The sequence below is a fragment of the Pseudorasbora parva genome, chromosome 14 (assembly GCF_024679245.1).
Source record: "Pseudorasbora parva isolate DD20220531a chromosome 14, ASM2467924v1, whole genome shotgun sequence".
Taxonomy (NCBI): domain Eukaryota; kingdom Metazoa; phylum Chordata; class Actinopteri; order Cypriniformes; family Gobionidae; genus Pseudorasbora; species Pseudorasbora parva.
The window spans coordinates 3111852-3254963 of record NC_090185.1 but is presented as its reverse complement, the minus strand read 5'-3'; the positions used below and the strand labels follow the sequence as shown (position 1 = coordinate 3254963).

The 143112-nt window shown below is 41.1% G+C and overlaps 2 protein-coding genes and 1 long non-coding RNA gene across 4 annotated transcripts; all 3 read right to left on the bottom strand.

The window, feature by feature from the left end:
- Positions 1-8274: 8274 nt before the first annotated feature.
- LOC137039373 (uncharacterized) lies at positions 8275-10424 on the bottom strand. 2 transcript variants are annotated; one of them, XR_010897625.1, is made up of 3 exons: positions 9610-10424; positions 8964-9110; positions 8275-8797 (listed from the first exon to the last, which is right to left on the bottom strand). It is a non-coding gene; the product is annotated as an uncharacterized lncRNA (long non-coding RNA). The 2 variants fall into 2 exon arrangements; XR_010897624.1 differs by having other exon boundaries at positions 8974-9110.
- Positions 10425-23546: 13122 nt separating this feature from the next.
- On the bottom strand, positions 23547-65574 carry LOC137040800 (carcinoembryonic antigen-related cell adhesion molecule 5-like). The gene is made up of 9 exons (XM_067416571.1): positions 65514-65574; positions 62341-62636; positions 44889-44905; positions 44728-44747; positions 41925-42209; positions 29799-30107; positions 24275-24562; positions 23784-24084; positions 23547-23697 (listed from the first exon to the last, which is right to left on the bottom strand). The coding sequence occupies exons 1-9, from the start codon at positions 65572-65574 to the stop codon at positions 23547-23549; spliced, it is 1728 nt and encodes a 575-aa protein (XP_067272672.1).
- A 1080-nt stretch (positions 65575-66654) lies between these two features.
- LOC137040799 (carcinoembryonic antigen-related cell adhesion molecule 5-like) lies at positions 66655-117233 on the bottom strand. Its single transcript, XM_067416570.1, has 8 exons — positions 117101-117233; positions 112058-112381; positions 111575-111865; positions 82222-82235; positions 67941-68241; positions 67446-67748; positions 66892-67192; positions 66655-66805 (listed from the first exon to the last, which is right to left on the bottom strand). The coding sequence occupies exons 1-8, from the start codon at positions 117231-117233 to the stop codon at positions 66655-66657; spliced, it is 1818 nt and encodes a 605-aa protein (XP_067272671.1).
- Between the last annotated feature and the right edge of the window lie 25879 nt (positions 117234-143112).

Sequence of the window (143112 nt, the reverse complement as noted above, 5' to 3'; positions counted from 1 at the left end):
CGTGGACTGTCAGAGATACAGCTTTTGGGGCGTGAGTAATGAAGAGCCTTCTGAAGCAAAGTGGCACGTTTGTGTAAGAACAATGTGCATATTTTAAACTTTATAGACTAAATTAACTATGTTTATTGAAATAAATTGTGTTTTGGTGTTATTATGAAAAGAGTAACCCCTGACACTAAGTTTTGTTTAGCTCTATCTTCTCTCTTCTGTGTTTGTCAGTGCACATACGTCAAGGATTCATGGGTGAAGAAGGGTTACTGAGTAGATCGTTCTGTGGGAGGCGTTTTCATGGAAATCAAGTGTAAAGAGTTTTATCTCTAAAAACAGATTTGACCGACGAACGCTGTGCTAAGTGATGAACTGTGACTTTGGAATCTCATATGGTCTGTTGTTTCAGGAAGAAAACTGAAAAAATAAATAAATAAATAAATAAAAATGACCACGTAATTAGATTTCACAAACTTAATTCCTATCGACCAGCTCACTTAGCACAGCGTTCGTGGCTCGAGACATCGAGACTGTTTTCCAAGATGGCCGCCGTCTGTAAACACGTAATGGACTGTCTTTATAAAGTATCTTCTTATTAAACTGTTTGTCCTCTTACAAAGTTCTCAATGCTGCGGTTTGCATGTAGGGACCCTCATTATGCTGCAGTGTTAGTGTGAGGCTATTTTGAGCCTTGTTAGCGGTATAGCGATTTAATTTCACTTATTCCATGCCCCATAGACAAACATTATAAGCTAATCTGTGTTTAGAGATAAAACTCTTTACATTTGATTTTCATGAAACCGCATCCCAGAGAACGATCGACTCGCTGACCATCTGTTAATTACCCCTAGGGTCATTTCTCACCGGAGTTGTCCTTTAAGCGCAATGTGATTCGTGTGACACTGAAAACCGAAAGCTAGTATTTTAGTCTATACATTTTTAAATATAGATATTTTTATTACACAAATGCACCGCTTCAGAAGGCCTTTATTAACCCCCTGGAGCTGTGTGGATCAGTTATATGATGGTTAGATGCACTTTTATCGACCGACAAGGCACTGGCATTATAAAGCTGGGAAGAGCCAGGACTTTTTAAATATAACTTTAAATAATTCAGATTTTATTCATTTGAACAAAGAATATCATATACACTTGGGATGACTTGAGGGTGAGTAAATCATGGGCTAATTTTCATTTGTAGGTGAACTAACTGCTGTAAACTGGGCCCACCCCCCCCCCACCCCCCACACACACACACACACACAATTTACATTTTACTAATAATAAATAAGGGAAGACTTGAAAACCCAGTTTGTGAACCAAAGGCCAACCGAGAGGAAAGGAAAATCAAACCTGAGATCTCCTTCTCAACTCACATCTTTCTTCTAGACAGAAATGAGATCAAGTGAACATCAAATTGAGACATAAGGCTAAGTCTCCTGCTTCTCACATGTTTATCCTGAGACAAAAAATGACATTCTCTCATGTTTATCTCCACTAAAGTTTCATAAGAGATCTCAACAACATCACATACTGTGCTCTGATTTGTCTCCTTGGCTAGAGAGACTGGATTGCTCATGTGTGTCTCCTCTAAAGTTTCAGAAGGGATCTCAACAGTATCGCACGCTGTGCTCAGACTCTTCTCTTCAGCTCGATACTCTGGAGCTCTTACTTTTGTCAACTCTAAAAAGTTTCATAAAAGATCTCAATAACATCACACACTGTGCTCAGAATAGTCTCCTTAGTTAAAGTCTCTGGCACTCTCAAATTTGTCAAACAAATGTTGGTCACTTATTCAAAACTCTTCACACAGTGATCACAACTTCAGTCTGTGCAAGCTAAACTGAGGATCATTGGCACTTGATTTGAGATATGAATGAAGTGTTTTGTTAGTTTTTGTGGATGTTGAATGTGAAATAACTGCTGTGAGGCAGAAAGTTGGTTTGGAGAATACGTTTTGAAAATGACCAAAGTATTGAGAAATGTGGCCTAGCGATTGTAAAAACTGTAATTTAGTTTAATTTGGCAGGGCAAATCCCAGCATCTTCTCTAGTTTATCTGAGAAGGGTTCTGCCACATTGGTAGTTTGAGCTCTATTGGCCTGTGGTTCACAAACTGGTTTTTCAAGTCTTCCCTTATTGAAATGTAAATTGTGAGTGGGGGGTTGAGGAGAGAAACACACAGGCGTCGTGATTTACTATCTAACAGAGGACCTGAGTCAGTGTGTGTGTAACGTAATCACTATTCAATAATGACCTGCATTTAATACATTAGAGAGCTATTTCTGCTTGATTTAACCCTTTAAACTCAGGTATTTCTGTAAAAACTCTAAATCTTTACAGTGTGTTTGTGATGATAAGAAATGTCACAGCAAACACACAGGCGTCGTGATTTACTATCTAACAGGGGACCTGAGTCAGTGTGTGTGTGTAACGTAATCACTATTCAATCATGACCTGCATTTAATACATTAGAGAGCTATTTCTGCTTGATTTAACCCTTTAAACTCAGGTATTTCTGTAAAAACTCTAAATCTTTACAGTGTGTTTGTGATGATAAGAAATGTCACAGCAAACACACAGGCGTCGTGATTTACTATCTAACAGGGGACCTGAGTCAGTGTGTGTGTGTAACGTAATCACTATTCAATAATGAGCTATTTTCCGTCTCCTCGGCTGTGAACCGCTCCTGGCGTGCGTCTGGTAAATACGCCATAATAATAGCGACCCATAATGGAACTTGCGCAGCTGCTTTTAAAGGGAATGTTGGATGCCGCTCTGATTGGTTTATTCACGTTACGCCCAAACCACACCTATGAATAATGAAGCTACTTCAGACCAACCCATTTTAGATTTGCGCCGGTGCAAGAGTCATTTATCCCGCCGGGAAAATAGCAACAGCGCCGAGTCCCGCCCACAAAGTTACCTGCGCTTCGCGCTTTGACACTTGCGTTTCAGATCGTTAAAATAGGGCCCTAAATCTTTGCAGTGTGTTTATGACAGCAAGAAATGTCACAGCAAACACACAGGCGTCGTGATTTACTATCTAACAGGGGACCTGAGTCAGAGTGTGTGTGTAACGTAATCACTATTCAATAATGACCTGCATTTAATACATTAGAGAGATATTTCTGCTTGATTTAACCCTTTAAACTCAGGTATTGCTGTAAAAACTCTAAATCTTTGCAGTGTGTTTGTGATGATAAGAAATGTCACAGTAAACACACAGGCGTCGTGATTTACTATCTAACAGGGGACCTGAATCATTTTGTAAATCATAAATAAATCAAAAGTGGTTAGTTTAAAAAGCTCATAAATGTATAAGGTGGTAAGATGGGCCTTTTATATGGGCCAAAAGTCACACATTATTTTTACAAATACTTGGCTAAAATAAAATGTTTTTAATAATGTCTATGTTAACACTTGTTTAAAAGAACTTTAGATGCAAAGTTTGTCCCATTTACCGTACCTTTTCTGTTTGATAAATAAAATAATGCATTATTTTTCAATAAATATAGGCTACTGTCATTAAAATGTTATATATATAAATACAGAAACAAAAAAATATTTACAAAAGCATTGAATGAGATCCCTTAATAATTGAATAAAGTTTTACGGTCTGTCCACGGCCATGATGGATGGTATTTACTATATTTATTTGTAGAAACTGAAGACACACACATTTTGATGGCAGATGTATTTCTAATTACATCCTGGTTGTTTAGATTTTTTTATCGTTTTTTCTTGGATCCTGTAGTATTTAATTTTAAAGTAATGCAAAGTTTGAAACTAGTCAGGGTGTTTAGTAAAGAGATATAATCTATATAATGTTTGTTCCTTTAGTCAGCAGCCTGTTAAACAGCAGCTCTAGAGTCAGAGGACAGCAGGCCATTCAAACAATAGAGGAGTGTGTGTGTGTGTGTGTGAACGACGTGTGTTTAAGGGCTATTACAGTTCCTGCTCCAGCCTACAGGGGAGCTGCTGAGCATGGCCTTAAACACTCACACACTCTTAGGTCCCCTCTTGGTCAAAATTTTTAAAAATTCACCAGAGTGTTTTTTCTTGATTTTAACATGATTTAAACACACACACCTGTAGGTCGTCACTTGGTCAAACATTTAAAAAATCACCAGAGCATTTCTTTAGTGTTTTACTTCATTTTCACATGATTTAAAGCATTGGTGAGTGTGTAACGACGCCAAGGTCCCCTGTAGACAAGTACACACACACACACACAATCTCGCAGATGTCTGATCCACTACGAGAAGAGAGAACTGTAATCTCACACACACACACACACACACACACCTGATCTTGCAGGTGTCTGATCCACTACGAGAAGAGAGAACTGTAATCTCTCACAAACACACACACACAAACACACACGATCTCGCAGGTGTCTGATCCACTATGAGAAGAGAGAACTGTAATCTCACACACACACACACACACCTGAACTGTCCGGCTTGTCTGCACTTTCTTCACTCCTCCCCTCGCTGCAGCCTGTAGCACGATGACGTACTGCAGGGGTCGCCAACTGGCGGACTCCGGTCCGGATCCGGACCGCGAGATGCATCCATCCGGACCGCGAAGCCGTTTGACACACTGAAATAACTAAATGCCAAATGCGATTTAAAATAAATAAATAAATAATCACATTTATATCAGGCAGCTCAGTAGAACCGTTTTTCCTATGTTGCCACGGTTGCGTTGACAGGATCTCACAGCGGACGCACACATTACGAGCGAGCTCAGTTTTGAATCGACTCCTGACAGAAGAACTTCACGGTGAGTGTATCTCTTGTAGCACAGGGTGAAATCAGTATGTACATGGAGGATTTGAGGGAAATATAATATAAATGTAATACATCGTGCAGCTGAGCTTGCGCGTATGTGAGCGTCCAGTGTGAGATCCTGAGACGCGCCCATGAGCTTCAGTCCGGTGTGCGGCTACGTTACTATGCTCACTACATGTTTAGACGCGCATTGAAGAGACTGAAGAAAACGGCGCGCAAAACAGAGGCTGAATCAGAAATTGGCCCCTTAACCCTCATTCACTATTCCCTACGTTTGTCCACTATTACAGTTCACTTGAAGGAGTGAATGAAAACGAGTGCGTGAAGTCGGACAGCTGTTGTGTGTACATCGGCTGTACACCCGTTATTGCGGTGCAACATGTGAGTACACTCAAACATGTCCACTGTGGTTTTGGACGCCACTACAAATGGCTGTCCCCTCAAATAATGCCCTATTTAGGGTATAGGGGCGATTTCTGATTCAGCCATACACATTTTAAAGACCCCTTTATCCTCAGCAGTCTGAGGTAAGGGCGCAGAAAATAAATGAGCCAATTTCTCACATGCACTGAAGTTCAGACAATGTAGCTATATTCACTTTTTTATTATTATTATTATTTTATTTTTTTTGCAACAAGGAATGTTTATGCTTCCATTCCATCTTTAAGTTTAACTCAGCTCAGCCTTTTGAGAGGTTATTTACGTTTTTCTGGATTTAAAGGAACAGTTGAAATAAAGAGATAAAATATTTTGTGGACTTTTTCATTTTTCCAACACTGGTGGCACCTTATTTTTGCCTGTTTGCGTTTCTGGATGATATTGCTAATGATTTTTTACCAGTGCAATTTGAAGCACAGAGAGAGCAGTGCTGAAGATAGTCTCAACCTAACTAAATGTGGGCTATACATGTGAATGAACATAACATTATGTTATGAGATTTCTGTTTTGTTTTTTAACCAGGAGGGTTTGTGTTCATTGATTGTTACTGTTTATCTCAGTTCAGCAGAAAAAGCACTTTAGTTGCTAGTAATGTTGAAATGAATGTATTTTCAGTGCAGATTTAGAGATGAAGGCATTTTTTCATTCATCATATTTTTGTCAGACATGGCTACTGGTTGAATTAGATATTTTGTACCAATGCAAACAGAATAACCTCAAAATTAAATACATTTTTTGAAGGATTACCTATGTTTGCTTTAAAAAAATGAAAAGACATACTTTATCTATAAGAGAACATATATTTTGTTCAATAAAGACATTTTAATCTACACTAATTTCTTTAGTCTGGCAAAAAGACATCGATTCATGTTTTTAGGTATATAACTGTCCGGACCTCGGCCGGTGAGAAGGTTTTTTTTCTGGACCCCAAGCTATTTTAGTTGAAGACCCCTGACGTACTGGATCAGATCTAACGCGTTCTGGACGCGCATGCGCGGTGCTTTCATTCACAATTCGATGACGTCATATACGCATGCGCAGTCGAGCTTTGGGGACATCATTGAATGCACAGGAGAGTTTTGCTGGATAGATAAATAATCAAACCGCTCGCGCAAAAATAATGATTAATTATATCATTATTGTCATTTCAAATCAACTTCAAAATGACAACACACAATAATCCATGATGGAAAACCCCAGCTAACTCGATAGTAAACTCCTTGCTCAGAAAAGATAAACTATAACATGTGGCAGACAAAAAAATAAATGCTAGATGTATTCAAAACAGGAACAATAAAACCAGAAAACACACAAATAAACCTTAAACACAACATAAAGTACCAAAAGTATAGTCAGCCACATGGAACATAGTAAATGTGCAATAATATCAGAAATGCAAAACAGTTTATCAAATATAATCTAACATATGCTTTAGTAAATTTGTTAACATCAGTATATTTTTATAATAATATGGATGGCTAATATAATTAGAGAAATGATCAGTTATTATGGAACAACCGTGATAGCCTTCCTTACCTTCTCATAAAGGAAATAAGACTGTGGGGGTAAGGAAGGGGCAACTCCCTCAAAGAAACACAACAGTCAGCTCCCCCCAATGGCAGGGAGAGAACATTACATCTTCCCTACACAAGCTATTATCATTTCAGGAAGGTTTATGGACTTTATCCAAAATACAAGCACTTTCCAAACCTTGAAAACACCACATTAAAAATCAAGCGTTTTCCAGGATTTCCAGCACCTGTACGAACCCTGTCTATCATTAGTTCATTAATCCCAGACCTGTTTCTGTTCTTCCCATGATCTCCCTGTTATTTAAACCTGAGTTCTGTTCAGTTCATCGTCCGGTATCGTCTACGTTACGTGGTTGTGTTTCTCCTCATGATTCTCCTGTGTGTTGTGTGGATTATTAGATTAAAGACGGTTCTTTGAGTTATTTCCTGAGTCGTGCGCTTCACTACAGCCACCGTTGCTGACACTAACAGTGAATGTTAATCTTCTTCAACTCATTTAACCAGTAATTTATCACATGATACAGAACAGAAGCAACTGAAGCCATAAAAACACATTTAAAACTCACCAACCAGACGCCACAAACAGAGCAAAAGTAATTTGAGGAACATTTTCTTCATCGGTGCACTGAAAAGCCCACGATAGCGACTCTTAAAATGGCTGCTAACCCTCAGATTGATCTGAAACACTGAACTGTGATATTTATCTGGTTGTGTGTGAATCCTCCCCTAACCTCAGTAAGTTTCCACTCACACATCCGTCTCCTTTAACATCACGGAAATCAACACGCTTTTGCTGATCTTACGTTTTCAAATGAATTCTGGCCCTGAATGAAAACTAGGGGCTGCGCTCCTGCCTTCATCTTCAGGCTGGAACTGCAAGCATCTTGTGAAAAGTGGCATAATACGTCCCCTTTAATATCATTTCAAAACTCAGTGTATCGTGGAGCCTCTGGGGATTCCCACCCCTATAAACTACTAGTATACGTATAAGTTCACTTGTAGTAAAGATTCACAACATGGTTGTGCACTTAAAGTTTGCTACTGTTACACTTATAGTACACTTAAACATATACTTTTATATACTAAAAGTGGGCCAATTTAGTCCCAAGCAGTACTGAAATAGTGCACTTACAAGTATACTACTAGTACATTAATATTAATATACTTACTACATGAAGTGCACTTAAAATATACTGGAACATTACTTAAATACACTTAATAAAATTAAAGAAGTATACTTCTTTTTCCTAAGGGTTGTGTGGAGAGGAAGATATGAGCTTCTTATCAGAAAGATAAAATGAAGAGACGCTTCAGCCACAAACTACTGACACGCACAGAGACGACAAACATCCAGCAGACGGTTTATCCACCCGACAGATCAGACCAGACACACTGATGTTTGAACCGATTAAATTAAATGGAAAAAACATCACATGACTAATTTGACTCAAATCCAGTAAATCACATGTATAATAGTGTGTGTGTGTGGGGGGGAGGATGAGGAGCTTGGGGGTCCTTATAATATAGCCATCATAAAATGTGTACTCAGTTTGTTGCATTTGGGGCATGCTGACCCCTGACCCCGCCAAAAGCACCAACAGTGGCACGTGAGCATCAGAACTGGACCACGGAGCAATGGAAGAAGGTGGCCTGGTCTGATGAATCACGTTTTCTTTAAGATCACGTTAATGGCAGGGTACGTATGCGTCGCTTACCTGGGGAACACATGGCCCCAGGATGCACTATAGGAAGAATGCAAGCCGGTGGAGACAGTGTGATGCTTTGGGTAATGTTCTGCTGTGAAACCTTGCAAAGCAAAAACTGTTCAGGAATAGTTTTGAGGAGCACAATGAGTTTGAGGTGTTGACTTGGCCTCCAAATTCCCAAGATCTCAATCCAATCAAGCATCTGTGGGATGTGCTGAACAAACAAGTCCAATCCATGAAGTCCCCACCTCACAACTTACATGTATTAAAGGATCTGCTGCTAACATCTTGGTGCCAGATACCACAGCACACCTTCAGGGGTCTAGTGGAGTCCATGCCTTGACGGGTTAGCAAAAGGTGGACGAACACAATATTAGAAAGGTGGGCACAATGTTATGCCTGGACAGAGTATACTATTCATTTAAACATAAAACACACACACACACACACACACACACACACACACACACACACACACACACACACACACACACACACACACACCTTTGCTGACCTCCTAAATGTCTCTCAAACCAGATTCAGGGATCCAGTCTTCCTGACTCTGCAAGCTCACCGTCCTCACTCTCAGAAGGAATGACTAACTGCTCAATCATGGTCCTTCTGCTCATAAAATGTTCTTGTTTCTATTTCCTGCAAGTATCAATAGATAGTAAAAACACTCAATATTGGTGCATTCATTCATTCATATTGCCGGAACAAAAGTGGCCTAACTGCAACAGTGTTGCCCTGAGGACACAAAAACAACAACACAGTTTTAGTATTTAAATGAAAATTTTAACAATCAAACATACTTCTTTACATAATGATGCACATGCATATTATATAAAGTTATTTAAACTTTAAAAATGGATATTTATTTAACCAATTGGTGACACTTTATCCCATGTGGCTTTGCTTCATGAAATGACTGCTCCATCCCCAAACAAAAGGTCACGCCCACTTCAGCCTCTCATTTCATTCAACAGACATGTCAGGTGATACTAAAAATAAAACAATTTTATATAATCATATATAAAAAAAAATGTTAAAGGGGCGGTGTGAGGTCCAAAAAGGTAGTTTTCCTGAAGGCAACACCATGTCATAGAGGGTTAAAATACATTTACAATAAACAAGGACTGGTATATCTTACCTAATGCAGAAGTAGTCTGGCTATTTCTGAGTTGTGTAGATGTCCACTATCCTCTTTTTTGATAAATTTGCAGTCAAATCGTTCTTTATGTGCAGTAGGGAAAGATCCAAGAATCTGTCCTGAGCCATTGAGTGGCCAGTGAACGGTCCATAAAATTACTCTCCGCTCCAGAGTCCACGAAGACTTGACAACTGTGTGACCGGTCTGCCCATTGCACTCTTCCCGGCAGGAGAGTGGCGGACGAGGATTTCCTCAGTGACGCTCCACCCGACAGTAGCCTCCTTTCTACTGTCGGGCTCGATCTTTTAACTGGCAGTCATTGAGAAAATGCCCCGTCGCGCCACAATACATGCATCATCCCTTGGCTCCTTTGCGTTCTCTTTCCTGCCGGGAAAGCCGAGCTCGACTCACCTGCATGGGCTCGGGATCGTTGAATGGGCTGACCGTGTCCCTCTCAAGCCGCCTTTCCACTGCACACGACAAACGACCGCCGTCGGACCGGAAGTCATTCATTTCCAATGGAGAGTCGTACAGGGATTGCGTGGGGTGCCGACCATATGCGAATGCGGAATTAACGGATCCGATTTGAGCTTCGGATGCGTTCAAATATTTGAATTTGAGCGACTACACCGTATGCGACACGCCGACCGGATGTGATGTATTCCAAAGTTGTCCAATCAAATCAGTGTGTGCGCAAGTTGAGAATTATTATTCTTTTTGTTTATCAGGTTTTATTTTGTTTTACAACCTTTTTAAAAATGCATAATAGATGAATATTAAATTATATATTTTTCTAAATAAATCTGCCGAATGGGTCGGGGTCAGCCAGTAATTGAAACACACACACACACACACACACACACACAATCATTATATTCAATGTGTGAATAAGAGTAAACGGTGTTATTTAGTGCTGATATTAGATAGGTCAGCGGCTGCTGTCTGGCTCTTGTCGCTGCGCCGCTCGTGTGTGTGTGTGTGTGTGTGTGTGTGTGTGTGTGTGTGTGTGTGTGTGTGTGTGTGTGTGTGTGTGTGTGTGTGTGCGTGCGTGCGTGCGCGCGTGTGCGTGTGTCTGTGAGAGTGAATCACAATTCACCGTAGTAATTTAACTTATGTGATCTAGTTTACTAGTTTGAGGCGGCTGGTCCGGTCCTATGGCTGTTGGAAGAATGAACAGATCAGAGAATAAATAAATAAAAACAATTAAAAGACGCAGTGTGTCATCATGTTTTTGTCTACCGTATATGAGAAGGTTTCGATATGATTCTAGAGAAGTATACAAATGAGACCGCAAGATATCTCCCATGTTGCCGTGTACGATCATAATAACATTTCCGTGCGACTGCCACTAGGGGGCAAACTCCGACAGTCGTGTCCGAATGTCGTGTGCAGTGGAAAGGCGGCTTCAGAGTAGTCGACGGACTCGAGAGATTCTTCACCGGTCCCGCATCTCCAGTCTGGAATCCACCCGAAGTGCCAGGTCTATCAGATCATTGAGACTCTTGGGAAGGTCTAAGGCGTAGATCTCTTTATGGACACGGTCAGCCAGCCCATGCAGGAATCAGTCCTACTGCGCCTCCTTGTTCCATTTGCTCTCAGCGCCCAAGGTCAGGAATTGAATGATGTACTCAGATACAGAATGCTTGCCTTGATGTAAATCCCAGAGTTTGCGGGCCGCCTCGCCACCCGTGGCAGCACGGTCGAACACAAGTCTGAGTTCCGCTGAGAGCGCCTGGAACGAAGAGCAGCAACGATGATCATTCTACCACACCGCCGCTCCCCAGACCGCCGCACGGCCTGACAACAGGTTGATGACCAGCGCCACCTTCGCCTTCTCCGTGGTGAACGTAAGGGGCTGTAGTGAGAAGAAGAGAGCGCAACGAGTCAAAAAAGGTCTGCTTATCTCGGGCTCACCCACATACCTCTCCAGTGTTGGGATGCGTGGCTCGTGTGTGTTGATGATGGCGGCTGGATTGTGGGGAACGGACGGTGGGCTGGGCGCAGTGGGCGATGTCAGCTGTTTCAACTGAGTCGTGAGCTCGGACACCTGCTTCACGAGTGCCTGCACGGCCGCGTGCATTGGCGGTGACATGCTCCTCCCGCCGCTCCATGCGTTGAATGTTAGCAGTCAGATATCCTTGTAGTTCTATCATCTTCGCTGGATCCATGATTGCTCAAATCGTTCTGTCGTATGCGCTAGGAGAAAGAACAGAGGATCCAGTTGCGAATAAGATAAAAGTTTATTCTCTCAAGACACCAGAATTATAGATCAGAAAGTCACAAGGCTGATAAGAGTAGAGTCTATAGAAGCGTCGCTGGACACTGAGAAGCTCGTGAAGCAGGGAGGCAATCGGGCAGACGCGGCCGGCTGGAACTGGAACCGGAGCGAAGCAATCCCCGCGAAGAACACGACAGACAGGAACACCAGGACACACTGTAACGATCTGACACAAGACTGAGTGGCATAATATACTTAGTGGATAAAGAAGTTATTCCGATTTTTTTTGCGCACAAAAACTATTCTCGTCGCTTAGTAACATAACTGTACAGCCACTGCAGTGAGATGGACTTTGTAACGACGTTTTTAGTGCCTCTATGGGTTGAGTGAGTAAAAAATGTACTGAATGTCAATGAAGGCCTATCTGAAGCCTTTCTCAGCCATCAGCTTTCAACTAAAATATCTTCTTTTGTGTTCCGAAGATGAACGAAGGTCTTACGGGTGTCTAATGACATGAGGGTGAGTAATTAATGAGATCGTTTTCTTTTTTGGGTGAACTAACCCTTTAATATAATTTCAAAACTCAGTGTATCGTGGAGCCTCTGGGGATTCCCACCCCTATAAACTACTAGTATACGTATAAGTTCACTTGTAGTAAAGATTCAGGACAAATGAGAAACATGGTTGTGCACTTAAAGTTTGCTACTGCTACACTTATAGTACACTTAAACATATACTTTTATATACTAAAAGTGGGCCAATTTAGTCCCAAGCAGTACTGAAATAGTGCACTTACAAGTATACTACTAGTACATTAATATTAATATACTTACTACATGAAGTACACTTAAAATATACTGGAACATTACTTAAATACACTTAATAAAATTAAAGAAGTATACTTCTTTTTCCTAAGGTTTGTGTGGAGAGGAAGATATGAGCTTCTTATCAGAAAGATAAAATGAAGAGACGCTTCAGCCACAAACTACTGACACGCACAGAGACGACAAACATCCAGCAGACGGTTTATCCACCCGCCAGATCAGACCAGACACACTGATGTTTGAACCGATTAAATTAAATGGAAAAAACATCACATGACTAATTTGACTCAAAGCCAGTTAATCACATGTATAATGGGGGGGGGGGCAATGTATATGGGGGTCTATAATTCTTCTATAGAATTGTTATTTTGGAGGATAAAAACATTTTTTAGGAGCTTGGGGGTCCTTATAATATAGCCATCATAAAATGTGTACTCAGTTTGTTGCATATGGGGCAGCATAGCTGCTGACCAGTCAGGGTGACCATGCTGACCCCTGAACCCGCCAAAAGCACCAACAGTGGCACGTGAGCATCAGAACTGGACCACGGAGCAATGGAAGAAGGTGGCCTGGTCTGATGAATCACGTTTTGTTTTACATCACGTTTATGGCAGGGTACGTATGCGTCGCTTATCTGGGGAACACATGGCACTAGGATGCACAATAGGAAGAAGGCGAGCCGGTGGAGGCAGTGTGATGCTTTGGGTAATGTTCTGCTGTGAAACCAATCAAGCATCTGTGGGATGTGCTGAACAAACAAGTCCGATTCATGGAGGCCCCACCTCGCAACTTACATGACTTAAAGGACCTGCTGCTAACATCTTGGTGCCAGATACCACAGCACACCTTCAGGGGTCTAGTGGAGTCCATGCCTTGACGGGTTAGCAAAAGGTGGACGAACACAATATTAGAAAGGTGGTCACAATGTTATGCCTGGACAGTGTATACTATTCATTTAAACATATAACACACACACACACACACACACACACACACACACCTTTGCTGACCTCCTAAATGTCTCTCAAACCAGATTCAGGGATCCAGTCTTCCTGACTCTGCAAGCTCACCGTCCTCACTCTCAGAAGGAATGACTAACTGCTCAATCATGGTCCTTCTGCTCATAAAATGTTCTTGTTTCTATTTCCTGCAAGTATCAATAGATAGTAAAAACACTCAATATTGGTGCATTCATTCATTCATATTGCCGGAACAAAAGTGGCCTAACTGCACAGTGTTGCCCTGAGGACACAAAAACAACAACACAGTTTTAGTATTTAAATGAAAATTTTAACAAAGATGAAGAAAGGTCTTACGGGTGTCGAAATACATAAGGGTAAGAAATTAGTGACCAAATTTTCCTGTTTGGGTGAAATAACCCTTTAACGAATCACACTCCATAAAGACAGAGCATATTTAGGCCACGCCCACACCTGGGGGAAAACAATCCAACACTCTCCATTGACTTTGTGAAGTCTTTTCTTACTTATAACAAGAAACAGAACAATGTCTAAAAGCTGATATGTGACAAGGTGTGCAGCAAACAAGCTAAAAAACACAGAACTAAGTTTTTATAAGCGGTCGATCCCAAAAAACGAGCGTTTAAGGAGACAAAAGTGCATACAGGCAATAAGACGTGAAGCTTCAGCGGGAAGAATGGGTCAATTTTGGGATCCTGACACTCAGTATGTCTCAGTATGCCTACGTGTGCACTAAACATGTTGTCAAATATCCAAATGTCAGTTTTATATATTATATTTCCTGTCGCTGATTACTTTCCCCTCCAGTGGGCGCAGTTCTCAGTGTAATATAACAAGTCGCGCTCTGACTCAAGTGCCTGTGTCCACTTTTGTGTCCTTAAAGGGGGGGTGAAACACTCAGTTTCAGTCAATCTCATGTCAATCTTGAGCACCTATAGAGTAGTATTGCATCCTTCATATCTCCGAAAAATCTTTAGTTTTATTATATTTATAAAAGAAATATGGGCTGTACCGAGTCTTTCCGGAAAAAAAACGAGCTGGAGGCGTATCGTGTGGGCGGAGCTAAAGAATGACGAGCGCGCACAAAGCGGTGACGTCCTCAAGCGTGGAGAAGAAAACGTTCCTCTAATAAACCACGGCTATCAATCAGATTCAACTAATACAGATATGATCCAGAATCAGATCCGGAGGCTGAAATAAACTGAACAGGAGAAGCAGCAGCAGCAGGACGTCCGTCTCTGTGGTGTGGACTGTATTTAGTGGCCTGTCAACATTTGTGTGTGTTTACTCGCAGTTTATGAGGACATGATTCGGTTTATGGACTATTGTGTGCGACTAAACCTTAGCAGTAGCAAGCAAAACAGTTTTGCACGTCAGACTAGTGTAACGTTATACAGAGAACAACAACGGAGAAATCGTTAGCGCATTTGAATGACGAAGCACACTTTGTGAGAACGCTAGGTTTATGTTTGGGTGGTTTTACAATAAACAAACTGACACCTATAGTGGTCAGCTAAAAAAATGTATTTAAACACACACCATAGATCGCATGCTCCATTGATAAATGAACTAACGTTATACACGATCATGTTGTTGACTGATGTTTACTCACGCGATGATAGCCAACAACACAGACATTTGAAGCAGTTTTACTCACCGCCTGTCTCCAAAGCAGGACCGTGAACCTTTATCGCTGGGACCGCTCCGTCAAAAACACACTTCTTTGGTGACATTGTTGATTTGGTGAAGTCCTGACAGCAGTGACCGTGGAGATCCACTTTGAGACGCGACTGAAGCGTGATGTTGTGAAGCTTCCCGTCATTTCTGCGTTCAAATCGGTTCAAATGCAGCGCTGCTTTCCCAGAATGCTGTGCTGAAGTGTTGAAGTCGCTCGACGTCACCCATAGGAATAAAGTGGAGCGCAACGGGTCAGAAGTGTTCACGGACGACTGGATCTGCAGCTGAGAGTGTTTATGGGCGTGCATTTCCTCTCTCGCTCTAGTCACGCGCGCGCGCACCTACCGGGAGAAGAGCCGTACGGCCCATACAAGGACCTTCCGCTCTATCGACGTCAAGCCGACCCATACTCAAAAAAAAAAACTCTCCGAAACTCTCCGAGTATTTTTGACACAGAAATACTCCATCAAACGTCCAACTTAGTTTTTTAAACTTTGTCTATGTTTAGGATGGGAATCCATGTCTTTAACAGTGTAAAAAGCTCAGTATGAATGAAACAGCATTTCACCGCCCCTTTAAACGTTCATTTTTTGGCTCAACAGCTTATAAAATCTTCTGGCTTTTTGTTCCTGGGTTTTTTAGCTTGTTTTCTGTACACCTTGTCACATATCAGCTTTTAGACATTGTTAGTTTTTTTGTAATAATTCAGAAACGATAAGGAGGCCGCTTCCCGCAATAGAAAGTCAATGGAGACGGTTGGTTTGTTTCCCCCCGGTGGGCGTGGCTTTCACATTATGACGCGTGTCGCTCTGTCTCTATTAGGCCTGATTCAAAATCTCTACAACAGAGGTGATCATGAGATTAAATCTTACTTACTACTCTCTTCTTCGCTTGTCTCTGCACTCTGTCTTCTACAGCAGCTGATCTGAAGGGAAAAACAAATGAATTAATATTTCACAAAAAACAAGCAGATGGTGATGAATGATTTGTTTTATTTTTAAGAATTATAGACTGCGGAGTACAATGAACCTGGTGGGTAATATAATAAAAACCATTCACATCCTCAGCAGTTTCAGATGAACACTCATAAGCGTCCCGTTTTACAATTTAATCTTTGTACTTATCTGTAATTAAATATATTTTAGAAAATAAAAAAGGCACAAAAATATCAATGCCGATCTAATGTTGCCATAGTTAGCTCTCAGCTCAAGACAAAGTACATTTATGTTCATAACAGTTATTTCAAACTTTTCAAAGATCATTTACCTCAATACAATGAAGTCACATTTCTCCGGAAATCAGAAATAATCAACTACATTTTGCAAATAAAAAGAATGTTAATGTAATCTTGTAACTTACATGTTAAAATGACTTAATTATGCTTTCTGCCGATGCATTTTATAGTTGTTTTAAGACAGAAAAATGTCACCACATCACTTTTAAACTGATTCATCAAAGTCTTTACAAAGGGACCTTATATATTATGATCACCCCAGTGCTGAAGTTGCTAGATATCTAACATTAGCTGGTGTCGGTATCATGATAACTGTTATCACTGTTAGCTAGCAAATGCATAGCAGCCTAGGAAAACACTGAACAGTGAGCTATTTATGCAAAAAGCAACTAAAACTTACCAGTAACTTCTGTGGGCAGTATCTTCATCTCTTCGTGTCTGCTTCGATTAAATGTAGATTTGAAAAGCTTGGTTCTGATGGTCAGATTGAATGTAGTGTTAACGTAAGCTGAAAACAAAAGAGAAGTGCTGTTACAATTACATTTTGTGTTAGAAAATACAACTGGCACAAAAAGTAACGTTAAGTAAATACAAATCTTACCTGGAGTCAAAAAAATAATGAGAGCTGTACGTTAACGTTACTCTCCGATGAAAGACAACTTGCCTGAAGAAAACTTTCAAAAAGCTTGTTGCAAAAAACAACAACAACTAAAAAACATCGCCACAGTAATCCATATGAATCACATGGTTTCCTCCAAGTCCTCTGAAGAGACACGATCGTGTTTAAATTTAGATTTGTTTTATCGCATTCAAGCAACACGCACAAACGCACAGCATATCTGATCATCTCTGAGGAGAGCTCATTATTATGAGAACCAATCAGAGTCGTTCAACGGCTCTGGAACCAATCAGGTTTAATCATGTGTGGTTTGAATTTAAACACAAGAAAAAACGGGTTTTTATTAAAGATTTATAATTTATGATCACTGTCAGGCATAATTCTTATTTTATAGTATTGCTATTACTAAAGTAATAATTTTCGAATTCGGCATTCAATACAATTATTATTAATAATAAAAACAAATAAATCCCGAATCTGTTAGTCTGGTCTTGACCGACTTGCCTCAGCCAAACGCGCGGGCAGCACCCGATGATGGAGAAAGCGGCAGGTCAAGCAGAGAGGGAAAGGGCAAAGAAAAAGAAAAAGAAGGCACTCAAAGAAGAAGCAGCAAAACGTTGCAAACTTACTGACCTGTTCAGGGCTTCAAGTGAAGGTCAGTTTTATCTGTAAATACAGTTCTTTTTTTCTGTGTTAAATTAGTATTGAACTGCTAGCGGACGTTAGCGGTAGCACCCCTACCTACTATCGCTAAAAGAGATGAATATTATTTAGTGTAAAGTTACATTAGTAATTTAGCGGACACATATTCACATTATGTAATATTGATAGGTACTGTGAACAGGGAGGAGCAATAGTCCAGACAACAAAAGGACAATGCTTTTCCCATCACTTCGGAAAGGCATTTACTTTGAATAAAAATGAAGAAATGTTCCAAAAGCAATGTGTTCGCATATTGCATAAGTTTCCAGTCAACTCGCTCCTTGTCCAATAAAAACAACCCACATAATCCGTCTTCTTCATGAGTAATCTTCCTTTCATCTTGATTTGTTAATAAATTAAGCAAATATAATAAATATTATCTTAAATCCTAAATATTACGGATGCAGTAAAGAAAAGGTGCGACTCCACTCTCTTTCGCATGATTTACAGTCGCAATTCTTAAAGGGCCAGTCTACAATTTTAACATGCAACATATTTTAATGTAAAATTAGAGAATAATTATCTAAAAAGTACACACAAATAAATAAAGCGTACAACCTAAACACAAACACTTAAAGACTGAAATGCACCACATAATGTGCAATATTTGTCAGTGAAAATAATTAGGGATAGGTGTCCCATTAAGGCTGCATTCATTTAATAATTTGAATAAATATAATCATTTACACGTATTATTAGTGAATCATGTTAATGTATAACAATACTGAGGTGCAAATATGTTTCTGTCAAAAAGTATAAATTGCATGTTATTACTATTTACACATATTGCAAAGAACTGCTCCTTTTATATGGTGTAAATCTAATCTATTTTCACTGAAGCTATTTCACTTTGTAAATAGTATCTACAGCTTTTTTGTTTTGGGAACATGGGGGCTCATCAGGACTGCAGTGCAGAGGGCCAGGAGATGGTGCATTGGCCTGGATCTTGTGCTATGCCCCTGTAGATACTGTCAAAATATAGTTTATTACTGAATACATTTGGACATTTATTTATACAATTATGGGTGCGTCTCAATCAGCTAACTAGTTTGGTAGGAAAGGCACTGATCAGGGAATTAGTCTGAGTCTTAAAACTTTCCCTCCTTTTTTTAATCAAAAGAAGGTGGAGATAATCATCCTAGCACTCGCTGTGGTGCAGTGATCACTCATCAGATTCAGCCAGGCAGAGAAAAAGCTTTTACATATTGTAGGCAATATAGTGTTGCTAAATTTGGGATATTTAATAAAACAATTTTTAACTTAAAAACATAAAAACAACATTTTGTCTTAAATATAATACTTTGATTTATACTAAACTAGATGTAGACAGAGATATTTAAGAAAATGAAGAAAAGGAAAGGGGAAGTGAGGGTACCGTTTGAGATCAAGCCTTTAATTATTTAGGTCTAAAAATAGGGTCGTCTGTGCTAGCCGTCTAAAACACTATTTAGGTGAGTTTAAGTGGTTATACGCATCTCGTTGTCGTGTAAGGGAGCTGTTCATGTTAGACAGACGTTTTAATTGCGTTTTGTGTCTGTTAAGAGGCACAAAGACACCCGTTACGTTTATGCCCCTAAAGCTGCCGTTTAGCTGAGGGGGCTCTGGGCGTTAACTGTAATAACTCCGTGTCGCAAACACCAATCCGGTTCACTTTTCTTTCTACACACAGAACTCACAAAGATATAACGATCAAGATAAACTTAAAAATCCACCGGAGTTGTCCTTTAAGCTCCAGCTCAACTTCCTGTAGATCCTGTTCGATGGTGTTCTTCTTAAAAGTATCCTGTGAAGTTGAGAAGTTAAAAATGTTACGTTAGTGAGTCTTAAACGAATATTTAAAGCTGGAAATCCTGTGAAACTCAAACCAGTGTATCAGATTTCACTAGCATTGCGATACTATTATATTTTTATCAATGTTTTGAACCTGTTTTTATTTTTATATTTTATATTTTCAAGCTGACTCCATACAGCTCTGATGAAGAGGAATATAGAAAGACATTAAAAATCAGTCATCAAAAATCCTGTCCAGCTCTTCTGGATCTGATGTCATAAACCAGAACAACAACAGCCCCGCCCACCAGAGCAGAGACGACCAATCAGATCACAGCTTCTCCAAGCGCATCAGATTCAGAACTACAAACCAGTTTCGCCTACTGGGTCATTCCTACAGTATACAGTAACAATACCGCATATTTTACATGAAACCTTCCTCAAATTTCATGCTTTCATGCATAGATTTACTACATTATCCAAAATGTATAATGATTATAACTAAAGAATAATATAAAATAATAATAATAGCACAATTATGTTTTCTCAACTTCACTTAAAGCTTTTTTCTAAATGAGCAATTTTGTCCTAAATCACATGATTTCCTGGAAGTGGCATAATTTGCTGTGAGGGAAACTTCTCCAAGAACAAAGACTCTGAACCTGATTTGATTTGTTTTTTTATTCCGCATAATGTCTTTAAAAGAATCAATAGAAGAAACAATCAAAGAAAGTGGATGGTCTTAATTTTCTCAGTGTCTTCATCTGGATTTCAAGCACTCTTGGCTTGGAAACTGTGATTTGTTCATAATTTCTCTCCTCATAGAATGAAAGTGTGGAATAACTAATTGATTACAATTAGAGGCAAGAGTATCTTTTAGTAGAAAGGGTTGGATTATGGTTTAAATGACTTGAGTGATCTGCTTGATTCAACACACAACATTTATTCTTCTGATTCTTTTACGGCTAAGTAAAATTTTCCTGTAAAATATAAAGATTTTTTTACAGTAAGCTATCCCTTCTGGACTTGTTCATTTGATGAGCAGCCATCGGTCTTATTCTAAAGTAGATGCTGAAGACTAATTTCCTTAAAAATGGTAAAAACATCTGATAAAAAACGCTCTAATTGATATTTGACAGGTCTTTCATTTAAAAAGAGAAAGTTTTATTGGAATTGCTTTCTGAAGGAAGTTCATTGGAGAAAGGCACGGCTGTTATTTCAGATGAGGAAAGAGAAATTCACTTAAAGATCTTACATAAAATATATCCAACTACTATCTTACTCTCTAAGTTTATGGATATTGGGATGAAATCTCTTTTTATAATAGTCCTGAAGAGTCTCACGCCATTTGTCTTTTTGATTGTCAAAGTGTCCAGACCTTTTGGAAAGCACTTTCTCTGCTGAAACTGGATTAATGATAACATTGAATGTGAAAAGAATTAATAGGAACACGAAGATTAAAATATTGACAATTCTGTAATTTCATTATCCTCAATGGCAAATTCTTTGATGTAATTTCAGTGCTGAACTCCATTCATGAGAATGGCATATTTAATGTAAATGTGGAAATGTTCACCGCTGTTAAACTGACAGCTCGCTGATCTCGAATACGCTGTTAATGAATGTGCGGAGCCTGAAACAGTGAATGTTGATCCTCTCTGACTAAATGAACCAGTCATTTATCACGTGTTACCAGAACAGAAACAACTGAAGCCATAAAAACACTTTTCAAACTCACCAACCAGACGCCACAAACACAAGCAGAGCAAAACAGGCAGAAACATCTTCAACGGTTTCAGTCCACAAATATGAAGAGAGTAACTCTTCAAAACTGGTTCAGTAATAAAATGACAGACGTGCTGATGTGAAGCTGCTCTCTAGTAAAGTGAAGTGAAACGCTAGAATAAGTTAAAATAACTGCCTATTGATTCAGTGTTAGTGCATGTGACCTTCGAGCTCATTTAAGCTCTTAATTCACACTCTGAACATGGTCAGTTTCTCACTTTGAGCTCCAGTACGCCTCGACTTCCTGTCACTGGTGTAATTTTCAACAGTATAACGGACACATACAGCGCTGGATTTACCCCATATTGTGACATGGCTAAAATACATTTTGGCCCCAAGACACCCAGAAGCTTACTTACTAAACTATGCTTGTCCAAAACCGCTACTTTTCAGGAAATAGAAAAAAAAACACTGCATTTTATAAATACTTTAACACTGTGTTGTCCAAGTGGATATTGTGGCTTTATATATGTAGTCATATATTTGCATAAGCCGTTTTATTATTAATGTACCAAAATCAAGCTCAAATAGATGAACAAATCTGAGACATGTGTGTGTTTTAACCGAGACAGTGAGTGGATCGCATGACGTTTTCATCAACTGTGTGATCTCGTGTTATAAAAGATGAAGTGTTAACCACATGCTAAGACAGTATTAGCTGTGACTCGATGACTAAAGCTAGAATAAGGGCACGGTTGCACTGTCTGGTTGCTTTCGTGCATCGGTCTGAGATCTTGTGCAGGTGAAAAGCGTTTGGTTAATGATGAATATTGACCTTCTGTGCGTACCGTAGTGGCTCCTGCTGGTAGCAGGGGTGTGTTCTACAGTTCGTCTAAAAACGGCTGAATTGCATATCGAGCAAAAAAGAACAGAAGGAGACCCGGCCGGGTTGCGTTGTGTTTTCGTTCACACACATCTACCGGACTGGCAGCGGCCTCCAGTTCAATTCACATTTATTTGTATGGCGCTGTTCACAGTGCATATCGTTTCAAAGCAGCGTCGCAGGAAATGTAGTTGATCTAAGAGTATTTTATGATCTATAATGTCGAACGCAGCACTAAGATCAAGTAAATCTAGTACTAGAGACACAGCCTTGGTCAGCAGCTGAGAGCAAGTCATTTATAGTTTTAACGAGCGCAGTTTCTGTGCGGTGATGAGGTCTGAAGTTTTTCACAGGTAGAATTGAGCAGACACAACTTTATCTAGTATTTTAGACAGAAGAAATTCTTAAAGTCCCAGTGAACCGGAAGTAGCGAGTGAGTTTTCTTCAGTGCTGTGATGTATTACTGAATAGAGAGCAGGGTTTTTATCTCAGCGCTCCTCCTCTCCATCTCTCACTCATAGCAGACAAACGGTAGAGGGGAGTGGTTAAGTATTTTACAACGCAAGCCGTCAAACTGACATCAGCTGAGAAGGAACGCCGTTTCCAGACCGGAAGTAACTTTTCAGATTTTGATTAAAGATTACTATGGCAGACCATTTTTTTCTGTGTATTAACTTGCACGGATTAATTGTTCACCCTAAGACCTGTCATATGCGCTAACAAAGTAAATAACATCGATTTGATTTCATGAGGACTTTAAGTGAAAAAGCAAACGAGACAGAAGATACTGAGCAAATAACTCCTGATAACATGCCAGTTCAGGGAGAGCCACTAGGAGGAGCTGTTGCTCCGCAGATGAGACACAGAGACAAATCACACTAGAGATTTAAAGACTTTATCAATCGCCTGATGGAGGAAATGGAGCACCGATATGTTGTGTTTATGGATTTCACTGTGATCTCAAAGTATATTATAATGAGTCCCAAATCAGTATTTTCTCAGGTTAAAAATGTTTTTGTTTTTTTATTGTGGATAGAAAAACAAGAAGAAAATGAATGACCGAATAATAATGTAAAGATTTACAATTACGATTTTAAAGATTCTTCAAGTGTGTTTTTTTTTCATCATAAATACTGATGATTATTTGAGCTTCTGCTCTCTTTCAGTGTCAGATTTTTTAAGTTCAGCGTTCTGCTTTAGATTCAAGCACTTCCTGAAAAAGATGGAAATATGAAGCCATTAATTAAAAAATCTAAACCAATATTAATATATGCAAAATCAGTTTGTGAGAGATGACATCATCAATCATGTACCTGATGTGTGAATATGAGCTTGATCTCGTTCAGCTCTTCTGGATCTGATGTCATAAACCACAATCATGACAGTAGCCACGCCCACCAGAGCAGCGAGGACCAATCGGATCACAGCTTCAGTGGGACCACAACAGTGGACTGAGGAATAAAAACATCAAACTGAGATCAGCTCAGTCAATAAACGCTAATATCAGCGCTGACATCAACTAATATCAGCGTTGCTGCCGTACCTGAACATGTGTGACAGAGTTGAGTGATGTCCAGATGTTGAGTCTGGTGGCTGATGGGATTGTTCAGCACACAGCTGTAGGTGTTTTTATCCTGATATTCCACCTCCAGAGGTAGAGAGAGACTGATGCTGAGATCAGACACACTGATGTTGGACAATAAACTGTTTCCTTTGTACCAGGAGAGAGTCACATGACTCACATTCACCGCTGATGAACACACCAATGAACAATATGATGATGATGATGATGATGAAGAACACTGAGAAGAGTTACTGCTGATGACAGGAACAGGCAGACGAGCTGGAAAACATCAGAGAATAAAGAGAAATGAGGATGTTATTTAATGTACGAGTTAATGTAACCTGCTGTTAATGTAAAAAAGGGAATTAATCATTTAAACTAATTATTCATTATAAGATACATCTTTATATCTCACTGTAAAAAATAAAACATGTGAAACTGATATTTAACTCACCGTAGACAGAGAGACTGATATAAGAAGATGCCCAGTAATTGTTGATCTGTAGTTGATAAAGTCCAGCATGTTTGGTTGTGATGTTTGTGATGGTCAGAGATCCAGTTTGATTGTCCAGCTTCAGTCTGTCTCTGAATCTCCCATCAAGAACATCATCATATACAGTGAAGTGGCTGTCAGGCCGTTTGTTGATTAGAGCGATCACAGTGTCTTTATCTCCAAATCTCCACCAAATCTGATCACCATCCTTCATTTCAGTGAAATCAGAGCCTAGAGTGACTAAATCTCCTTCCGTCACTGACACTGAATCATCAAACACACAGAACAAACATAAATTTCTCAGTTATGTATGCAACCCTCATTCGCTAAAGGAGGGAATGGAGACGTATGTCAGAACTGACAGACGAATTGGGGATTGTTTTCAGAGAACAATGTACTCTAAGTGTTTAAAAACGAGCCAATGAATATTGGCATGCGGTTCATGCATTCCACGCTCCGACCCGCAGGTCGGGTATAAATAAGGAAGTGGAAGCACCGCATCTATGCTTTTCCACTGAGGAGCCAAACTAGTGAGTCGGCCATTCAGGAGAGGCACAGCACCTGGTGACGGGATGTACATCTCCATTCCCTCCTTCAGGGAACAAGGGTTACATACGTAACCAAGACGTTCCCATTCACATTCACATTCAACGTCACATTCAACGTACATCGGAACTGACCAACAAATTGGGGATCCTAACAACACGCCACAGGCACTGGCCCTTTCAGCACTCTGCTTGAGCTCCCTGGACAGCCCAATATTCGAGTGGGAAGTCAGGGCTCTAAGCAGAGAAGGTCAGTCACTGCTGTTCTGCAAGACCCACTCAGTGTGACTATTGGATAACGGTGGGAAAGCGTGCCTGTCTCGAGAGATGGAACGCTGCGGAGCCACATCCGTCTGAGGAAGGAGAGTTGGCAGTTACACATAAGGACTAACCAAACAGGATCGTGTAACATATGGCAGTCTCTAAAGGTGGTTTCAACCTAGTTCTAGGTTCTTCGATTTTAGGGGGGGAAAGAACCCCGTCAGAGAGGGAAAGACATGGGGCTAGCCATTTACGGTAGCTGATACAGTGGAGGAATACACATATGGGGTTGCTGTAGGAACTGCTACATATGGATACCCAGCTTACACACGCGTTCCAGATGCATACAGGTGTAAGTCTGCCGTCAAACAGCCTCTGTTGTCGAGGGGTGAAGGAGAAGCTTGACAGGGTAAGCCATTTATGGGGAACACAACTGGAGAAAATAACGCACGTATCCGGCCCAGGAGGCAGGAGTGGCATTGCAAGCCAACACTAAAATGGGTCCTTCGCGCTACACAGAGGCTATAAAATCTAGTAAACATGTTAGGTGTCGCTCAGCCTGCAGCTCTACAAATGTCTGTCAGCGCGTCGCCTTGAGCCAGCGGCCAGGAGGAACACCCCTCTAGTTGAGTGTGCTCCCAGTCTGAATGGACAAGGCACGTCTTGGAATTGGTACGCCAAGATCTACTATCCAGTGGGCCAACCTCTACTTAGAGACAGCCTTTCCCTTCTGCTGGCCTCCGTAACAGACAAAAGACAGAACAGAAGAGCTGTTTTTAGGTCCTGAAACTTTGCGTTCTATCCATGTAGGTACAAACAGGACAGAGCAAAGACAGGGCTGGGTCTGCCAACCTCCAAAGGAAGTTGCAGGTTCAGCAATTGGTCCCTGAAGGGAGTAGTGGGAATCATGGGCACATATCCTGGCTGGGGTCTCAGGATAAGGTGAGAGTTGGCCGGCCCGAATTCTAGGCACGATCCGCTGAAAGTGCCTGCAGGTCCCCTACCCTCTTGATGGAAGTCAATGCAGTCAAGAGTACTGTCTTCATGGACTAGATGTTTTAACTCTACAGACTGAAAAGTCTCGAAAAGAGGGCTCTGAAGTGCCCTGAGCACCAGAGCTAAGTCCCAAAAGGGTAACGAGTTTGGGAACAGACATGGAGTTTGAAGAGGTCTGGACACGGGTGCCACAGAGTTTGAAGAGGTCTAGACACGGGTGCCACAGAGTGCCCCATCTCTGAAAAAGTAGATCCTTCCTCAGAGGAATAGGCCAGAAAGGGGCTGTCACAAGGAGAGTTGGTTTGGGGAACCAGGTCCAGTTGGGCCAATAGGGTGTATAGTGACCTCAGATGCATCTGACTCCAAAGGAGAAGATGGCGGGCGAGTTGCAGCAAGTTGCAAGAGCGTAGACCACCCTGACGGTTGATATACGCAACGGTCGCAGTGCTGTCCGTACGGACCAGAACGTGCTTGCCATGTAGCGGCATTTTGAGGCGGCCCAGCGCAAGACATATGTTACACTATCCTGTTTATTAGTTAGTCCCTATGTGCAACTGCCAACTCTCCATCCTCAGAAGGATGTGGCTCCGCAGCGTTCCATCTCTCGATACAGGCACACTTTTCTAGCATTATCCAATAGTCACACTGAGTGGGTCTTGCAGAACAAGGCATCCGTGAAGACCACAGCATGCCTGGACACTTGTTCTAGGAGCATCTTTTCCCGTCCGTAGAAATAAAGGGTTCAACCACAGGCTGAAATTTGCAGACAGTACAGGGTAACTGGCACCCGGTACTTGCTGCTTTGTCACACCCATCTCTGGACTCGGCCGTGAAGCCAGTGCTGAAGTGGTCAGATATGAAGCAATCCGAGCAGCGTTACTGTGGCTCGAGGTTCAGGCTTATTTTCTTAATTAATGGCGTTATCATCGACTAGTCGATGTCACCTCGACTTTCATCAGATAAATGTCGACTTTAAAAAAAGCCGTTCAACCCCTTATCCAAAGGCAGACTCATAGTAACACTCTTCGTAGGAAACAACACTGGAAACTACAGCAATTGTTCGGCTCTGAAGCAGAAAAGCAAAGACGCAGTGCTTCCACTTCCTTACTTATACCCGCGCTGTGGGGCGAAGTGTGAAATGCGTGAACAGCATGCCAGTATTCATTAGCCTGTTTATAAACACTCGAAATAGATTGGTCTCTGAAAACGATCCCCAATTTGTCGTCAACGAATGTCAAACGTGACCGACTGAAAAGGAACAGGGTTTGACACAGATCAACAGATTATAATGGTTGATTAAATTTAATAGTTTAACATTTGAATTAAACAATATCATGAAACGACAAATAGAAACAAAATGGTGTGTCGATTACGGGTTGCACCGACTAGTCGACTAATGCTCTGCCATGGCACTTTAAGCTTGACGTCGACTAGTCGCTGGCCTATAGAGGGCGCAATTTCCGGACACGCAGGCTTTATTTCCAACAGTTAAAAATTACAAATAAATACATACTCAGAGAGCTCTCCACAAGACATGTTTGATTATACCATCTGGGGGCTCAAAATTGATCGGGAGAATGCACGCTTATTGATTTACATTAAGTAAATCACCGTTCTAAACGAATAAGATGCTGCATTGTAACACACATATATAGCTCGCATATCATGCAGAGATCGCGCGCGCCGTACACAGAAACATTCAGTAGCGCAGAAATATATTGTCAACACTGTTCTGTGATTTAACAATAAAACAGCTTAGAAACTGAAAAGTTATAGCATATATTTCTTAGTAACTAAAACTCACAGCTTCAATATTAGTAGAGAGACGCCGGCAGGTAGAATTAATTCACACTCAATCTCTCTCTCACTAATGCATTCATTTACATGTCACCTTTATTTTGCTACTTTATCTATAGCTGATCCAGAACAAGCAGAAATCTGTGAGAAATATAACGAACCAAAGACAAAAGAAAGAATACAAAAGCTGATATGTAGGACTCAGAGCAATATCCATATGGGCATCGCTGTGTCATATGTAAATCAATCAATCAATCAATCAATCAACTTTATTTATATAGCGCTTTTACAATCGCGATTGTGTCAAAGCAGCTTCACAGTGTCAAACAGGATAATATTGCAACAAAATTAGATTTGGCTGTACAGTCGTACTGGAGAAAACAGTGATGTTATCAGCTTAGTTTAATTTATCATATAGCGACAATGTTGGCAGATCAGTATTTTAGTTTATAGAATTAAATAAAACCTAATTCATAAATGTTATTTGTATATTTAGTTGAATAACTTGGATCTAGGCATGTGCCGATATCAATTTTTCATGTTGCGATTAATTGCTGATGTTTTATCGCGGTATTATCACGGTATTGAAATAAGTTGCAAAAAAATGTGTTGCCATAGCATAACAGCTTTAAGAACTATTTTAGTATAACTGAATGTTTAAATACAATAATGCACCAAAAATATATAGAGCTCTGGAAAAAAAATTACGAGAAATCAATGTTAAGTGGTCTCTTGATTTTTTTCAGAGCTGTAAAAGTACAATTTTCAAACAGATTAAAGTGCAAAAGAATTAGGCTATAAAGAACAACAGGTACGCTAACAAATTACAATAAGGTCTCAATATTTAATGCATTAACTAAGATTGAGCAATAGCTACATTTGGTACAGAAAGTATAATGTTTTTGGTAATGTTAGTTAAGAAATACTGAACATTGTTAGTTTTATCTTAGGTCCATTAAAAATGTTATATTGATTTTGATTTTAATGTTATTAAACAGTAACTAAGAAATTAACAATACTTAGAATAATTAATTCTTTATAAGTATTTTTTATTGTCAGTTTGGTAATAATGAATTAACATGTTAACTAATGAAGTCGTATGTCTCAAAGTTTTACTGAACAATAACAAATAATTAGAACAGTTCTAATCATTAGGGCATGATCCATAATCTAGTCCAGATTAAAACATACACATGTTTAAGCTTGAAAATAAATAGGCTATTAAGTCTTTAAGTATTAAGTATTTGGTGCTGTGATGAACATTGAGATTACAAAAAACGAATGGCTGTTTTAAAAACTCCTTCACTAGCGCAGATGCTTTTGTTTGCGGGGTTTCCGGGGTAACCGTAGCATTCTTCCGTTCCATCAGCGCCCTCTGCTGTCACTGAGCGGCACTTCAGAGGCGCGTCTCCTTCACTCGTTCAGTCATGTGCAAACGCACGTTGGGCTTGTTTATATCTGAGCGTGTCCATTTGACGCAGAACAGCGGTGTTGAGGGCAAAGTATTCTTGAGTGCATTATAAAAAAAATATAAATTGTTAATAAATTATTATTTACGATATTTTAAAGTGCCCACGATAACAATATCGTGCATATTCATTATCGTGATAAACCGCATTATCGAAAATCGGCACATGTCTACTTGGATCATAATTTTAGTGTCCCCAACTGAGCAAGCCAAGCCAAAGGCGACTAAAGGAACCGAAACTCCATCAGGGCTAGATGGAGAAAAATAAACCTTGGGAGAAACCAGACTCAGTCGGGGTGCCAGTTCTCCTCTGGCCTATTAACACACCGTGTAAGATTATTATTCTGGCAACCTTACAGGTCAGAAATCATATTAGATCGGAATATTCAAAATTTTGTCATTAAAAAACAGGTGTAAATACTGTTGAACACACCATTGACAGTGAGAAAGAAATGAACCTTCTCATAGTTGATCTGTAGTTGATAACGTCCAGCATGTTCGATTGTGATGTTTGTGATGGTCAGAGATCCAGTTTGATTGTCCAGCTTCAGTCTGTCTCTGAATCTCCCATCAAGAACATCATCATATACAGTGAAGCTGTCGGCCCGTTTATTGATTTCAGCGATTACAGTGAATCCAAACCTCCACAGAATCTCATCATCCTTTATTTCAGTGAGACGAGTGTTAAGAGTGACTGAATCTCCCTCCGTCACTGACACTCTCTTCTCTTCATCACGAGTCCCTCCTGAAGAACCTGAAGAGTTTTTCACAGATTAAAGCTTTAAAATCTCGATGTTGGTTTGATGAAGCTTCACTAAAATACTTTTATTCATTTAAATGTGAAGTGAATAATATTCTGCGGTACAAAGACAAAAGATGATGAATGAAAAGAGAAATAGATTTATATATGGAACAATAACTAAATAACAAGGAACTGTAATGTTTAATGTCACGCTAAAACTAAAGCTGTTGAGTATCTGAGCTTCATATGAACTTTATTTTATTGATTCTATCCATAATAACTGAATATAGACCTGAATTCAAACTTGATCTGACAGTAATATTACAGATTCATTATTTCTTTATGAGAATAACCATGAATGTTAAATCTCTGTGATTCATTATTATTAATATGAAAAGACAAACTCAAAACTGGTTCAGTGATAAAATGACAGACGTGCTGATGTGAGAGCAGGTTTTTAGTAAAGTAAAGTGAAACTAGCGTCAGCTACAATAACAGTACTGGTGTGTGTGACCATAACGTTTGTCATAATCTGTTTGATTCAACACAAAACATTTATTCTGATTCTTTTACGGCTAAGTAAAGATTTTTTTTTTTTTTTTTTTTTTTTTTTACAGTAAGCTATCCCTTCTGGACTTGTTCATTTGATGAGCAGCCATCAGTCTTATTATAAAGTAGATAATAAAGACTAATTTCCTTATAAATGGTAAAAATATATTTGATAAAAAAAATGCACTAACAAGGATATTTGACAGGTCTTTCATTAAAATTAAATTAAAAGAGAAAGTTTTATTGGAATTGCTTTCTGAAGGAAGTTCATTGGAGAAAGGCACGGCTGTTATTTCAGATGAGGAAAGAGAAATTCACTTAAAGATCTTACATAAAATATATCCAACTACTATCTTACTCTCTAAGTTTATGGATATTGGGATGAAATCTCTTTTTATAATAGTCCTGAAGAGTCTCACACCATTTGTCTTTTTGATTGTCAAAGTGTCCAGACCTTTTGGAAAGCACTTTCTCTGCTGAAACTGGATTAATGATAACATTGAATGTGAAAGGAATTAATAGGAACACGAAGATTAAAATATTGACAATTCTGTAATTTCATTATCCTCAATGGCAAATTCTTTGATGTAATTTCAGTGCTGAACTCCATTCATGAGAATGGCATATTTAAAGGGGGGGTGAAATGCTGTTTCATGCATACTGATCTTTTTACACTGTTAAAGACATGGAATCCCATACTAAACATGGACAAAGTTTCAAAAGTTAAGGTGGACGTTTGATGGGAGTATTTCTTTGTCAAAAATACTACTTCCGGTTAGTCATAAGTTTCGGCAAGTTTTTTGCGATCATGCGTCCCCATTGACGTTAGTGGGGGCGGAATTTCCTTGTATGGGCCTTACGGACAATTCTACCGGAAGCGTGTGAGAGAGAGAGAGGGAGAGAGAGAGAGAGGGAGAGAGCGAAAGCAACAGGCTATGCCCATCAAAGCGCTCGTAGGCTGCGCTGCACAGGTAATGTGCACAATTAACAATGACATCAAAAAGTGCGTTTTTGGTTGCCAGACCAAGACAGTCCTGCACAGATTCCCCCAAAACCCCGCGGTAAGGCAACAGTGGATGTAATTTGCTTTTCCGGATCAGCAACTGAGTTGCGCGAATGTTTATATCTGTTCGCTGCATTTCGGTGCCGACTGTTTCATAAACAAGGCCCAGCATGACGCCGGATTTTCCAATAGCCTAATGCTGAAGGATGGAGCAGTCCCAACGTTAGAACCGCGGGCGGTGAGTGAGACTGCTTCAAATGTCTGTGTCTATGCTCATCAAGTAGCCCAAACATGATCACGTATAGTTACTATATATATTACTATATATAGAAATTGATCAATGGAGCATGCGATGTGTAGTGCGTGTACATTTGTTTAGCTGGCCACTATATGTGTAACTTTATGTTTGTGTATTGTAAAAGCACTCAACAATACACAAAGAGGGGGGAAATATGTTGAACTAAATAAGCACGCTTCTTCATTCAAATGCGCTACTATTCCGTGTCTTTTTATGTAAACACTAACTTAACCTGTCTACACAAACCACGCGTAAACACACAAACACACGTGCACAACTGCACTTCCCACATGTACACCTTCAAAGACAAAAATACGACGATATAATTCAAGTATAAATATGTAAATAACACAAGCCGCTAAGCATATTATATAGTTAGTGTATATCGTACCACATAGAGACGTCCTGCTCTAGTCGTTTTTGCTGCTGCTCCTGTTCAACTGCAGCCTCTGGGTCTGATTCCGGATCATAGATGTATGGCTGTATCTGATTAAAAGCCATATTTTTATTTTGAATAAAGTTTTTTCCCCGCTGTTAGGGATGACAGCTTTACGACGCACTCGACGCACTTAACACAATAGCAGCGCGCTGCTGCACACGTCATTATTTAGCTCCGCTCACACGACACGCCCCCACCCGCTCGGCTTTTTTCGGAAAGACTCGGAACAGCGCATCTTTCTTATATAATTATAAAAAAAATAAAGACTTTTCGGAGATATGCAGGATGCAATGCTACTCTATAGGTACTCAAGATTGACATGACACTGACTGAAACTGAGTGTTTCACCCCCCCTTTAATGTAAATGTGGAAATGTTCACCGCTGTTAAACTGACAGCTCGCTGATCTCGAATACGCTGTTAATGAATGTGCGGAGCCTGAAACAGTGAATGTTGATCCTCTCTGACTAAATGAACCAGTCATTTATCACGTGTTACCAGAACAGAAACAACTGAAGCCATAAAAACACTTTTCAAACTCACCAACCAGACGCCACAAACACAAGCAGAGCAAAACAGGCAGAAACATCTTCAACGGTTTCAGTCCACAAATATGAAGAGAGTAACTCTTCAAAACTGGTTCAGTAATAAAATGACAGACGTGCTGATGTGAAGCTGCTCTCTAGTAAAGTGAAGTGAAACGCTAGAATAAGTTAAAATAACTGCCTATTGATTCAGTGTTAGTGCATGTGACCTTCGAGCTCATTTAAGCTCTTAATTCACACTCTGAACATGGTCAGTTTCTCACTTTGAGCTCCGGTACGCCTCGACTTCCTGTCACTGGTGTAATTTTCAACAGTATAACGGACACATACAGGGCTGGATTTACCCCATATTGTGACATGGCTAAAATACATTTTGGCCCCAAGACACCCAGAAGCTTACTTACTAAACTATGCTTGTCCAAAACCGCTACTTTTCAGGAAATAGAAAAAAACACTGCATTTTATAAATAATTTAACACTGTGTTGTCCAAGTGGATATTGTGGCTTTATATATGTAGTCATATATTTGCATAAGCCGTTTTATTATTAATATACCAAAATCAAGCTCAAATGGATGAACAAATCTGAGACATGTGTGTGTTTTAACCGAGACAGTGAGTGGATCGCATGACGTTTTCATCAACTGTGTGATCTCGTGTTATAAAAGATGAAGTGTTAACCACATGCTAAGACAGTATTAGCTGTGACTCGATGACTAAAGCTAGAATAAGGGCACGGTTGCACTGTCTGGTTGCTTTCGTGCATCGGTCTGAGATCTTGTGCAGGTGAAAAGCGTTTGGTTAATTATGAATATTGACCTTCTGTGCGTACCGTAGTGGCTCCTGCTGGTAGCAGGGGTGTGTTCTACAGTTCGTTTAAAAACGGCTGAATTACATATTGAGCAAAAAAGAACAGAAGGAGACCCGGCCGGGTTGCGTTGTGTTTTCGTTCACACACATCTACCGGACTGGCAGCGGCCTCCAGTTCAATTCACATTTATTTGTATGGCGCTTTTCACAGTGCATATCGTTTCAAAGCAGCGTCGCAGGAAATGTAGTTGATCTAAGAGTATTTTATGATCTATAATGTCGAACGCAGCACTAAGATCAAGTAAATCTAGTACTAGAGACACAGCCTTGGTCAGCAGCTGAGAGCAAGTCATTTATAGTTTTAACGAGCGCAGTTTCTGTGCGGTGATGAGGTCTGAAGTTTTTCACAGGTAGAATTGAGCAGACACAACTTTATCTAGTATTTTAGACAGAAATGGAAGATTTGAAATGGGTCTGTAATTTGCTAATTCATTTGGATCTAGTTGTGGTTTCTCAGTGAGAGGTTTAATAACCGCCAGCTTGAACGGCGTGATATGGCAAATATCATCAGTACACAGTGAGCAAGTAACAAGGCACTGATCAGTGACATCACTTTGCGGTATGATATCTATATCGGTAGGATTAGTTCCATGCGATATAATTAAATCTAGTGTATGATTCAAACAATGAGTGGTCTAGTGGCATTTTGCTTGAGGAGTTTAATAAATCTGTGAATGCGACCCCTAACGCATCGTTTGTATTATCGACGGGAATGTTAAAATCACAGACAATCAATACTTTATCAACAGTGACCAAAAGGTCTGAGAAAAAAATCTGCAAACTCTTTTAGGAAATCAACACAGGGCCCTGGAGGTCTATACACGCTGGCCAAAGCAAGAGATAGGAGATTTTTTCTTATATCTGAGAGTGAAACATTTAGCACAAGCACTTCAAATAAATGAACTCTGTGTCCTGTTCTCTGAGTAACATTAAGAATATCTCTATAGATATTTGCAACAGCGTCCTCATAACCATTCAGACCATGCTTGTGCTGAATTGTGGGATTTGTTCACTAATGGTTTGGTTTTCTGGCTAAAGCTGGGCATACACTGTGCGATTTTCGTCTGATTTCGAGCCGAATTCTGACTCGTGCGACACTTTTTTGGGTCGGGGCGATTTTCAGGTTTCTCGTGCGTCGTTTGTCGTGAGGTGTTCGTGCAGTGTACAGAGGGAAATGAGAGGCGACAAACCTCTCACGATCAGGAATCGGATGGTTGGATGAATTTCTGGCATGTCAGAAATTCTGCTCGCCCCTCGTGAGGTTATCGCACAGCTGAAGCAAAGCCACGAACTGATTGCCCTATTTCCCCTCACTGCGCCTGCGCCAAAGCAGAAGTTTAACCATTTAATTTTTAAAAGCATTAAGGAAGAACGAAAAGAGGGAGATCTTTAATTATGTAGGCAGCTATCAAATAGCAGAAATTAAGTGAACTGTTGTGGCTCCAGTTTGTGTTGTATAGATCAGTGCATCTTATTCATTTAGCTAGTTGATCGTTAATTTACTTGTTTTACTTTCACATTTTATATTTATCTTTATTTATTTTTTAAATATTAATTAATATTTAGCCTAGGCCTACTTAATCTTATTATGACGGAAAGTGGGAACCGTTGTCCATCTTGACACGTCATGTTGTCTTTTTTTCTTTCTTTTTTCTTCCTTTTCCCATTTTTATTCATGAACGCGAGTCAGTGGATATCACGCAATGCGCAAACGCAGTCTCAAACCCAGTGAATTATTCACTACAGAAAGTGAAAGTAAAATCTGGCATGCTTTCGGCGCATATTCTCAGACGACGAGAGATGAATGTAATTCAACATGCTGATAACGTAGCCTACTGCCTTAATTTATTTTCTTAATATTTTGTATTTTGGTCCATATTGTGAGAAAAAAACAGAAGTAGGCCCATTTGGTGTTAAACAAGTAATTTTTTAAATAAATCTGCTCTTACTTTTCATTGAGACGGACATTATTGCAGTGTTCTGACATTATAAACATATAATTATAGACCTATAATTCCTTGTTTAATCGGGCTAAATGTTTTTAAATAGTGAGGAGTAATCTATCTATAAATTTATGTAGTGTGACGATTGTGCATTATGAAATTTTTGGGGGGAGGGGGGCAAATTAATGTAATATCAATTTAATAATAAAAGTAGGCCTACTCTAATAATAATAATTTTATACATAAATTCTAAATCCTCTTGATATCAATAGCTGATGCATTTACCTCTCTATAATACACCATGGTCTATCGTCGCCACGGGGGTTTTATTGCCCATTTTTCACCCGTACAGTGTGAGCAGACAAGACGCGTTTGACGGTCGGACCGCACAGAGAGAGCACATCAATCGTGAGCTTTGGCTTTACATCGCATGCGATCTACTCGTACAGTGTGAGTAGGTAACCTTGGTGAAATCGCACAGTGTATGCCCAGCTTTAATCACAGTAATCTTTTCTATTCCTATGATAGATTTATTGTTTGACCTCACTGATCGGGAAATAGAAACAGTCTCTCTAGAATGCACTACACTCATTACTATCAACTAACTATGTGGGTGGAACAAAGACATTTGTGCTTTGACTCACTAGTCATACAGTGTGTAGCGTCTTAGGCCGGAGACACACTGCAAGCGTGGCGTTTCTGCTGCGTGTCAGTCGCGGGGCGGCTGCCTGGCGTTTTCTCTGCCTTTGCACACCAGAAGCGTGTCTGACGCGGCGCCTCTGCTGCTGGGAAGCCCTATACTTCATGTTAAATATAAATATATTGCCTATTGATACAGCAAAGACAACGTCGGCAGTAGCCTATTGACCATACATATATATGGTATTGACGGCAAAATAGGCCACAGAATATTTCGTTCTGTATTGACAGGTTTAATATTTCAAAATCGATAATAATGTTGTTTTTTTATTATTACAAGTAGGCCATCTGCATTTATGTTAACCTTAAGACTTTTAAACATGAAAATGTCATTTATTAATATGTATTCGTGTCAAAATGGCATATAAACATGTTTTCCTATGCTGTTTTGCCTAGAAACGCTTCCAACACGCTCGCGTGTCGCGTGAAAAATAGGCGTCTCTTCTATTTGAAGCATGCACGCGTTTTCCGCGCGGCTCGGACCGCGCGTGTGACGCAGGCAGTATGCAAGCGCTAACCAGTTAGCATGGGAGCCGAAATAAAAACGGACACGCCACGCAGCCGAGACGCTCACGACACGCTTGCAGTGTGTCCCCGGCCTTAGGCCCCGTCCACACGAAGCCAGAGCTTTCTCAATCCGATCTTGCGTCCACACGAGTGTCACAGACACGCCAGGCTCCCACGGCACAGATACACAGCGCACACTTTCACCTGAGTATTAACCACGCACACCTGCAACCCATCACCACCACAATCACCAGGAGCACAAAAGGCACACACACCCACGCAGTCACTGTCCGGTCTCGTTAGAGAAAGGTACTAACCTCTGCTGCATTTATTTGTATGGCGCTTTTCACAGTGCATATCGTTTCAAAGCAGCGTCGGAGGAAATGTAGTTGATCTAAGAGTATTTTATGATCTATAATGTCGAACGCAGCACTAAGATCAAGTAAATCTAGTACTAGAGACACAGCCTTGGTCAGCAGCTGAGAGCAAGTCATTTATAGTTTTAATGAGCGCAGTTTCTGTGCGGTGATGAGGTCTGAAGTTTTTCACAGGTAGAATTGAGCAGACACAACTTTATCTAGTATTTTAGACAGAAATGGAAGATTTGAAATGGGTCTGTAATTTGCTAATTCATTTGGATCTAGTTGTGGTTTCTCAGTGAGAGGTTTAATAACCGCCAGCTTGAACGGCGTGATATGGCAAATATCATCAGTACACAGTGAGCAAGTAACAAGGCACTGATCAGTGACATCACTTTGCGGTATGATATCTATATCGGTAGGATTAGTTCCATGCGATATAATTAAATCTAGTGTATGATTCAAACAATGAGTGGTCTAGTGGCATTTTGCTTGAGGAGTTTAATAAATCTGTGAATGCGACCCCTAACGCATCGTTTGTATTATCGACGGGAATGTTAAAATCACAGACAATCAATACTTTATCAACAGTGACCAAAAGGTCTGAGAAAAAAATCAGCAAACTCTTTTAGGAAATCAACACAGGGCCCTGGAGGTCTATACACGCTGGCCAAAGCAAGAGATAGGAGATTTTTTCTTATATCTGAGAGTGAAACATTTAGCACAAGCACTTCAAATAAATGAACTCTGTGTCCTGTTCTCTGAGTAACATTAAGAATATCCCTATAGATATTTGCAACAGCGTCGTCATAACCATTCAGACCATGCTTGTGCTGAATTGTGGGATTTGTTCACTAATGGTTTGGTTTTCTGGCTTAATCACAGTAATCTTTTCTATTCCTATGATAGATTTATTGTTTGATCTCACTGATAGGGGAATAGAAACAGTCTCTCTAGAATGCACTACACTCGCATTACTATCAACTAACTATGTGGGTGGAACAAAGACATTTGTGCTTTGACTCACTAGTCATACAGTGTGTAGAATCTTAGGCCCCGTCCACACGAAGCCAGAGCTTTCCCAATCCGATCTTGCGTCCACACGAGTGTCACAGACACGCCAGGCTCCCACGTCACAGATACACAGCGCACACTTTCACCTGAGTATTAACCACGCACACCTGCAACCCATCACCACCACAATCACCAGGAGCACAAAAGGCACACACACCCACGCAGTCACTGTCCGGTCTCGTTAGAGAAAGGTACTAACCACTTCGGCTGACCTTAAGGACTCCCTCGATGTTACTTACCCGTCTCCAGTGTCTTCTACCCAGTCTCCAGCGATCTCCAGTGTCCAGCGTGTGTGTGTTCTGTGTTCTCCAGCGTTCCTCTCCTGCGATACCTCCTACAATCTCCCAGTGCACCCTGAGCAACACAAACCCGAACTATCATCAGCCCATCTTCACTCCGTCAAGTTTCAAACTCAACTGTTTGTTCAAATAAACCTGTTACTCACCATCTTGTCTCCGTAGACTCTGTACCCGTAACAACGAGATCACTGAAACCGACTCAAAACGATGTAGTAAACATGCCAGGCCAGTGTGTGGCGCTGTAATTCTGCCACAGAAATACACTAATAATGGAGAAGAAGAGTTGTGGCTAGAAGGGGTATAGCGGTGGAAGGAGGTGAGGCAAAATCTCACGATAAAATAACAATAAATACATTTGCTACTTAACAGATGTGTTTTATTAACGCCTACACCTACCCAACCCTAAACCTACCCTTACAATAATGCAGATATGGTCATTAAATGACGCATTATTAATGTGCGCATGCCCAGTGCCCGTAGCTGTATCCCTTTAGTCTTTCACCGTGCCGGACGTAGCGTGATGATATCACCGTTTCACAAAATATACGGATTGGCTGTACACACGAAAACACAAGATTGACGTTTTCAGATTTATCCACTCTGGGACCCGGTTTCAGAAAATATCGGATTCATTCTTCCAAAACGCCGGATCCGTGTGGACGAAACACTGATACGGTACAAAATGTATACAGCTAAACACGTCTCCGTGTGGACGGAGCCTAAGAGGAGATATTTTCCGACAGAAGATCCGCTCGGATCCTGCTGGGGTGTAGGCCATCAGCACGGAAAAGCCTAGGCCACTCCCAGAAAAGATTGAGTTACACCATGACATTAACCATTCATTTAGAGCAAATAATCTACTGAACCTTTCAGTCCTCATCGATATGTGGGATGCGCTCCGGACATGATGACCCTCGTCGTGTGTGATGTTCTGCTTTCCGTCTCCATCAGGCTCATGAAGTCCGTCTTCAGAACCTCCGTCTGCCATATCCTGATGCCGTTCACCTTCGCATTCAGCACAAATCGCTCCGACGCTCTCGTCACCATTCAGGATCGCCGGAATCTGTGCAGAGACAACAAGAACACGAGCACCAGGAAAACAGTGACTGCACACCTTACCTGTCCTGAGGCAGCATGGACGTGCCGAACGATGGAACTGCCGATAATCACAGCATCGCATTCTGACTCACAAAGAAGGGAAGAAGCGGTTCTGGATGGAGATCTCAAAGACCGGGGCGGTGGAGTGGGAGAGCCTGAGGTCTGTGCAGACAAAAAAACCTGCCTGGAAAGTTTTCAGCGCTGTTCGCTATTCCCATAGCTCGGCCTGTTGTGTGTTTATTATTGTGGATTGATAAAACAACAAGAAAATTAATGAGCTAATAATAATTTAAACATTTACAAAGAATGTTTTAAAATAATGCTGTATTTGTGGCCACTGCTGAACTTTTTTAGATATATATGAATTATTCCTCCAGGAGGCGCTCGACAGTAAATAATAAAACATGGAGAGACTCTTGAACCTCAGAGCGAGAAAACTTTATTGAAAAGGCAAGAAAATACATTTGGCAAATGGACAGCATGTTAGATCGAGCCAAAATGTTGGTTCTGATGGCTCTCCAAATATCAGATTCAGCCCCGGCGCCGAATCCTTGCCAGAAGATATAAGTCTATCAGCCTGAGAATTTGACTGAGAAAGCAGGAGACGAAGTGATGATCATAACAGAGCAGAGTTTGTTGAATAATCTTAGTTGCATATGTTTCAATGCTCAGAGTCTGTCCAGAAGTTACACCACTCAATGCTCTGGCTTCATCTGACCAATACATTTACAACAAGTGTTATTATACCAAGAGAAAAACTATGGAGAATTACTACTTCACAACATCGTCCTGTGATGATAAAAGCCTTGAGACATTCTGTGATCTCCTACTCGTGAAGACAAACATCCCTTCAAACACACAATCATAAGATTAAACAACAAGAGCAAGCAAATGAGGACAATAAGTCATAGAACACACAAAGGGACAAAAATTAACAATAATGATAACATTATTAAATGATAAGTGAAGTAAATCAGATCATAATCTGAATACATGAATGACTAATGAAATTAATATAAAACAAAACAAAGAAAATAAAAAAACACCAATGTAAGGTTGCTTTCTTCAAATACAACACAGGCTGTTGTTGAAAACCTTTAGATCCGTCAGCAGTATTAAAGTGAGATCTGTGTGACTCTTTATTATTTTATATCATTGTTGTATCAGAGAGAAATATAAACTTACAAATAAGATTTTAAAAATCTGACACTGAAAGAGAGCAGAAGCTCAAATAATCATCAGTATTTATGATGACAAAAACACACTTGAAGAATCTTTAAAGTTCAGCGTTCTGCTTTAGATTCAAGCACTTCCTGAAAAAGATGAACATATGAAGCCATAAATTAATAAATCTAAACCAATATTAATATATGCAAAATCAGTTTGTGAGAGATGACATCATCAATCATGTACCTGATGTGTGAATATGAGCTTGATCTCGTTCAGCTCTTCTGGATCTGATGTCATAAACCACAATCATGACAGTAGCCACGCCCACCAGAGCAGCGAGGACCAATCGGATCACAGCTTCAGTGGGACCACAACAGTGGACTGAGGAAAAAAAACATCAAACTGAGATCAGCTCAGTCAATAAACGCTAATATCAGCGCTGACATCAACTAATATCAGCGTTGCTGCCGTACCTGAACATGTGTGACAGAGTTAAGTGATGTCCAGATGTTGAGTCTGGTGGCTGATGGGATTGTTCAGCACACAGCTGTAGGTGTTTTTATCCTGATATTCCACCTCCAGAGGTAGAGAGAGGCTGATGCTGAGATCAGACACACTGATGTTGGACAATAAACTGTTTCCTTTGTACCAGGAGAGAGTCACATGACTCACATTCACCGCTGATGAACACACCAATGAACAATATGATGATGATGATGATGATGATGAAGAACACTGAGAAGAGTTACTGCTGATGACAGGAACAGGCAGACGAGCTGGAAAACATCAGAGAATAAAGAGAAATGAGGATGTTATTTAATGTACGAGTTAATGCAACCTGCTTTTAATTTAAAAAAGGGAATTAATCATTTAAACTAATTATTCATTATAAGATACATCTTTATATCTCACTGTAATAAATAAAACATGTGAAACTGATATTTAACTCACCGTAGACAGAGAGACTGATATAAGAAGACGCCCAGTATTTTTTTATCTGTAGTTGATAAAGTCCAGCATGTTTGATTGTGATGTTTGTGATGGTCAGAGATCCAGTTTGATTGTCCAGCTTCAGTCTGTCTCTGAATCTCTCATCAGGAACATCATCATATACAGTGAAGCTTTCAGGCCGTTTGTTGATTAGAGCGATTACAGTGTCTTTATCTCCAAATCTCCACCAAATCTGATCACCATCCTTCATTTCAGTGAAATCAGAGTCTAGAGTGACTAAATCTCCCTCCGTCACTGACACTGAATCATCAAACACACAGAACAAACATAAATGTCTCAGTTACGTATGTAACCCTCGTTCCCTAAAGGAGGGAATGGAGATGTATGTCAGACCTGACAGACGAATTGGGGATCGTTTTCAGAGAACAATGTACTCTAAGTGTTTAAAAATGAGCCAATGAATTTTGGCATGCGGTTCATGCATTCCACGCTCCGACCCGCAGGTCGGGTATAAATAAGGAAGTGGAAGCACTGCATCTTAGCTTTTCCACTGAGGAGCCAAACTAGTGAGTCGGCCATTCAGCAGAGGCACAGCACCTGTTGACGGGATGTACATCTCCATTCCCTCCTTCAGGGAACAAGGGTTACATACGTAACCGAGACGTTCCCTTTCAGTCAGTCACATTCAACGTACATCGAAACTGACCGACGAATTGGGGATCCTAACAACACGCCACAGGCATTGGCCCTTTCAGAGCTCTGCTTGAGCTCCCTGGATGGCCCAATATTGGAGTGGGAAGTCAGGGCTCTAAGCAGAGAAGGTCAGTCACTGCTGTTCTGCAAGACCCACTCAGTGTGACTATTGGATAACGGTGGGAAAGCGTGTCTCGAGAGATGGAACGCTGCGGAGCCACATCCGTCTGAGGAAGGAGAGTTGGCAGTTACACATAAGGACTAACCAAACAGGATCGTGTAACATATGGCAGTCTCTAAAGGTGGTTTCAACCTAGTTCTAGGGGGAAAGAACACCATCAGAGAGGGAAAGACATGGGGCTAGCCATTTACGGTAGCTGATACAGTGGAGGAATACACATATGGGGTTGCTGTAGGAACTGCTACACATGGATACCCAGCTTACACACGCGTTGTGTAAGCTGCATACAGGTGTATGGATACAGATGCATACAGGTGTAAGTCTGCCGTCAAACAGCCTCTGTTGTCGAGGGGTGAAGGAGAAGCTTGACAGGGTAAGCCATTATGGGGAACACTACTGGAGAAATTAACGCACGTATCCGGCCCAGGAGGCAGGAGTGGCATTGCAAGCCAACACTAAAATGGGTCCTTCGCGCTACACAGAGGCTATAAAATCTAGTAAACATGTTAGGTGTCGCTCAGCCTGCAGCTCTACAAATGTCTGTCAGCGCGTCGCCTTGAGCCAGCGGCCAGGAGGAACACACCTCTAGTTGAGTGTGCTCGCAGTCTGAATGGACAAGGCACGTCTTGGAATTGGTACGCCAAGATCTACTATCCAGTGGGCCAACCTCTACTTAGAGACAGCCTTTCCCTTCTGCTGGCCTCCATAACAGACAAAAGACAGAACAGAAGAGCTGTTCTTGGGTCCTGAAACGGCGAAATGGCGTTCTATCCATGTAGGTACAAACAGGACAGAGCAAAGACAGGGCTGGGTCTGCCAACCTCCAAAGGAAGTTGCAGGTTCAGCAATTGGTCCCTGAAGGGAGTAGTGGGAATCATGGGCACATATCCTGGCTGGGGTCTCAAGATAAGGTGAGAGTTGGCCGGCCCGAATTCTAGGCACGATCCACTGAAAGTGCCTGCAGGTCCCCTACCCTCTTGATGGAAGTCAATGCAGTTAAGAGTACTGTCTTCATGGACTAGATGTTTTAACTCTACAGACTGAAAAGTCTTGAAAAGAGGGCTCTGAAGTGCCCTGAGCACCAGAGCTAAGTCCCAAGAGGGTAACGAGTTTGGGAACAGACATGGAGTTTGAAGAGGTCTGGACACGGGTGCCACCGAGTTTGAAGAGGTCTAGACACGGGTGCCACAGAGTGCCCCGTCTCTGAAAAAGTAGATCCTTCCTCAGAGGAATAGGACAGGAAGGGGCTGTCACAAGGAGAGTTGGTTAGGGAAACCAGGTCCAGTTGGGCCAATAGGGTGTATAGTGACCTCAGATGCATCTGACTCCAAAGGAGAAGATGGCTGGCGAGTTGCAGCAAGTTGCAAGAGCGTAGACCACCCTGACGGTTGATATACGCAACGGTTGCAGTACGGACCAGAACGTGCTTGCCATGTAGCAGCATTTTGAGCGGCCCAGCGCAAGACATATGTTACACTATCCTGTTTATTAGTTAGTCCCTATGTGCAACTGCCAACTCTCCATCCTCAGAAGGATGTGGCTCCGCAGCGTTCCATCTCTCGATACAGGCACACTTTTCTAGCATTATCCAATAGTCACACTGAGTGGGTCTTGCAGAACAAGGCATCCGTGAAGACCACAGCATGCCTGGACACTTGTTCTAGGAGCATCTTTTCCCGTCCGTAGAAATAAAGGGTTCAACCACAGGCTGAAATTTGCAGACAGTACAGGGTAACTGGCACCCGGTACTTGCTGCTTTGCCACGACCATCTCTGGAATCGGCCGTGAATCCAAGCGACGTTACTGTGGCTCGAGGTTCAGGCTTATTTTCTTAATTAATGGCGTCATCATCGACTAGTCGATGTCACCTCGACTTTCATCAGATAAATGTCGACTTTAAAAAAAGCCGTTCAACCCCTTATCCAAAGGCAGACTCATTGTTACACTCTTCGTAGGAAACAACACTGGAAACTACAGCAATTGTTCGGCTCTGAAGCAGAAAAGCAAAGACGCAGTGCTTCCACTTCCTTACTTATACCCGCACTGTGGGGCGAAGTGTGGAATGCGTGAACAGCATGCCAGTATTCATTGGCTCGTTTATAAACACTCGAAATAGATTGATCTCTGAAAACGATCCCCAATTTGTCGTCAGTTCCAACGAATGTCAAACGTGACCGACTGAAAAGGAACAGGGTTTGACACAGATCAACAGATTATAATGGTTGATTAAATTTAATAGTTTAACATTTGAATTAAACAATATGATGAAATGACAAATAGAAACAAAATGGTGTGTCGATTACGGGTTGCACCGACTAGTCGACTAATGCTCTGCCATGGCACTTTAAGCTTGACGTCGACTAGTCGCTGGCCTATAGAGGGCGCAATTTCCGGACACGCAGGCTTTGTTTCCAACAGTTAAAAATTACAAATAAATACATACTCAGAGAGCTCTCCACAAGACATGTTTGATTATACCATCTGGGGGCTCAAAATTGATCGGGAGAATGCACGCTTATTGTACACGTAAGTAAATCACCGCTCAAAACAAATGTGATGCTGCATTGTAACACACATATATAGCTCGCATATCATGCAGAGATCGCGCGCGCCGTACACAGAAACATTCAGTAGCGCAGAAATATATTGTCAACACTGTTCTGTGATTTAACAATAAAACAGCTTAGAAACGGAAAAGTTATAGCATATATTTCTTAGTAACTAAAACTCACAGCTTCAGTATTAGTAGAGAGACGCTGGCAGGTAGAATTAATTCACACTCAATCTCTCTCTCACTAATGCATTCATTTACATGTCACCTTTATTTTGCTACTTTATCTATAGCTGATCCAGAACAAGCAGAAATCTGTGAGAAATATAACGAACCAAAGACAAAAGAAAGAATACAAAAGCTGTTATGTAGGACTCAGAGCAATATCCATATGGGCATCGCTGTGTCATATGTAAATCAATCAATCAATCAATCAATCAACTTTATTTTTTATAGCGCTTTTACAATCGCGATTGTGTCAAAGCAGCTTCACAGTGTCAAACAGGACAATATTGCAACAAAATTAGATTTGGCTGTACAGTCGTTCTGGAGAAAACAGTGATGTTATCAGCTTATTTTAATTTATCATATAGCGACAATGTTGGCAGATCAGTATTTTAGTTTATAGAATTAAATAAAACCTAATTCATAAATGTTATTTGTATATTTAGTTGAATAACTTAATTTAGTTGATCATATTTTTAGTGTCCCCAAATGAGCAAGCCAAGCCAAAGGCGACTAAAGGAACGGAAACTCCATCAGGGCATGATGGAGAAAAATAAACCTTGGGAGAAACCAGACTCAGTCAGGGTGCCAGCTCTCCTCTGGCCTATTAACACACCGTGTAAGAGAGAGTTATACCCTGGACATCCTGTCACTTTGATTTATGACCCCCAATAAAACAGTGTTTTATTGCCCTTAATGAGCATATCAGATGTTTTGACGTTTATGACCGGAAGTCCCAAACTTTTGCAGCCATTTTATGAGAACAGGAAGGGAGTCTGTTTACTTAGGGGTTCATGTGTTTTTATGAGAACAGGAAGGGAATCTGTTTACTTAGGGGTTCATGTGTTTTTATGAGAACAGGAAGGGAATCTGTTTACTTAGGGGTTCATGTGTTTTTATGAGAACAGGAAGGGAATCTGTTTACTTAGGGGTTCATGTGTTTTTATGAGAACAGGAAGGGGTTATGTTTTCTTAGGGTTCATATGTTTTTATGTGATCAGGAAAGGGGATGTTTTGGATTGTTTGTGTTTACGGGGTCCATATGTTTTTTATGTGATCAGGAAGTAATGTGCTGGACTGTTTTGATCTTTGTCACTGTAGATTCAAGCTCTGATTTCAGGACTCTAGCTGGTTCAAGCACAGCAGATCCTTGGGGTTTTGAGCATTTTGTCTGTGAATGAGACAAATCGGTTTAAGAAAAGCAGTAATAAAACATTGAGGATGAAATAAGCTTAAATAATATTTTAATATAGTGTCAAGAGAGCATACATGTCCTTAAAAAGGTGATTGAACTCAGTTGATTTCCCAATTCCCCAAAACGTGCATATATAAGTTCACTTGGCGTGATGCTAACGTTGACTATACTTAAACTATTAGGTTCACCAAACTTGGTGTTTATATCCTTTACTTAAACTATTAAGTTCACCAAACTTGGTGTTTATATACTTTACTTAAACTATTAAGTTCACCAAACTTGGTGTTTATATACTTTACTTAAACTATTAAGTTTGATTTACTTAACTTTTTACATCAACAGGTTCTGCCAGTTTGCAGATATATAACCGTGAGACTCAGACCTTTCCGACGATATGTGTTTTGTCAAGATTAGAAAAGTGTTTTATTATAAAGTAGTTAAATAAATATGAAACATGACGACGCCACTTGGGGAGGAGCCCGCTGGAATAATTTAGGGCACCGTTCCTATGGTAACCCAAGGTCCGATATCAAAACGGTTTTCACAGGTTGAATCTTGAGTTCGTAAGCTTTCGAATGATATATAGTTTGTCAACATTAGATCAGGATAAATATAGGATATAATTGTTTTAAACATGCAGTGGCAAATGGGGCCCACCGGTGGGCCAGTGACAGTTAACAGGTTAAACTATTAAGTTTACCAAACTTGGTGTTTATATACTCTACTTAAACTATTAAGTTCACCAAACTTGGTGTTATATACTTTACTTAAACTATTAAGTTTGATTTACTTAACTTTTTACATCAACAGGTTCCGCGTAACTTGGTTTTTATTCCAGTAAACTAGCTTTTTTGTTCATCTTTTTTATTTTTATTTATTTTTTATACATAACCAACGATTAATTCAATACCGTTAAGTTAAATCAGGTTAACATTCTTAATTTTGTACAAACCTATTAAGCTCAATTATTCTAATAAGATTAAATTATATTTTAATGTTAGGTTTAAGAGAGCATGCATGTCCTTAGTAAGTCGATTGAACTCAAATAATTTAAGTAAACTTGTATATTTATACTTGTACATGTTTCCCAAAACTTGTATATTTAAATTCACCAAAAAAAATTGGCATTTATATAACGTACTTAAATTAAGTTCACCAAACTAGCTCTTTATATACTGTACTTAAACTATTTAGTTGGTTTTACTTCTAACTGGGTTATGTTGAAATTAATTAACATGGTTTGTTTCAGTAAACTTAAACTCCAGTAAGTTAAATCAGGTTAACATTCTTAATTTTATACAAAACTATTAAGTTCAATTATTCAAAAATGAATATCAAACAAAAACCAAAACAAGTAATCTGGTTTAATTTATTATTTTTATTTAGTGAAATACAATTTTTGCAAATGAAATCTAACATTAAAACCTTTTACAAAATCGTATTGGCTAGCCAGGATATAGTCACATGCCCCAAAGTAGATGTTTTTATTATTAAAACAACTTTATTTGTTATTAGCAGGTCCTTACTCTAAGCGCATCCTCTACACTTCACCACGACGGTAACCTGCAAAACATTAACATAATACAACCTTTTAAATAACATAACAAAACATTAAAATCTCCATTTTCTCAGTGTGTTAAAAAATGCATAAATAACACAAAACTCACCAAACGCAGTCCCTCTGTTGTGCGTAATGAACAGCATCAGCATCTTTAGTATACTTACATATTTAACTCAACATGGAAATTAAACTGAAATAAGAAATTATTGAGAATTACAAAGTGCTTATTTTTGAATGTAATTTTTTTTTGCAAACATACCAACCAGAAAGGGGAAAAACCCACTTAACAGCATATTGAATGTCTTTATACACACTGCTGTAATGGAATTGAGTCACAACCACACTGTACAGCACTGTAAAGGTAGTATAGCAATATCCCAGCGTCAACTAATGCATTGCATAAATTGTGGATCTCTGGGCACTTTATTTAAATATTACACCTTTAGCTTGACAATTATGCTAATATAGTAAGCATTTAAATGCAATGATAACTATGTTTGACTGTTTAAGCTTTGTGGAGCCATACTGGGCTGAAATAAAACATACTGAACAACATATTCTATGTCTCTGACAAAAAAAATTCCCAATACTAATGAAATAACAGTGACTTGCACACTATACTGTAATGGCAATGTAACTCTGTTACAACCACAACTACTAGCCTACCTATGTCAATTGTACACTTTATTTAAACATGCGTTTATCCTTTATTAATGACTGCAAGTCTGCAACAATTTGTCTAGGCCAAAAAGCTGGTTTGCCAAAGACTGTAGCTTCGTTTCTAGGGCATTCTGCCCTATTGACATCAAGGCTACACACTGAGTTCTCAATCACACGGTCAGCAAATTTATGAAAATATTGTTATTGAAGTGAAGGGACAACATCCCTAACTGGCCTCAGAAATAGTTGAATGTTGTTTTGTTTTGTTTTCGCACAGAAACGCCCGATTACACTATCTTTAAGTGTATTAACTATTATGTTACAAAATCAAATAAAGAATAATTTGCTCAGTTATCCTACCATCACAACCCTTCAATATTTTACTATAGCAACGTACCATTAGGATTAAAAAAAAAATGTTTCGCTATTCATATAAAAATCGCACCAAAATAACTTTATATCTACAGATTTTTACTTACCGAGTTTAAGATGCACTCGATGGAAAAGCCCCGTACTAGTTTGAATTAGCCGCAGCAGCAGAGGAGGAGGCGACAAGACAGCCTTTTGCAAATATCCACCAATCAGTGCAATGGTTTTCTTGTCGCCAGGCAGAACGCCTTGCACGGCCAATCACATCAAAGGAAGGCCAGAGTGTCAAAAAGTGTATTTTGTTTAATGGGGAGTTGGCGCATATCAAACAATTAAAAGTTAGCCATATGTCCTCCTCTTTTATTATCATGTAATCTGAGCTAAAAAGCTTCCTTCCTTCCTTCCTTCCTTCCTTCCTTCCATCCTTCATGTATTCCTTCCTGTCTTTCTGTGAGGAAGGATGTGATAGACCTATTCATTGTTTTCAGGGGAAATTACGTCTGTATTATATTGTAGGGCCAACACCTCTACACTGCCTGTACTTGTAAAAGATCAATTGGCTACACGTTAGTCTCCCAGTCTTGAGTAAGCGGAAACTGTCTGTGACCCGTGCTGCAAAACTACAAAATAGTTTTCTACATCACTCAAAGCTATAGCAGCAGCACTTGACGTTCATTTAGAAAACAGCCCTTTAAGTTCCACAATCTTTTACTGATTACTGTTTTAGAAAACACTTTTAGATTACATGACCACTCAGAAAATAAAAAACTGTGTTTACAGAAAGAAATACATTTATTTTTACCCCTCTTGCATTTCTGTTTATAGTATCAATACCTAATTTGATGACTTGGAAATCAAAAGCCAATGTTTTGAGGAACAAATACAATTTTCACCCATGCCTTTCTGTTTAGTTCTGTAAATATATACTGGACATACATAAGCCGTCACCTTTATTCCTGTAACATTTATATAATACAACTAGTTGAACATATTCAATTTCTGCTCTAATGCAGCTCTAACATTTTTCAGCTCAAGTCAGTTCAGTCTGCGTTGATAACTGTAAAGTACATCAATTGGCCATGCATACTGCACTCACACTGTATTTGTGTGCACATACATGTACACCATGCGCTCAACAAACAAAAGACACAATAATGTTGTACATTTTCCACATCCCTGGGCTTTATCGTGTATTTGACTAATCATTTGAGGTTTATGTCTAGTCACAAAAACAATTTTACAAGAGTTTTGAATGAAGCGGTTGCATTTGTATGAAATGTTTGACTATTGTCTTTAGACAAAACTTTTGTTTTATTCTTTAATTTATTTAAAACAGCCTGGTAACTAATTTTGGTGTATTTTTCTAACCTGAAACAACATCTAGGCTACTCATACCAAACACATTTGGGCTATTTGACTATTTTTCTAGAAGGATTTACTCAAATAATAAATGCACCAGAATCACAATGGTTATGATTTATTCATATTTAGTTAGATTTCTTATGGCCATTTTGTCTGTTGGATTTTTTATTTTTATTTTTTGACAGATTCTTCTTTGAGAGCTATCAACATTATAGGAATAAATTAAGAAATCAAGTTATAGTCTTTCTATTTGACAGTGTTTGACTAAATTGATATTTCTTTTAAAGTTCCATCTGTGTACGAAAAACATTCAACAGCAATTGTGAAAGTATGTCAAATTTGGACTTCTTAGTACAATTGTACTAAGAAAAGGCCCTGGTGTACATCACACCAGTTGTAATAAACATTTTACAAAGCTATAATCATAATAAGCACAACATCAGTCTGATGTTACCATACATTAACACAATCAGAGCGTTGCGTGTTCACACAATATGCAGTCTGTTAAAACGATTCTAAAATGCGTTGTTTTTCTTTTCATTCAGGCTTATCCAATGCCAAAATCATGGATTCTTATCTACAAATGCTTAAACACAGTATGTCACAAATGAAGACCTAATGTTCCTTTCTTTTAATATAGTATAAAGCCTCTACTTCCGCAACATCCCCAGCAGCTCAAACTTGTTGAACAATATATATATAAAAGAAAGACTGAAACAACGAATAAGCATTTCAAGTAGTAGATCTCTGAAATATTTGATACTTATTTAAAATAAATATTTTAACATATTTTTATTTTATTGATTTTACTTGCTTTTGCAACTGGAGAACTGTAACCTTGAGAAACGTCCAAAATGTTCATTATGTGCAGCCTTATTTGCATCATGCGCATCTCATATTAAAACAACAGAGAGGATAATGAAGGTCATAATCATATGATAAATGTTTTGAAAAATATGTTACATTTAGAAATTTCAGAATTTGTATTCCACGTTTTTGATGGTTTAAAAGGCTTTCCAAATGAATTGATACTGAGATTAAGCTATCTATGCATATAACTGTTCATTTAGAGTTCTGCAATGCGTTTAATATTGAACAGGGCTGTTTATCATAGCTTCAAGCTCCTTAAACCTTTAAAGTGATTATAGGATTCTGTAATTTATTTATAACATTTAATTATATACCAGCGCTGCATAAAACAAGTAAAATGTATTTAAAAGATCAAATGATTTTACGTAATTATATTAATTACATCAGATTTGTAAGTAAAATCAATCAATATACAAAAAAAAATTATAAAACAAAAACTGAAACAACATGGAATATTTTATCTTGTAAAACGTGTGTGGTGTTGGAAATCATTGTTGAAGTTCTTGGACATACATTAAATTGGGTTACTGTTTCTTTAAATATTTAAGAACATATTTCTTTAAATATTAGAGGAAAATTAGCTGAATCTTGTATAGCTTTAAAAAGCTGAAAATTGCCTACCTTTTTTTTGACGAGTTAAAGCAGTGTAAAACATATGATGTCATAACTTATTGATCATATAATTTGTTACAGTGTACACTGGAGAAGAGTAGTTAAATCAGAGCAGTGGAAGAAGGGGAGGTAATGTGTGCATTATTGGCCACGCGGCAAACATCTAAAATTGAACGAGTCATTGAACACATTCGACAAAATTGTAGAATGGCTTACAGTAATATTCATATTGTCTACATGTATACGGACTATGTGTTCTATCTGCAGTTTTTCATAATGCCATCAATTGTTAGTATTTTGCTATAGAGTTTTGACAGGATGATTACATTTTGAATCGTGTTTGCTGTGTTTTAATTACATTGGTTACATTTAGTTTTTAACAAAATATGCAAATATGACTTTGGACAGAGGCTTAACTATGATGTTTAATTGGGTTGCGGTGTTAAGAGTTTAGAAAAGGTACTTTAAAGGGTTAGTTCCCCCCAACAATGAAGATTCTGTCACACCCGCAAGACCTCTGTTCATCTTCGGAACACAAATTAAGATATTTTTGATGAAATCCGATGGCTCAGAATTGTTTGAATGAAAATTTGTGTATGAGAATTGTGTTGTTATGAAATGATAACTGATAACTTGAAAAATGATAACTTCTCTCTGGTGACATAGGCCTATATGAAGGACTTGTGCATACGGATACTTCCGTCACATCGTGACTTTAAGTTCGTTTTTGCTATCATCCCTTTGTCCAATCTGTAGTTACATTTTCAAAAAGCACTATACACAATAGCACTATACACAATAAACACAACTTTTGTCTGTTGTTACCACACATGAACAAATGTTCATGCTGTTTTACACAATATGCAGACGGTTAAAATTAATCAAAAATGCCTGCATTTTTCTTTTCATACGAGATCTCGTATGAAAATCATGGATTCTTATTTACAAATGCTTAAAGACAGTATGTCGCAAATACAGACCTAATGTTCCAATCAGCTTTGCTAAATAATAAATTACATAATAGTTTTTTATGACTTCCTGGCGACAACCCATCACAACAGGGGGTGAGGGCGTCCCCAATCTGTCGATCCTGATAAACTCTACAGTGCTCACTCAGTTCTTGCGTTGCAAACTGGGGTTTCCTAACTCTACTAACGAAACAGTACTGGATTTGACATCCGCTTCAACGCAAAGACTTCTGTACAACAACTCATTGATCAAAAAGTTGAAGGCCTCGAGTCAGAGCATTGTACGGTTGTCGTGTGGACCCTCAAAGCCAGCTTTAGCATTCCTGTTTGTCTGAGCCTGACATCTCTTCTGCGACGCACACTTTGGGGGATTGACCCTAACTTCCGAGCGTTAATGCTCAAGGCCTGACAATTGTGGACAAAAGGACTCTTATGCCAGGAGCTACTATAGTCTTTCTGGACTGGAAGAACGTTTTTACCGTGCACAAATTTGAGTTCTGAAGAAGAAGACATCTTCAACGCTACATATTTCTGGAATGGCTACACAGAAGCTGATGGAGAGCAACTGCCTGCTGAGTTCTGACGATGCCGTGCACAAGCAACCTGAGGAGTGCGAATGTGCCATTGGGAACGAGTGTCATGTAAAAGCTATGTTAGGCGGCATGTTTAAAGATTATTTTAGAGGCCAGATGATCCGCTTGATGCGTAAAATCATCGACGATGCATGTGATTCAAATGATGATTGTGCGGGGGATCCCATACGTGTGAAAAATCTAAAAAATGAAATGGATGTCGTAAGAGATCTGAAAAATTCATGGCCTGACGTTACAAGTTTGTTTATTTACACCAAAGAGCCTATCTCGGAGATCCTCAGAACAGTTCTGAATGTGTTGGCTGATTGTAGCGATGAGTTAGGAGTTACTGAGGTTCTTTGTATGTATACATTTGTAACAGATCTGTGTGTGTCACTGATGTCAAAAAATGAGAAAACCGACATTGATGAAATAGTGGAAACGCTGGTCAACTATACCCTAGAGCAAAACATGATAGTGTGCAGAGATTTTCTTTTCTGGCTAGATCACCTCTAATGTGATTATTAATGTATTACTTTATGTATGTAATGCAATACACTTCTTCAATACTTCAATTAATGATTGTTCAACAATACATTGTTGAAATAAATAAATATATGTAAATCACTTGTTGAATCACTTGGTATTTTATGGACATGTCTACAAACAGTAATACATGGCTTGCAACTCTGATACTTTAGGAGGCAAATAACAATAGTACAATAATCATCTTAAATGCTTTCAAGCACTGCAAGATATTTCAGAGATCTGCTACTTAAAAATGCTTACTGATTGTTTCAGTCTTCTTTTATACACAACAGACAAAAGTTGTGTTTATTGTGTATAGTGCTATTGTGTATAGTGCTTTTTGAAAATGTAACTACAGATTGGACAAAGGGATGATAGCAAAAACGAACTTAAAGTCACGATGTGACGGAAGTATCCGTATGCACAAGTCCTTCATATAGGCCTATGTCACCAGAGAGAAGTTATCATTTTTCAAGTTATCAGTTATCATTTCATAACAACACAATTCTCATACACAAATTTTCATTCAAACAATTCTGAGCCATCGGATTTCATCAAAAATATCTTAATTTGTGTTCCGAAGATGAACAGAGGTCTTGCGGGTGTGACAGAATCTTCATTGTTGGGGGGAACTAACCCTTTAAAGTACCTTTTCTAAACTCTTAACACCGCAACCCAATTAAACATCATAGTTAAGCCTCTGTCCAAAGTCATATTTGCATATTTTGTTAAAAACTAAATGTAACCAATGTAATTAAAACACAGCAAACACGATTCAAAATGTAATCATCCTGTCAAAACTCTATAGCAAAATACTAACAATTGATGGCATTATGAAAAACTGCAGATAGAACACATAGTCCGTATACATGTAGACAATATGAATATTACTGTAAGCCATTCTACAATTTTGTCGAATGTGTTCAATGACTCGTTCAATTTTAGATGTTTGCCGCGTGGCCAATAATGCACACATTACCTCCCCTTCTTCCACTGCTCTGATTTAACTACTCTTCTCCAGTGTACACTGTAACAAATTATATGATCAATAAGTTATGACATCATATGTTTTACACTGCTTTAACTCGTCAAAAAAAAGGTAGGCAATTTTCAGCTTTTTAAAGCTATACAAGATTCAGCTAATTTTCCTCTAATATTTAAAGAAATATGTTCTTAAATATTTAAAGAAACAGTAACCCAATTTAATGTATGTCCAAGAACTTCAACAATGATTTCCAACACCACACACGTTTTACAAGATAAAATATTCCATGTTGTTTCAGTTTTTGTTTTATAATTTTTTTTTGTATATTGATTGATTTTACTTACAAATCTGATGTAATTAATATAATTACGTAAAATCATTTGATCTTTTAAATACATTTTACTTGTTTTATGCAGCGCTGGTATATAATTAAATGTTATAAATAAATTACAGAATCCTATAATCACTTTAAAGGTTTAAGGAGCTTGAAGCTATGATAAACAGCCCTGTTCAATATTAAACGCATTGCAGAACTCTAAATGAACAGTTATATGCATAGATAGCTTAATCTCAGTATCAATTCATTTGGAAAGCCTTTTAAACCATCAAAAACGTGGAATACAAATTCTGAAATTTCTAAATGTAACATATTTTTCAAAACATTTATCATATGATTATGACCTTCATTATCCTCTCTGTTGTTTTAATATGAGATGCGCATGATGCAAATAAGGCTGCACATAATGAACATTTTGGACGTTTCTCAAGGTTACAGTTCTCCAGTTGCAAAAGCAAGTAAAATCAATAAAATAAAAATATGTTAAAATATTTATTTTAAATAAGTATCAAATATTTCAGAGATCTACTACTTGAAATGCTTATTCGTTGTTTCAGTCTTTCTTTTATATATATATTGTTCAACAAGTTTGAGCTGCTGGGGATGTTGCGGAAGTAGAGGCTTTATACTATATTAAAAGAAAGGAACATTAGGTCTTCATTTGTGACATACTGTGTTTAAGCATTTGTAGATAAGAATCCATGATTTTGGCATTGGATAAGCCTGAATGAAAAGAAAAACAACGCATTTTAGAATCGTTTTAACAGACTGCATATTGTGTGAACACGCAACGCTCTGATTGTGTTAATGTATGGTAACATCAGACTGATGTTGTGCTTATTATGATTATAGCTTTGTAAAATGTTTATTACAACTGGTGTGATGTACACCAGGGCCTTTTCTTAGTACAATTGTACTAAGAAGTCCAAATTTGACATACTTTCACAATTGCTGTTGAATGTTTTTCGTACACAGATGGAACTTTAAAAGAAATATCAATTTAGTCAAACACTGTCAAATAGAAAGACTATAACTTGATTTCTTAATTTATTCCTATAATGTTGATAGCTCTCAAAGAAGAATCTGTCAAAAAATAAAAATAAAAAATCCAACAGACAAAATGGCCATAAGAAATCTAACTAAATATGAATAAATCATAACCATTGTGATTCTGGTGCATTTATTATTTGAGTAAATCCTTCTAGAAAAATAGTCAAATAGCCCAAATGTGTTTGGTATGAGTAGCCTAGATGTTGTTTCAGGTTAGAAAAATACACCAAAATTAGTTACCAGGCTGTTTTAAATAAATTAAAGAATAAAACAAAAGTTTTGTCTAAAGACAATAGTCAAACATTTCATACAAATGCAACCGCTTCATTCAAAACTCTTGTAAAATTGTTTTTGTGACTAGACATAAACCTCAAATGATTAGTCAAATACACGATAAAGCCCAGGGATGTGGAAAATGTACAACATTATTGTGTCTTTTGTTTGTTGAGCGCATGGTGTACATGTATGTGCACACAAATACAGTGTGAGTGCAGTATGCATGGCCAATTGATGTACTTTACAGTTATCAACGCAGACTGAACTGACTTGAGCTGAAAAATGTTAGAGCTGCATTAGAGCAGAAATTGAATATGTTCAACTAGTTGTATTATATAAATGTTACAGGAATAAAGGTGACGGCTTATGTATGTCCAGTATATATTTACAGAACTAAACAGAAAGGCATGGGTGAAAATTGTATTTGTTCCTCAAAACATTGGCTTTTGATTTCCAAGTCATCAAATTAGGTATTGATACTATAAACAGAAATGCAAGAGGGGTAAAAATAAATGTATTTCTTTCTGTAAACACAGTTTTTTATTTTCTGAGTGGTCATGTAATCTAAAAGTGTTTTCTAAAACAGTAATCAGTAAAAGATTGTGGAACTTAAAGGGCTGTTTTCTAAATGAACGTCAAGTGCTGCTGCTATAGCTTTGAGTGATGTAGAAAACTATTTTGTAGTTTTGCAGCACGGGTCACAGACAGTTTCCGCTTACTCAAGACTGGGAGACTAACGTGTAGCCAATTGATCTTTTACAAGTACAGGCAGTGTAGAGGTGTTGGCCCTACAATATAATACAGACGTAATTTCCCCTGAAAACAATGAATAGGTCTATCACATCCTTCCTCACAGAAAGACAGGAAGGAATACATGAAGGATGGAAGGAAGGAAGGAAGGAAGGAAGGAAGGAAGCTTTTTAGCTCAGATTACATGATAATAAAAGAGGAGGACATATGGCTAACTTTTAATTGTTTGATATGCGCCAACTCCCCATTAAACAAAATACACTTTTTGACACTCTGGCCTTCCTTTGATGTGATTGGCCGTGCAAGGCGTTCTGCCTGGCGACAAGAAAACCATTGCACTGATTGGTGGATATTTGCAAAAGGCTGTCTTGTCGCCTCCTCCTCTGCTGCTGCGGCTAATTCAAACTAGTACGGGGCTTTTCCATCGAGTGCATCTTAAACTCGGTAAGTAAAAATCTGTAGATATAAAGTTATTTTGGTGCGATTTTTATATGAATAGCGAAACATTTTTTTTTTAATCCTAATGGTACGTTGCTATAGTAAAATATTGAAGGGTTGTGATGGTAGGATAACTGAGCAAATTATTCTTTATTTGATTTTGTAACATAATAGTTAATACACTTAAAGATAGTGTAATCGGGCGTTTCTGTGCGAAAACAAAACAAAACAACATTCAACTATTTCTGAGGCCAGTTAGGGATGTTGTCCCTTCACTTCAATAACAATATTTTCATAAATTTGCTGACCGTGTGATTGAGAACTCAGTGTGTAGCCTTGATGTCAATAGGGCAGAATGCCCTAGAAACGAAGCTACAGTCTTTGGCAAACCAGCTTTTTGGCCTAGACAAATTGTTGCAGACTTGCAGTCATTAATAAAGGATAAACGCATGTTTAAATAAAGTGTACAATTGACATAGGTAGGCTAGTAGTTGTGGTTGTAACAGAGTTACATTGCCATTACAGTATAGTGTGCAAGTCACTGTTATTTCATTAGTATTGGGAATTTTTTTTGTCAGAGACATAGAATATGTTGTTCAGTATGTTTTATTTCAGCCCAGTATGGCTCCACAAAGCTTAAACAGTCAAACATAGTTATCATTGCATTTAAATGCTTACTATATTAGCATAATTGTCAAGCTAAAGGTGTAATATTTAAATAAAGTGCCCAGAGATCCACAATTTATGCAATGCATTAGTTGACGCTGGGATATTGCTATACTACCTTTACAGTGCTGTACAGTGTGGTTGTGACTCAATTCCATTACAGCAGTGTGTATAAAGACATTCAATATGCTGTTAAGTGGGTTTTTCCCCTTTCTGGTTGGTATGTTTGCAAAAAAAAATTACATTCAAAAATAAGCACTTTGTAATTCTCAATAATTTCTTATTTCAGTTTAATTTCCATGTTGAGTTAAATATGTAAGTATACTAAAGATGCTGATGCTGTTCATTACGCACAACAGAGGGACTGCGTTTGGTGAGTTTTGTGTTATTTATGCATTTTTTAACACACTGAGAAAATGGAGATTTTAATGTTTTGTTATGTTATTTAAAAGGTTGTATTATGTTAATGTTTTGCAGGTTACCGTCGTGGTGAAGTGTAGAGGATGCGCTTAGAGTAAGGACCTGCTAATAACAAATAAAGTTGTTTTAATAATAAAAACATCTACTTTGGGGCATGTGACTATATCCTGGCTAGCCAATACGATTTTGTAAAAGGTTTTAATGTTAGATTTCATTTGCAAAAATTGTATTTCACTAAATAAAAATAATAAATTAAACCAGATTACTTGTTTTGGTTTTTGTTTGATATTCATTTTTGAATAATTGAACTTAATAGTTTTGTATAAAATTAAGAATGTTAACCTGATTTAACTTACTGGAGTTTAAGTTTACTGAAACAAACCATGTTAATTAATTTCAACATAACCCAGTTAGAAGTAAAACCAACTAAATAGTTTAAGTACAGTATATAAAGAGCTAGTTTGGTGAACTTAATTTAAGTACGTTATATAAATGCCAATTTTTTTTGGTGAATTTAAATATACAAGTTTTGGGAAACATGTACAAGTATAAATATACAAGTTTACTTAAATTATTTGAGTTCAATCGACTTACTAAGGACATGCATGCTCTCTTAAACCTAACATTAAAATATAATTTAATCTTATTAGAATAATTGAGCTTAATAGGTTTGTACAAAATTAAGAATGTTAACCTGATTTAACTTAACGGTATTGAATTAATCGTTGGTTATGTATAAAAAATAAATAAAAATAAAAAAGATGAACAAAAAAGCTAGTTTACTGGAATAAAAACCAAGTTACGCGGAACCTGTTGATGTAAAAAGTTAAGTAAATCAAACTTAATAGTTTAAGTAAAGTATATAACACCAAGTTTGGTGAACTTAATAGTTTAAGTAGAGTATATAAACACCAAGTTTGGTAAACTTAATAGTTTAACCTGTTAACTGTCACTGGCCCACCGGTGGGCCCCATTTGCCACTGCATGTTTAAAACAATTATATCCTATATTTATCCTGATCTAATGTTGACAAACTATATATCATTCGAAAGCTTACGAACTCAAGATTCAACCTGTGAAAACCGTTTTGATATCGGACCTTGGGTTACCATAGGAACGGTGCCCTAAATTATTCCAGCGGGCTCCTCCCCAAGTGGCGTCGTCATGTTTCATATTTATTTAACTACTTTATAATAAAACACTTTTCTAATCTTGACAAAACACATATCGTCGGAAAGGTCTGAGTCTCACGGTTATATATCTGCAAACTGGCAGAACCTGTTGATGTAAAAAGTTAAGTAAATCAAACTTAATAGTTTAAGTAAAGTATATAAACACCAAGTTTGGTGAACTTAATAGTTTAAGTAAAGTATATAAACACCAAGTTTGGTGAACTTAATAGTTTAAGTAAAGGATATAAACACCAAGTTTGGTGAACCTAATAGTTTAAGTATAGTCAACGTTAGCATCACGCCAAGTGAACTTATATATGCACGTTTTGGGGAATTGGGAAATCAACTGAGTTCAATCACCTTTTTAAGGACATGTATGCTCTCTTGACACTATATTAAAATATTATTTAAGCTTATTTCATCCTCAATGTTTTATTACTGCTTTTCTTAAACCGATTTGTCTCATTCACAGACAAAATGCTCAAAACCCCAAGGATCTGCTGTGCTTGAACCAGCTAGAGTCCTGAAATCAGAGCTTGAATCTACAGTGACAAAGATCAAAACAGTCCAGCACATTACTTCCTGATCACATAAAAAACATATGGACCCCGTAAACACAAACAATCCAAAACATCCCCTTTCCTGATCACATAAAAACATATGAACCCTAAGAAAACATAACCCCTTCCTGTTCTCATAAAAACACATGAACCCCTAAGTAAACAGATTCCCTTCCTGTTCTCATAAAAACACATGAACCCCTAAGTAAACAGATTCCCTTCCTGTTCTCATAAAAACACATGAACCCCTAAGTAAACAGACTCCCTTCCTGTTCTCATAAAATGGCTGCAAAAGTTTGGGACTTCCGGTCATAAACGTCAAAACATCTGATATGCTCATTAAGGGCAATAAAACACTGTTTTATTGGGGGTCATAAATCAAAGTGACAGGATGTCCAGGGTATAACTCTCTCTCGTGTATGATTATTATTATGGCAACCTTACAGGTCAGAAATCATATTAGATCGGAATATTCAAAATTTCAGGGTATCACGGAAGAGACAGGTTTATTTAGGATGGGGCGTCGATTACACAAGAGTATGAATACTTGAAAGATCGGAGTTATTGCGCCGAAGTCGGGTTTTTGAGCATGACGTGCCAGTGAGGCAAATTCAGAGGAGACACCAATTGACACGGCTCAGCAGACACTCCAGGACGCTTTGGTCATGTCCAGGCAGGTCCACCATCCGATCCGGACACGGCCCAGATCCGGTATAAACCTCGGGATAAACAGAGAGACTAACATTAGCGTAGATGCCACTCTTTTTATGATGTAACGAGTACATCAGGTGTTATGGGAAGTGTTCCCAGTTCCGGCTGACCTAGTTAATGCAGCCTAACAATCAGTCAATTGATTTGAATAATGAAAGTTAAAAATGTTCTATGTGTATGCCATAGTAAAGAGATGTGTTTTTAGTCTAGATTTAAACTGACAGAGTGTGTCTGCTTCCCGAACAATGCTTGGAAGACTGTTTTAGGAGTTTAGGAGCTAAATATGAAAAGGATCGACCGCCTGCAGTTGATTTAGATATTCTAGGTATGATCAACTGGCCAGAGTTTTGAGACCGCAATAGACGTGATGGGGTATAATGCGTTAAGAGCTCGCTTAAGTACTGGGGAGCTAAACCATTTAGTGCTTTGTAAGTAATAAGCAAGATTTTAAAATGTATGCAATGAAATATATGTGTCATAATGTATGTCATAGCTGAGCACAAGAAAACTCATGTTCGTGTCTCAGCTCGAGGTTCAGGCTTATTTGATTATTAAAGACGTCATCAGCGAGTAGTCGACGTCGACTTTCATCACATAAATGTCGACTTTAAAACATCAGAGGTTGTTCAACAGCTAGTTTGAATTAATTTTCAATTTGTCATTAAAAAAGAGGTGTAAATATTGTTGAACACACCTTTGACAGTGAGAATGAAATGAACCTTCTCATAGTTGATCTGTAGTTGATAAAGTCCAGCATGTTTGATTGTGATGTTTGTGATGGTCAGAGATCCAGTTTGATTGTCCAGCTTCAGTCTGTCTCTGAATCTCCCATCAAGAACATCATCATATACAGTGAAGCTGTCGGCCCGTTTATTGATTTCAGCGATTACAGTGAATCCAAACCTCCACTGAATCTCATCATCCTTTATTTCAGTGAGACGAGTGTTAAGAGTGACTGAATCTCCCTCCGTCACTGACACTCTCTTCTCTTCATCACGAGTCCCTCCTGAAGAACCTGAAGAGTTTTTCACAGATTAAAGCTTTAAAATCTCGATGTTGGTTTGATGAAGCTTCACTAAAATACTTTTATTCATTTAAATGTGAAGTGAAAAATATTCTGCGGTACAAAGACAAAAGATGATGAATGAAAAGAGAAATAGATTTATATATGGAACAATAACTAAATAACAAGGAACTGTAATGTTTAATGTCACACTAAAACTAAAGCTGTTGAGTATCTGAGCTTCATATGAACTTTATTTTATTGATTCTATCCATAATAACTGAATATAGACCTGAACTCAAACTTGATCTGACAGTAATATTACAGATTCATTATTTCTTTATGAGAATAACCATGAATGTTAAATCTCCGTGATTCATTATTATTAATATGAAAAGACGAACTCAAAACTGGTTCAGTGATAAAATGACAGACGTGCTGATGTGAGAGCAGGTTTTTAGTAAAGTAAAGTGAAACTAGCGTCAGCTACAATAACAGTACTGGTGTGTGTGACCATAACGTTTGTCATAATCTGTTTGATTCAACACAAAACATTTATTCTGATTCTTTTACGGCTAAGTAAAATTTTCCTGTAAAATATAAAGATTTTTTTACAGTAAGCTATCCCTTCTGGACTTGTTCATTTGATGAGCAGCCATCGGTCTTATTATAAAGTAGATAATAAAGACTAATTTCCTTATAAATGGTAAAAATACATTTGATAAAAAAAAATGCACTAACAAGGATATTAGACAGGTCTTTCAATAAAATTAAATTAAAAGAGAAAGTTTTATTGGAATTGCTTTCTGAAAGAAGTTCATTGGAGAAAGGCACGGCTGTTATTTCAGATGAGGAAAGAGAAATTCACTTAAAGATCTTACATAAAATATATCCAACTACTATCTTACTCTCTAAGTTTATGGATATTGGGATGAAATCTCTTTTTATAATAGTCCTGAAGAGTCTCACACCATTTGTCTTTTTGATTGTCAAAGTGTCCAGACCTTTTGGAAAGCACTTTCTCTGCTGAAACTGGATTAATGATAACATTGAATGTGAAAGGAATTAATAGGAACACGAAGATTAAAATATTGACAATTCTGTAATTTCATTATCCTCAATGGCAAATTCTTTGATGTAATTTCAGTGCTGAACTCCATTCATGAGAATGGCATATTTAATGTAAATGTGGAAATGTTCACCGCTGTTAAACTGACAGCTCGCTGATCTCGAATACGCTGTTAATGAATGTGCGGAGCCTGAAACAGTGAATGTTGATCCTCTCTGACTAAATGAACCAGTCATTTATCACGTGTTACCAGAACAGAAACAACTGAAGCCATAAAAACACTTTTCAAACTCACCAACCAGACGCCACAAACACAAGCAGAGCAAAACAGGCAGAAACATCTTCAACGGTTTCAGTCCACAAATATGAAGAGAGTAACTCTTCAAAACTGGTTCAGTAATAAAATGACAGACGTGCTGATGTGAAGCTGCTCTGTAGTAAAGTGAAGTGAAACGCTAGAATAAGTTAAAATAACTGCCTATTGATTCAGTGTTAGTGCATGTGACCTTCTAGCTCATTTAAGCTCTTAATTCACACTCTGAACATGGTCAGTTTCTCACTTTGAGCTCCGGTACGCCTCGACTTCCTGTCACTGGTGTAATTTTCAACAGTATAACGGACACATACAGGGCTGGATTTACCCCATATTGTGACATGGCTAAAATACATTTTGGCCCCAAGACACCCAGAAGCTTACTTACTAAACTATGCTTGTCCAAAACCGCTACTTTTCAGGAAATAGAGAAAAACACTGCATTTTATAAATAATTTAACACTGTGTTGTCCAAGTGGATATTGTGGCTTTATATATGTAGTCATATATTTGCATAAGCCGTTTTATTATTAATATACCAAAATCAAGCTCAAATGGATGAACAAATCTGAGACATGCGTGTGTTTTAACCGAGACAGTGAGTGGATCGCATGACGTTTTCATCAACTGTGTGATCTCGTGTTATAAAAGATGAAGTGTTAACCACATGCTAAGACAGTATTAGCTGTGACTCGATGACTAAAGCTAGAATAAGGGCACGGTTGCACTGTCTGGTTGCTTTCGTGCATCGGTCTGAGATCTTGTGCAGGTGAAAAGCGTTTGGTTAATTATGAATATTGACCTTCTGTGCGTACCGTAGTGGCTCCTGCTGGTAGCAGGGGTGTGTTCTACAGTTCGTCTAAAAACGGCTGAATTACATATTGAGCAAAAAAGAACAGAAGGAGACCCGGCCGGGTTGCGTTGTGTTTTCGTTCACACACATCTACCGGACTGGCAGCGGCCTCCAGTTCAATTCACATTTATTTGTATGGCGCTTTTCACAGTGCATATCGTTTCAAAGCAGCGTCGCAGGAAATGTAGTTGATCTAAGAGTATTTTATGATCTATAATGTTGAACGCAGCACTAAGATCAAGTAAATCTAGTACTAGAGACACAGCCTTGGTCAGCAGCTGAGAGCAAGTCATTTATAGTTTTAACGAGCGCAGTTTCTGTGCGGTGATGAGGTCTGAAGTTTTTCACAGGTAGAATTGAGCAGACACAACTTTATCTAGTATTTTAGACAGAAATGGAAGATTTGAAATGGGTCTGTAATTTGCTAATTCATTTGGATCTAGCTGTGGTTTCTCAGTGAGAGGTTTAATAACCGCCAGCTTGAACGGCGTGATATGGCAAATATCATCAGTACACAGTGAGCAAGTAACAAGGCACTGATCAGTGACATCACTTTGCGGTATGATATCTATATCGGTAGGATTAGTTCCGCCGGAATCTGTGCAGAGACAACAAGAACACGAGCACCAGGAAAACAGTGACTGCACACCTTACCTGTCCTGAGGCAGCATGGACGTGCCGAACGATGGAACTGCCGATAATCACAGCATCGCATTCTGACTCACAAAGAAGGGAAGAAGCGGTTCTGGATGGAGATCTCAAAGACCGGGGCGGAGGAGTGGGAGAGCCTGAGGTCTGTGCAGACAAAAAAACCTGCCTGGAAAGTTTTCAGCGCTGTTCGCTATTCCCATAGCTCGGCCTGTTGTGTGTTTATTATTGTGGATTGATAAAACAACAAGAAAATTAATGAGCTAATAATAATGTAAACATTTACAAAGAATGTTTTAAAATAATGCTGTATTTGTGGCCACTGCTAAACTTTTTTAGATATATATGAATTATTCCTCCAGGAGGCGCTCGACAGTAAATAATAAAACATGGAGAAACTTTATTGAAAAAGGCAAGAAAATACATTTGGCAAATGGACAGCATTAGATTGAGCCAAAATGTTGGTTCTGATGGCTCTCCAAATATCAGATTCAGCCCCGGCGCCGAATCCTTGCCAGAAGATATAAGTCTATCAGCCTGAGAATTTGACTGAGAAAGCAGGAGACGAAGTGATGATCATAACAGAGCAGAGTTTGTTGAATAATCTTAGTTGCATATGTTTCAATGCTCAGAGTCTGTCCAGAAGTTACACCACTCAATGCTCTGGCTTCATCTGACCAATACATTTACAACAAGTGTTATTATACCAAGAGAAAAACTATGGAGAATTACTACTTCACAACATCGTCCTGTGATGATAAAAGCCTTGAGACATTCTGTGATCTCCTACTCGTGAAGACAAACATCCCTTCAAACACACAATCATAAGATTAAACAACAAGAGCAAGCAAATGAGGACAATAAGTCATAGAACACACAAAGTGACAAAAATTAACAATAATGATAACATTATTAAATGATAAGTGAAGTAAATCAGATCATAATAATCTGAATACATGAATGACTAATGAAATTAATATAAAATAAAACAAAGAAAATATGATGAAAAAAACACACTTTAAAGTTCAGCGTTCTGCTTTAGATTCAAGCACTTCCTGAAAAAGATGAACATATGAAGCCATAAATTAATAAATCTAAACCAATATTAATATATGCAAAATCAGTTTGTGAGAGATGACATCATCAATCATGTACCTGATGTGTGAATATGAGCTTGATCTCGTTCAGCTCTTCTGGATCTGATGTCATAAACCACAATCATGACAGTAGCCACGCCCACCAGAGCAGCGAGGACCAATCGGATCACAGCTTCAGTGGGACCACAACAGTGGACTGAGGAATAAAAACATCAAACTGAGATCAGCTCAGTCAATAAACGCTAATATCAGCGCTGACATCAACTAATATCAGCGTTGCTGCCGTACCTGAACATGTGTGACAGAGTTGAGTGATGTCCAGATGTTGAGTCTGGTGGCTGATGGGATTGTTCAGCACACAGCTGTAGGTGTTTTTATCCTGATATTCCACCTCCAGAGGTAGAGAGAGACTGATGCTGAGATCAGACACACTGATGTTGGACAATAAACTGTTTCCTTTGTACCAGGAGAGAGTCACATGACTCACATTCACCGCTGATGAACACACCAATGAACAATATGATGATGATGATGATGAAGAAGAACACTGAGAAGAGTTACTGCTGATGACAGGAACAGGCAGACGAGCTGGAAAACATCAGAGAATAAAGAGAAATGAGGATGAATGAAGATATTCAAGAAGACGAGGAAGAAACATCGAGAGGAACCAAGATGATCAAAAGTAGAACATTTAAAACTATTTAACAGAAAGTTCAATATAAACCTGCTGTTAATGTAAAACAGTAAGAGAATTAGTCATTTAAACTAATTATTCATGATAAGACACTTCTGTAGATCTCACTGTAATAAATAAAACATGTGAAACTGATATTTAACTCACCGTAGACAGAGAGACGGATATAAGAAGAAGGCCAGTAATTGTTGATCAGTAGTTGATAACGTCCAGCATGTTTGATTGTGATGTTTGTGATGGTCAGAGATCCAGTTTGATTGTCCAGCTTCAGTCTGTCTCTGAATCTCCCATCAAGAACATCATCATATACAGTGAAGCTGTCGGCCGGTTTATTGATTTCAGCGATTAAAGGGCCTTTAGTGTATCTAAACCTCCACAGAATCCGATGACCATCCTCCTCTTCAGTGAGACCAGACTCTAGAGCGACTGAATCTCCCTCCGTCATTGACACTGAATCATCAAACACACAGAACAAACAGAAACAGGGTTTGTCTCAGATCAACAGATTATAATGGTTTATTAAATTAAATAGTTCAACATTTGAAATAAACAATATCATAAAACAACAAAAAGAAACAAAATTTTGTACGAATCAATTTTAACTTTGTCATTAAAAAACAGGTGTAAATGTTTTTAACTCACCAATGACAGTGAGAAAGAAATAAACCCTCTTATAGTTGTTGATCTGTAGTTCATAATCTCCAGTATGTTTGATTGTGATGTTTGTGATGGTCAGAGATCCAGTTTGATTGTCCAGCTTCAGTCTGTCTCTGAATCTCCCATCAAGAACATCATCATATACAGTGAAGCTGTCGGCCGTTACATTGATTTCAGCGATTACAGTGACTTTAATGAATCCAAACCACCACTGAAGCCGATCACCATCCTTCACTTCAGAGCGACGAGAGTCTAGAGTGACTGAATCTCCTCTGTTCACGCTCTTCTCTTCATACCCTCCTGAAGAAATGTTTTAATTTTAACCAGTCATTTATTACAGAAGCGACTGAAGCCATAAAACACATTAATTATTGTTATTATTAATATGAAAAGACAACTAAAGACTGATAAATTGCTTCAGAAATAATCCTGTTCGATGGTTTTCTTCTCAAAGTTACTTTAGTGAGTCTTAAACTAACATTTAAATCTTGAGCTCCTGTGAGACTCAAACCAGTGTATCATATTATTTTACTATCATTGAGATAATATTATATTTTGATCAATGTTTTGAGCCTGTTTTTATTCTTATATTGTCCATTTTCATTGTAGTTAAGTGTAACAATGTTCGATAGTAGGAGGAAGGAAGAGGACACGGGGGTCGGCTGGACGGTTGATGCTTCTTTATTTATGGTCAAAAACTTATTATAACTTCAACAACACACTGCTGTGTGAATTCTCATAGACATTTGATCACTTCCGGGTCGGCACTTCCGGCTTCCGGCAACTCAGTCTCTGGGGTTTCGCATCAACCGTCCGATCTCCCTCTCTCCCTGGTCTCTGGTTCCGCCGAGGTTTTATACCCTCTCCGCGCTCATTACTGGAACAAGAGACAGGTGTTATTAATCTGCGTCCAACCCACTCACTTACCGCTCGTCCCGCGGCTCTCTCTCCCGCTGCAGACCTCGCTGAACCACGCCCCCCTTGCCACATACCCCCACCGCCCGACTCAGGCCGGGGAGCCGTCCGGCCTGCAGCCCCCCCCCCCCATTTCTAGAGACACAGCCATCTGAGCACCCGGCCTGTGGACCACCTTGAATTTAAACGGCTGAAGAGCTAGATACCAACGGGTGATCCGCGCGTTGGTATCCTTCATGCGGTGGAGCCATTGGAGAGGAGCGTGGTCCGAACAGAGGGTGAACTCTCGCCCCAGGAGGTAGTAGCGGAGGGTGAGAACGGCCCACCTGATGGCCAGACACTCCTTCTCTATGGTGCTGTACTTAGCTTCCCTCTTGGAGAGCTTACGGCTAATGTACAGCACCGGCCGCTCTCCCCCCTCCACCTCCTGGGCCAGGACTGCGCCCAGCCCCCTGTCCGACGCGTCAGTCTGCAACAAGAAAGGGAGAGAAAAGTCAGGGGAGTGTAAGAGCGGCCCGCCACATAGAGCAGCCTTCACTCGGGTAAAAGCCTGTTGACACGGCTCCGTCCACTGGACCGTATCTGGTAGCCCCTTTCTAGTAAGGTCAGTCAAAGGGCTGGTGAGGTCCGAATAATTTGGTATGAACCGTCTATAATATCCCGCCAGCCCCAAGAACTGCCTAACCTCCTTTTTGGTCTTGGGTCTCGGACAGGTTGCAATTGCTGCGGTCTTATCAATTTGGGGACGCACTTGTCCATGACCCAAGTGGAAGCCCAGATACCTTACTTCCACCTGCCCAATCGCACACTTCTTTGGGTTGGCCGTGAGCCCCGCTCCCCTCAGCGACCTCAAGACCGCCCTGACATGCTGCATATGCCGCTGCCAATCGTGACTGTAAATCACGATATCATCCAGATAGGCAGCAGCATATGCGGCATGGGGACGCAAAATCCTGTCCATGAGGCGCTGAAAGGTAGCGGGCGCCCCGAACAACCCGAAAGGAAGCGTGACAAATTGGTGCAATCCAAACGGCGTGGTGAAAGCTGTCTTCTCTTTGGACAATGGAGACAAGGGGATCTGCCAATAGCCCTTTGTTAAGTCCAGCGTCGAATAAAATCGAGCCGTGCCCAACCGATCAAGCAACTCGTCAACCCGCGGCATTGGATACGCGTCGAATTTTGACACAGCGTTCACCTTGCGGTAGTCCACACAGAACCTGACCGAGCCGTCTGTTTTGGGGACCAAAACTATCGGGCTCGCCCAGTCACTGTTGGACTCCTCGATTACTCCCATGTCGAGCATTGCGCCTAATTCTTCCTGAACTACCTTTTTCTTGTGTTCAGGCAAGCGATACGGCCGGCTGCGAACTACCACGCCCGGCTCCGTCTCGATATGGTGCTGAATCAAGTCGGTACGTCCCGGTAGGGGCGAGAACACGTCAGCGAACTCCGCCTGCAATTTTGATAAATCAGTGAGTTGTAACGGTGAGAGGTGATCTCCCCCAGGGGCCAGCGCGACTGATTGCGCTTTAATGCTCGCCTCTGGCCCGAGATCATCCTCTCCCCCGATCACCGTTGCCAACAACACTGATTCCACCTCATTCCATTTTTTTAGCAGGTTGAGGTGGTAGATTTGACGTGCCCCGTTCCTATCGGATCGTATCACTTCATAATCGAGCTCTCCTACCTGTCGTGCGACCTCAAACGGCCCCTGCCACTTTGACATTAATTTTGAGCTCGACGTAGGGAGTAGAACGAGCACTTTCTCTCCCGGTGTGAATTTGCGTAGTTTTGTACCCCTGTTATATGACCGGCTCTGGCGGTCCTGGACTTGCAACAAATTCTCCCTCGATAGCCGCCCCAAGGTGTGGAGTTTTGTTTGCAAGTCCAGCACATACTGAATTTCGTTCTTAGCCAAAGAAGGCCCCTCCTCCCAAGTTTCTCGTAGGACGTCCAGCACCCCCCGGGGCTGCCGTCCGTAGAGAAGCTCGAAGGGGGAAAACCCCGTGGAGGGTTGCGGGACCTCCCGCAAAGCAAATAAGAGGGGTTCTAACCACCGATCCCAATTTTTGGCGTCTTCCTGTACGAATTTACGGATCATGGATTTAAGAGTGCGATTAAATCGTTCGACCAAGCCGTCTGTTTGTGGGTGATAGACGCTTGTTCGAATGGATTTAATGCCCAATAATCCGTACAATTCGCTTAACGTGCGTGACATAAACGCCGTGCCTTGATCAGTGAGGATTTCCTTCGGAATCCCCACTCGGGAGATTAAACGAAACAGTGCGTCCGCAACACTCTTCGCAGAGATATTGCGGAGAGCCACTGCTTCCGGATATCGTGTTGCGTAGTCCACGATAACTAGCGCAAAACGATGTCCGCGTGCGGATCGCTCTAATGGCCCGATGAGGTCCATCGCAATTCTCTCGAAGGGGACCTGCATTAATGGAAGGGGGCGCAATGGCGCTTTTGGGGCGGCCAGTGGATTCACCAACTGACATTCAGGACAAGACGCACACCACCTGCGCACATTGTCATGAATGCCTGGCCAAAAAAATCGGGTCATTAAACGATTCAGCGTGGCCGCCTGTCCCAGGTGGCCCGCCATCGGGTTAGAGTGAGCCGCCTGGAAAAGCATTTCCCGGCGGCTCTTTGGTACTAACAACTGGGTTGTATCTACCTTTGTCTGAGTGTCTTGGGTCACTCGATACAACCGATCTTTTATTATGGCAAAATAAGGATAGGAGACAGGCAAGGCAGGTTGGAGAGACTGTCCGTCGATCGATCGGACCTGCTGAAAAGCGTTCTTAAGGGTGTCGTCCTGGGACTGCTCCAGAGGAAAGTCATCGCGGTCCGAGAGAATTAGTCTCTCAATCCCGCTCGGTTCCTCTGGAGTTGTCTCCGAGGGTTCCGGTTCAGTCTCCCCAAGCTGTACTCGCACCGCCCCCTTCCTTGCCTTTTTCCCCAAGCGGCATCCGCACACAACGATCCCAATAAAGCCGTAAAGGCGGGCCAATTCGTCCCCAGAATTAGCGGATGCCGGAGGTGTGGACAAACCGCCACCTCTATACTATGCTTTTGCCCCCGAAATTGTATCGTGACTGGGACAACCGGATATTCCACCACATCCCCGTGCACACACCGCACCTTAACCATGCGGCTTGTATCCAATGCCCCAGGCTGCATCAGGCTTTGATGGATCGAGGTTTGGTTACATCCTGAATCCACCAAGGCCTGATATGTACCCCCCTTGATACTTACAGGAACTTGGTACTCTCCTGCTTGATCGGGGGTGGTCCGCTGGACGTCCGGGATCCGGATCATTGTCCCGATGTCCATCTTCGGACATCGGTCCACAAAATGATCCGGATCACCGCACCGCCAGCAGGCCAGCCCAGGCCTACCCGCCGCCCCTGGGTTGGACAATGAGCGCGGGGAGGGCGCGGAACCAGAGCCACTATCACCCCCCATCCCCAGCAGCCCCGCCCCCCTGGGCGGAGCCCGCGAACTCCCGAGCGGTCCAGGGCCCATCCCACCCCGGCCTCTGGGGGGAATCCGAGGAGGGCCCGGAGGGCAGGACCTAGGGAGAGGGATAGGAGGAGAGGGAGACACAGAGGGGGGAGAGAGAGAGCGAGAGGTTAAAAGGGGGGCGCCGACCCCCGGGCACGCCACCAGATGGTCCTCCGCCAGGTTGATGGCCGTCGTCAGCGACGTGGGCCGGTGGCACTGGACCCACTCGGCGGTCTTCTTGGGCAGCCGAGCGATAAACTGCTCCAGCACCACCAGATCGACGATGTGGTCCACGTCGCTTTCACCGGCCAATAGCCATTTGCGGCACGCGTCCCGGAGCTGTTGGGCCATCGCGAAGGGTCGGCCGGCCTCGCCCCACTCCAGCGAGCGGAATCTCTGGCGATGCTGCTCGGGGGTCCGGCCGACCCGCTGGATGATGGCCCTCTTCAGGTCTTCATACTCCAGGAGGTTCGCCACCGGCAGGTGTTGGGCGGCCGCCTGGGCTTCTCCAGTCAGCAGTGGTATGAGGCGCACCGGCCACTGTGCCCGGGGCCACCCGCAGGCCTCCGCGGCCTTCTGAAAGAGGTCTATGAAGGCCTCGGGATCGTCCTGTGGCCCCATCTTGTGTAGGGGCACGTGGACCGGTGCGCTGGCGAGCCAGGCGGCTTCGGTGCGAACCTCCCGGTCGATCCAGCTCCGGAACCTCTCGCGGTCCTCTTGCTGGCCGCGGACAATGGCCTCGAAGCGGCGCTCCTGGTCTGCCCGCAGGTCCAGCATGGACTGGTGTTGTTCCTGATGGAGGGCCGCGAGAGAGGTGATGATGTCCGCAAACGGCGAGGCGGAGGGTGTTGGCGTTGTCATGGCGGCGGCGCTGTCCTACTTCCTTCACGGGTTTCGGCACCAGTGTAACAATGTTCGATAGTAGGAGGAAGGAAGAGGACACGGGGGTCGGCTGGACGGTTGATGCTTCTTTATTTATGGTCAAAAACTTATTATAACTTCAACAACACACTGCTGTGTGAATTCTCATAGACATTCGATCACTTCCGGGTCGGCACTTCCGGCTTCCGGCAACTCAGTCTCTGGGGTTTCGCATCAACCGTCCGATCTCTCTCTCTCCCTGGTCTCTGGTTCCGCCGAGGTTTTATACCCTCTCCGCGCTCATTACTGGAACAAGAGACAGGTGTTATTAATCTGCGTCCAACCCACTCACTTACCGCTCGTCCCGCGGCTCTCTCTCCCGCTGCAGACCTCGCTGAACCACGCCCCCCTTGCCACATTAAGGTTTTAGTAATTCTGTGTTTGTGTGATTGTTAATAGTTTTGGGGGTTTTATAGGCCCTGTGTAGTTTTTATTCATTTTATTTCAGCTTTAGATATTTTAGTACATCAAGTTAAACTTCATTGAGAAATGTTTCCTTGACAAATAGCTGAAATAAAATGTTTTTAACTTCAGTGAACATTTATATTATTGAACTAAAACTAAAATGTTTTTCCAGTTCTTCTGGATCTGTATGGAGCCAGAATGGTGACTTTAAAATTTGGCATCACAAATTAAAATTGTCATTGAAAACAAAAGCAGAACGGAAAAAGGAAACATTGGCATTGAAACAAGTATTGTTAGTAATTTACATGTTCCAGTTGACGTCAGAAAAAACAAAACAGCATAACGGCCGTTAAAAGTTAAGCAAACCGGCCAGGTTGCACGTGAATAAACATGTAAATGGCAGATAAAAAAACAGACTTACTTGCGGCTTGGAAGTTCCCGGTAAACTGGACATTTGTCATGCCAAGAGGCTTCAGAGCTGACGACGGGTTAGGCTCGGCCCACTGCTTCAGTATACCTATATGCAAATGATATGCAAACTACGCTCTACTTACCCCTCCCCTCAGACCCCGCCCCTCTCCACGCCAAAACAGTGACAGAAAGTTGAAACTGAAAATCTGTGACATTAAAAAAAAACTGACATTGTAAAAAAAATCTGTCACTGAAAAAGAGAGACATGAAGAAAAAATCTGAAGATTGTCATTGAAAAATACAAATAAATCCCAATACAATAAAAGAATAAGATTTTAATTATTTTATTTTTTCATTGCCAATACTTGTTTCAAAGCAAATACAACTGTTTTCAATGCAAATGTTTCAATGCCAATGTTTCCTTTTTCAGTTCTGCTTTTGTTTTCAATGACAATTTGAATTTGTGATGCCAAATTTTAAAGTCACCATTCTGGCTCCATAGATCTGGGGCCTGGACCATGATGGTAGTTTAACAAACTCAGGGTTACAGGATTAGTTTAGAGTTGACAAAACCAAACCAATCTATTCAGGCTTTGATCCTGAGTTCAGGAGTTTAGCTGTGACATCAGCAGAGAACAGCCAATCAAACGCTCTGACATCAGCAGTGAACAGCCAATCACACACTCTAACATTAGCAGTGAACAGCCAATCACACGCTGTGACATCAGCAGTGAACAGCCAATCACACGCTGCGGTTCAGTGATGTGACATCAGCAGTGAACAGCCAATCACACGCTGCGGTTCAGTGATGTGACATCAGCAGTGAACAGCCAATCACAAACACAGCACGAAGAAAAGAGCAGTCTATAGGCTTTGTTTGAGATGAGCAAAATCTGCGCAGATCCGATCACCGGTGATCAGCACCAGATGCATGCCGGTTAGAAATGTGTGGGAGGGCGGTCCGGCTTGCTCTGACGTCATGCTGACGTATGTCAAAAATCGCTCGCGAGCGGATCATAGACTGTAAAAAAATATGGACGTAGTGTCCGTGACGTCACCCATAGGATTCTGATAAGCTGTTCTGAAGCTTAAAGTAGGGGCGAGCTGGGCGTTGCCATCTTGTGAGCGAGTCAACGCGTCACTCCCGGATAACAGAAAATGGGCAAAAAGGCGGGATGTGCGCGGAGCTGAGGTGACGCAATAACTATAGACGGCAGATAAATGGCTATCCACCTGTAACCACGCCCTTAATTATGCAGAACCTTAAGGCTTTATATAACGTAAACGAATGAGTTATAAAAAAATTCACCCCCCTCAGAGTTGTCATAAAGATCAACATTAGCCGTATAGACCAAAACCACAATTTGTACCAGGCTGTAAACATGTTTTTTTCTGCTTTAAAGTTGAGAATTTTAACATGGGGCTCAATGAGATTCTGCTCCCTTCTGGAGCCGCTCTAGTGGCCAGTTGAGGAATTGCAGTTTACATTACTTCCGTATTGGCTTCAAGAGAGATCGCGGGAGGTTGCCGCTTGGAGCGGATGAAAGGCGGATGTGTCGGATTCTGCAGTCGAGCGCAGTTGCTCTCCACCGACTGCGCTGACCAAAAGCATGATGGGAAACGACTCGCTGACGACACAGCTCAATGCTCATTGGTTTAAACAACCGTGATGTAAGGTTGTTTTTTAAAATATTTGATTTTAAAACTCTGATCTGATGTTTAATGTGTATAAATTATGTGTGAATATTCCCAAACTCTCGGACAGTGCGATCTTTCTGAGGGTTATGTGAGTGTTGTCATATTAATAAAAATATATAAAAACATGTGTGTAATTAAAGTAAAAATGCTTGATAAACAGGCCTTTCGAAAGGAAATAAATAACAAAAACTTTGGGTGTCTTGTTCATAATATTTATTTTCATATAAAAGCAACAGAACTTAAATTACATCCAGTTTATCAGCAACAGAGCGCACAAGTGTGAATCCCGCGATATCCGCACCTGATCTCACATACACACACACACACACACACCTGATCTCGCAGGTGTCTGATCCACTACGAGAAGAGAGAACTGTAATCTCACACACACACACACAAACACACACACACACACACACACACCTGATCTCGCAGGTGTCTGATCCACTACAAGAAGAGAGAACTGTAATCTCACACACACACACACACACACACACACACACACACATACCTGATCTCGCAGGTGTCTGATCCACTACAAGAAGAGAGAACTGTAATCACACACACACACACACACACACACACACACACACACACACACACCTGATCTCGCAAGTGTCTGATCCACTACGAGAAGAGAGAACTGTACTCTCACACACATACATACACACACACACACACCAGATCTCGCAGGTGTCTGATCCACTACTAGAAGAGAGAACTGTAATCTCTCACACACACACGCACACCTGATCTCGCAGGTGTCTGATCCAATACGAGAAGAGAGAACTGTAATCTCACACACACACACACCTGATCTCGCAGGTGTCTGATCCACTACGAGAAGAGAGAACTGTAATCTCACACACACACACACACACACACACACACACACACACACACACACACACACACACACACACACCTGATCTCGCAGGTGTCTGATCCACTACGAGAAGAGAGAACTGTAATCTCACACACACACCTGATCTCGCAGGTGTCTGATCCACTACGAGAAGAGAGAACTGTAATCTCACACACACACCTGATCTCGCAGGTGTCTGATCCACTACGAGAAGAGAGAACTGTCCGGCTTGTCTGCACTTTCTTCACTCCCCTCACTGCAGCCTTTATTTCAGGCGAGGCGCATCTCAAACAAGCCTAATCTCACTGCTTGTCTCACGAGAAGTGAATCTCAGTTCCACAGCGTGTGATTGGCTGTTCTCTGCTTGTGAGCAGTGGGCAAATCCCTTGCACCTGCACGGGAAATGAACGACCCCGCCCTCCACGAGTTTCCTGCTGCCTTGCAGATCAGCCTTGGTTGGTCAAAGGCTATGGGAGGTAACCCAAATAGAAAACCCGGTATGGAGAGCCGTAGGCAGTTGGCTGAGCTTTGTGATGCCTTCTGGCACCTCCTGCAGCTGCGCTGGCACCGGCCGTATCGGCTTGCCTTTCCCCCGGATTTTCCCAGCAACGCCGAGAGGGAGATCCTGGCACTGGGCACTCTAGGATCTGCAAACTATTCACCCAGGCCTGCACCTGGAGAGGTCACTCCAGCTTCGCTGTCTCAGCGTAGACTCAACACGGGGAGCAGCAGACACCAGTGATAAGTCCAGGCTCGTTTGGCGTAGAGCCGGGCGCTAGGGGTTGCTCTTGACGGTGGGAGGAGTCTTCTGACTCCATTGGGAAGTTACCGCCCGCCTCAACCTGGGCAGCCCCCGGGCAATAAGGTACTACCTCGCCACAACTTGCTTGCTTCATCGGGTGCGTGAAGCTTAGACAAAATCGACAGGTTTGTTGTAAAATTGAGCACCAGGAAAACACTGAAAGAAAAATAAAAATAAACCGCCAGCCCTGCGGCTGGCAACCTGGAACATCAGAACAATGTGTCCTGGCCTTTCTGACGACCTCCAGCAAGTAGACGACGCCAGGAAAACCGCCATCATCGACCGCGAGCTAGCCAAGCGGAACATCAACATCGCCACCCTCCAGGAGACACGCCTCACTTCGGGTGGCAGTCTCAAGAAGAAGGACTATACGTTCATCTGGCAAGGTCGGGAGTCAGAAGAGCGCATACTCTATGGGGTTGGCTTCGCAGTCCGCAACTCCCTTCTGTTATCAGTCGAACCTCCTTCACAGGGAACTGAGTTCATCCTCTTACTCCGCCTCACTACCTCTTCAGGACCTACACACATCTTTAGCATCTACGCCCCCACACTCTGCTCTACAGCCAAGCTCTACCTGCTCTAAGGCCAAAGATGCATTCTACGAGGAGCTTGAGACAAGGATTAGAGAGATCCCAGCGAAGGAAAACCTGTTCTTGCTCGGAGATTTTAACGCCTGGGTAGGTGCAGCCCACACCTCCTGGCCACGTTACATCACCTTCTATTCTACCAAGCCCCACCACAGAGTGTCTTGGCGACATCCCAGGTCGAAGCACTGGCACCAGCTGGACCTTGTCATCATGTGCTCCTCACGCGCAGTTACCATAGTGTCGACTGTGACACCGATCACTCCCTGGTCGGCAGCATGGTGCGTCTCCGACCCAGACGGACCCACCGCTCTAGGCAAAAGGGCCTATCTCGCATCGACACGGCCAAAACCTCAAAGCCTGAGCTGTGTGAACGCTTCGCTGAGGTCATTGACAAGACCCTGGAAGACTGCCCCACAGATAGCGCCACAGCACGCTGGGACTTTATCCGTGATGCCATATACCAGGCCGCTTTAGACACCTTGGGAAAGAGACCCAGGAAGAACAAGGACTGGTTCGAGGCTGGGATAGAAGAGATGGAGCCTGCCTTAGCCGCCAAGGGTGCTGCGCTTCTCAAGTACAAGAGGAAGCCCTGCGAGAAAACACTGGCCGCCTACAGAGATGCCCGCAACAACACCAATAGGGTTGCCCGTAGGTGCGCCAACGACTACTGGCTGAAGCTTTCAATGACATACAGACCTCTGCAGACTGTGGAAACACCCGTGCCATGTACGAGGGGATGAAGAAAGCACTTGGACCAAATGTTATCAAGATCGCACCCCTCAAGTCCACCTCCGGCGACATCATCAAGGACCGTGGTGAGCAGATGGAGAGATAGGTTGAGCACTATGGGGAACTGTACTCTAGAGAGAATGTCGTCACTGACACAGCCATGGAGAACACCACCCCACTGCCCATCATGGAAGAACTCGACTCGCCACCCACCATCGAAAAGCTCAGTAAGGCCATTGACTCGCTGTCCTGCGGGAAAGCACCAGGCAGTGACAGAATCCCACCAGAGGTTGTGAGGGCCCCAAAAGAGAGCTCCCTCATTGGACATCTCCATGAGCTTTTGCTACAGTGCTGGGAAGAGGGAATGATACCCCAAGACATGTGGGATGCGAGGATCGTCACGCTCTACAAGAAAAAGGGCGACCGCAGTGACTGTAACAATTATCGTGGGATCTCTCCTCAGCATCGTGGGAAAGGCCTTCGCCAGGGTTGTCCTCAACCGCCTGCAGGTACTTGCTGACCGCGTGTATCCCGAGTCACAGTGTGGGTTCCGGGCCAAGTGTTCAACCATCGACATGGTGTTCTCCCTCAGGCAGCTGCAGGAAAAGTGCCGTGAACAGCAACGTCCCCTGTACCTCGCCTTCATCGACCTGACCAAGGCATTTGACATACCTCTTTGCCCTCCTCCATAAGATTGGATGCCCCCCCCCCCAAGCTTCTGAAGATTGTCGAGTCATTCCACGACAACATGTCTGGCACTGTTCAGTACGACGGAGCATCATCGGACCCCTTCCCAATCAAGAGCGCCGTGAAACAGGGGTGTGTCCTGGCCCAGACACTTTTCGGCATATTCTTCTCTCTGCTCCTGCGCTACACATTCAGCGAGTCCGAAAATGGCATCTTCCTTCACACACGAAGCGACGGGAACCTATAAAACCTTACGCGCCTCAGAGCGAAGACCAAGGTGTGCAAGGTCCTCATCCGGGAGATGCTCTTTGCGGATGACGCCGCCCTCACTGCTCACACGGAAGCCACCCTTCAGCGACTCATCACCCTCTTCGCGGAGGCATGCACAGAGTTTGGCCTCACCATCAGCCTCAAGAAGACCAACATCATGGGTCAGGATGTCAGCACCACTTCCATAATTACCATCGGCGATCACACCCTGGAGGTGGTGGACAAGTTCACATACCTCGGGTCTACAATCTCCAGCAACCTATCCCTGGATGCCGAACTTAACGTGAGGATAGGCAAAGCAGCAACCACCATGGCCCGCCTAGGGAAGCGTGTGTGGGACAACCCCATGCTGACCCTCAACACAAAGATGAAGGTGTACCAAGCGTGCGTGCTAAGCACCCTTCAGTACGGCAGTGAGACTTGGACCCTATACACGCACCAAGAACGAAGACTGAACTCTTTCCACATGTGCAACCTCAGGCGACTCCTTGGCATTATCTGGCAGGATCGCGTCTCCAACGCAGATGCTTTGGCCCAAGCAGGCATGTTAAGTATGTTCGCCACCCTTTCCCAGAGGCGCCTGCGCTGCCTCGGACACGTATGCAGAATGGACGATGGCCGCATTCCAAAGGACATCCTCTATGGCGAGCTCGCCACCGGTACACGGCCAACCGGTCGACCCGCCCTGCGATACTAGGATGTCTGTAAGAGGGATCTGAAGTCATGCAACATCAACCCAGCAGATCTCGAAACAGCAACTTCCGACCGCTCTAGCTGGCGTGCAAATGTCATAACTGGCGTCAAGCAGGCTGAGGAGAAGAGAGAGATCCAGCGCGAGGAAAGGAAGAGCCGCAAACAGCAAAGAACCCAGCCTACCACTGCTCCCCCCATAGTACCCTCCAAGGACTACACTTGCAGCGAGTGCGGCAGGAGCTGCAGCTCCCGCATCGGCTTATTCAGCCACAGCCGGCGCTGCTGTTCCACAACTAAGTAAATACTCAGATGCAGGATGCCAACAAGCTTATGTCAGAGCCTGTGACTGGCTGTTCTCTGCTGATGTCAGAGCCTGTGATTGGCTGTTCTCTGCTGATGTCAGAGCCTGTGATTGGCTGTTCTCTGCTGATGTCACAGCGTGTGATTGGCCGTTCTCTCCTGATGTCAGAGCCTGTGATTGGCTGTTCTCTGCTGATGTCACAGCGTGTGATTTGTCGTTCTCTGCTGATGTCAGAGCGTGTGATTGGCTGTTCTCTGCTGATGTCACAGCTAAACTTCTGAACTCAGGATCAAAGCCTGAGTTGAAAGAGAAAGCTGATGATCAGCATCATGGGACCAAAAAATACTTAAAACAACTCTAAACTAATCCTGTAACTCAGAGTTTGTTAAACTACCATCATGGTCCAGGCCCCAGATATCATAAACCAGAACAACAACAACAGCCCCATTGGCAGAGACAACCAATCACATCAATGGAGGAAGGAAGGAAGAATGCAGGATCTAAACACAAGCATTTTTAGTATTTATTTACAAACAACTCTGGAACCATACACACAACTTTAACAACCTAACTGAACACAATGTAGAACTGACACTGAACTGAAAGAGAAACAGGGCTTAAAGAGACAGAACAAACCAAAGAACCGTGAAACACCTGTGACCATTCAATCAAACCATTAGTAACCTTATGCCTGGCTCACACTACAGAAGTTTTAAAATCCTATCCGAGTGTAAAATCTGTTTGCAGCACACACTTCAGGAGAATCTTTGCAGATTTCCTCACACTACAAGATTTGATTGAAGAGCATTACACACTATAAAATATTACGATTATCATGCAAGAGGAAGTGCGTCACGTGATCTACGCAGCAGATCGTAAGCGGGAAAACAAAATGGAAAGGCCTACTGTAACATGAAAACTTGCTGTATCAATAATGATCATTTGTTGTGGAAAAAAACAAAAGCATGAGAATAAAACAGTGTGGATTAAAAAATGGTTGGGGAGACGGGCTCAACATGGATTGTCAGTTCTTCAGCGAGAAATGGAGGTAATTTTATTGATCTTATTTGATCCTGTCGTTCTGGTGCTCGTTGTGTGTTTGCAATGTATTTTTCCCCTCGGGGCTTGCCGTATAAAGGTGGAGCATGCACACTTATTGTACTGGAGTGTAGCGGGTTTTTCAGGCTGGTTATTACGCATGTGACCGAGAATAAAGTGAAGGAACGTTCAAACGACTGTCATTTATTGTTTTCTTATTTCTGAGTATTTGAGGAGAACACTGCACGAGCGCTAGGTCACACTAGTGTGCTAAAATGTTTACCGTTGTTTACCGCTGCCTAGTTCAAAAGCGATCGTCACCTGTTAACGTAAGATTTGTGCTGTCAAATGAAAAGCAAGAAATGCTGATATTCTCTCTCTCTCTCTCTCTCTCTCTCTCTCTCTCTCTCTCTCTCTCTCTCTCTCGTTTTGACTTGTTTCCTATTGGCTACTGTGACAGTACTGACGTTATTACAATCTTGCTCATCCCGATAAATATCAAACATGTTTGATATGATCGGGGCGAGCCCGATTTGCGTGAGAGCAGATTGAGAGGTGCAAGATTTGATCTGTGAACGCCTCACATTACCAGATAATCTGCACCGAACATCGGATCCGATCGAGTCCTGGAAAAGATTTTTTCTCCGAGTCTCGGGAGGGGAAAATCGGGCATAAATCGGCCAAAAACTCCTGTAGTGTTGTAACAGTTTTTCTGTTACTAATAGCTTCTCAGTAAAGCAGTGCTAATATTCGCCTGAGCATTAGGGGGCGCTCTGGTTGGAAACCTGCTAGGGCCTACCTATTTAAGGGATAGGAGAAGGAGAAAAGAGTAGGAAGTTGATCCTCTACCTTCACGGAGATGCTTACCTCATGGCTTTTGCCCTGGTTGAGGAACTTTATAGTTCTACCAGAAAGACTCGGGGAGAAATATATTAACAATAGTGCATTTATTAACAGCTCAGCAAGCTGATAGTGTACAGAGTCATTTTGGCGTAGGCCCCATCTGAAGAGCATAATCCGAGGGTCTCGGATCTGCAATTCCTGCCTGAAGACGAGGGCAGGGGCGCAGCCGACCCCCAAAAATGGGTGGAGTGTAAATCCACCGGGACGGGGCCCGCCAACCCCCAAAAGTTGGTAAATGATTATACCCACCGGTCTAAAATCTTGGGATTCCTGAAATAGAGAATGAAGTTATTATATAATAGAAGTAAAAAGGAGAAAAGATACAGCATGCCTATGGCTTAGAATTTATTTTTAATTTTTTTATTTTTTATTTTTTTATTAAACATAAGACATTTGCCAGTTCACTCATAGGAACGCAGAGACGAGGTCTTATTGGATCATCCAAACGGCCGCCTTGGCGGAATAATAATCAGGCCTCATTTCACCACACAGACGAGCTGCATATTATTATTATTATTATTTTTTATTTTTTGTATAACATTTGCCAGTTATTCCTAGGAAAACACAAAGACAAGGCCTCATTGGACCATTTGAACACAAGGCCTCATTGGACCATTTGAACACAGAGATGAGGCCTCATTGGACCATCTGTACGGCCGCTTTGGCAAAAATAATAAACGGGCCGCATTTCACCACGCAGACAAGCTGCATTTATTTTATTTTTTTTATATTTTGCCAGTTCACTCCTAGGAAAACACAGAACAAGGCCTCATTGGACCATTGAACACAGAGATGAGGCCTCATTGGACCATCTGTACTGCCGCTTTGGCAAAAATAATAAACAGGCCGCATTGGACCACAAACACAGAGACAAGGCCTCATTGGACCATTTGAACAGCCGCTTTGGCAAAAGTAATAAACAGGTCACATTGGACCACATATAGCAGGCCACCTAGGGCCGTACAACACAAATTCTGGCCTCACCACATGGCCTTTATAGACCACAGAGACGAGGCTCTGATGAGCCACACGGCCTCTACAGACCACAGAGACGAGGCGTCTAAGCCACAACGGCTGCTAATGCCACATATAGACGGGGTGGACTGGACAGTACATGAACGAAGCCACTTGGCTAAATGAAACAGCGCTTCCTTAATAAAGCAAAATGCTACGGGTCTAAGACCACACATAACCTATGCCCCGAGGGGCGACTGGCCAACTTGGCATCTTTTAAGGACGAGACCAAGCCACTAGGGCAACACATAGACAGACCACGCAAACACCGGCATCTAAGCCACATTGAACATATGCCCCGGAGGGGCCACTGGCCGATTAGGCATCTTTTTGAAGGACGAGGCAAACATATGCCACAAGGCGCCAAGCCCCACATAAACACGAGGCCCACGTGGCCACAAGGCCACACATAGACAGACAAACTTAAGACAAGGCTACTAGGCCACATTTAACCATGCCATGAAGGCCACAAGACCACGAGACAAGGCCACATTAGGCTACACGGTCACAGTAGACCACACAGAACATAGACCGTTTCCTCGGCCATGATTCCACATTTAGACAAGACGTACAGACGACGGCTGTTAAGCCACACGAAACATGGTCATGAAAGCCGGACGTGGCACGAGGCAATATGTACCGTGAGACTGACATAGAGACTAGGCCCCTTTTCTTTGCTGGGCCACAAGGCTACTAAGCCACACTGAATGAGGCCAACGAGACAAAAGCCGCTAGGCCACATTTAACCATGCCATGAAGGCCACAAGACCACAAGACAAGGCCACATTAGGCTACACGGTCACAGTAGACCACATATAACATGAATATCGCATTAAATATATGAATTTATTTATAATTTTTTTTTTTTTTTAATTAATTAATTAATTAATTTATATTTATTTATATTTTATTATTATTATTATTATTATTATTATTATTATTATTGTTTTTTAATTTATTTACTTATTTATTTACTTTTTATAATCGAACATGTAACGAAGGCACAACGGCTGCTACAGCCACATAGAGACAAGGCCACATTGAACAGAGCCGTTAGGCCACACATTAGATGACTAGAGAGTCGTTGAGGAGTGCTGGCTAGAGTAATATAACGGGATGAATAATAACGACACCACCACCAGTAGTTGCATAGAATTTTACCTTATAGTACTGTAGAGCTTGCTGAGCTTGAAGAATGGTTATAGAATCTGATCTTCTGTATGATTTGAAGGGCGAGGAAGATCACCTACCCAGATGCTTGATGACTGACATGGGGATTCCTCGTTCAGCTGCTGTAGTAGCTGCCCCAATTCTGAATGAGGGCTGGTGTAGAGAGAGGGGGATAGACTACAGCTTTTAACGACAGAGTTTAAATGGTTCTGACCAGCCTTTGAAAGAGGTGCACCGTTAGGTAAGATGAAGAGAGGGGCAACGTTAGAAGTTTTAGGGCGGATTTTAAGAATTTTAACCATAGATGTAAATGGCAAAAATTATTATTGATTTAAGGGAAAGATAAGGTGACGCCGGAGCTTGAGCGTCGTTTTTGAATGTTAAGGAATTAGAGTGAAGCAACTGGGAGAGAAACAATATCAGAAAGGAAATGCCGCGAGAAGGATCGAAAATATTAGGATCATAAGAGAATTCACCTGGACGCATGATCCGTAAAAAGCAGCTAGTACACTGCTACTAGCAAGATATTGATGTTAAGGGAAAGAAACCGTTGCGGACGGAATTGATGAATTAATGCAACAACGGCAGAGTAATGGGCAGACATTTATCGATCTGTTAATAGAGGATTTAGCTAGGCCTTAAGGAGTAAACGAATGAAGTTCAGAGAAGAGAATTGGAAAATTAGGATTATTTATTTTTGCATAGAATTGAATACCTGCGAGGAGCCGGCGGATGGAAGTTTTTTTTTTTTTTTTTTTTTTTTTTGAACGAGAAAGGAACACTGTCGAAATTAAAATGGGAAATACTGGGATTTGGAAGGCTAAACAGAACATGGAAAAAGCTGCCAATGCGGACGTGTAAGCTTGAAGTTGTAGGAGCGACACCTTAAGACATTTTGTCTAGCCGAAGTAGCATATTGTTTAATTTAATTAATCTCTGCTAGGAGAGGACAGGGTGTTGGGAACGGATTAGGCAGTTTTAGATTCCGTCTAAAACTGGAATCGATCGATAGAGCGCATCAGCAAAAACATGGCAGTGCCATGAATATATTTCGAGCTTCAAAGTTAGGATTACGACGACGGATTGCCAGATAAACCGTCTCACTAAGCTTACTGGAAAGCAAGATGATCTGCCTTGTTAGTGAGGGCAACCGTGCATTGTTTTCGCAGAACATCGAGATGCATGGACGAGACTATGAATGGCCCCAGATCGTGCTAGCGACGGCTATAGGGTAAATGTCGTAGAGCGAGAGCAGACCAATTCGGGTGAGGAAGTTGCAAAACTGCAGATGTGGTCAATTTTCTTTATGAAAAGACGAACAGATTCGTAAAAATAGCGCAAGGAAGCATTGCTAATTGACTGCGTGTAGCATTTACTGCTCTGTTTAGGAATCTGAGCATGGTTTATATTCAGTGGAGAGAGGTCACCGCGGAGTGAAGCTGTGTGTTTTTTTTTTTTTTTTGTAGTTGCTTACATATTGTGTTCACGTCATAAGTAATAATATCAAGATAACTAAATAATTGTCATCACCTGTGTACCTTAGCCCACTCTTCTCGACGTTTCCTGGTGGTTTATAGACGAGTACTCGGATTCACCCTCTGTCGTTTTAAGAATAGCACAACGGCGAGCGCGTCAAGTATAACGTCTCGTCCGATTGGGAAGGAGCGCGCGCAGTCTCGGAGGCTCACGCTGCGGAGCCAGCAAAGTATGAACTAGCTTAATGTGTTCAGCAGCTCCTTGGACGGCCTTGCATCTGACTAGCCTGCTTGATGTCATGATGATGAGCGCTGTGAATGGAACATGCCAGTTTTTTTTATTTTTATTTTTTATTGAACCACCGAAAGGCGAACGAGCAATTCCGTGACGGTAACGGACCAGACTAAACTGGAGTTGTAGAGCGAGAGGAGTAGATTTGGCTGAGAAGGTTTGTGATATTCGTAGAACGAGTTTCTCCTGTACCTTCGGTTAGAGTCAGCCATTGAAGCTAATTCAGATCTAACTCTTCCCTCCGATCATGAACCTGGCCCAATGTGGCTATGTAAAGCTGAATGCGATGGCGAATCGCCGAATTAACTATTCCGGTTATCTGGGATTGTAAATTATGAGAAGCACTGCCACGTCACCACGTTCTACCATTTCTGTCAACGGCAGACGAGGGAAGCAGAAGTGAAGCCAAGTTAATATCCTTACCTTAGACAATGTTCACTCTAATAAGAGGGGACACTGCAGCTGGAGACAAGATGCCTACCGGAGACTGAGCTGAGCTGAAGAAGTTAAAAGGAGGAGTTTCGGGTGTGGCAGAGCATCCTGAAATGTTGACTCCTCCGGTTTTAGATGGCTGAAGTAGAAGGCACGTCCAATGTAATGCTTAATCCGATGGCTGGGGGAGGAAGCTGGTGGGTTGCAATACGTTAGTGGCTGGGACCGAGCTCGGAGTTATTAAAAGAATGTTCAAACTCGACGTCTTTGATTCCAGGGTCTTGACTGCTTGAAAGAGGCTTTGGATATCTTGGAGAATTGAGCATTAAAGCTACAAGCTGTGTAACTTTTATAATTATTCTTATCTCTAGCTTAGTTCTTCAGAATATGTGCTCGATGATGCATATTTACTTATTCAAGTAATAAGGTATTCTTGTAAGTTTATAAAATGCCATTGTAAATGCATAATTACGTAATCGCCATGTTGGCCCTCCAACTGAGTACATTAGTCTAGGAGGGACATACCCGTAAAAAGCTTCGCCTTTCACGTTTAAACGCTCGATGCACCGTGTCGAATGTAAGGAGGGGGATTGCCGTGTTGATCTTAGATTAAATCGGCCACCGTAGAGTTAAACGAATCGGAATTGAGAGGAACGGAACTAAATATTCCCGGTTGGTCATATGCATTTCCGCCGCTAGTTGGGGGAATTAATACGCGGTGTGGTTTAAACTCCGGCGGGCTCGGATAAATCCAGTGAAGTAGAAGCTTGAGGGTGGTGCGTAGACTTTCTCTTCCTGCCGACTTGTTGCGTCTGCCAGGTGAAGGAGCGGTTACTGGCTGTGAGAAGCAGGTTCTGGTGGATTAGTCAGAGTATTAAGGCCAGGTGCAGTAGGTACGCGCTGGATAACTTCGGCTGATGGGATACCGGTAAGCATTCATGGCTTGATAATGTCCTCCGAAGGCCCTTTTTCCGGTCAACCCGCGGCACTGAATGTGCGAGCTGCGCATGTGGATGGGAGGAAGCGGCAAACTTCGTCGTCAGTAACAGGAGAATGACGAACGCGGGCGTGTCAGTGGACGTGACGATTTGCAGGCGAGCAAGACGAATCGTCACTTCAGTATCTGCGAACTCAGACATGTGTAAGTACAGAGCCTTTATACCGTGAGCATGAGAATATCATTGGATTAGAGTGAAGGCATTAAGTGACGTAGTAATTGAGTCTTCCCAGCAGAACTTATGCTAGAGCTTTCATTTCTAAGCTCATCTGTAAGTAATTATTTATTGTTGTTTTTCTTTTTCTTTGCTAATTATGGTTTGTAGTATATAGTTATGGGTTGTTGGTTTGTTTGTTTGTTTGTTTGAATGTTTCTACAGAGGGTTTGTGTTCTGGGCAGTTATGGAGTACTTGGGGGATTATACAACTGAGAAGATGGAATGGAGAGAATTGATTTCAACTACTGTTTGACTGTTACCTGGCGGTAGACCAAAGCTATGTTTCAGACATTGAGGCCTTCTCTTCCAGATGAACTTAGTGGTGGAATCATCCTGACCTTTGAAGTAATATCTTCTCAAATTATAAATTGCACAAAGACTGAGTAAAGCTTATGGTCCTAACTGGTCCTAAAAGAAAGACTGTGGGTTGGGGTGCGTATCATGTTAAATCTCTGTATTTATGCCATTATACTTAATACATCTGACTCATGAGCAAAATTATTCTGTGTGGTCCCTCAGTACATGTAATACTTAAACTAAAATAAAAAGGATAGGTGTTACAGTGTGAGCCAGGCATTAGAGACAAAAAGGCAGGAAATGGAGGAGAACTAAACCAATAACAAACTAACAGCAAAAACTAGAACACAACAGCAAAGCTAAATCAAAAAATACAAAACATGAACAGACGCAGACTCTGACGACATGATTTATAGGAATAGAGGCTGGTTACAGCTTTGTGTCAGCCAGCATATTTCAGCTTTAGGTGTTGGATTAGAGCTAACTAATGATTTGATGGTGCCTATGGAGTTTCTGGATGACGTGTGGATGAGATAAACCTGGGGATGGTAGAGGGAGATTCTGGAGGATGAGGACGTTGCTTGTGCTGAACAAAATCCCCAATGCAGAAGTCTTCTCATCAGATCTTCATGCTTCTTCCCTAAATAATAACACCAAAGACAGCAGGAATATGTTATCAAAAGCTATATAAAAGAAACTAATTATTATGTGTTACTGTGTAGTTCTAATTATGCAATGCAGTCAAAAATATAAAGAACAACATCTGGGGTTCAGACAGTTGAGACTGATGAATAAGAGGAGGGTTATGAAGAGGACAATGTTACCTCTGGGTATTTCTTTCTTTATTTTATAACTCTACCAGCTACATTTGAGTAGTTTTATTTAAATTACGTTATGTTCCTAATTTTTATTTTAAAATATGCTTTATATTAAGTTAATTACTAATGAAATAATATATTAAACATAAGTGTAGAAGCAGCCAATCTACATCAAGGATCCTAACTGTGAAGTTTAGGTGTAATTCTGTGTCTGTCCAGCTGGTGTCCTTCACGAGTCTCTTCCTACTTAAGATGCTCTTTTAAACGGATATAATAATCCATCATCATGTCACAGCTGGCTGTCAATCACGCACAACGAGGAAGATGACGATAAACTGTCTTTAGTAAATCCATATACAGGCAAATGAAGAAGCTCAACCATAGCCTACATAGACAAACAAACAGAGAATGAAACAGAAGAACATATATCTGGTGCTGGGGTGATGAGGTGATAGAAGAATGCCTGCAGGTGGTGGAGCAGGGAGGATTCTGGGTAATGTAGTGCTGAAGGTCACACTGCGTTCACTGTCTCTACATCTATTACTATACTCTATAACAGTTAAAGGTTTAGGGTTTGATATGGAAATGAACGAATCATGGACTGCAGTAACAGACAGAGGCAGGAAGAAACAGACACAAACTCTCTGTGTACGAGCGCAGAACAAAACCAATAAAGCTATCGTGTGCGGTGGAGCTCACGGAGACAGAACAGCAACTGCACAGTTCATGTGTGATTCCTAGTGTTCAGGCATGAGCTTTATCTGTTCATGAGCGGCTGAATAACTCCAGGTTCAGTTCATCAACATTCAGTGACATTTACTCTCTTCATTGGCTGTCGGCTAAATAAACTTATTTTACATCCCTCCCAAAAGCTGACTATCATTTGTAAGCTAGCTTAAACAAACTTAAAGTGTGATGAAAATTCCCCACGGCTTACCTTTTACGTGGCTCGAAAGCGCCGACTCCGTCATGGTGAAAAGATGAATGTCCTTTTTGCAGACTTTGGTCCTCGTTTCAACCATGATTTGTTTCTTATCTTTTTCCAAGCCAAAAATAAGACCTTCCGGCATGTTGTCTGTTCATCTGTAGCTTCACTCGTGCACAATCAGAGCGGCTCGAGCGGAAATAACTTTTTATGAAAAGGCCAAAAGCAATTAGGCCTTTCTGACTTATTTTATTTAAAAAGTGAACTATTGTCATATACAAATTATGAAAGCAAGCGATTATAATTTCAGGAAGGTTTATGGACTTTATCCAAAATACAAGCACTTTCCAAACCTTGAAAACACCACATTAAAAATCAAGCGTTTTCCAGGATTTCCAGCACCTGTACGAACCCTGTCTATCATTAGTTCATTAATCCCAGACCTGTTTCTGTTCTTCCCATGATCTCCCTGTTATTTAAACCTGAGTTCTGTTCAGTTCATCGTCCGGTATCGTCTACGTTACGTGGTTGTGTTTCTCCTCATGATTCTCCTGTGTGTTGTGTGGATTATTAGATTAAAGACGGTTCTTTGAGTTATTTCCTGAGTCGTGCGCTTCACTACAGCCACCGTTGCTGACACTAACAGTGAATGTTAATCTTCTTCAACTCATTTAACCAGTAATTTATCACATGATACAGAACAGCAGCAACTGAAGCCATAAAAACACATTTAAAACTCACCAACCAGACGCCACAAACAGAGCAAAAGTAATTTGAGGAACATTTTCTTCATCGGTGCTCTGAAAAGCCCACGATAGCGACTCTTAAAATGGCTGCTAACCCTCAGATTGATCTGAAACACTGAACTGTGATATTTACCTGGTTGTGTGTGAACCCTCCCCTAACCTCAGTAAGTTTCCACTCACACATCCGTCTCCTTTAACATCACGGAAATCAACACGCTTTTGCTGATCTTACGTTTTCAAATGAATTCTGGCCCTGAATGAAAACTAATATCAGAAGAGTGAAATATTGGATTAGATATCTGGATCTACTGGAGTGTTATTTAGTGCTGTAAGCTGTCAATCATATCTGACCTCTGACTCTTATTTGACTATTGATGATGGATTCAATTTATTTCTGTATAAAGATGTTTCCCTTACATAAAGAAGTTTATTCAAGTGTGCTATTAGTATGCTTCTTTCACTTAGAGTACACTTAAACATATACTTTATATACTAAAAGTATACTACTAGTACATTAATATTAGTATACTTACTACATAAAGTACACTTAAAAATGCATGAGCATGCGTCGAGGTCACGTAAATAACTTGGTGGATAAAGTCGTTATTTTGATTTTTGTGCGCAAAATAAAAATTTCCGTCGCATTGTAATATTATTGTACAGCCACTGTAGTGAGATGGACTTTGTATCGATGTGTTTAGTGCCTTTATGGGTCTTGTGAGTGGGAATGTACTGAATGCCAATGGAGGCCTTTCTGAAGCCTTTCTCAGCTTTCAACAAAAATATCTTCATTTGTGTTTTGAAGATGAACGAAGATCTTATGAGTGTCAAATCACATGAGGGTGAGTAATTAATGAAATAATTTTCATTTTTGGGTGAACTAACCCTTTAAGTAAACTAAATTAAATTAACTTGAAGTATACTTCTTTTTTTTAAGTGGAGTGGAAGATTGTGAGTTTCTTATTAGAAATATATAAGATGGAACACTTCACCCACAAACTGCTGACATCCGTACCAACCACAAACATTTAGCAGACGCAGTTTATCACCTGACCGGACAGATCAAACCACACACTGATGTTGGAACAGATAAAATAAAAGAGAAAAGCATATAGCAGGGTTAATTTGATGAGTAAACATTAATGCAAACATACATACATAAAACATAAATAACCTGTAGATGTAATCATCCATTTAGAGAAATATAATTTGATTACCAGAAAGTTTTAGTCTCTGGAAAATTTGATGAAAAATTCTTGACTTCATAATCAGATGTTTTGGTTTTGATTGCAGACTTTAATATTTTTGTTAAATCGGCACAGATTCTCAGCAAAGACCACGAGAACCAAACAAGTCCTCTGCACAGACCCTATGGCTTCATCTCCCCCTCCATATGCCGGCATGAAGTATCCCGATCTTCAAGCAGAAGCTGGATGAAATATTCTGCTAACAAGAATTGAGGCCTAGGGAGGGAGGTTTACATACACAGCTCTTACTAGCCTATGTTACACATTACTAATTTGCCATTTTTATCTGTGGAATCAACAGGCTAACCCCTCTTTGAACTGTCACCTTATCGTGGTGAAGGGGTTTGAGTACCTGAATGATCCTAGGAGCTGTGTTGTCCGGGGCTTTATGCTCCTGGTAGGGCCTCCCAAGGCAAACAGGTCCTTGGTGACGGGTCAGACTAAGAGCAGTTCACAAACCCACTATGATGACCATAAAATCAAGGACCGAGGCGTCGCCCGGCATGGTGCAGCCGGGGCCCCACCCTGAAGCCAGGCCTGGGGTTGGGGTTCGTATGCGAGCGCCTGTCACCTCGTTGGCGGGGAAGGATCCTGAGCTTGTGTGGGAGGTCGAGAGATACCGACTAGAAATAGTCAGGCTCACCTCCACGCACAGCTTGGTCTCTGGAACCACAATTCTCGAGAGAGAGGCTGGACTCTCTACCACTCTGGAGTTGCCCATGGTGAGAGGCGGCGGGCTGGAGTGGGTTTGCTTATAGCCCCCCAGCTCAATCGCCATGTCTTGGAGGTTACCCTGGTGAGCGAGAGGGTTGCTTCCCTGCGCCTTCGAGTCGGGGATAGGTTTCTGACTGTCATTTGTGCCTACGGGCCGAATGGCAGTGCAGAGTACCCGGCCCTCTTGGGGTCTCTGGGAGGGGTGCTAAAAAGTCCTCTGACTGGAGACTCCATCGTTCTACTGGGGGACTTCAACACCCACGTGGGCAGTGACAGAGACACCTGGAGGGGCATGATTGGGAGGAACGGCCCCCCTGATCTGAACCCGAGTGGTTTTCTGTTATTGGACTTCTGTGTTAACCATGGCTTGTCCATAACGAACACCATGTTCAAGCATAAGGGTGTCCATCAGTGCACATGGCACCAGGACACCCTAGGCCGAAGGTCGATGATCGACTTTGTGGTCGTCTCATCTGACCTCCGGCCGTATGTCTTGGACACTCGGGTGAAGATAGGGGCGGAGCTGTCAACCGATCACTTCCTGGTGGTGAGTTGGATCCGATGGCGGGGGAGGAAGCTGGACAGGCTCGGCAGACCCAAACGTACTGTGAGGGTCTGTTGGGAACATTTGGCTGAACCCCCGTCAGAGAGATCTTTAACTCCCACCTCCGGCAGAGCTTCGACCAGATCCCGAGGAAGTCTGGAGATATTGAATCCGAATGGACCATGTTCTCCACCTCCATTGTCGACACGGCCGCTCGGAGTTGTGGCCGTAAGGTCTCCGGTGCCTTTTGAGGTGGCAATCCCTGAACCCAATGGTGGACACCGAAAGTAAGGAATGCCATCAAGCTGAAGAAGGAGTGGGGGGCTCCTGAGGCAGCTGACAGGTACCGGCAGGCCAAGCAGACAGCAGCTAGGGTAGTTGTGGAGGCAAAAACTCGGGCCTGGGAGGAGTTCGGTGAGGCCATGGAGAAAGACTATCGGTTGGCCTCGAAGAGATTCTGGCAAACCGTTCGACCCCTCAGGAGGGGGAAGCAGTGCCCTACCAAAACTGTCTACAGTGGAGATGTGTAGCTGCTGACCTCAACTGGGGATATCGTTGGACGGTGGAAGGAATACTTCGAGGATCTCCTCAATCCCACCGACACATCTTCCTTTGAGGAAGCAGTGGCTGAGGGCTCGGGGGAGGACTCGTCCATCACCCGGGCTGAAGTCATCGATGTAGTTAATAAGCTCCTCAGTGGCAAGGCGCCGGGGGTGGATGAGATTCGCCCTGAGTACCTTAAGTCTCTGGATGTTGTGGGGCTGTCTTGGCTGACGCGCCTCCGCAGCATCGCGTGGCGGTTGGGGACAGTGCCTATGGACTGGCAGACTGGGGTGGTGGTCCCTCTTTTCAAGAAGGGGGACCGGAGAGTGTGTTCCAACTACAGGGGGAATCACACTTTCAGCCTCCCTGGGAAAGTCTATGCCAGGGTACTAAAGAGGAGAATTCGGCCGATAGTGGAATCTCAGATTCAGGAGGAGCAGTGTGGTTTTCGTCCCGGTCGTGGAACACTGGACCAGCTCTATATCCTTCACAGGGTGCTGGAGGTTTCATTGGAGTTTGCCCAACCAGTCCACATGTGCTTTGTGGATTTGGAGAAGGCATTCGACTGTGTTCCTCATGGCACCCTGTGGGGGGTGCTCTGGGAGTATGGGGTCCGGGGCCCCTGGCTTAGGGCTGTACGGTCCCTTTACAACCAAAGCAGGAGCTTGGTTCGCATTGCCGGCAGTAAGTCAAATTTGTTCCTGGTGCATTTTGGTCTCCGGCAGGGCTGCCCTTTGTCACCGGTTCTGTTCATAATTTTTATGGACAGAATTTCTAGACGCAGCCAAGGGCCGGAGAGTGTCCGGTCTGGGGACCACACGATTTAGTCACTGCTCTTTGCAGATGATGTTGTCGTGTTGGCAACCTCAGACCAGGACCTTCAGCATGCACTGGGACGGTTTGCAGCCGAGTGTGAAGCGGCTGGGATGAGAATCAGCACCTCCAAGTCCGAGGCCATGGTTCTCAGTTGGAAAAGGGTAGCTTGCTCACTTCAGGTTGGTGGAGAGTTCTCGCCTCAAGTGGAGGAGTTTAAGCATCTTGGGGTCTTGTTCACGAGTGTGGGAAGGATGGAACAGGAGATTGACAGACAGACCGGTGCAGCATCTGCAGTAATGCGGGCAATGTACCGATCTGTCGTGGTGAAGAAGGAGCTGAGCCGTAAGGCGATGCTCTCGATTTACAGGTCAATCTACGTTCCTACTCTCACCTATGGTCATGAGCTGTGGGTCATGACCGAAAAGACAAGATCCCGGATACAGGCGGCTGAAATGAACTTTCTCTGGAGGGTTGCCGGGCGCTCCCTTAGAGATAGGGTGAGAAGCTCGGTCACTCGGGAGAAGCTCAGAGTAGAGCCGTTGCTCCTTCACATCAAGAGAAGCCAGCTGAGGTGGCTCGGGCATCTATTTTGGATGCCTGCTGGACGCCTTCCCAGGGAGGTGTTCCGGGCACGTCCCCCCGGGAGGAGGCCCTGGGGAAAACCCAGGACACGCTGGAGGGATTATGTCTCCAGGCTGGCCTGGGAAGGCCTCGGGGTACCCCCGGAGGAGCTGGAGGAAGTGGCCAGAGAGAAGGAAGTCTGGGCGTCTCTGCTTAGACTGTTGCCCCCGCGACCCGGCCCTGGATAAGCGGAAGATGATGGATGGATGGATAGATCAACAGGCTATGAAATGAGGTAACAGGACTTAGTTCAGCTCTAGTCCACCTCATTTTATGGTGGGCTCACCAAGTAAGTATGGAGCCTTTACTGGGAGTAACTTTTGCGTAAATTCCCAACACCAAAGCAATATTTGTTTATACAGCCTTGCTGACTAAAGTAGTATGGGAAATGAGTTGGTAGACGGATGCTTTCTAGTTTGCTTTAGGAGCAAAGATTTCTGGTATGGGGTCGCCCTCTGCCTGACAAAGGTTAGGACAGGACATATTGCAGCCAATTCTGGTAACTCAGGAGCAGAGACTTCCCTAAACCCCTATTTGGACTGGATTAGTTTAACATGGGGAGATGGGGGAAAAGTAATTATTACCAGAGGTTCTCTGTGATTTTAGTCATGTACGAATGTGCCATCTCGGTAATCATTACGGACAATGTCAGTAAAGATTACAGAGACTTTTACCTTCTGTAAAAAGGTCCGGAAAAATGACCTTGGGTAATACTAATCCCGTTCGAATAGACCGGCTGTAAAAATGTATGGTAAAATAGTTTTTTTTTTTTTTTTTAAGCATGTTTTGCGAGCATGGAGGCGCTTGAAGCGTTCCGTTGCGTTGTAGGTGGTGGGACAACTCTTTAGCAAACCTATAGTATTTACCTTGTATCATTTAAAGAAAAAAGAAGTTTAAACCCATTAGATTAGAGGCACAACACTTATTTTAGCTCTTGGAATCAATCAGAATCGTTAGACTTGATCCAACTGTTTAATAAAACACACACATATATAGTTCAGACTGGTGCTCATGTTTTGTGTTTGCTCACGTGATAACAGCAATGTCATATGCACATGACGACAAGAAGGTTACTGTGGTGTGTAAAGCGAGTTACTTCTCCGACTTCTGCTAGTTTTACTGAGATGTATTATCCCGTCCGAATTGGCCATTAATATTACAGACGTCCTGAGGTAAAATTACTTTACCCCCACCTCCTCATGTTAAACTAATCCCGTCTGAATAGGGTTTAAGACACTAGCTGTGATTATTACGTGCAGATTCTTCGGTTGTTCGATTGAAAAGCTCTGAGAAAAAAAATCAGCAAACTCTTTTAGGAAATCAACACAGGGCCCTGGAGGTCTATACATGCCGGCCAAAGCAAGAGATAGTAGAATTTTTCTTATATCTGAGAGTGAAACATTTAGCACAAGCATTTCAAATAAATGAACTCTGTGTCCTGTTCTCTGAGTAACATTAAGATTATCTCTATAGATATTTGCAACAGCGTCCTCATAACCATTCAGACCATGCTTGTGCTGAATTGTGGGATTTGTTCACTAATGGTTTGGTTTTCTGGCTTAATCACAGTAATCTTTATCTCTATCTATCTTTATATCTATGTTTGAAGCCTGAAATGTGGCAAAAGGTCGTAAAGTTCAAGGGGGCCGAATACTTTTCTATTCCTATGATAGATTTATTGTTTGACCTCACTGATCGGGAAATAGAAACAGTCTCTCTAGAATGCACTACACTCGCATTACTATCAGTTAACTATGTGGGTGGAACAAAGACATTTGTGCTTTGACTCACTAGTCATACAGTGTTCAGCGTCTTAGGCCCCGTCCACACGAAGCCAGAGCTTTCCCAATCCGATCTTGCGTCCACACGAGTGTCACAGACACGCCAGGCTCCCACGGCACAGATACACAGCGCACACTTTCACCTGAGTATTAACCACGCACACCTGCAACCCATCACCACCACAATCACCAGGAGCACAAAAGGCACCCACACCCACGCAGTCACTGTCCAGTCTCGTTAGAGAAAGGTATTAACCTCTTCGGCTGACCTTAAGGACTCCCTCAATGTTACTTACCCATCTCCAGTGTCTTCTACCCAGTCTCCAGCGATCTCCAGTGTCCAGCGTGTGTGTGTTCTGTGTTCTCCAGCGTTTATCTCCTGCGATACCTCCTACGATCTCCCAGTGCACCCTGAGCAACACAAACCCGAACTATCATCAGCCCATCTTCACTCCCTCAAGTTTCAAACTCAACTGGTTGTTCAAATAAACCTGTTACTCACCATCTTGTCTCTGTAGACTCTATACCCATAACAACAAGGTTGTTACACTAATACACTAATAATGGAGAAGAAGAGTTGTGGCTAGAAGGGGTATAGCGGTGGAAGGAGGTGAGGCAAAATCTCACGATAAAATAACAATAAATACATTTGCTACTTAACAGATGTGTTTTATTAAACTACACCTACCCAACCCTAAACCTACCCTTACAATAATGCAGATATGGTAATTAAATGACGCATTATTAATGTGCGCATGCCCAGTGCCCGTAGCTGTATCCCTTTAGTCTTTCACCGTGCCGGACGTAGCGTGATGATATCACCGTTTCACAAAATATACGGATTGGCTGTACACACGAAAATGCAAGATTGTCGTTTTCAGATTTATCCACCGGTTTCAGAAAATATCGGATTCATTCTTCGAAAATGCCGGATCAGTGTGGACTAAACACTGATACGCTACAAAATGTATAAGTATACAGCTAAACACATCTCCGTGTGGACGGAGCCTAAGAGGAGATATTTTCCAACAGAAGATCCGTTTGGATCCTGCTGGGGTGTAGGCCATCAGCACGGAAAAGCCCAGGCCACTCCCAGAAAAGATTGAGTTACACCATGACATCAACCATTCATTTAGAGCAAATAATCTACTGAACCTTTCAGTCCTCATCGATATGTGGGATGCGCTCCGGACATGATGACCCTCGTCACGTGTGATGTTCTGCTTACCGTCTCCATCAGGCTCATGAAGTCCGTCTTCAGAACCTCCGTCTGCCATATCCTGATGCCGTTCATCTTCGCATTCAGCACAAATCGCTCCGACGCTCTCGTCACCATTCAGGATCCCCGGAATCTGTGCAGAGACAACAAGAACACGAGCACCAGGAAAACAGTGACTGCACACCTTACCTGTTCTGAGGCAGCATGGACGTGCCGAACGATGGAACAGCCGATAATCATTGATTGACATTGATTGACTATTGATTTATAGGCTATATTGAATTTAAAATGTTGATATTATTTAGCTGGACATACTGGTCAATATGGATGCACATCCCTTAGTAAATAATAACAATAAATCAACACAGTAGCATCCTATGGCAAGCCATTTTAGCTTTTATTTGTAATGTCAATAAATAAATATTCACAATTTATGAATTATGAATTCTTCATATTAGGTATGGAATTTTTACTAGTAACAATGTCTTTTTGATATCAGGGATTACATGTTCACTTGTACAAAAGTGAATTCTTGATATCAACAATGATGTCTTCACTCACAGAGATTCTTGTTATCTGAATCACTATTTTGTTAAACATTACAAGAGCCAAGCCATAGTATAAATAGTATTTTATTTGAAAATGTAAAGGAAATCTCGGGGAGCCAGTTTGAATGGGTCTGATGCTGCTTATAAAATGTGTCTATAATTTGCAAGTGCTATGCTTGAGTTTTTACGTAGAGGAGATGCTGGATCATCTGCCAGTACAAGCACAGACCCAGATGATCCACATCCAGCCTCAGCCAGTACTAACACAGACCCAGATGATCCACATCCAGCCTCAGCCAGTACTAGCACAGACCCAGATGATCCACATCCAGCCTCAGCCAGTACTAGCACAGACCCAGATGATCCACATCCAGCCTCAGCCAGTACTAACACAGACTCAGATGATCCACATCCAGCCTCAGCCAGTACTAGCACAGACCAGATGATCCACATCCAGCCTCAGCCAGTACTAGCACAGACCCAGATGATCCACATCCAGCCTCAGCCAGTACTAACACAGACTCAGATGATCCACATCCAGCCTCAGCCAGTACTAGCACAGACCAGATGATCCACATCCAGCCTCAGCCAGAACTAGCACAGACCCAGATGATCCACATCCAGCCTCAGCCAGTACTAGCACAGACCCAGATGATCCACATCCAGCCTCAGCCAGTACCAGCACAGACCCAGATGATCCACATCCAGCCTCAGCCAGAACTAGCACAGACCCAGATGATCCACATCCAGCCTCAGCCAGTACTAGCACAGACCCAGATGATCCACATCCAGTCTAAGCCAGTACTAGCACGGACCCAGTACAGCCAGATTCATCAACAGTAAGGCCGTCTTCAGCAAGTACTATCTTAAGATTCTATAGAAAATACTCTTTAATAAATATTGTTAGTTTGAACCCCATTCTTTGACTGTTTTGTTCAAAGGAGGAAGGATTGTATTGGGAGCACTAAGGTGTCAGGTGTAACTGCATGGCAATGGCAAATGGTTTAAATAGCTTACGGGAGCAGTAGGGAAAGATCCAAGAATCTGTCCTGAACCATTGAGTGGCCAGTGAATGGTCCATAAAATTACTCTCCGCTCCAGAGTCCACGAAGACTTGACAACTGTGTGACCGGTCTGCCCATTGCACTCTTCCCGGCAGGAGAGTGGCGGACGAGGATTTCCTCAATGACGCTCCACCCGAAAGTAGCCTCCTTTCTACTGTCGGGCTCGATCTTTTAACTGGCAGTCATTGAGGAAATGCCCCGTCGCGCCACAATACATGCATCATCCCTTGGCTCTTCTGCGTTCTCTTTCCTGCCGGGAAAGCCGAGCTCGACTCACCTGCATGGGCTCGGGATCGTTGAATTGGCTGACCGTGTCCCTCCACAGTAGTCGTCGGACTTGAGAGATTCTCCGCCGGTCCCGCATCTCCAGTCTGGAATCCACCCGAAGTGCCAGGTCTATCAGATCATTGAGACTCTTGGGAAGGTCTAAGGCATAGATTTCTTTATGGACACGGTCAGCCAGCCCATGCAGGAATCGGTCCCATTCTGGACCTTGGCCACTGAGAGCAAATGGAACGAGGAGGCGCTCCTCGTTCCATTTGCTCTCAGTGGCCAAGGTCCAGAATTGAATGATGTACTCAGATACAGAATGCTTGCCTTGACGTAAATCCAAGAGTTTGCGGGCCGCCTCGCGACCCGTGGCAGCACGGTCGAACACAAGTCTGAGTTCCGCTGAGAGCGCCTGGAACGAAGAGCAGCAACGATGATCATTAGGTGGTAAAAGTTTGGATATCTACAGAGAGTCTGAAATTGTCATCGTAGGTGCATGTCCACTGTTAGAGACAAAATCTAAATAAAAAAATCCAGAAATCATAATATATGATTTTTAAACTATTTATTCATATGATACAGCTGCAAATAAGTATTTGAACACCTGTCTATCAGCTAGAATTCTAACCCTCAAAGAACTGTTAGTCTGCCTTTAAAATGTCCACCTGTCCACCCCAAACAATCAGTAAGAATCCAACTACTAACATGACCAGACCAAAGAGCTGTCCAAAGACACTAGAGACAAAATATCCCTCGGACTGGGGCTCCATGTAAGATCTCACCTCGTGGGGTCTCAAGGATCATAAGAAAGGTGAGAAATCAGCCCAGAACTACACGGAAGGAGCTGGTCAATGACCTGAAAAGAGCTGGGACCACCGTTTTTAAGGTTACTGTTGGTAATACACCAAGACTGTCGTATGCGCTAGGAGAAAGAACAGAGGATCCAGTTGCGAATAAGATAAAAGTTTATTCTCTCAAGACACCAGAATTATAGATCAGAAAGTCACAAGGCTGATAACAGCAGAGTCCATAGAAGCGTCGCTGGACACTGAGAAGCTGGTGAAGCAGGGAGGCAATCGGGCAGGCGCGGCCGGCTGGAACCGGAACCGGAGCGAAGCAATCCCCACGAAGAACACAACAGACAGGAACAACAGGACGCACTTTAACGATCTGACCCAAGACTGAGTGGCATAATATACTTAGTGGATAAAGAAGTTATTTAGATTTTTTTGCGCACAAAAACTATTCTCGTCGCTTAGTAACATAACTGTACAGCCACTGCAGTGAGATGGACTTTGTAACGACGTTTTTAGTGCCTCTATGGGTCGAGTGAGTAAAAAATTTACTGAATGTCAATGAAGGCCTATCTGAAGCCTTTCTCAGCCATCAGCTTTCAACTAAAATATCTTCTTTTGTGTTCCGAAGATGAACGAAGGTCTTACGGGTGTCTAATGACATGAGGGTGAGTAATTAATGAGATCATTTTCTTTTTTGGGTGAACTAACCCTTTAATATCATTTCAAAACTCAGTGTATCGTGGAGCCTCTGGGGATTCCCACCCCTATAAACTACTAGTATACGTATAAGTTCACTTGTACTAAAGATTTAGGACAAATGAGAAACATGGTTGTGCACTTAAAGTTTGCTACAGTTACACTTATAGTACACTTAAACATATACTTTTATATACTAAAAGTGGGCCAATTTAGTCCCAAGCAGTACTGAAATAGTGCACTTACAAGTATACTACTAGTACATTAATATTAATATACTTACTACATGAAGTACACTTAAAATATACTGGAACATTACTTAAATACACTTAATAAAATTAAAGAAGTCGGGTCTTGTTTTTCCTAAGGGTTGTGTGGAGAGGAAGATATGAGCTTCTTATCAGAAAGATAAAGTGAAGAGATGCTTCAGTCATGAACTTCTGACACGCACAGAGACGACAAACATCCAGCAGACGGTTTATCCACCCGACAGATCAGACCAGACACACTGATGTTTGAACTAATAAAATTAAAGGAAAAAACATCACATGATTAATTTGACCCCAAAAAAACAGTAAATCACATGTATAATGGGGGGGGGGGGTGCATCACCCCCATGTTTTAGGAGCTTGGGGGTCCTTATAATTTAGCCATCATAAAATATGTACTCAGTTTGTTGGATATGGGGACCAGTCAGGGTGCCATTGCTGACCCCTGACCCCGCCAAAAGCACCAACAGTGGCACGTGAGCATCAGAACTTTACCACGGAGCAATCGAAGAATGTGGCCTGGTCTGATGAATCACGTTTTCTTTTACATCACGTTTATGGCAGGGTACGTATGCGTCGCATACCTGGGGAAAACATGGCACCAGGATGCACTATAGGAAGAATGCGAGCCGGTGGAGGCAGTGTGATGCTTTGGGTAATGTTCTGCTGTGAAACCAATCAAGCATCTGCGGGATGTGCTGAACAAAACAAGTCCGATCCATGGAGGCCCCACCTCGCAACTTACATGACTTAAAGGATCTGCTGCTAACATCTTGGTGCCAGATACCAGAGCACACCTTCAGGGGTCTAGTGGAGTCCATGCCTTGATGGGTTAGCAAAAGGTGAACGAACACAATATTAGAAAGGTCACAATGTTATGCCTGGACAGTGTATACTATTCATTTAAACATATAACACACACGCACGCACGCACGCACGCATGCACACACGCACGCACGCACACACACACACACACACACACACACATGTTGGTCTATGTGGTTTACAGGGACTCTCCATAGGCGTAATGGTTTTTATACCGTACAAACCGTATTTTCTATCCCCTTACACTGCCCCTGCCCCTAAACCTACCCATCACAGGAAACATTCTGCATTTTTACTTTCTCCGGATGGTCAAGTTTGATCGTCTTCTCGATGCTCCGCCAGGGCCAGCGAGGAGCTCCGGTGGGGCCGATCCAAGGACATCACTAAACCACCCAATCGGTAGTAGCGACGGGCGGTGTGTACAAAGGGCAGGGACTTAATCAACGCGAGCTTATGACCCGTGCTTACTGGGAATTCCTCGTTGATGGGTGTCGGGTTCTTCCAAAAACTTTTCAGGAGGCATTCATAAAGTAAACAAAATCTTGATTTATTCAAGAGGGAAAAACAAATAACTTATACAAGGGTCACATCAAATTAAATAAATAACGAAATGCAAGGGGGAAAAACAAAGTGAGCTCTGGGTCTCTGATGTTATATGACCGGGATCCCTCACCAGAACTGCCTCACCATCGAAACAAACTCATTTTTAAGAAATTAGACCAAACCATTGCATTACCCAAGGGTCTCACAAATATCTAATTTCATGGTTTTACGTTTTTGAAAAATATTCACATAAACAAACTCCAGAAACATATGAAAACTCACATGCACCATAAAGCAATAATAAAAATAAATATACACAAAATATTATACACAAAAATATATCCATTCAAATGAACAAGAACACCCCTCAACAAATGATCCAAACACATATTAAACCAAACCCTACATTTCCCATAATTCCGCAAAATAATAATAAAAGGTTTCCGGAAATGGCACATCCGTTTAGTCCGATCTTCGCTCCATGCTGCAGTCATGGGCTTCGGCGAAAACCTCGGGTAAGGAAACAACTCAAACAAAAAAAAATGAATATTACACTCATAACTTTGTCTAGTGGAATTTATTCATTCTCTAGCGTGCACTCTAGTCATGAATGGGCGCTATCTCCTTTTTAGATCTTAAATGCGCACACCCCTAGTAAAACCGTTTGGTTAGGATTTGAACAAATACATAAAAATAAATAAAGCACAAACAATCTTACAAAACAAACACAATGAGAATGTAATACCAAATATACACCAAAAAAATAAATAAATACAATATATGAATATAAAGAGGGGGAAAAAATAAGTCAAACAATAACATTTTAAAATAAATATTCAAAATAAATATATAGCATATATGTGTGGCCTTAGCCTTCACAATGGGAAACAGTTTCAATCCCCAGTCCCGATCATGAGCGGGTGTTCAGCGGTTTACCCGCGCCTCTCGGCGCAGGGTAGGCACACGCTGATCCGCCCATTGTGGCGTGTGTGCGGTATCTGATCGAACCTCTGACTTTCGTTCTTGATTAATAAAAACATTCTTGGCAAATGCTTTCGCTTTCGTCCGTCTTGCGCCGGTCCAAGAATTTCACCTCTAGCAGTGCAATACGAATGCCCCCGGCCGTCCCTCTCAATCATGGCCCCGGGTTCCAGAAACCCACAAAATAGAACTGGAGTCCTATTCCATTATTCCTAGCTGTGGTATTCAGCAGCGATAGGCGGCCTGCTTTGAACACTCTAATTTTTTCAAACTAAAAGCTCCCGGCCCCTGGACCGGACACCCAGCTAAGGGCATTCGGGGGACGCCGGGAGGCAGGGTCCGGGACAGCCGGTGGCTCGCCTCGCGGCGGACCACCAGCCCACTCCCGAGATCCAACTACGAGCTTTTTAACTGCAGCAACTTTAGTATACGCTATTGGAGCTGGAATTACCGCGGCTGCTGGGACCAGACTTGCCCTCCAATGGGTCCTCGCCCATGGGTTTAGGATACGCTCATTCCAATTACAGGGCCTCGAAAGAGACCTGTATTGTTATTTTTCATCACCCGGGCTGAAATCATTGAGGTAGTTAATAAGCTCCTCGGTGGCAAGGCGTCGGGGGTGGATGAGATTCGCCCTGAGTACATTCGCCCTGAGTACCTTAAGTCTCTGGATGTTGTGGGGCTGTCTTGGCTGACACGCCTCTGCAGCATCGTGTGGCGGTTGGGGACAGTGCCTATGGACTGGCAGACCGGGGTGGTGGTCCCTCTTTTCAAGAAGGGGGATCGGAGAGTGTGTTCCAACAACAGGGGGATCACACTTCTCAGCCTCCCTGGGAAAGTCTATGCCAGGGTACTGGAGAAGAGAATTCGGCCCATAGTGGAACCTCAGATTCAGGAGGAGCAGTGTGGTTTTTGTCCCGGTCGTGAAGCACTGGACCAGCTCTATATCCTTCACAGGGTGCTGGAGGGTTAATGGGAGTTTGCCCAACCAGTCCACATGTGCTTTGTGGATTTGGAGAAGGCATTCGACTGTGTTCCTCGTGGCACCCTGTGGGGGGTGCTCTGGGAGTATGGAGTCCGGGACCCATTGCTTAGTGCTGTACGATCCCTTTACGACCAGAGCAGGAGCTTGGTTCGCATTGCCGGCAGTAAGTCAAATTTGTTCCCGGTGCATGTTGGTCTCCGGCAGGGCTGCCCTTTGTCACCGGTTCTGTTCATAATTTTTATGGACAGAATTTCTAGACGCAACCAAGGCCCGGAGAGTGTCCGGTTTGGGGACCACACGATTTCGTCACTGCTCTTTGCAGATGATTTTGTCGTGCAACCTCAAACCAGGACCTTAAGCATGCACTGGGACGGTTTGCAGCCGAAGCCGTGTGAAGCGGCTGGGATGAGAATCAGCACCTCCAAGTCCGAGGCCATGTTTCTCAGTCGGAAAAGGGTAGCTTGCTCACTTCAGGTTGGTGGAGAGTTCTTGCCTCAAGTGGAGGAGTTTAAGTATCTTGGGGTCTTGTTCATGAGTGAGGGAAGGATGGAACGGGAGATTGACAGACGGATTGGTGCAGATTCTGCAGTAATGCGGGCGATGTACCGATCTGTCGTGGTGAAGAAGAAGCTGAGCCGTAAGGCGAAGCTCTCGATTTACCGGTCAATCTGCGTTCCTACTCTCACCTATGGTCATGAGCTGTGGGTTCCTACTCTCACCTATGGTCATGACGGAAAGGACAATATCCCGGATACAGGTGGCTGAAATGAGCTTTCTCCGCAGGGTGGCCGGGCGCTCCCTTAGAGATAGGGTGAGAAGCTCGGTCACTCGGGAGGAGCTCAGAGTAGAGCCGTTGCTCCTTCACATCGAGAGGAGCCAGCTGAGGTGACTCGGGCATCTATTTCGGATGCCTGCTGGAACCCTTCCCAGGGAGGTGTTCTGGGCATGTCCCCCCGGGAGGAGGCCCTGGGGAAGACCCAGGGTACGCTGGAGGGATTATGTCTCCAGGCTGGCCTGGGAAGGCCTCGGGGTACCCCCGGAGGAGCTGGAGGAAGTGGCCAGAGAGAAGGAAGTCTGGGCGTCTCTGCTTAGACTGTTGCCCCCGCCACCCGGCCCCGGATAAGCGGAAGATGATGGATGGATGGATAGATCAACAGGCTATGAAATGAGGTAACAGGACTTAGTTCAGCTCTAGTCCACCTCATTTTATGGTGGGCTCACCAAGTAAGTATGGAGCCTTTACTGGGAGTAACTTTTGCGTAAATTCCCAACACCAAAGCAATATTGGTTTATACAGCCTTGCTGACTAAAGTAGTATGGGAAATGAGTTGGTAGACGGATGCTTTCTAGTTTGCTTTAGGAGCAAAGATTTCTGGTATGGGGTCGCCCTCTGCCTGACAAAGGTTAGGACAGGACATATTGCAGCCAATTCTGGTAACTCAGGAGCAGAGACTTCCCTAAACCCCTATTTGGACTGGATTAGTTTAACATGGGGAGATGGGGGAAAAGTAATTATTACCAGAGGTTCTCTGTGATTTTAGTCATGTACGAATGTGCCATCTCGGTAATCATTACGGACAATGTCAGTAAAGATTACCGAGACTTTTACCTTCTGTAAAAAGGTCCGGAAAAATTACCTTGGGTAATACTAATCCCGTTCGAATAGACCGGCTGTAAAAATGTATGGTAAAATAGTTTTTTTTTTTTTTAAGCATGTTTTGCGAGCATGGAGGCGCTTGAAGCGTTCCGTTGCGTTGTAGGTGGTGGGACAACTCTTTAGCAAACCTATAGTATTTACCTTGTATCATTTAAAGAAAAAAGAAGTTTAAACCCATTAGATTAGAGGCACAACACTTATTTTAGCTCTTGGAATCAATCAGAATCGTTAGACTTGATCCAACTGTTTAATAAAACACACACATATATAGTTCAGACTGGTGCTCATGTTTTGTGTTTGCTCACGTGATAACAGCAATGTCATACGCACATGACGACAAGAAGGTTACTGTGGTGTGTAAAGTGAGTTACTTCTCCGACTTCTGCTAGTTTTACTGAGATGTCTTATCCCGTCCGAATTGGCCATTAATATTACAGACGTCCTGAGGTAAAATTACTTTACCCCCACCTCCTCATGTTAAACTAATCCCGTCTGAATAGGGTTTAAGACACTAGCTGTGATTATTACGTGCAGATTCTTCGGTTGTTCGATTGAAAAGCTCTGAGAAAAAAATCAGCAAACTCTTTTAGGAAATCAACACAGGGCCCTGGAGGTCTATACACGCTGGCCAAAGCAAGAGATAGTAGAATTTTTCTTATATCTGAGAGTGAAACATTTAGCACAAGCATTTCAAATAAATGAACTCTGTGTCCTGTTCTCTGAGTAACATTAAGATTATCTCTATAGATATTTGCAACAGCGTCCTCATAACCATTCAGACCATGCTTGTGCTGAATTGTGGGATTTGTTCACTAATGGTTTGGTTTTCTGGCTTCATCACAGTAATCTTTTCTATTCCTTTGATAGATTTAATGTTTGACCTCACTGATCGGGAAATAGAAACAGTCTCTCTAGAATGCACTACACTCGCATTACTATCAGCTAACTATGTGGGTGGAACAAAGACATTTGTGCTTTGACTCACTAGTCATACAGTGTGTAGCGTCTTAGGCCCCGTCCACACACACCCACGCAGTCACTGTCCAGTCTCGTTAGAGAAAGGTACTAACCTCTTCGGCTGACCTTAAGGACTCCCTCAATGTTACTTACCCGTCTCCAGTGTCTTCTACCCAGTCTCCAGCGATCTCCAGTGTCCAGCGTGTGTGTGTTCTGTGTTCTCCAGCGTTTATCTCCTGCGATACCTCCTACGATCTACCAGTGCACCCTGAGCAACACAAACCCGAACTATCATCAGCCCATCTTCACTCCCTCAAGTTTCAAACTCAACTGGTTGTTCAAATAAACCTGATACTCACCATCTTGTCTCCGTAGACTCTGTACCCGTAACAACGAGATCACTGAAACCGACTCAAAACGATGTAGTAAACATGCCAGGCCAGTGTGTGGCGCTGTAATTCTGCCACAGAAATACACTAATAATGGAGAAGAAGAGTTGTGGCTAGAAGGGGTATAGCGGTGGAAGGAGGTGAGGCAAAATCTCACGATAAAATAACAATAAATACATTTGCTACTTAACAGATGTGTTTTATTAACGTCTACACCTACCCAACCCTAAACCTACCCTTACACTAATGCAGATATGGTAATTAAATGACGCATTATTAATGTGCGCATGCCCAGTGCCCGTAGCTGTATCCCTTTAGTCTTTCACCGTGCCGGACGTAGCGTGATGATATCACCGTTTCACAAAATATACGGATTTGCTGTACACACGAAAATGCAAGATTGTCGTTTTCAGATTTATCCACTCTGGGACCCGGTTTCAGAAAATATCGGATTCATTCTTCGAAAATGCCGGATCCGTGTGGACGAAACACTGATACGCTACAAAATGTATAAGTATACAGCTAAACACATCTCCGTGTGGACGGAGCCTAAGAGGAGATATTTTCCAACAGAAGATCCGCTCGGATCCTGCTGGGGTGTAGGCCATCAGCACGGAAAAGCCTAGGCCACTCCCAGAAAAGATTGAGTTACACCATGACATTAACCATTCATTTAGAGCAAATAATCTACCGAACCTTTCAGTCCTCATCGATATGTGGGATGCGCTCCGGACATGATGACCCCCATCGCGTGTGATGTTCTGCTTACCGTCTCCATCAGGCTCATGAAGTCCGTCTTCAGAACCTCCGTCTGCCATATCCTGATGCCGTTCACCTTCGCATTCAGCACAAATCGCTCCGACGCTCTCGTCACCATTCAGGATCGCCGGAATCTGTGCAGAGACAACAAGAACACGAGCACCAGGAAAACAGTGACTGCACACCTTACCTGTCCTGAGGCAGCATGGACGTGCCGAACGATGGAACTGCCGATAATCACAGCATCGCATTCTGACTCACAAAGAAGGGAAGAAGCGGTTCTGGATGGAGATCTCAAAGACCGGGGCGGTGGAGTGGGAGAGCCTGAGGTCTGTGCAGACAAAAAAACCTGCCTGGAAAGTTTTCAGTGCTGTTCGCTATTCCCATAGCTCGGCCTGTTGGTTGTTTATTATTGTGGATTGATAAAACAACAAGAAAATTTAATGAAAGAGAAATTAGTGGAAGAAGAAGAAATAAAACATGGAGAGACTCTTGAACCTCAGAGCGAGAAAACTTTATTGAAAAAGGCAAGAAAATACATTTGGCAAATGGACAGCATGTTAGATCGAGCCAAAATGTTGGTTCTGATGGCTCTCCAAATATCAGATTCAGCCCCGGCGCCGAATCCTTGCCAGAAGATATAAGTCTATCAGCCTGAGAATTTGACTGAGAAAGCAGGAGACGAAGTGATGATCATAACAGAGCAGAGTTTGTTGAATAATCTTAGTTGCATATGTTTCAATGCTCAGAGTCTGTCCAGAAGTTACACCACTCAATGCTCTGGCTTCATCTGACCAATACATTTACAACAAGTGTTATTATACCAAGAGAAAAACTATGGAGAATTACTACTTCACAACATCGTCCTGTGATGATAAAAGCCTTGAGACATTCTGTGATCTCCTACTCGTGAAGACAAACCTCCCTTCAAACACACAATCATAAGATTAAACAACAAGAGCAAGCAAATGAGGACAATAAGTCATAGAACACACAAAGTGACAAAAATTAACAATAATGATAACATTATTAAATGATAAGTGAAGTAAATCAGATCATAATAATCTGAATACATGAATGACTAATGAAATTAATATAAAACAAAACAAAGAAAATAAAAAAACACCAATGTAAGGTTGCTTTCTTCAAATACAACACAGGTTGTTGTTGAAAACCTTTAGATCCGTCAGCAGTATTAAAGTGAGATCTGTGTGACTCTTTATTATTTTATATCATTGTTGTATCCGAGAGAAATATAAACTTACAAATAAGATTTTAAAAATCTGACACTGAAAGAGAGCAGAAGCTCAAATAATCATCAGTATTTATGATGACAAAAACACACTTGAAGAATCTTTAACGTTCAGCGTTCTGCTTTAGATTCAAGCTCTTCCTGAAAAAGATGAACATATGAAGCCATAAATTAATAAATCTAAACCAATATTAATATATGCAAAATCAGTTTGTGAGAGATGACATCATCAATCATGTACCTGATGTGTGAATATGAGCTTGATCTCGTTCAGCTCTTCTGGATCTGATGTCATAAACCACAATCATGACAGTAGCCACGCCCACCAGAGCAGCGAGGACCAATCGGATCACAGCTTCGGTGGGACCACAACAGTGGACAGGGTCTGAGGAATAAAAACATCAAACTGAGATCAGCTCAGTCAATAAACGCTAATATCAGCGCTGACATCAACTAATATCAGCGTTGCTGCCGTACCTGAACATGTGTGACAGAGTTGAGTGATGTCCAGATGTTGAGTCTGGTGGCTGATGGGATTGTTCAGCACACAGCTGTAGGTGTTTTTATCCTGATATTCCACCTCCAGAGGTAGAGAGAGACTGATGCTGAGATCAGACACACTGATGTTGGACAATAAACTGTTTCCTTTGTACCAGGAGAGAGTCACATGACTCACATTCACCGCTGATGAACACACCAATGAACAATATGATGATGATGATGAAGAACACTGAGAAGAGTTACTGCTGATGACAGGAACAGGCAGACGAGCTGGAAAACATCAGAGAATAAAGAGAAATGAGGATGAATGAAGATATTCAAGAAGACGAGGAAGAAACATCGAGAGGAACCAAGATGATCAAAAGTAGAACATTTAAAACTATTTAACAGAAAGTTCAATATAAACCTGCTGTTAATGTAAAACAGTAAGAGAATTAGTCATTTAAACGAATTATTCATGATAAGATACTTCTGTAGATCTCACTGTAATAAATAAAACATGTGAAACTGATATTTAACTCACCGTAGACAGAAAGAAAATAAGAAGGCCAGTAATAGTTGATCCATAGTTGATAACGTCCAGTATGTTTGATTGTGATGTTTGTGATGGTCAGAGATCTAGTTTGTTTGTCCAGCTTCAGTCTGTCTCTGAATCTCCCATCAAGAACATCATCATATACAGTGAAGCTGTCGGCCCGTTTATTGATTTCAGCGATTAAAGTGACTTCATCTCCAAACCACCACTGAATCCGATCATCATCCTCTTCAGTGAGACCAGACTCTAGAGTGACTGAATCTCCCTCCGTCACTGACACTGAATCATCAAACACACAGAACAAACAGAAACAGGGTTTGTCTCAGATCAACAGATTATAATGGTTTATTAAATTAAATAGTTCAACATTTGAAATAAACAATATCATAAAACAACAAAAAGAAACAAAATTTTGTATGAATCAATTTTAACTTTGTCATTAAAAAACAGGTGTAAATGTTTTTAACTCACCAATGACAGTGAGAAAGAAACGACTCCTCTCATAGTTACTGTTGATCCGTAGTTGATATTCTCCAGCATGTTTGATTGTGAAGTTTGTGATGGTCAGAGATCCAGTTTGATTGTCCAGCTTCAGTCTGTCTCTGAATCTCCCATCAAGAACATCATCATATACAGTGAAGCTGTCGGCCGGTTTATTGATTTCAGCGATTAAAGTGACTTTAGTGTATCTAAACCTCCACTGAATCTGATCATCATCCTTCACTTCAGTGAGACGAGGGTCTAGAGTGACTGAATCTCCTCTGTTCACATTCTTCTCTTCAACATGATCCCCTCCTGCGTTTTAATTTTAACCAGTCATTTATTACAGAAGCGACTGAAGCCATAAAACACATTAATTATTGTTATTATTAATATGAAAAGACAACAAAAGACTGATAAATTGCTTCAGAAATAATCCTGTTCGATGGTTTTCTTCTCAAAGTTACTTTAGTGAGTCTTAAACTAACATTTAAATCTTGAGCTCCTGTGAGACTCAAACCAGTGTATCATATTATTTTACTATCATTGAGATAATATTATATTTTGATCAATGTTTTGAGCCTGTTTTTATTCTTATATTGTCCATTTTCACTGTAGTTAAGGTTTTAGTAATTCTGTGTTTGTGTGATTGTTAATAGTTTTGGGGGTTTTATAGGCCCTGTGTAGTTTTTATTCATTTTATTTCAGCTTTAGATATTTTAGTACATCAAGTTAAACTTCATTGAGAAATGTTTCCTTGACAAATAGCTGAAATAAAATGTTTTTAACTTCAGTGAACATTTATATTATTGAACTAAAACTAAAATGTTTTTCCAGCTCTTCTGGATCTGGGGCCTGGACCATGATGGTAGTTTAACAAACTCAGGGTTACAGGATTAGTTTAGAGTTGACAAAACCAAACCAATCTATTCAGGCTTTGATCCTGAACAGCCAATCACACGCTCTGACATCAGCAGAGAACAACCAATCACACGCTCTGACATCAGCAGAGAACAGCCAATCACACGCTCTGACATCAGCAGTGAACTATGGCAAGCCGTTTTAGCATTAAATACACCTTCCCATACGAGTCATAAATCAGTTTTGACTGGTCATAATTCCAGTTCCAGAAATCTCCTCTGCAATTTTGACTAGTCGTTATTGCAATTAAGATATCTACAATGTGATTGTGACCAGTCATAATATGGATTGACTTGGCTACTTTTTCTAAGTTTGCCACCTGAACAAAAAAAAAAAAAAATACATTGACTTGATTTTACAACGTTAAGTGGTTGAAAAAAAAAAAAACTCCTTGATTGAGCCTTCGTGGACAAAAATGTCCACCCATAGGAATCAATGGGAATTTAATAGATTTCAGAGCTTCTTTTATTTTTATTTGTCAAAAAAAAAAAAAAATCCAACACAATGATGATCATTCATACACATAAATGAAGGGGTGAGTCTGTACAACATTCTGAATGTGGCAAACACGCGCGCGCACACACACACACACACACACACACACACACACACACACACACACACACACACACACACATACAAAGTCAGATTTGTCTAAGCATGTTTTGGCTTTTTTTGTAAAGTCTAAAACAACAAAAATGTTTCTTTTTTTAAATTACTTTTTAAACTTTTTTATGTAAAACCTAAGAGGTTAAATTTGTTAAAACAGGTTTAGAGTTCAGCCTTTTTGCAGCTATGTATTAAAAAAAAATCATAAAAAAAAATCATAAATTTATAGTTTTTATATTATTAAACATTGATTTATTTAAAAAAAATTGGGGACCACACATCAGACCCCCGTGCCCAAAAGTGTCCACGAATGACCAAATGTTATATGAAGGTCTTTTGAGCGCTAAGCATGTTTTGACATGTTTCTATAGTCTAAAACAACAAAGATGTTTTTATTTAAATTTTATTTACAATTTTAACTTGTGATAAAATGTAAAACTTAAAGAGGTTAAATTCGTTAAAACATTGGTTTATAGAGTTCAGCCTTAATGCTTATTGCAGCCATTGGGTACTATTATTGCCATCTAGTGGCTACTGAAAATATATAAAATATTAATTTTATACCAACATAAATGGATAGTTTTTATATTATTAAAGATATTGATAAAACATTTATTTAAAAAGTTTTCTGAGGTCACACCTCAGACCCCCTAGGACAAAAGTGTCCTCTAAAGACCAATTAAGGGCTGTTAAATGAAGGTCTTTTAATTCATCAACTTTAAAGATATCTAAAATACATATGTAGATATCTGCAAATAATTTATTACTAGTCAAATTATAATTGAAGATCTTGAATTGGATTTTTGTCTAAAAAAGTTAGTCTGCGGTTCAGTGATGTGACATCAGCAGTGAACAGCCAATCACAAGCTCTGACATCAGCAGTGAACAGCCAATCACACGCTCTAGATCAGTGGAGCTGAGATTCAATTCTCTCTTCTGCAAAATATTACATGATTGAAAATGTTTAAGAATTTAAACAAATTTACACAGCAAGAAGAAGAGAGCGGTCTATGAAAGAGGACAACTTAAAGAAAACAATATTATACGTCAATGCAGGTAAAAGTTATGAAGTTAGTTTAGTCGGTATATAGAGAGAATTGCACATTTAAGCTTTTTTAATAGCTTTATTTATTGATTTTAAAGTTTATTTGTATGACTTTACAAATGCCATTTATATTAATTTTAAGAAAGTGCCTATTAATGATTGATTAATAAAAGGATAAATGTGTAATTGATTAAGGGTAAAAATAATTACATAAATTATATCTAAATCATTCAAAATGATTATTATTATAAATAAGCATTGTTAAAAGCCAGACGCTTTAGTCTTTAATAAGCATTTTCTGTGTAGTGACCTTTAATTTGGAGTAGAAACAGGGGGCGTGGCTTTATTGCATCAGAGGTGTGTCACTTTACTCTCAGCTGATTGGTCCAATTTCAGTTTGAGATCTCTTATCCAGAACATAACCGGCCCTGAAGTTACTCACAGCTAAAAGCCAAACCACTTTAATGGAACCTAAAACACAGGATTGGCCCAAACTAAGCTTAAACATATCTGGCTAACCAGCTAAACCGGCTTCATGGTCCAGGCCCCTGATATCATAAACCAGAACAACAACAACAGCCCCATTGGCAGAGACAACCAATCACATCAATGGAGGAAGGAAGGAAGAATGCAGGATCTAAACACAAGCATTTTTAGTATTTATTTACAGACAACTCTGGAACCATACACACAACTTTAACAACCTAACTGAACACAATGTAGAACTGACACTGAACTGAAAGAAACAGGGCTTAAAGAGACAGAACAAACCAAAGAACCGTGAAACACCTGTGACCATTCAATCAAACCATTAGTAACCTTAGAAACAAACAGGCAGGAAATGGAGGAGAACTGAACCAATAACAAACTAACAGCAAAAACTAGAACACAACAGCAAAGCTAAATCAAAAAATACAAAACATGAACAGACGCAGACTCTGACAACATGATTTATAGGAATAGAGGCTGGTTACAGCTTTGTGTCAGCCAGCATATTTCAGCTTTAGGTGTTGGATTAGAGCTAACTAATGATTTGATGGTGCCTATGGAGTTTCTGGATGACGTGTGGATGAGATAAACCTGGGGTCCGTTCTTCATACCTCGCTTAATACATCTGAGATGATTTGACAGATCCCAGATCTTCTAATCGTGATAACTGATCTCTGGCTGATTTGGTTCTTCAAACGAATTTGCAAATGGGGATGGTAGAGGGAGATTCTGGAGGATGAGCACGTTGCTTGTGCTGAACATAATCCCCAATGCAGAAGTCTTCTCATCAGATCTTCATGCTTCTTCCCTAAAGAATAACACCAAAAACAGGAGGAATATGTTATCAACAAAGTGTTTATGAATTTGATTTCCAATTATATGCTGAAAATTATATTTGTCAATCATCCATTAGATCACTGTATGTGTTATTGTGTAGTCCTAATTATGCAATGCAGTCAAAAATATAAAGAACAACATCTGGGGTTCAGACAGTTGAGACTGATGAATAAGAGGAGGGTTATGAAGAGGACAATGTTACCTCTGGGTATTTCTTTCTTTATTTTATAACTCTACCAGCTACATATGAGTAGTTTTATTTAAATTATGTTATGTTCCTAATTTTAATTTTTAAATATGCTTTATATGAAGTTAAATACTAATTAAATAATATATTAAACATAGGCGTAGAAGCAGCCAATCTACATCAAGGATCCTAACTGTGAAGTTTAGGTGTAATTCTGTGTCTGTCCAGCTGGTGTCCTTCACGAGTCTCTTCCTACTTAAGATGCTCTTTTAAACGGATATAATAATCCATCATCATGTCACAGCTGGCTGTCAATCACGCACAACGAGGAAGATGACGATAAACTGTCTTTAGTAAATCCATATACAGGCAAATGAAGAAGCTCAACCATAGCCTACATAGACAAACAAACAGAGAATGAAACAGAAGAACATATATCTGGTGCTGGGGTGATGAGGTGATAGAAGAATGCCTGCAGGTGGTGGAGCAGGGAGGATTCTGGGTAATGTAGTGCTGAAGGTCACACTGCGTTCACTGTCTCTACATCTATTACTATACTCTATAACAGTTAAAGGTTTAGGGTTTGATATGGAAATGAACGAATCCTCGACTGCAGTAACAGACAGAGGAAGGAAGAAACAGACACAAACTCTCTGTGTACGAGCGCAGAACAAAACCAATAAAGCTATCGTGTGCGGTGGAGCTCACGGAGACAGAACAGCAACTGCACAGTTCATGTGTGATTCCTAGTGTTCAGGCATGAGCTTTATCTGTTCATGAGCGGCTGAATAACTCCAGGTTCAGTTCATCAACATTCAGTGACATTTACTCTCTTCATTGGCTGTCGGCTAAATAAACTTATTTTACATCCCTCCCAAAAGCTGACTATCATTTGTAAGCTAGCTTAAACAAACTTAAAGTGTGATGAAAATTCCCCACGGCTTACCTTTTACGTGGCTCGAAAGCGCCGACTCCCTCATGGTGAAAAGATGAATGTCCTTTTTGCAGACTTTGGTCCTCGTTTCAACCATGATTTGTTTCTTATCTTTTTCCAAGCCAAAAATAAGACCTTCCGGCATGTTGTCTGTTCATCTGTATCTTCACTCGTGCACAATCAGAGCAGCTCGAGCGGAAATAACTTTTTATGAAAAGGCCAAAAGCAATTAGGCCTTTCTGACTTATTTTATTTAAAAAGTGAACTATTGTCATATACAAATTATTAAAACAAGCTATTATAATTTCAGGAAGGTTTATGGACTTTATCCAAAATAGAAGCACTTTCCAAACCTTGAAAACACCACATTAAAAATCAAGCGTTTTCCAGGATTTCCAGCACCTGTACGAACCCTGTCTATCATTAGTTCATTAATCCCAGACCTGTTTCTGTTCTTCCCATGATCTCGCTGTTATTTAAACCTGAGTTCTGTTCAGTTCATCGTCCGGTATCGTCTACGTTACGTGGTTGTGTTTCTCCTCATGATTCTCCTGTGTGTTGTGTGGATTATTAGATTAAAGACGGTTCTTTGAGTTATTTCCTGAGTCGTGCGCTTCACTACAGCCACCGTTGCTGACACTAACAGTGAATGTTAATCTTCTTCAACTCATTTAACCAGTAATTTATCACATGATACAGAACAGAAGCAACTGAAGCCATAAAAACACATTTAAAACTCACCAACCAGACGCCACAAACAGAGCAAAAGTAATTTGAGGAACATTTTCTTCATCGGTGCACTGAAAAGCCCACGATAGCGACTCTTAAAATGGCTGCTAACCCTCAGATTGATCTGAAACACTGAACTGTGATATTTATCTGGTTGTGTGTGAATCCTCCCCTAACCTCAGTAAGTTTCCACTCACACATCCGTCTCCTTTAACATCACGGAAATCAACACGCTTTTGCTGATCTTACGTTTTCAAATGAATTCTGGCCCTGAATGAAAACTAATATCAGAAGAGTGAAATATTGGATTAGATATCTGGATCTACTGTTGAGTTATTTAGTGCTGAGACCTCTGACTAGAGCTGTGCAATATTGGCAAATTCTGTTTTGAGATTTTTTTTTGATTTTGTTAAAGGGGTGATGAATTGAGAAATCCAACATGACATCATGACTTTGCGTAAACATACACGGCACTTTCTAAAAGCAAGTGGCGTGTTATCTATACGCATTTTGAGCTATCCGCGTGTATGTGTACGCCGTGTGATTCCGCGTGTATGTCTACGCCTAAACGAACCATCATCTCCGCGTGTATGTCTACGCCTAAACGAACCTTCATCTCCGTGTGTATGTCTACGCCTAAACGAACCATCATCTCTGCGTGTATGTCTACGCCTAAACGAACCATCATCTCCGCGTGTATGTCTACGCCTAAACGAACCTTCATCTCCGTGTGTATGTCTACGCCTAAACGAACCATCATCTCTGCGTGTATGTCTACGCCTAAACGAACCATCATCTCCGCGTGTATGTCTACGCCGTGTGATTCTGCCAACCTGAACTGACAGAATTAATATTTATAGCCTAATTTTATATTTTGGAGCAACTATCTCCACTCCTAGCTTAAACCTACCCACTCTCAACAATATAAAACACGTAACAGGCAAACAAATGTGCAGTCACATGTATTTATTGCAAAAACTGACCAAAAATAGTATAAAAGTATTAGCTCATGTTGCATTCCAAGTCTTCTGAAGTCAGACAATATCTTCATGTGAAGAACAGAGTTGATCTTAATGTTTTAGTCGTTGAAATGATGATCGCGCCCCTTTGTGAACAGAACGCACTCGCACTCGTTAATATTTCTGATTCAAATGATACACGAGACGACAATGATGAGAATGATGCGATCGGTCACGAGACACACGAGAGCCAATGGCATTTTACAATCAAAGCTGACGTAATGACGCAATTGGTCACGGGACACACGACAGCCAATGCTGTCAAAGCTGACCTGACGTTTCTTCCGGCGGCAATATTTGAAATGTATTAAAGGGGGGGTGAAACACTCAGTTTCAGTCAGTGTCATGTCAATCTTGAGTACCTATAGAGTAGCATTGCATCCTGCATATCTCCGAAAAGTCTTTATTTTTTTTTATAATTATATAAGAAAGATGCGCTGTTCCGAGTCTTTCCGAAAAAAGCCGAGCGGGTGGGGGCGTGTCGTGTGAGCGGAGCTAAATAATGACGTGTGCGTGCCGCTGCTATTGTGTTGAGTCGAGTGCGTCGTAAAGCTGTGTCATCCCTAACAGCGGGAAAAAACTTTATTCAAAATAAAAATATGGCTTTTAATCAGATACAGCCATACATCTATGATCCGGAATCAGACCCAGAGGCTGAAGTTGAACAGGAGCAGCAGCAAAAACGACTAGAGCAGGACGTCTCTATCTGGTACAAGTTATACACTAACTATATAATATGCTTAGCGACTTATTTACATATTTATACTTGAATTATATCGTCGTATTTTTGTCTTTGAAGGTGTACATGTGGGAAGTGCAGTTGTGCACGTGTGTGTGTGTGTGTGTGTTTACGCGTGGTTTGTGTAGACAATTGTAACGTTAGTAAGCGGACTGGTTTTGCACGGCAGGCTAAGTTAGTGTTTTCATAGAAAGAGATGGAATAGTAGCGCATTTGAATGAAGAAGCGTGCTTATTTAGTTCAACATATATTCCCACTCTTTGTGTATTGTTGTTTGGAGTGCTTTTACAATACACAAACATAAAGTTACACATATAGTGGCCAGCTAAACAAATGTACACGCACTACACATCGCATGCTCCACTGATCAATTAACTATACGTGATCATGTTTGGGCTACTTGATGAGCATAGGCAAAAACACAGACATTTGAATCAGTCTTACTCACAGCCTGCGGTTCTAACGTTGGGACCTTTATCGTTGGGACTGCTCCATCCTTCAGCATTAGGCGATCGGAAAATCCGGCGTCGAGCTGGGCCTTGTTTATGAAACAGTCGGCACCGAAATGCAGCGAACAGATATAAACATTCGCGCAACTCAGTTGCTGATCCGGAAAAGCAAATTACATCCACTGTTGCCTTAACGCGGGGTTTTTGGAGAATCTGTGCAGGACTGTCTTGGTCTGGCAACCAAAAACGCACTTTTTTGATAACATTGTTAATTGTGCACATCGCCAGTGCAGCGCATCCTACAAGCCAGCGCTTTGATGGGCGTAGCCTGTTACTTTCGCTCTCTCCCTCTCTCTCTCTCACGCTCTTCCGGTAGAATTGTCCGTAAGGCCCATACACGGAAATTCCGCCCCCATTAACGTCAAGTGGACGCATGATCGCAAAAAACTTGCCGAAACTTATGACTAACCGGAAGTAGTATTTTTGACAAAGAAATACTCCCATCAAACGTCCACCTTAACTTTTGAAACTTTGTCCCTGTTTAGGATGGGAATCCAAGTCTTTAACAGTGTAAAAAGATCAGTATGCATGAAACAGCATTTCACCCCCCCCCCTTTAATCTTTGGCGGATGGACTCGACGTTCTGATCGCTTTTGGGGATTTTCTTCACACAAATCAATCGTTTGGCCTCGGAACACTTGGAGTATTTGTACTTTCTGAATAAATTGTGCCTGCAGTAGTATCTGCCTGTTATCCTGTTTTTTATAATACACAAATGGGTAGGTGTAGGGAAGCGTTTGAGTTACGCGTTCAAAATGTGTCTGAATATGTGTGTCCACAAGGTAAATGGATTTATAAACATACTAAATTATGTTTTTTTGAAAATGTAAAAATGCAGAATGTTTCTTGTGATGGATAGGTTTAGGGGCTGTGTGTGGGTGATGGGTAGGTTTAGGGGGGTTGTGTGTGTGTGTGTTATAGGTAGGTTTAGGGGTAAGGGCAGTGTAGGGGGGTAGAAAGAAACAGCGTTGATAAACACGCTAAAAAGCGATTATGCGTCTTTATAGCACGCCAAAATGGCATACGAATTGGCGTGTCATACATACGCCATTTCATGAGATCAGTCTGGAGAAATCAACTTTCCATTGAGTCATGGTAATATAAGGATATCCTGTAAGTTTCTGAAAAAGGAAAGGATCTGAAAACTTTTTTTTAAATTAAATTAAAAAACCATAACCATTTATTTACAGCTGGCTCATTAATGAGGGATCTGAGAATTTGCCTCCCTGTGTTGCAAGAGAAAAGCAAAACTGAAGACGAAGAACGCCTAATTATGTAGCCCCGCCCAACGATTTGCACATGATGTAATATAAATAACATTGGCCTATGTGGAGCTAAACAGGATCGAGCAACCAAGCAATAAACATGCCGTTGAAGATTAAAAAATAATGTGCAGTGCCTGTATTTTTAATGAAGATCCAGCTCATGTGGGTGAGACATTGGTTGTTTTTTGTTTGCTTCATTTCACCACGGATTCGATTTTAAACAAGAGACTGGATTTGCAGACAGAATGAGATTAAAAAAACGATGCTGTGCCTTTTATATTGGATCCAACAGGAATGAAGCAACACACTTATGTGAGAATACTGCATTGTTACAGATTGTTTGATTTCTACTGATTACGTGTCTAACTAAACATAATTTACAATATTAATACAGCATTATGAGCTGCATTAAACAGTCTAATGTATCTAAATATCACTTTAGACAGAGCTTCTGTGCCACACAAACATGGATCTCTTGATGCTGATTTCATTTGATTGGTAACAGTCTGATTGACTAAAAACAGGCAATATTGTGTTTAAAATGTAACCTAATGTTAATTTTTTTATGTTGAACTGTTGCATAAAATCAATATCACATTTGCAATCTTGCTGATGTTCAGAAAAACAGCACTCTTACGACATAAGTATAAAAGATATGAAAAGTCATCCAGATGTTATCGTCATATCTTTCATTGGGGGAATTCAAACTGCATCATAATCACGCAGTGAAAGCATGCACTCTTAAAGTGCATGTGCAGGAGTTTACCTAAACGCTCCACAAACCTCCAGCAGAAGCTGTTTATCCACCCAACAGATCAAACCACATTTCTGTGCAGATAACACAAAGAAGAAACCATTGCAACATCCATGACCCCGAAACCAGTCAAGAACATTTATAATGTTTGCCTGCATTATAAACAAAATTAGAGAAATCTGCCTTTGCTTACCAGAGAGATGAGGTGTTTGGAAAATGTTATGAGAAATACTCACGTTTATAACAAGATCTCGGTTTATTGATCGCAGACTTTGGTGTTTTGGCAAATCTGTGTTGAAGAAATTTTTATAATTTATGTTTGAGTTCACACAAGAAGTCAACATCTGTTTCTGCCATAATAAAACACCAAAAGACAGTGTCTATTGAAACCCAGGGGGGTAGTGGCGAGACCCCTAGGTTGAGAGCGTTCCCTCATAAAAGGTGTCGGCTAATCTAAATTAGATCTAAGAACACTGTTTGTTGCTTTTTATTTAAATTAGTTCTAAGACAGAAGGGGGGCCATGTATGTATGGGTGTGTGTGTGTGTGTGTGTGTGTGTTTCTTACCTTCCCCGTGTAGGTACAGGGACCATTGTGTCCCTTAACAAAAGGGTGTGAGGAGGCATTCGTTACATCTTTCTTCAGTACGGAAAAACACTGACATTAAGGGGTATAAAAGCTTGGGCCTTCTTTTCATTCCTCAGTTCACACTAGATGCAGGCATTAGCTGGTTGTATTGACTGTGAATTCATTCTTGCAAGGATTAATTCTTTATAAAGACACAATTGAAGGTTTGTCTCTTTTTCAGAAACACAGCGGAGTTAACATATTTGTGCCACAACATGAGTAAAACAGCTCTTTTTGAAAGTTAACTTGGTGTTTTCTTCTGAAGAAACTGAGAAGTGTCGAGGCCTGGATCAATGTATCCTGAATGTTCAAGTATGATGAGCTTACACAACAATCCTCATAGTTTAACTCTATACTACGTTTGCGACTTAACCATAACAAGACTTTGAAAAACGTCTGTAAAAGAGAAGAAAAAGCCTGCCAAGTGCCGACTCAGTTCTAGTTACATTTATGCATTTAGCAGATGCTTTTATCCAAAGCGACTTACAACTGAGGAGTACAGGAAGGGATCTGTCATGAAGAGGCAAAGAAACGCAAAAAGTGCCCTAAATACAAAGATTTGGACATTACTCAGGGTAGCAAAAGCTAGAATAGGGAGGGAAAAGAGAAAAATAGAGGAAGAAGAGTTAAGAGATTAAGTTCTCACAGAAGTCTTTTGAATAAAGTCAGTGATTCTGCCATGCGGATGGAGGACGGAAGATTGTTCCACCAACCGGGAACGGTGAATGAAAAAGTTCTGGAGAGGGATTTCATGCCTCTCTGTGATGATTTTATGCCTCTCGTTAGCTGAGCGAAGGCTTCTGGTGGGGATGTAGACTTGTAGGAGAGAGTCGAAATATGCGTTGCTGAGCTTGTGGTGGATCCATAAGCAAGAGTCAAAGCCTTGAACTTGATGCGGGAAGCGAGTGGTAGCCAGTGCAGAGATGAAGAGAGGTGTGACATTGGCCCTTTTGGGCTCATTGAAGAAAAGACGTGCCGCAGCGTTCTGGATCATTTGCTGCGGTTTGATTGCACATGATGGAAGTCCAGCCAGAAGCGTATTGCAGTAGTCAAGTCTAGAAATGACCAGGGCTTGGACAAGAAGCTGTGTTGCATGCTCTGTAAGGAACGGTCTGATTTTCCTGATGTTGTGCAGTGCGAACCTGCATGACCGAGCTGTCTTTGATATGTGGTCTTTGAAGGACAGCTGGTCATCAAAGATTACTCCAAGATTTCTGACCGACTCGGAAGGGGTAATAAAAGATGAACCATGGATGGTAAAATTGTGTTGTATGGTCGGATTAGCAGGGAAGACGAGAAGCTCAGCCTTTTGATGTTTTTTCCTCCATGCCGAGATATCCTCCAGGCAGCTTGAGATTCGTGCAGCAACTGTGGGATCATCTGGTTGAAATGATAAGTATAGCTGTGTGTCATTAGCATAGCAATGGTATGAGAGGCCATGTGCATGTATGATGGGTCCCAATGATGTAGTGTAAATGGAGAATAGGAGAGGTCCAAGCACTGAGTCCTGAGGAACCCCCGAGGTCAGTTGATGTGTTTTGGATACCTCTCCTCTCCAGGCAAGTGGAGTCCCTGTGATGCCCAGTGATGAGAGGGTGGACAGAAGAATCTGATGATTCACAGTGTCAAGGGCAGCAGATAGATCAAGGAGGATGAGGACTCATGATTTGGATGCAGCTTTGCCATCCGCAGAGCTTCAGTAACTGACAATCAATGCCAAACCAAATCATTTCTTATTGGTAATATTCAAACATTTTATAAATATTGCAAAGTCATCAAAACTTACTCGTTTCATCAAACCAAATTATTTTGTGAATAAAACAATAATCTTCCCTACCTTCCTTTCACCGGAGCTCCCTGCCGTGAGTTAAACATGAACGAGGGCCAAGGCTCAATGCCAATACCAAGGTACACTGGGAAGCATATGGAGAAATGCAACACAATGCCTGCCCACAATGCCTCCTATGGGATCCATAGGAAAGAAAAATCCAAAGTGAGATCTCTTTGGCATCTCAAATGTTTCTCTTAGACAAAAATGAGGTTAATGCAATGTTAAACGAAGAACAAAAAGGTTAAGTAGCAACCATAAAGCACTGGTATACTATAGTAATACATTTGTTATAAAGAAAGAATTTATCTAGACTAAGCGCTGATTTTCAGCTAGGATGCAGAAATGTAAATTTACTGCTTTTAAATGCTGTCATCATTTACTCACGCTCATGTCATTCCAAACCTGTATGATTTTCTCTCTTCCATGAATCAAAAAATATAGATTTTGAAGAATGTTGGCAACCAAAACATTTTGGTTAGGCTACCATTGAATATTGTATGGACAAAAAAACAGACTGGTTTGTTTGGAATGTCATGAGGGTGAGTAAACAATCACACTGATATCTATCTTTCATTGGGTTCTCATTGAAATAACATTTAGTTAAAGTTCATTAGATCTATTAAAAAGTTCATTAAACATTTAAAGAAAAAATGCTAACTCATGGGATCAAGGCTTTAAGCTATTTAAACAAAACTATTAAACTACTAAAATTATCCTTTAATTACCCTTATGACATTTTAACTGAAGGCCATTTTCTTTTAACTGTATGATAGTCACAGTTAAAAGATAAAAACATGCTCCTCATAACCATAGGTATATGGTTTATAAAATAAATAATAATAAACTATTGGGGGCATAAATCCTTACATAAACCCATAATAATAATAATAATAATAATACATTTCATTTGTACCTGTGCTCTTCCTACCTGTATAACAACTTAACAAGTAGGAAATATACATAAATTGTTATCAGTTTTCACTGCATAAGTTATGAACTATATATATATATATATATATATATATATATATATATATATATATATATATATATATATATATATATATATATATATATATATATGGGTAGTTGACGTGACATGGCTTTTTCACTGTCACAGAAGATAAAACATAATTTATTTCACATTTTCATAATTTAGAACACAGTAAATGGTTAAATATTTTCTTGGTTTACATGAATTTGTTGTTTTAATACCCAAGTTATTGTTAGTTTTTTTAGAACTTTGAGCCAAATCTCAAATTTGTCCTATGGTGTGACGGTAGACAACATTATTTCATAAATATGACATTTTATAAATAAAGAAAATAATGTTTAAAAATCTTAATGAACACTCCTGGCATAATTGTGCAAGTGTCTATTTCACTAAGTGGCCATCACTTTTCATATACATACATTTCTAAAAGTGTAGGAATTTCATAAAGTTTGTCACAGAAAAAAATGTCCTTTGGTGTTATGCAAAAACCTGGCAATATCATGGACAACTACATTTAATTGAAAGACCCCACTCAAGGTCATGTGACTGAAAACCCCTATGAAAGCCATGAGAATTGCACGGGGTAAGTATTTCTCTCAGAATTGTTTAAATATTTAACTATGTTTTAAGATCACTGAAGTTGTTAAGTTTTTTTGTCCTTTGGTGTGACACCCCTAAATTACATTTTTGAATTTAAATTTGTATTTTTAACAGCAGGATTATGTAATATTATGCAAATATATCATGCTAATTGCTAATGACAGTTCAGCTAGTATTAGCATTGTTATTAACTGCCTTAAAAGCTCAAATGTCCTATGGTGTGACAGGAAATGTCCTTTGGTGTGACACTTTGGCTTGTCACACCATAGGACACAGATGTCACACAATAGGACAAGACCTCCTTAAGAATCTATTAAAGCAAATAGATAAAGTTTGTTTACATACTTTAACCAGTTTTGATGATTTTAAATTCAATAATGACTTACATTTTAATATTTATTGTCGTTTTTTGGAGACTACATAAAATGTTCTGAAGTGTTACTAAAACAACTATAATGTATAATGTAACAACTATAAACAAATATAAAGTACATAAATACAGAGCTACTACATATAATGCTACTTAACTTTTTTTTTAGAACAGAAAAAAATGAGGGAGAGATGAGTGCAAAAGAGAGGACCAGACAGTATAGGGAGCGAATTAAAAAGGATCCACAGAGAGAGGCAATCCTAAGAACGACGGAGAAAGTAAATCAAACTGAAATGTTGCCATATACATCTTAAAATAATTCAGGGATTTTACAGAGTGACTGAATGACAGCTTATTATTCAGTATCAGAATAGTCCTGTGTGAGGTTCAGGTTCAACAATAGTTACATGATAAGCTTGTTATTACAGAATAATAATCTATATTGTGTTTTATAAGAAATTGACAAGTAAGTGGTTACATTTGTAGGGAAAACACAGTAGGTCATGAGTTCATAATTGAGTATACATTACATTAATTTCTCTGTTGATCAATTCATCAATATTCTATCATTATTTTAAACAGATATCATGAAAAGAAGACTCTCGGGGAATTGGATACATTCAACATTAAAGTCACTTGTCACAAATTAATGTCACTGTTACTGTTTAACTGATGAATTTTGCAGTTTGACAATGTCACAGTATTATTTTGAAATGTTATGAATTTCTCAAAGATACTATATGCATCAATGTTTCCTTATTGATGCATAAGTATCAAAGTTACTTTTAGTGTGCTATGTTTTGCACAGTTTATATTGTTGACAAATAAAAACAAATGTCCTCCTTTGTAATTGTTACAATAAACACTACATATTCTTACTCTTTTTATGCAATGACTTTCTTTGTCCTTTGGTGTGACGTTTTGTCCTATGGTGTGACAAACATAAAACAACAGAAAAATATAATTATTTAAAATATCTTTTAAAAAAAGAGTCACGTTTGGCATTAGGGGAGTTACAATAATATCTCCTCTTAGATAGGTACAATTTCAAACAGTTTTGTAAGGTTGTCGAAAAAGTTTTATTGACATTCGTAGGGAAAAGTTTGTCAACTTCATCTATTCATGGTGAAAATGATTCTAATTAGTACTTTCATGTAAAATAAATATCACTTTAAGAAAATAATGTTTTAATAATGTGAACAAAAGTCTGTCTCAAGTATTTATTTTGTTATTTAATATAATTTCTTAGTACTTTTTAAATGTCACACCATAGGACACATTTACAGTACTTTTGAGTGAAAAAGTGACAAAAATATGTGAAGTCATTGACAAAATCAGTGACCACTATTATTTTCTTAAACTTTCTTAACCACTATACTTTTCATACTCCACAAATATAAGTATTTTTTCTTAAAAAGTTATGTTTTCCAAAAAAAGTACCTTTTCTTGGTCATTTGTCAACTACCCATATATATATATATATATATATATATATATATATATATATATATATATATATATATATATATATATATATATATATATATATATATATATATATTAATCCTTATTAAAGGCACTGAAGTTATTTAGTCAAGAGCAGAGCATATTTAGTGAGCAATTACTTTTGTTCTTTACATTGTCATTATAGGTGGTTACTGTCACTTTAAAAGATCTTCCGCTGTCGCACATGATGCGGATGTGAGATGATGAAGTCGCAGTTACAAAACGCGTTACTTTCCACCACCTTGCTCCTCTTCAGAAAATTAAATTCGCTGTGCCATTGATCACGGTATTTACACAAGGTTTTGTTTTTTCCCGCGTTGTCACTCGTCATCTGACCTCACACACTAACCTCGCGACAACGGCCACCTACAGTATTGTAGGCTACTGGAGATGGTAGTTATCGCGAGGCTAGTTACAGAGCTCAGATTGGAAATGTTTTAGTTTTTTTCCTCCAGTGTTATTATTTTTTAATAATGCATGTTAAAATACAGGATATTTACAGGAAAATACTATTACGGGAGGACGGCGGAAAAGAATGGTAAAATACGGGACTTTCCCGGCCAAAACGGGATACTTGACAGGTATGAACAGCACATACAGCAATAACTACAGTAATCCATACGATACTAATGGATGAATCAATGTCTTCTGAAGTTAAACGATAAGAGTTTGTAAGAAAAATAACAATATTTAAAAAAATTAAACTGTAGATTATATAGCTTCCGACCAGCAGTCATCTGCGTGCGCCGAAAAACTCTGGTCATGCAGATGTCTGAAAAAAAGAAAAAAAGAATAAGTGTTATAATCTGTTTTGAATTAAGTTGTTTTTCAAATAAATATTTCTGAGTGATATCAGATTGTGTATGTGTTTTTATTGTACTTACCCTGTAACTACATGAAACAAGAGGGGTGTTACATGTACGACCTGTTTCTTGTGTTCAGTTGTGTTTTGAGTTCAGCCCTCGTGATCAAGTTTCTCCCTAGTCTTCCTAATGAGTTATATCTATCACCTCTGTCTTGTCAATTACCTCGTTTAGCCCTGTGCATTTAGTTCTCAGTTTCCCCTCTAGTGTTTGTCCATTGTCGTTCTTGTGCGTTCTCCAAGTGGTGTGTCTGGATGTTCCTGTGATGTTTCTATTAAAAGTTCCCTGTTTCAAGTTCTCCTTCGTGAGTTTGACCTACGCACCTGAATTGTAACAGAACGCCGCATTCGTGGAGTGGGTACTGGTACATAACCACTCGCCTTTCAACATCGGTCCCGCTGAAGAGGACAGTGGTACCAGTCCCACTCCACAACCACCAGAGGCCACCCATCCACCACCGACCACAACCAGCATGAAGGAAGTGCCTGAGCCCACCGCAGACCGTGGAGACCGGCCTGCCGCGATTGATGAGCCCGAACACAGGCAGAGGTTGAGAGGAGTCTTCGCCACGGAGCCCGGACCACAGCGAGGGTCTGACCAGGTGCGTGAGCCAGCTACATCATCCGTCGTGGAGGGAGTCCTCGTGGAGCTTGAGGGTTGGGACAGGAGCCCCACCCATCAGCCCGCCGTGGTGGATGTGATGAGGACCTCTTACAGCCATCTCGAGGAACTGCGCAACATCTTCGAGGCGGACTTAATTGACTGGTACTCTCCCACAACCCCTGTCTCCGGTAATCCCCGTTTCTCCAGTGTTCCAAGGTTCTCCTGTGCCCTCAGAGTTCCCACCCACCTTCTTCCTCCGTCGCTGTCTACCAGCCCTTCTGCCTCGACCACACTGCTGTCCGTCATCCCCTCTGCTCCTCCCACTAGCAGTGTTGATACGCCTCGAGATGTCTGTCCAGCAGTGTCGTCTCGCCCAGAGGATCTCCTGTCGTCCCTGCTTGTCTCTTCCCCCTACACTCCACCGCAGCCCGTCGACACATCGGCTACGCCCTGGCTCCACCCTCCCTCGGTTCCACCGGACACCCTCGGCCAAACGGCTTCTCCGGGCTCCCTCATCTCTCTGGCTCTGCCTTGGTCAGTCGTCGTCCTTCCTCCACCTTCGGCTTCGTCTGGCTCCTCCTTCCCTTCTGCTCCACCTTCATCCTCTGTCCTGCAGTTGTCCGGCTCCATCTCAGACGCTCATCGCCATGGCTCCACCTCGGTCTCCTGAGCCTCCGGTCTCGTGTGGGCTCATCGACCCAGCTGCTCCTCCGGAGTCTCGATCAGTGGCTGCTTCCTCGTCGGTCGTCCCCAGGGTGTCTCCCACCATGTCGTCGACCCAATGGTTCCTCCCTCCTCCGACTCCGCCCTGGGGCCTCATCGTGGCTGGTCTCTGGACCATCTAGCTCCTGCTCCAGGCTCCCCACTGACTCCCCCCTCCTCCTTCCCCCCCATGGACTTCCCTTTTCGGTTGGACTGGTTTTCTTTGTTTTGGACTCTCTGTCTCCCCTTTTTTCCCACGCCCTCCTCCAGAGCCCCCTCCCACCCACCTCTGATGTTACCGTTACGGAGCGAGGACGCGCCTACTCGGAGGGAGCGTAATGTTTACATGCATTCCCTGTCTCTTGTGTTCAGTTGTATTTTGAGTTCAGCCCTCGTGACCTAGTTTCTCCCTAGTCTTCCTAATGAGTTATGTCTATTACCTGTGTCCTGTCAATTACCTCGTTTAGCCCTGTGTATTTAGTTCTCAGTTTCCCCTCAGTGTTTGTCCGTCGTCGTTCTTGTAAAGTGGTGTGTCTGGATGTTCCTGTGATGTTTCTATTAAAAGTTCCCTGTTTCAAGTTCTCCTTCGCCTTTGTGAGTTTGACCTACACACCTGAATTGTAACAAGGGGAACAAGAGCCACTTTAATTTACAGCCCGAAACATTCATACTTACGCCGTAACTACACGGATAATTACCCTCAATTAAAAAATACTTACAGTATAAATAATTTGTTAATTTTCCTGACAGTACCCCTTTATTCCCCGAATATTACATATTGTTCCCTTATACCTACAAGTACGTACTTTATAGTTACACTATAATTACCGAAAGTTATGCTGTAAATACACTTTAATTATGCAGTACTTTTTCGGGCCGTAATCTAAACCGTTACCGCTGTGACCTCTGACTAAAGCTGTGCAATATTGGTAAATTCTGTTTTAAGATATTGTTAGAGGGGTCATGAATTGAGAAATCAACTTTCCATTGAGTCATGGTAATATAAGGATATCCTGTAAGTTTCTGAAAAGAGGAAAGGATCTGAAAACTTTCTTGTTAGTGAAATAAAAGCATTTATTTACAGCTGGCTCATTAATCTGGGATCTGAGAATTTGCCTCCCTGTATTGCCAGAGAAAAGCAAAACGGAAGACGAAGAACGCCTAATTATGTAGCCCCGCCCAACGATTTGCGCATGATGTAATATAAATAACATTGGCCTATGTGGAGCTAAACAGGATCGAGCAACCAAGCAATAAACATGCCGTTGAAGATTACAAAATTATGTGCAGTGACTGTATTTTTAATGAAGATCCAGCTCATGTGGGTGAGACATTGGTTGTTTTTTGTTTGCTTCATTTCACCACGGATTCGATTTTAAACAAGAGACTGGATTTGCAGACAGAATGAGATTAAAAAACGATGCTGTGCCTTTTATATTGGATCCAACAGGAATGAAGCAACACACTTATGTGAGAATACTGCATTGTTACAGATTGTTTGATTTCTACTGATTACGTGTCTAACTAAACATAATTTACAATATTAATACAGCATTATGAGCTGCATTAAACAGTCTAATGTGTCTAAATACCACTTTAGACAGAGCTTCTGTGCCCCACAAACATGGATCTCTTGATGCTGATTTCATTTGATTGGTAACAGTCTGATTGACTAAAAACAGGCAATATTGTGTTTAAAATGTAACCTAATGTAAAAATTTTGTTTGTTGAACTGTTGCATAAAATCAATATCACATTTGCAATCTTGCTGATGTTCAGAAAAACAGCACTCTTACGACATAAGTATAAAAGATATGAAAAGTCATCCAGATGTTATCGTCATATCTTTCATTGGGGGAATTCAAACTGCATCATAATCACGCAGTGAAAGCGTGCACTCTTAAAGCGCATGTGCAGGAGTTTACCTAAACGCTCCACAAACCTCCAGCAGAAGCTGTTTATCCACCCAACAGATCAAACCACATTTCTGTGCAGATAACACAAAGAAGCAACCATTGCAACATCCATGACCCCGAAACCAGTCAAGAACATTTATAATGTTTGCCTGCATTATAAACAAAATTAGAGAAATCTGCCTTTGCTTACCAGAGAGATGAGGTGTTTGGAAAATTTGATGAGAAATACTCGTGTTTATAACAAGATCTCAGATTTTTGATCGCAGACTTTGGTGTTTTGGCAAATCTGAGTGTTGAAGAAATTTTTATAATTTATGTTTGAGTACACACAAGAAGTCAACATCTGTTTCTGCCATAATAAAACACCAAAAGACAGTGTCTTTTGAAACCCAGGGGGGTAGTGGCGAGACCCCTAGGTTGAGAGCTTTCCCTCATAAAAGGTGTCGGCTAATCTAAATTAGTTCTAAGACAGAAGGGGGGCCATGTATGTGTGTGTGTGTGTGTGTGTGTGTGTGTGTGTGTGTGTGAGTCTGTTTATGTGGTTTATGAGGACACAAATTTGTATAACTACATGGGTATTACACTGGTATTACACTATAAATGTGGTTTATGAGGACATATCAAATGTCCTCATAATTCAAATGGCCTTAAAAACATACTAAATGATGTTTTTTTGAGAAAGTAAAAATGCAGAATGTGTCCTGTGATGGGTAGGTTTAGGGGCAGTGTAAGGGGATAGAAAATACGGTTTGTACAGTATAAAAACCATTACGCCTATGGAGAGTCCCTGTAAACCACATAGACCAACGTGTGTGTGTGTGTGTGTGTGTGTGTGTGTGTGTGTGTGTGTGTGTGTGTGCCTACCTACCCATGTAGGTACGGGGCTATTGTGTCCCTTGACAAAAGGGTGTGAGGAGGCATTCGTTACATCTTTCTTCAGTACGGAAAAACACTGACATTAAGGGGTATAAAAGCTTGGGCCTTCTTTTCATTCCTCAGTTCACACTAGATGCAGGCATTAGCTGGTTGTATTGACTGTGAATTCATTCTTGCAAGGATTAATTCTTTATAAAGACACAATTGAAGGTTTGTCTCTTTTTCAGAAACACAGCGGAGTTAACATATTTGTGCCACAACATGAGTAAAACAGCTCTTTTTGAATGTTAACTTGGTGTTTTCTTCTGAAGAAACTGAGAAGTGTCGAGGCCTGGATCAATGTATCCTGAATGTTCAAGTATGATGAGCTTACACAACAATCCTCATAGTTTAACTCTATACTATGTTTGATATTTAACCATAACAAGACTTTGAAAAACATTCAACGTCTGTAAAAAGAGAAGAAAAAGAGAAGAAAAAGCCTGCCAAGTGCCGACTCAGTTCTACATTTACATTTATGCGTTTAGCAGATGCTTTTATCCAAAGCGACTTACAACTGAGGAGTACAGGAAGCGATATGTCATGAGGAGGTGAAGAAACGCAAAAAGTGCCCTAAATACAAAGATTTGGACATTACTCAGGGTAGCAAAAGCTAGAATAGGGAGGGAAAAGAGAAAAATAGAGGAAGAAGAGTTATAATTTTTTTTATGATGATAAGATTAAGTGCTCACAGAAGTCTTTTGAATAAAGTCAGTGATTCTGCCATGAATCACAAAAGTGCATACAGGCAATAAGACGTGAAGCTTCAGCGGGAAGAATGGGTCAATTTTGGGATCCTGACACTCAGTATGTCTCAGTATGCCTACGTGTGCAGTAAACATGTGTCAAATATCCAAATGTCAGTTTTATATATTATATTTCCTGTCGCTGATTACTTTCCCCTCCAGTGGGCGCAGTTCTCAGTGTAATATAACAAGTCGCGCTCTGACTCAAGTGCCTGTATCCACTTTTGTGTCCTTAAAGGGGCGGTGAAACACTCAGTTTCAGTCAATCTCATGTCAATCTTGAGCACCTATAGAGTAGTATTGCATCCTTCATATCTCCGAAAAGTCTTTCGTTTTATTATATTTATAAAATAAATATAGGCTGTACCGAGTCTTTCCGGAAAAAACTGAGCGCCTGGAGGCGTATCGTGTGGGCGGAGCTAAAGAATGACGAGCGCGCACAAATCGGTGACGTCCTCAAGCGTGGAGAAGAAAACGTTCCTCTAATAAACCACGGCTATCAATCAGATAAGCTCTCTCGTACGTTACGCAGACCACGCCCACTTATCAGATATCACATCAACATGTCAGCCGGAGGGAAACCGTGCTGGGGTCATCATCGCTTTCGGCTTCAACAATTATTCGCAAGATGGCAAAAGTCTAACGTTACACACACGAACGTTGCGCGTTGCAAGACATGCAACATTAAAATCACGGACGGACAGCCAGACGACAACCTCCAATATCATCCATCATTTGAAGAGCCAGTCTGCCCAAAAAGGTTAGTTGGTAGTCAGCTAATGTATAGCTAAAGTAACCACTAGACATTAACCCTCGATTTATTTTTATAAAATACTTCCCCTGATCTGAGCGGGAGACTTTGCCACCTGAACACACACACATCAAAAAATACCCGATTCTAACGTTACAATGTGTGAGAGTGTGTGAGAGAGAGAGAGAGAGAGAGAGAGAGAGAGAGAGAGAGAGATTGTGTGTGTGTGTGTGTGTGTGTGTGTGTGTGTGTGTGTGTGTGTGTGTGTGTGTGTGTGTGTGTGTGTGTGTGTGTGTGTGTGTGTGTGGGCTGGTAGACTAATCACAAAGATGGCAGTATCCGATATCCTTGTCCTTGTGGGGACATTTTTTTGGTCCCCATAAGGAAAACATCTTATAAATCATACAGAAAGAATTTTTTTTTTTTTTTTGAGAAAGTAAAACTTTAGTTAGTGTGTAATGTTGCTGTTAGAGCATAAATAATACCTGTAAAATTATAAAGCTCAAAGTTCAATGCCAAGCGAGATATTTTATTTAACAGAAGTTCCCTTTCAAAGCCTACAGCGAGCGGCCGGTTTGGACTACAGCGCTGCACTTCCTGCTGTGATGACGTCACTAGAACCGTTTGTTGACTAAAGCTCCGCCCACAAGAACACGCAAAATAGGGGGCGTGGCCTCGTTGCTCTCCCACGTGGAGAAGAGCGCGCATTCAGCGATTGCATCGCCCCGTTATGGTAAGAGGCGGACCTTTCCGGGCAAAGTGCGCTAAGCTGCTGTCCAATCACAACACGGGAAGCACTGGCCCAATCAGAACTCGTTACGTGTTTCTGAAGGAGGGACTTCATAGAACAAGGAAATCATCAGGCCGTTTTTAGGACAGAGGAAACAGCGCTGTACAGATAAGTCAATTGTGTGAAAAATACTGTGTTTTTACACGCGAAACATGAACTCATGTTATATTGCACACTGTAAACATAATCAAAGCTTCGAAAACACGCGAAGAACGGGACCTTTAAGATCAGATTCTGCAGGTAAAATTACAAAAATAAGGTGACTTGACTTGGACTTGACTTGACCTACTACAGGACTTGACTTGACTTGCCTAGGAAAAAAATACTTGGGACTTACTTGAGACTTGCACATGTGTGACTTGGTCCCATCTCTGATTAGGGGTGCAACGGATCGCAGTTGATCCGTGATCCAAACGGATCACGACCCACGGTTCGAGACGCACGTGACCCGCGGATTTATAGTGCTTTTTTTGTTTTTTTTAACTAGCGGATTAATCTTTATTGTTTAGCGATCGCAGAGTAAAAGACTCTTTCATTTGCCGATATTGCTTTTTAAGTAATTTTGTTCCTTTAAACTCGATGCCGAGTTTCAGTGAAACTACACACAGTTACTTTAAACACAGTTCCGATATTTCGATAAATATATTACAGCATTCCTACCTGACTGACGTTCAGGGCGCAGCCGTCAGAAAGAGCATAACATGATAGGCTACTCGCGCGATGACGTACACCACAGAAACGCAGTCAGTGCTCAGCAGTAGTAGGCTGATAGATCCAACGCGGCAAGTTTTAGTTACAAAAAGAGTTTCCCTGACCGCAACACAAATGTGACTGAACGAACTTCCACAAGTAAGGAGAAAGAAATAGTTGATAAGAGAAGAAAGACTAACGTTAATTCAGTGGGGTGGAAGTGGTTCGGCGTGTCCCCCGCACTTTTAATAAAGTGTATTTTCATCCCCCGCACTTTTACTGGGTCTCACCGGTCCTAGTCGACCCGCTCCGAGCGGGATTCGAAACGGCGTTACCCGGAGCGAGGGCGGGCAAGTTAACAGGGACGCTAAAGACCGCTTTCTCTAACCTCGGTTGATTGCGCGCTTCTTGAGGTCACGGGCAAGTGTAGCCTATACATAGAAACCAACGTGAATACATCAAGATTTAAATTCAGAGACAAAAAATTATCTATGCATTACATGTCATTTTATTCGTATCTAAATATGAGGAGGGCGCTCTCACAGAAAGTCCAAAAGCGGATTCGTAGAAACTTACTGTCGCGCTGGAGCTGCAGCTGAAGGAAAACCATCGTTATGAGCTGAAAGGTGACGACGACAATCAGACGATTGCGACAATATATGAAAGCAATGAAGCAGCATCATGAGCAACAAAACTGTTTTCAACACTGATAATAATCATAAATGTTTGTTGAGCATCAAATCCTAATATGAGAATGATTAGTGACTCTGAAGACTGGAGTAATGATGAAGCTTTGATCACAGGAATAAATGACACTTTACTATATATTCACGTAGTGAACAGATGATGTAGATCAGAATAATATTTCACTGTATTACGTTTTTTACTGCATTTTTCATTAAATAAATGCAGCATTTAAGGGGTACTTCAGCGCTGGGAAGATGAATCTGTATTTAAACTGGGTCATTAATGTAGTAGAAATGTGAAATTATTTTTTAATTTGGTGCTTTCTAGACTGAGAAAAGACAGAAAATGTATTTTTGTCTCATGGGGATGAAAGACTACAATTCCCAGAATGCTTCGCTGCCCTGTGAGGCCATTCCCAAAGCCACGCTACTGGATTACTGTGAGTTCCTACGCGTTTTCAGTTCATGCCTTTGGAAGCTTAACTTTCATAGAAATGAATTTGAGAAGTTAAAACACTTAAATTGCTTAGCATCCGTTTAAATGAATGCCTGTAGCTGAGCTGTGCTGTGAGTGTGATCTCCATTCCCCATGCACGAGTTGAAAACATGCGGAAATGGCTCCCTCTGCTGGCTGTAGTCTTTAGCCTCTGGGCAATCATTCCTCTCGTGACACAAATATCGTCAATTTGCGTCACGAGAGGAATTTTTCCAGAAATAAAATGCATAAATCTCTCGTCTCAGGGGGATATAAGAGGGGGGAGCACGATCATTTGAATATACTCCAGGGTTTCTACTGATACAAAGCCATATGCTAATCGCTGAAGGAACCCTTTAAATATATTCTATAGTTTTGCATAAAAGGAGAATAGAGCGCTATGAATTGTTCTTCACTGAAATTTAAAACTTATAAACTGCGTCTGTGGCACAGGAGCGCTGTACGCTGTGACTCTGCATTGCTTCTATAGCGCATCATTTTGCACACGGGATGCACATTAAGTGCGTTTTGCCGCTCTGTATTGAGGTTATGCACGTGACATCACCGTCAGTGATCGGTTCCACCATCTGAAGAAGATCCATCCGCTGTATTCTGAGTCAGGCTGAATCCTGGCTGAAGCACTTTTGTTTAATCTATATTAAGAATAATATAATCAGCCTATGTTGTAGTTTAAACTTAAAGATATTAATATTAATAAAGTGAGAGTCTTATGTTTATTTGATGTTGATTTCACATTTCTTTTTCATATAAAGGCTAAATACAAATAAAAGGTGAACATTAATGTATTTGTACTGGTTTAATTTCTAAAATATTATATAGTTTTATAGGAGGACTATTCATAGACTTAGCAAATACATTTTTCAGAAGTTTGTAGGTACAGACATCCTTTGTGGCAGTTCTTAGTACTATTTTTTTCTAAAGCTTTTATATAGTTCATATCGATATCGGAATTATATCGTATCGACCGAAATTAAGAAAAATATCGTGATATGAATTTTGGCCATATCGTCCAGCCCTAGGTGGTGGACAAAACTGTAACAGTAGGTAACGTTACTGTGGCAGCATGAGAGAGCCGTATGAAAGTGGCAACACATCATCGAGCATGGCTATCTGAAGTGACACCTGCAGATGCCGTTTCACACACAGCCTAGTCTGTTTGCGGTGTGTGTGTGTTTTTCCGTACCATTGTTAACAGATTAGTCTTCACACTGCACGCAGTTTCGGTCCGTCAGTGCGAAGTGCCACGATCGTTTCTGCACCGAGTCTATTTTGCTGTGCTGAACGCGCTGAATTAAAGTAACAGTGCACTGTGTGCATTAAAGCAAACATGTATTGATGTGAAACTCTAGTAATTGCGTATAATGTAAAGTGTACTCTGTTTCATAGTCAACACATGGCTTTTTTGCCTTGGGTAAAGCTTGCGTTTAGATTTAGGTAAACAAGTGAAATAATGGAGAGCATTCCTTTCTTGGAGGTGGAAAAATAAAGTTCTTTATGACCTGCAGGATTTATTAAAAAAAAAAAAATAATAATAATGAATGAAAAAAAAAACGAGTTGCCTGTGTTTGTCTATTGTGAGTTGTTAAATGTTTATTGTAACAGTCTATACTAGGCTATATAAATATAAAGTATTTAATTGAATTAAACATTGTTTGAATGTAGTGTTTAAACATGATAGCTATAAAAGTGCATAGGCCTACAAAGAGAATTGCAATGATGACAAGCCATACCAACTTTTGGATTTTAAATAACAATAATGAATGTGTGTTAAACAGGCATAAGAGGACTACTCTCTCCCCTGAGAATTTTGACATCCTAATCTTTTTTTCTTTTTTTCCTATTTATGCTCAGGCCCATTTTCACATCACAGGTCGTTTTTCACATGTTACACTTTAACAACTGAGTAATATGTGATTTATTCAGCTGGTTATTTATTTTATATTTGTTAAAACCATAACCATATAGGTTATGCTAACACCAAAAATTTTCATACAATAAATGGAAAGCAAATAAAAATAGTCTCTTCCCCCTTTTTTCTGATCGGAAAAATTATCCGATCCGTGACTCGTGATCCGTGATGTGATCCGAACCGTGAGTTTTGTGATCTGTTACACCACTAATGGCTATCAATCAGATTCAATATCAGTTAGTGACAGAATAAAATGTATTGTTTTTGGTAAATTTTGACAGCTGTTTGGGGGATTATTTAATGAGGCCAAACTCTTTCTACTTTGTTTTAGGCCTATACTGAAAGGCAGAATACGTTAAAGGGATCCCCTGGTGTTGAGACTTGTATGGCTTAATATAACATAAATGATGTCTCTTACTGAATTATGTAGTAGAAAACCCATGAAAGATCTACATTATTTAAAAAAATCGATTTTATATTTGGACCATGGGCGGCGCCATTTTGTTTGCGTTCTAGGTTGATGACGTAGAATGGTTGAACTCCTCAATCAGCTGGCGTTACCCGTAGCTATTTTTACCACAACGCAACTCGAAAATTGTTTCAGAGTTAAACAAAACCAATGAATTGCTTTTGTACTTGAAACACACTCAAACATACATGTGCAAACAAACTCACCTACACAAGTCACACACAGATCGGCGGGCTCGCACACACACCTGACAGACTGCTCTGTCTCAATCGAGATGTTGGGCTGCTCAGTCTCCACGACGGGCTGAATCTGAAATCGACCCCCTATTCCCTGAAATAGGGCATTATTTGAAGGGACGGCCGTTTGTAGTGTTGTCCGACACCATAGGGACATGTTCGAGTGCAGTCATTCAGTCTCACGTTCCACCGCAATAACGAGTGTACAGCCGATTTACAACAGCTGTCCGACTTCACGCACTCGATCGTCTTCATTCACTCCTTCAAGTTGTATTAGTGAACAAAAGTAGCGAAAGTAATTTGTGTCTTAAAAGTGAAAGTTTAAAGATTGAGGTTAATTCACTGAGCTTGTGCTCAAACTTTAATGCACAAACCAATCCCATGCATCATCACCAAAACATCCTGCCTCTCTTCCTCCTCACGTTAACTTATCCCATCATCCTACCTAGATATTTCCCTCTGCTGGATACATTAGTCATTACAGTTAATCTACTGCATATCAACAGTCTAGATATCAACACAGGGAATAGTGATTGAGGGTTATGTATGCGCGCACGCAGTGCGTGTGTGTTCGCGCCGATCTGTTGGGGTGTGTGTGTGTGTGTGTGTGTGTGTGTGTGTTCGCGCCGATCTGTTGGGGTGTGTGTGAGTCTGTGTGATTGAGAGAGTTTGTGTGCACACGTATGTTTGGGTGAGTGAAGTCGGACAGCTGTTTGTAAATCGGCTGTACACTGCGGTGCAACGTGAGACTGAATGACTGCACTCGAACATGTCCACTATGGTGTCGGACAACACTACAAATGGCCGTCCCTTCAAATAATGCCCTATTTCAGGGTATAGGGGGTCGATTTCAGATTCAGCCCCTGTCATGGAGACTGAGCAGCCCAACATCTCGATTGAGACAGAGCAGTCTGTCAGGTGTGTGTGCGAGCCCGCCGATCTGTTTGTGACTTGTGTAGGTGAGTTTGTTTGCACATGTATGTTTGAGTGTGTTTTAAGTACAATTACAAAGCAATTCATTGGTTTTGTTTAACTCTGAAACAATTTTCGAGTTGCGTTGTGGTAAAAATAGCTACGGGTAACGCCAGCTGATTGAGGAGTTCAACCATTCTACGTCATCAACCTAGAACGCAAACAAAATGGCGCCGCCCATGGTCCAAATATAAAATCGATTTTTTAAATAATGTAGATCTTTCATGGGTTTTCTACTACATATTTCAGTAAGAGACATCATTTATGTTATATTAAGCCATACAAGTCTCAACACCAGGGGATCCCTTTAAAGCCTACCTAATCACTGTAGCCTGGCAGATGAACAAATCAAATTAAAACCTTATGAATAAATAGGATATCTTGTAAGATACTGCATGATCCAAATATAGTATTAGTTGATACATTTTTAAAGTTTTCATCACATTTTGGGCATGAAATCCTTGCTGAATCCACCCTTCTGATGGGATCAGTTTAATCCATATTTTCGGGATCAAAGTGATCCAAATCCTACAAAAAAGTTCTGAAAAAACCCAAACTAAAGGTTTGATCCGGATCAAACCCCACACTGGATTACGTGATCTAATCTGATTATGTAATCCGTTTTTTCTTTTGAAAAACACATTTTCAAGATTTGATCCAATCCGTTATCCAAAATCCTAGTGGATTACTTTTGAAAAACTGGGCCCAGGTGAATATGGACCTCCTCCAGGTATGGTGTGATACTGGTGCGCTCTCAGGTCCGCATCACAGCTTTCACATTACCAATTTATCATACGAACTGTGCCCTGTTCTGCACTAAACTGCAAGTGTAAAAACTCCCTTTATTTATATTCTTAAAATAAGAGAAACCACTGCTTATTCTGATTGTTTAAGCTTAGACTTAAGAGACATCAACAAGTTATTTGAAAAACATCTATGACCTTTGCAACACGTCTTGTCTTCATGCTCTGAGTATGGTTTTACTATAAACGTACATTTGCATAAAGCATGCATATTTATCCATACCCATGTTGATTAGAGTATTAAAAACTTGAAACATATTAATTTAAGGTACATTAAGAACTGAGAAAAATGCTCACCATTACAATTGGTAATTTTCCTCATCTAGTGGTTACTCCATCTAATAACAGAAACAATATTTGAAGGACACTCTAAATTCATACTTTAATAATTACATTATATGCTATTTGTTTTTAAATCATTACTTTGGTGTTAATGTAATAAATAAACAGCAGAAATTGTTCAATTGTTAAAATTTTAAAACCACATTGTCCCTCAGCCCCCCCTACTTTTTCCATCACCAGCCGCCACTGCTTACTAGGGATGGGCATTTTCCCAAAATATTGTATTCGAATATTTGGGCTCATAAAAATCGAATATTCGAATATTCGTTTATTTAAATTAGGTATTTTGAGAAAATGAGAGATGTTTCTTTCTTTTTTTCTCTAAACATGTCGTCACCATTTCTGAACAAGCTTATGATTAGGCAATGTACACAACACGCTTACGTTATATCTTAAGGTTTTTAAAACATTAAACAGTGTGTAAAAAAATGTCTAAAGAACAAAAGCATTATAAGCTCAAGGAGCACGAGCGCGTCAGTTAGCGTGACGTGTACACACACACACACACACACACACACACACACACACACACACACACACGTCAATAGGCTATAGCCTACCGACCTGTGTGTGTGTGTGTTTGATATGGCTGATGTGTTTACTTTGTATTGTTTCAGATTTTCATGTAGAGATAAACTATAATATTATTGGATTATGATATTATTCTCGGGTGAGAAAATGCGCCACTGACAGGCGTTGCGGAGACAAAGATAACGGTTAAGTGAAGTTTGAGTGAAGAACTTTGTGTTTTCTGTTCATAAACCCTCAAAGAACTTTAAAGGAAGCATTTGTCTCGAGATCATTTTGCTATCATAAGTTATCTCGCTCTCACTCGGGGTACAGATGAGCTTACCTGCACTCCTGAGCAGTGATCGCTCATTCCACTGGTGTTTGGATTTCATGTGATTCTCATTTGTGGTGGTGATATTATTATAACTCAGTTTCAGTAATTGATTTCATCAAAAGTAACTCCATTTTGTAACAGCATTTTCTATTTTCATCGAAGTAACGTTAATTCCAAACATTGCGAGGCAGACGACGACATTGTGATCAAATGCACTTAACTTATTAACCTGCTCCACAACGCCACCCAGTGGATTGAGATATAACTGCGAGATTTAGAGGGATTTCTCATGGATGCACTGTGTAGCCAGTTGCTTGTGACTTTTTATTTTATGTCATCCTACTTTTAT

Excerpts from the sequence above, each read along its gene's own strand:
- LOC137040800 (XM_067416571.1), bottom strand. The coding sequence starts at position 65,574 with ATGCGATGCTGTGATTATCGGCAGTTCCATCGTTCGGCACGTCCATGC. Across the intron at positions 42,210-44,727 it reads TGTTGTTTCCTACGAAGAGT|TGTCAGTGACGGAGGGAGAT; the intron begins GTAACAATGAGT and ends TTGATGATTCAG. Across the intron at positions 30,108-41,924 it reads CTGGGCGTCTTCTTATATCA|GGACTCGTGATGAAGAGAAG; the intron begins GTCTCTCTGTCT and ends GTTCTTCAGGAG.
- LOC137040799 (XM_067416570.1), bottom strand. The coding sequence starts at position 117,233 with ATGCCGGAAGGTCTTATTTTTGGCTTGGAAAAAGATAAGAAACAAATC. Across the intron at positions 67,193-67,445 it reads TATCCGTCTCTCTGTCTACG|CTCGTCTGCCTGTTCCTGTC; the intron begins GTGAGTTAAATA and ends GATGTTTTCCAG. Across the intron at positions 66,806-66,891 it reads CTCTGTCACACATGTTCAGG|CTCAGTCCACTGTTGTGGTC; the intron begins TACGGCAGCAAC and ends ATGTTTTTATTC.